We start from the raw sequence: 144179 nt of genomic DNA, 5'->3' as shown, positions 1-144179 counted from the left end.
TACGCGGTCAACTCTCCCGCACCCCGAAGAATCCCTACTTGAACATGGTGCTTTATGCCACATATTCTGATCCAATGATGTGTTGCCATCCTATGATGTTTTGAGTAGATATCCTTTGTCTTTGGGTTGATTGATGATCTAGATTGGTATGAGTTGTATGTTTTTTTTTGGTGCGGTCCTATTGTGCCCTCCGTGTTGCGCAAGCGTGAGGGATTCCCACTGTAGGGTGTTGCAATACGTTCATGATTCGCTTATAGTGGATTGCTTGAGTGACAGAAGCATAAACCTGAGTAAGGGGGTTGTTGCGTATAGGATAAAGGGGACTTGATGCTTTAATGCTATGGTTGGGTTTTAACTTAATGATCTTTAGTAGCTGCGGATGCTTGCTAGTGTTCCAATCATAAGTGCATATGATCCAAGAAGAGAAAGTATGTTAGCTTATGCCTCTCCCTCATATGAAATTGCAATGACGACCATCGGTCTTGTTAACGATTGCCTAGGATAATTCCGCACACCGACCCATCATTATTCCACACTCGCTATTTATAATATTTACTAATATATTCTAACTTTATGATAACATCACGTACTTTTATGTTTTAGCTCTCCGATATCATGCAAAGTTATCCTCTTCATACCCACAACATTTCTAGTTGGAAGCAAACGTTCGGTGTACGTAGAGTCGTATCAGTGGAAGATAGGACTTGAGAGAATATTGATGTTACCTTTATCTCCTTGTGGGTTCGACACTCCATACTTATCACTTCCACCTTTGGGAATTGCTACGATGATCCCCTGCACGTGGGGATTATCAATTGTTACCTTGGTTGCGATTATGATCGCATTTGTTGTTGCATTGAAATGTTTTACATAGTTTCAATGTATGGTTTAATTAGATGCTCTGGAGAGATATATGTTGTTCAATGCGAACTATGTATGTACTTTGGTTTTAATGTGATGATGAACTTCTATTAATTTGGTCACTTATGTATTCATGATGTTCTGTAATGGTTTTTGACACACTTAATTATATATAATGCACACAGATGAACCGGCAATGGATGTACGGTGACAGACACACCTCCGAGTACATTAAGGGCATGCATAATTTTCTTGAAGTGCCTGAGGCAAACAAGCAGAATGGTTTTATGTGTTGTCCATGCCCTATATGTGGGAATACGAAGTCTTACTCTGACGGAAAAATCCTTCACACCCACCTGCTTTATAAGGGTTTCATGCCACACTATAATGTGTGGACCAAGCACGGAGAAATAGGGGTTATGATGGAAGACATCGAAGAAGAAGAGGATGATGACAACTATGTGCCCCCTTAATACAGTGATGCTGCAATGGGGGAAGCTGATGATTTTCGACGGGTCATTGTTGATGCAAAGAGACAGTGCGGAAGTGAAAAGGAGAAGCTAAAGTTCGATCAAATGTTAGAGGATCACAAAAAAGGGCTGTACCCCAATTGCGAAGATGGCAACACAAAGCTCGGTACCGTACTAGAATTGCCGCAGTGGAAGGCAGAGAATGGTGTGCCTGACAAATGATTTGAGAAGCTACTAAAAAAATTGAAGAAGAAGCTTCCAAAGGATAATGAATTGCCTGACAGTACGTATGCAGCAAAGAAGGTCGTATGCCCTCTAGGATTGGAGGTGCAGAAGATACATGCATGCCCTAATGACTGCATCGTCTACCGTGGTGCGTATGAGGATTTGAACACATGCCCGGTATGCGGTGCATTGCGGTATAAGATCAGACGAGATGACCCTGGTGATGTTGACGACGAGCCCCCCAGGAAGAGGGTTCCTGCAAAGGTGATGTGGTATGCTCGTATAATACCACAGTTGAAACATCTGTTTGGAAACAAAGATCATGCCTAGTTGATGTGATGGCACAGAGAGGACCTTAAGAAAGACGGGAAGTTGAGAGCACCCGCTGACGGGTCGCAGTGGAGAAAAATCGAGGGAAAGTACCGGGAGGAGTTTGCAGGTGACGCAAGGAACGTATGGTTTGGTTTAATCGCGGATGGCATTAATCCTTTCGGGGAGCAGAGCAGCAATCATAGCACCTAGCCCGTGACTCGATGTATCTATAACCTGCCTCCTTGGATGTGCATGAAGCAGAAGTTTATTATGATGCCAGTTCTCATCCAAGGCCCTAAGAAACCCGGCAACGACATTGATGTGTACCTAAGGCCATTAGTTGAAGAAATTTTACAGTTGTGGAATGGAAAGGGTGTACGTGTGTGGGATGAGCACAGACAGGAGGAATTTGACCTGCATGCATTGCTGTTTGTAACCGTCAATGATTGGCCTACTCTCAGTAACCTTTCAGCACAGACAAACAAGGGATACCATGCATGCACGCACTGTTTAGCTGACACCGAAAGTATATACCTGCACAAATGTAGGAAGAATGTGTACCTGGGGCATCGTCGATTTCTTCCGACCAACCATCAATGTCGAAAGAAAGGCAAGCATTTCAAAGGCGAGGCAGATCATCGGAAGAAGCCCACCATGTGTACCGGTGATCACGTACGTAATCTTTGGAAAGGGTCCCGGCGGACTATGTATTCCGAATGACACTGAGGGACGCGCACCCATGTGGAAGAAGAAATATATATTTTGGGACCTACACTACTGGAAAGACCTAGAGGTCCGCTCTTCAATCGACGTGATGCACGTGACGAAGAACCTTTGCGTGAACCTGCTAGGCTTCTTGGGCGTGTATGGGAAGACAAAAGATACACCGTATGCACGGGAGGACCTCCAACCTTTGCACGAAAAAGATGCCATGCCCCCAAAGCAGTATGAAGGTCCTGCCAGCTACGCTCTTACCAAACAAGAGAAGGAAATCTTCTTTAAATGCCTGCTCAGTATGAAGGTCCCGTCTGGCTTCTCGTCGAATATAAAGGGAATAATAAATGTGGTGAAGAAAAAGTTCCAGAACCAAGGCTAAGGAGTGATGTGGCAATGTCTTGTTAGTTTCGAGCTGGTGTTCCCACCATCCTTCTTCAATATCATGACGCACGTCCTAGTTCATCTAGTCGACGAGATTGTCATTCTAGGCCCCGTATTTCTACACAATATGTAACCGCGCTAGGCCAGAAGGAAGCATCTCCATGGGCCATCAAACAGACGATGTCATTGGGTTTTGTGTTGACTTCATTCCTGGCCTTAAGAAGATTGGTCTCCCTCAGTCGCGGTATGAGGGGAGACTGGTTGGAAAAGGCAAGCTAGGAGGGGACTCAATAATATGTAGGGGCGAGCATTCTTGGTCTCAAGCACACTACACGGTTCTACAGAACTCTACCTTGGTGACCCCGTATGTCGATGAACACAAGAATACTCTGCGCTGCAAACACCCGGAGGAGTGTGACGACTGGATTACATGTGAACACATCAGGACTTTCGGCAGTTGGATGGAAACAGGTCTCAGAGGTGACAACACTGTTTCTGATGAGCTGTACTCGTTGTCCAGGGGACCATCTTCGACTGTATTGACTTACAAAGGATACGAGATAAATGGGAATACATTTTACACAATCGGCCAAGATCAAAAGAGCACCAACCAAAACAGCGGTGTCCGCTTTGATGCAGCAACCAAGAGGGGAAATGACACATATTATTGTTACATAGTGGACATATGGGAACTTGACTACGGACATGATTTTAAGGTCCCTTTGTTTAAGTGCAAATGGGCCAATCTGTCAGGAGGCGGGGTACAAGAAGACCCATAGTACGGAATGACAACAGTGGATCTGAACAATCTTGGGTAAACAGACAAACCATTCGTCCTAGCCAATGATGTGGCGCAGGTTTTCTATGTGAAGGACATGTCTACCAAACCGAGAAAAAGAAAAGATAAGGAAGCGAATACATCATACGACGAGCCAAAGCGCCACATAGTTCTTTCAGGAAAAAGAGACATCGTGGGATTGGAGGGCAAGACAGACATGTCTGAAGATTATGAGAATTTTCATGAAATTCCTCGCTTCAAAGTCAAGGCTCAATCAAGCACCCTATTAAGCGATGAAGAATATCCATGGTTATAGCACAATAAGCAAAGAACACAAGCGAAGAAAAAGTGAAGACTTTCTCTCCACAACTATTATGTTGATGCCTTTGATCTGGAATATCACTGCAGTTACATGTGAAGAAATGATATGCCTTTTGTAACAGACGAGTTTCCGTATGAAACCCTGATACTTCGAAAGAGATTGTCCGATTTGTACATGAAGTGTATCCAATTTTTGCCTTAACCCTCTCAATTTTTAGCACATGATATGTGGGTTAAATGATGATACCATGCCAATTTTCAACCTCTTCAGAGTTCATTTGAAGTGCTTTTCAATTTTAGGGTCATTTAGCTCAAAAAAATCAGTAAATGCATGAAAAATACCAGTTGAAGTCAGAAAGGGTTGAAAATTGATGATGTGGCTTTGAATGGTTCATTTTGAACACACAAAAAGTCTGGAGTTAAAATAAATTCAAAAAAATGAAATGCCTTTTTTAACAGACGAGTTTCCGTATGAAACACTGTTACTTCGAAAGAGATTGTCTGTTTTGTACACGAAGTGCATCCAGTTTTTGTCGTAACCCTTTCAAATTTTTAGCACAAGCTATGTGGGTGAAATGATGATACCATGCCAATTTTCAACCTCTACAGAGTTCATCTGAAGTGCTTTTCAATTTCAGGGTCATTTAGCTCAAAAAAATCAGTAAATGCATGAAAAATAACAGATGAAGTCAGAAAGGGTTGAAAATTGATGATGTGGCTTTGAATGGTTCATTTTGAACACACAAAAATTCTGGAATTCAAATAAGCTCAAAAAATGAAATGCCTTTTGTAACAGACGAGTTTCCGTATGAAACCCTGATACTTCGAAAGAGATTGTCCGTTTTGTACATGAAGTGCATCCAGTTTTTGCCGTAACCCTCTCAACTTTTTAGCACATGCTACGTGGGTGAAATGATGATATCATGACAATTTTCAACCTCTTCAGAGTTCATCTGAAGTGCTTTTCAATTTCAAGGTCATTTAGCTCAAAGAATGAACATTGGTACACGTCGGTGCTATAGAAAGGCTTTTTAACCCCTTTCCGCGACGGCGTTCGGAACCGTCACCTAGTGAGTGTGGGCGATAGGGGGGTCCTTCCCACACGACCCAGAAACCGTCGGGGATATGCCCTCCTGGCACACACGCTCGACAAAATGCGGTCGTGTGAGACCGGTGAGCACTCAAATACAGAAATACGTACAGTAGTGCTAAAAAAATACAATTATACAGGCGAAATCATTTCCGGTCGTAAGTACATCCCACACAGTCAGTCACCGCTAAACATTTCCGTTCGTATATACATCCCACACAGTCACTCCAAGGAAAACGTTTGCGCAAGGTGGTGTAACGCAAACAGTTTTCAAGAGAATGTCGTGTGTGATTGTTCATTGATCCAACACGGTTTATTCCTAGAAACTGTGTGCGTTGCCTGAGGTCATCGCCCACGGTGTTTTCTCATTAACCGTTGGCAATAGGAAAACCCAATTAGCAAGCTAATTGGCCAATTAGAGGGCTAATTTCCCTATTATTAATTATCCATTTACTAATCTAATTGACATTCATATTAAGCACATAATGTATTCCATTTCCATATTAAGGAAGCAGGATTTCATAATTGAAACACATCGGACTACAACATGATATAGCTTTAGCACTCAGCTACCCCATTACACAACTGCACCAGCAGCAAGTTTCACATGAAACATCTTGAACCTTTCAAAATTAGCATCATAGACGGTACATAGAGAGATGCATCACATCTGAAAACTGCTGAAGCGGAAGGCGAATATTGAGCCTTCATTCATGTTGAAGGTCTTTGCAACTTTAGGCCAGTGCCTGTGGATGATTGACCGTCCATCCTTCGACCTCTTCAGGAACACTTAAATATTGAACCGTGGGTGTTGTATGAAAACTTTCCTCACCTCCTGACCACAGAGGTGGTTTGAGAGGTAATCATCAGTGAACCCTGAAAACAAGGATGTGCATAAATATCTTCTCTATATTGGAAATGGGGCAAAGGAATAAAAAAGGCAAGGTATAATAGTTAGTACCATATTGTAAACCTCAGTGCTCCCATTGTTTCCCTGCAACAAATATAAGGTAGTTAGTGATCAGGTTAAGTAAGGGTTCGCATGCTATCAGTAAAATATGTTGATGAAAAATAAGCACATTGCAGATTCATCAGATTAATTCAAGCCACATGGAAAACCCATTTATCCAAACCAAGCATGATAAAGAACTAGGAAATATAGCACTTGTATATGTTTCTCATGTATTAATTGCAGCCAAATTCGATTTATTCCTCCCATGGTATACAATAAGAGAACGCAGCCACAGCAATTAAACATCGCATTGCAGAATTGAACCAAGCAGTTAACTAAACACCACAACAAATGAACCAAACATTAACTGAGCACCACATTGCACAATATAACATACTCCTAATAGAAGATCAGACAGTTAACCAAACCAAGTATGCTTAACAACTTCGAAATATAGCAATTGTATTTGTTTATCATGTATTTAGTACAACCAATTTGATTTATTTGGTATACAATAACAGAATGTAGCCACAACAATTGAACATCGCATTGCAGAATTGAACCAAGCAGTTAACTAAACACCACAACAAATGAAGCAAACATTAACTAAGCACCACATTGCACAATATAACATACTCGTAATAGAAGATCAGACAATTAACCAAACCAAGCGTGCTTAACAACTTTGAAATATTGCACCCTGAAGAATTGAACATCACATTTGCAGAATTGAACCAAGCAGTTAATTGAGCACCACATTGCACGACATATAGAACATATACACTATAGCAGAAGATTGCATGGTAGAAGTAGATAGCACAATTCACTAGAGTTTGTTAAGGAAAGGCAATAGCTAGCAAACTGAACATGGGTCCTTATAGTGAGCTAATAAGACAAGCTACTCCTCATTGTTGGCGATATCGATGACGATTGGCTCCTTGGACATGTAAGAGGACGAGGCCTCCGCATCATGGGTGCCCTGCTTGTAGTGGTGAGTTGCCTAAGCCGCACAAGGCACCAACATGCTGGCTCTCGAGATGAGGTAAGCACGTGCACGCTGAGAAAACACCTCGTAGTCTTCGTCGAAGGCACCGACGGTGGCCTCGAGAAAACGCCACGAACTGTCGTTTAAAGCAGCCAACCGCGTCGCGGCGTCGGCGCGCGAGGCGTCAATGGTGGCCTCGACGGCGAGGTGCTCCTCCAAGATCTGGGGGTCGGCACGAATGGCAGCCATCGCGACCTCATCCGCACATGCGACCGCGATATGCTTCTCCGCTGCGAAATGCTCCTTGAGATCCTAGCTATACTGCGTGCACCATGGGTTAGGCCGGTGCTTATTTGGTGGAGGGGTCCATGATTTGGGTGGAAGGTGTCGCGCTCGCGCCGGCGGTCGGGGCATGTGGGATGTGGAAGGAGGAGGAGGATGGGGGTCGGGTGTGGATTACCTGCCTGGATAGGCGAGGCCGAGCAGCGTGAAGGAGGCTCGCCAGCGAGGAGTCGGCGCTGCAAGCAAGGAGTGAAGGTTTCAACTTGGAAGGGAAGGCGGAAACAGGGGAAATGTTTCTTTTGGTAAGGGGGAGGGGGCAGGGAGGTAGATATTTCCGCGGAAGCCGAAAATTTGGAATCGCTTCAGCGAAAAAATTGGCGCGCAAAGTGTCATCAGACATGGTCCCTTATTCAGAGCAGGCTATGGACTATAGTCGTCGCACCTTCTCGCGTAACCCGTATGCGTACTATACTCCGACGGTGCTCCAAGATATTTTGTGCTGCATCTCACACGGTTGGTTATAATAAACTCTGTGAGATCTACTTGATTTTTCGTCTTGATTTGAATTACATAATGGGGTCACTGCGGCCATGGACGGGGTTTGAATTGCTAGACCTTTTATCTGCAGTGATCATAAAAGAATTGGAATTATTCAGGGTTCGTTTGGACATTTTTATGCATTAAGCGAGTTTTCAATGCATTTATGTGCATAATTCAAATTTGAACTACATGCACATGCTCCAGTGCATATAAATTGGTTGAAAAATCAAATCTTTGTCCTTGGGTGCATTCTTAGGTCCCATGCAAGAAATGCGAATGAATCTCAAACACCTTGCCACCGTCACTCGGCCGCAAACATTGAGATACCTGGTTTTTAAATTCTAGTAAATCCAAAACTCATCTAAAATTCATGAAACTTGGCATGCTATCATGGAGCAGCATCAACATGTTGTGGTAAATTTTTTGTCCCATTTGCGGCAGGTTTGGGTATATGCTTCTCACAAAAACCAGAGCTTTTCACAACAAGCATGATGGTTTCGGTAGGGAACGCCCCACCTTTGGGGACGAAACAATATTCATTGCCTCTTATTGCTTTCAAAAATTTTCTCGTGTCAACATAGAACAACAGGAGTGTTGTGTTATTTTTTGTGATTTTTCGGGGTTCGTTTGGACATTTTTATGCATTAAGTGAGTTTTCAATGCATTTATGTGCATAATTTAAATTTGAACTACATGCACAAGCTCTATTGCATATAAATTGGTTGAAAAATCAAATCTTTGTCCTTGGGTGCATGCTTAGGTCCCATGCAAGAAATGGGAATGAATGTCAAACACCCTGCCACCGTCACTCGACCGCAAACATTGAGATACCTGGTTTTTAAATTCTACTAAATACAAAACTCGTCTGAAATTCATGAAACTTGGCATTTTATGATGGAGAGGCATCAACATGTCGTGGTAAATTTTTTGTCCCATTTGGGGCAGGTTTGTGTATAAGCTTCTCACAACTAGCATGATGGTTTCGGTAGGGAACGCCCCAACTTTGGGGACAAAACGATATACATTGCCTCTTATTGCTTTCATTTTTTTATCGTGTCAACATAGAACAACAGGAGTGTTGAGTTATTTTTTGTGATTTTTCGGGGTCCGTTTGGACATTTTTATGCATTAAGTAAGTTTTCAATGCATTTATGTGCATAATTCAAATTTGAACTACATGCACATGCTCCAGTCCAGATAAATTGGTTGAAAAATCAAATCTATGTCGTTGGGTGTATGCTTAGGTCCCATGCACGAAATGAGAATGAATGTCAAACACCCTACCACCGTCACTCGACCGCAAACATTGAGATACCTGGTTTTTAAATTCTAGTAAATCTGAAACTTGTCTAAAATTCATGAAACTTGGCATGCTATCATGGAGCGGCACCCGACATGCTACGGTATTTTTTGTGTCCATTTTGAGAGAAGGCGCACTCGAATAACAACCAACAAAGGCATTTTGAAAAAATAGCTGCCACTTTAATATCTCAAACATTTGTATAATTCAAACCGTGTGTGTTCTGTTAACCATTCACGTGACGCCACGTGTCTTGGTTTTAATGGCTCTTGAAAGCAAACGTTTCAGATAGAACACTTGTATGCAAAGTGAGAGCAGGATTTGTGCATCTCTTGAACACAAAAGGTTCTTTTGGATGACCCGTGTAAACCACTTACAAACAATTTGGTGTGATTTGCATCTGTCATATTGGGTATGTTGCCATTTGTCAAACTAGAAAGATTGACATTTCTTGATCTAGTAACATTTCCATTTGCCAACCTTGTAACACTGTGATTTGTCAAAATATGAAGCTAAAAATCACTAGTAGTATCTAATTTTTGCAACTAAAATTTAGTAATTAAGGATAGATGGAGGCGAGGAGGCGTGTTCAGCCAGGCGTGCAGCAGGTGGCGCAGTACTATTTGATTTGACAGCGGGCGGCGCAATTCCCGGTACGGCTTTAATGCAGACAAGGGAGAGGGTAGCGGTTCCCGAAATGTTGAACGGCCAATGATGCATCCTCCAATTAGCATCGTGTGAATGCATCAGGGAAGTAATGGGAGGACCGGGAAAGGAGGCAGCACGATGTGAATGCAATGCAGTTTGCACTCATATAAAGGCGCTCCTCCATTCCAATGCATCTACCACATCGTACGCACCTAAGCATTTGTCTAAGCACCTACACTAATGAGCGCAAAAGTGCTCACTCCAGAACCATGGCGGCGATGCACGCGAGCCGCCAGCGGCTGTGCCAGATGGTCCACGACGCCGGCCTGCAGCATGGCACAGTGGATTGTCTCCATACTGTGTTGGCGATCGGCTAGTGGATGGCCGCCGTCGAAGCCAGCTACGACTCTCAGTTGGACCAGATGATCGTTCGCACCACCAGCAGGTTCACCGTCGCCAAGAAGCTCGCGGACGACATCGTCGTACTCCTCTTGCCCGCGCGCCCGGGCTCCTCATTGCCTGCCACCCTAATCGGCCTGCATGGTCGGAACCTCTTTCAAGCACTAGTGGCCCTGCGACTGTTGGGAATCGTAGCAGAATTTTAAAATTTTCTACGCATCACCAAGATCCATCTATGGAGTATACTAGCAACGAGGGGAAAGGAGTGCATCTACATACCCTTGTAGATCGCGAGCGGAAGCGTTCCAATGAACGTGGTTGATGGAGTCGTACTCGCCGTGATCCAAATCACCGATGACCGAGTGCCGAACGGACGGCACCTCCGCGTTCAACACACGTACGATGCAGAGACGTCTCCTCCTTCTTGATCCAGCAAGGGGGAAGGAGAGGTTGATGGAGATCCAGCAGCACGACGGCGTGGTGGTGGATGTAGCGGGATCTCGGCAGGGCTTCGCCGAGCTTCCGCGAGAGGGAGAGGTGTAGCAGGGGAGGAGGGAGGCGCCCAAGGCTGTAATGTTGCTCCCCTCCCCCCCTTTATATGGGCCCCCTGGGAGGGGGGGCGCCGGCCAAGACCCATCTACATGGGGGGCAGCGGCCAAGGGGAAGAGGGGGGGTGGCTTCCCCCCCAAGTCAAGTGGGGCGCCCCGCACCCTAGGGTTTCCAACCCTAGGCGCAGGGGGAGGCCCATGGGGGGCGCCCCAGCCCACTAAGGGCTGGTTCCCTTCCCACTTCAGCCCATGGGGCCCTCCGGGATAGGTAGCCCCACCCGGTGGACCCCCGGGACCCTTCCGGTGATCCCGGTACAATACCGATAACCCCCGAAACTTTCCCGGTGGACAAAACTGGACTTCCTATATATAATTCTTCACCTCCGGACCATTCCGGAACTCCTCGTGACGTCCGGGACTCCGAACAACTTTCGGGTTTCCGCATACTCATATCTCTACAACCCTAGCGTCACCGAACCTTAAGTGTGTAGACCCTACGGGTTCGGGAGACATGCAGACATGACCGAGACGCCTCTCCGGTCAATAACCAACAGCGGGATCTGGATAACCATGTTGGCTCCCACATGTTCCACGATGATCTCATCGGATGAACCACGATGTCGAGGATTCAATCAATCCCGTATACAATTCCCTTTGTCACTCGGTATGTTACTTGCCCGAGATTCGATCGTCGGTATCCCAATACCTTGTTCAATCTCGTTACCGGCAAGTCTCTTTACTCGTACCGCAATGCATGATCCCGTGACTAACTCCTTAGTCACATTGAGCTCATTATGATGATGCATTACCAAGTGGGCCCAGAGATACCTCTCCGTCATACGGAGTGACAAATCCCAGTCTCGATCCATGCCAAACCAACAGACACTTTCGGAGATACCCGTAGTGTACCTTTATAGTCACCCAGTTACGTTGTGACGTTTGGCACACCCAAAGCACTCCTACGGTATCCGGGAGTTGCACGATCTCATGGTCTAAGGAAAAGATACTTGACATTCGAAAAGCTCTAGCAAACGAACTACACGATCTTTGAGCTATGCTTAGGATTGGGTCTTGTCCATCTCATCATTCTCCTAATGATGTGATCCCGTTATCAATGACATCCAATGTCCATAGTCAGGAAACCATGATTATCTGTTGATCAGCGAGCTAGTCAACTAGAGGCTTACTAGGGACACGTTGTGGTCTATGTATTCACACATGTATTACGATTTCCGGATAACACAATTATAGCATGAACAATAGACAATTATCATGAACAAAGAAATATAATAATAACCATTTATTATTGCCTCTAGGGCATATTTCCAACAGTCTCCCACTTGCACTAGAGTCAATAATCTAGTTACATTGTGATGAATCGATCACCCATAGCGTCCTGGTGTTGATCATGTTTTGCTCTAGGGAGAGGTTTAGTCAACGGATCTGCTACATTCAGGTCCGTATGTACTTTACAAATATCTATGTCTCCATTCTGAACACTTTCACGAATGGAGTTGAAGCGACGCTTGATATGCCTGGTCTTCCTGTGAAATCTGGGCTCCTTCGCAAGGGCAATAGCTCCAGTGTTGTCACAGAAGAGAGTCATCGGGCCCGACGCATTGGGAATCACCCCTAGGTCGGTAATGAACTCCTTTATCCAGACTGCTTCCTGTGCTGCCTCTGAGGCCGCCATGTACTCCGCTTCACATGTAGATCCCGCCACGACGCTTTGCTTGCAACTGCACTAGCTTACTGCTCCTCCATTCAAAATATACACGTATCCGGTTTGTGACTTCGAGTCATCCAGATCTGTGTCGAAGCTAGCGTCGACGTAACCCTTTACGACGAGCTCTTCGTCACCTCCATAAAAGAGAAACATATCCTTAGTCCTCTTCAGGTACTTCAGGATATTCTTGACCGCTGTCCAGTGTTCCATGCCGGGATTACTTTGGTACCTTCCTACCAAACTTACGGCAAGGTTTACATCAGGTCTGGTACACAGCATGGCATACATAATAGACCCTATGGCTGAGGCATAGGGGATGGCACTCATCTTCTCTCTATCTTCTGCCGTGGTCGGGCATTGAGCCGTGCTCAATTGCACACCTTGCAATACAGGAAAGAATCCCTTCTTGGACTGATCCATATTGAACTTCTTCAATATCTTGTCAAGGTATGTACTCTGTGAAAGACCAATGAGGCGTCTTGATCTATCTCTATAGACCTTGATGCCTAATATATAAGCAGCTTCTCCAAGGTCCTTCATTGAAAAACACTTATTCAAATAGGCCTTTATACTTTCCAAGAATTCTATATCATTTCCCATCAATAGTATGTCATCCACATATAATATGAGAAATGCTACAGAGCTCCCACTCACTTTCTTGTAAACACAGGCTTCTCCATAAGTCTGTGTAAACCCAAACGCTTTGATCATCTCATCAAAGCGAATGTTCCAACTCCGAGATGCTTGCACCAGCCCGTAGATTGAGTGCTGGATCTTGCATACTTTGTTAGCATTCTTAGGATCGACAAAACCTTCCGGCTGCATCATATACAATTCTTCCTTAAGGAAGCCGTTAAGGAATGCCGTTTTGACGTCCATCTGCCATATCTCATAATCATAGTATGCGGCAATTGCTAACATGATTCGAACGGACTTCAGCTTTGCTACGGGTGAGAAAGTCTCATCGTAGTCAACCCCTTGAACTTGTCGATAACCCTTAGCGACAAGTCGAGCTTTATAGATGGTCACATTACCATCCGCGTCTGTCTTCTTCTTAAAGATCCATTTATTTTCTATGGCTCGCCGATCATCGGGCAAGTCAGTCATAGTCCATACTTCGTTTTCATACATGGATCCTATCTCGCATTTCATGGCTTCTAGCCATTTGTCGGAATCCGGGCCCGCCATTGCTTCTTCATAGTTCGAAGGTTCACCGTTGTCTAACAACATGATTTCCAGGACAGGGTTGCCGTACCACTCTGGTGCGGAACGTGTCCTTGTGGACCTACGAAGTTCAGCAGTAACTTGATCCGAAGCTTCATGATCACCATCATTAACTTCCTCCCCAGTCGGTGTAGGCACCACAGGAACATCTTCCCGCGCTGCGCTACTTTCCGGTTCGGAAGGGGTGACTATCACCTCATCAAGTTCCACTTTCCTCCCACTCAATTCTTTCGAGAGAAACTCTTTCCCCAGAAAGGATCCGTTCTTGGCAACAAAGATCTTACCTTCGGATCTGAGGTAGAAGGTATACCCAATGGTTTCCTTAGGGTATCCTATGAAGACGCATTTTTCTGACTTGGGTTCGAGCTTTTCAGGTTGAAGTTTCTTGACATAAGCATCGCATCCCCAAACTTTTAGAAACGACAGCTTAGGTTTCTTCCCAAACCATAATTCATACGGTGTCGTCTCAACGGATTTTGACGGAGCCCTATTTAAAGTGAATGCGGCAGGCTCTAAAGCATAGCCCCAAAATGAGAACGTTAAATCGGTAAGAGACATCATAGATCGCACCATATCCAATAGAGTGCGATTACGATGTTCGAACACACCGTTTCGCTGAGGTGTTCCAGGCGGCGTGAGTTGTGAAACGATTCCACATTTCCTTAAGTGTGCACCAAATTCGTGAATTAAATATTCTCCACCACTATCTGATCGTAAGAATTTTATTTTCTTGTCACGTTGATTCTCAACCTCACTCTGAAATTCCTTGAACTTTTCAAAGGTTTCAGACTTGTGTTTCATTAGGTAGACATACCCATATCTACTTAAGTCATCAGTGAGAGTGAGAACATAACGATATCCTCCGCGAGCCTCAATACTCATTGGACCGCACACATCGGTATGTATGATTTCCAATAAGTTGGTTGCTCGCTCCATTGTTTCGGAGAACGGAGTCTTGGTCATCTTACCCATGAGGCATGGTTCGCATGTGTCAAATGATTCGTAATCAAGAGACTCCAAAAGTCCATCTGCATGGAGCTTCTTCATGCACTTGACACCAATGTGACCAAGGCGGCAGTGCCACAAGTATGTGGGACTATCGTTATCAACTTTACATCTTTTGGTATTCACACTATGAATATGTGTAACATCACGTTCGAGATTCATCAAGAATAAACCATTGACCAGCGGGGCATGACCATAAAACATATCTCTCAAATAAATAGAACAACCATTATTCTCGGATTTAAATGAGTAGCCATCTCAAATTAAACGAGATCCAGATACAATGTTCATGCTCAAAGCTGGCACTAAATAACAATTATTGAGGTTTAAAACTAATCCCGTAGGTAGATGCAGAGGTAGCGTGCTGACGGCGCTCACATCGACCATGGAACCATTCCCGACGCGCATCGTCACCTCGTCCTTTGCCAGTCTCCGTTTATTCCGCGGTTCCTGTTTTGAGTTACAAATATGAGCAACCGCACCGGTATCAAATACCCAGGAGCTACTACGAGTACTGGTAAGGTACACATCAATTACATGTATATCACATATACCTTTGGTGTTGCCGGCCTTCTTGTCCGCTAAGTATTTGGGGCAGTTCCGCTTCCAGTGACCACTTCCCTTGCAATAAAAGCACTCGCACTAAGGCTTGGGTCCATTCTTTGACTTCTTCCCGGCAACTGGCTTACCGGGCGTGGCAACTCCCTTGCCGTCCTTCTTGAAGTTCTTCTTACCCTTGCCCTTCTTGAACTTACTGGTTTTATTCACCATCAACACTTGATGTTCTTTTCTGATCTCCACCTCCGCCGATTTCAGCATTGAATATACCTCAGGAATGGTCTTTTCCATCCCTTGCATATTGAAGTTCATCATGAAGCTCTTGTAGCTCTGTGGAAGCGACTGAAGGATTCTGTCAATGACCGCGTCATCCGGGAGATTAACTCCCAGCTGAGACAAGCGGTTGTGTAACCCAGACATTCTGAGTATGTGCTCACTAACAGAACTATTTTCCTCCATTTTACAGCTGAAGAACTTGTCGAAGACTTCATATCTCTCGACCCGGGCATGAGCTTGGAAAACCATTTTCAGCTCTTCGAACATCTCATATGCTCCATGCTTCTCAAAACGCTTTTGGAGCCCCGGTTCTAAGCTGTAAAGCATGCCGCACTGCACGAGGGAGTAATCATCAGCACGTGATTGCCAAGCGTTCATAACGTCTTGGTTCTCTGGGATGGGTGCTTCACCTAGTGGTGCTTCTAGGACATAATCTTTCTTGGCAGCTATGAGGATGATCCTCAGGTTCCGGACCCAGTCCGTATAGTTACTGCCATCATCTTTCAGCTTGGTTTTCTCTAGGAACGCGTTGAAGTTGAGGACAACGTGGGCCATTTGATCTACAAGACATATTGTAAAGATTTTAGACTAAGTTCATGATAATTAAGTTCATCTAATCAAATTACTCAATGAACTCCCACTCAGATAGACATCCCTCTAGTCATCTAAGTGAAACATGATCTGAGTTAACTAGGCCGTGTCCGATCATCACGTGAGACGGACTAGTCAAGATCGGTGAACATCTCCATTTTGATCGTATCTTCTATACGACTCATGCTCGACCTTTCGGTCCTCCGTGTTCCGAGGCCATGTCTGTACATGCTAGGCTCGTCAAGTCAACCTAAGTGTATTGCGTGTGTTCCGAGGCCATGTCTGTACATGCTAGGCTCGTCAACACCCGTTGTATGCAAACGTTAGAATCTATCACACCCGATCATCACGTGGTGCTTCGAAACAACGAACCTTCGCAACGGTGCACAGTTAGGGGGAACACTTTCTTGAAATTATTATAAGGGATCATCTTAGTTACTACCGTCGTTCTAAGCAAATAAGATGCAAAACATGATAAACATCACATGCAATCAAATAGTGACATGATATGGCCATTATCATTTTGCTATTTTGATCTCCATCTTCGGGGCACCATGATCATCTTCGTCACCGGCATGACACCATGATCTCCATCATTGTGTCTTCATGAAGTTGTCACGCCAACAATTACTTCTACTTCTATGGCTAACGCGTTTAGCAATAAAGTAAAGTAATTTACATGGCGTTATTCAATGACACGCAGGTCATACAAAATAATAAAGACAACTCCTATGACTCCTGCCGGTTGTCATACTCATCGACATGCAAGTCGTGATTCCTATTACAAGAATATGATCAATCTCATACATCACATATATCATTCATCACATCTTCTGGCCATATCACATCACATAGCACATGCTGCAAAAACAAGTTAGACGTCCTCTAATTGTTGTTGCAAGTTTTTACATGGCTTGTATAGGTTTCTAGCAAGAACGTTTCTTACCTACGTAAAACCACAACGTGATTTGCCAATTTCTATTTACCCTTCATAAGGACCCTTTTCATCGAATCCGTTCCGACTAAAGTAGGAGAGACAGACACCCGCTAGCCACCTTATGCAACTAGTGCATGTCAGTCGGTGGAACCTGTCTCACGTAAGTGTACGTGTAAGGTTGGTCCGGGCCGCTTCATCCCACAATACCGCCGAAACAAGATAAGACTAGTAGCGGCAAGAAGAATTGGCAACATCTACGCCCACAACTGCTTTGTGTTCTACTCGTGCATAGTAACTACGCATAGGCCTGGCTCATGATGCCACTGTTGGGAATCATAGCAGAATTTTAAAATTTCCTACGCATCACCAAGATCCATCTATGGAGTATACTAGCAACGAGGGGAAAGGAGTGCATCTACATACCCTTGTAGATCGCGAGCGGAAGCGTTCCAATGAACGTGGTTGATGGAGTCGTACTCGCCATGATCCAAATCACCGATGACCGAGTGCCGAACGGACGGCACCTCCGCGTTCAACACACGTACGGTGCAGCGACGTCTCCTCCTTCTTGATCCAGCAAGGGGGAAGGAGAGGTTGATGGAGATCCAGCAGCACGACAGCGTGGTGGTGGATGTAGCGGGATCTCGGCAGGGCTTCGCCGAGCTTCTGCGAGAGGGAGAGGTGTAGCAGGGGAGGAGGGAGGCGCCCAAGGCTGTAATGTTGCTGCCCTCCCTCCCCCCCTTTATATAGGCCCCCTGGGAGGGGGGGTGCCGGCCAAGACCCATCTACATGGGGGGGCGGCGGCTAAGGAGAAGAGGGGTGGCTTCCCCCCAAGTCAAGTGGGGCGCCCCCCCACCCTAGGGTTTCCAACCCTAGGCGCAGGGGGGAGGCCCATGGGGGGTGCCCCAGCCCACTAAGGGCTGGTTCCCTTCCCACTTCAGACCATGGGGCCCTTCGGGATAGGTGGCCCCACCTGGTGGACCCCCGGGACCCTTCCGGTGGTCCCGGTACAATACCGATAACCCCCAAAACTTTCCCGGTGGCCAAAACTGGACTTCCTATATATAATTCTTCACCTCCGGACCATTCCGGAACTCCTCGTAACGTCCGGGATCTCATCCGGGACTCCGAACAACTTTCGGGTTTCCGCATACTCATATCTCTACAACCCTAGCGTCACCGAACCTTAAGTGTGTAGACCCTACGGGTTCAGGAGACATGCAGACATGACCGAGACGCCTCTCCGGTCAATGACCAACAGCGGGATCTGGATACCCATTTTGGCTCCCACATGTTCCACGATGATCTCATCGGATGAACCACGATGTCGAGGATTCAATCAATCCCGTATACAATTCCCTTTGTCAATCGGTATGTTACTTGCCCGAGATTCGATCGTCGGTATCCCAATACCTTGTTCAATCTCGTTACCGGCAAGTCTCTTTACTCGTACCGCAATGCATGATCCCGTGACTAACTCCTTAGTCACATTGAGCTCATTATGATGATGCATTACCGAGTGGGCCCAGAGATACCTCTCCGTCATACGGAGTGACAAATCCCAGTCTCGATCCGTGCCAACCCAACAGACACTTTCGGAGATACCTGTAGTGTACCTTTATAGTCACCCAGTTACGTTGTGACGTTTGGCACACCCAAAGCACTCCTATGGTATCCGGGAGTTGCACGATCTCATGGTCTAAGGAAAAGATACTTGACACTGGAAAAGCTCTAGCAAACGAGCTACACGATCTTTGAGCTATGCTTAGGATTGGGTCTTGTCCATGACATCATTCTCCTAATGATGTGATCCCGTTATCAATGACATCCAATGTCCATAGTCAGGAAACCATGACTATCTGTTGATCAACGAGCTAGTCAACTAGAGGCTTACTAGGGACACGTTGTGGTCTATGTATTCACACATGTATTACGATTTCCGGATAACACAATTATAGCATGAACAATAGACAATTATCATGAACAAAGAAATATAATAATAACCATTTATTATTGCCTCTAGGGCATATTTCCAACAGCGACTGCCCGCCGACGCCACAAAGAATGTCCACCTGGAGGTCGCGCTCGCCGCGAGGTGCCTCACCCTAGAAGAAACCGTCGACCTACACATCCATGTGTACGAGCGAATCATGTACATAGGTATCTACAAGGCCAGTGAGGACGCTACGACATTGGCCTTCTCCAGCCGTCTGGAAGCCTTGGATGCCTTTGCTGAGAGGCACCTTGACCTCGCCACAAAAGCCACCACTCCGTAGCCGCTGGTCGGTGGCCCGGCCGGCGCACTGAGTTGAGGAGAAGGAGGTTGTACGTTGATGGATGCATCTTTCTTCTTGCCTCCTGTAACCACCACTGCAATCGCATCATCGTGGACTTAATTCTTATTTTGTTATTGCATTCTCGTTCCAGACAATACAGACATGTGCGATCCCTTTGCTCAATACAGACATGTCTGTTCCAGTCTTATTTTGATTGGCTTGAATGAAGGTCTACCCCGCCGTTAGGCGCCGCGGCGTGCTCGGCTTGTGGACAACTTTTCCTTGCGCGTTCAACTGATATATATATATATATATACTGCTCGCGTCCCTCCGCGCGCACTCTGCCAACAGTTGGGCGTGCGCACAATCACGTCGGGGGCCCCGTATGCATGCGGTTGCGCCGCGCGCGTTACCATGAGATGCAGTTACGTGCGGCACGATGCAGTTACGCGCTGCAAATTAGAACTGCCATCAGGGCCTGTCGATATTCCTGGCCGTTCGGCTTCCCCTTTAATTACCGCGACCATTATAACCTTAGTCTCTTCAACCTTTTGATCGCACCCCACAACACAAAAAGCACACCCACGACGACACGTAGAGAGGGGATGTCCAGCGGCGCTCCAATGGAGTTCGGCGAGCATAGAGTGGAGACCCACGCGAGGGAGACAGATCTCTCAGTGGTGTACACCATCGACCCGGCCGTGGTGGACGACTACATCAACAACGTTGAGCAGTTCCTTGCTGGAGACAAGTACAAGGTGGTCGGCATCGACCTTGAGTACACCGTCGGTCGTCCTGTCATAGATGAGAAGGTTGCCGTCGCCCAGTTTGTCAACAGCACCGACTACAAGTTCGCCACGGTGGAAGCCACCAACGATGTAAAAGCACTCAGTGTTATGGGCTTGGCCTGCAAGAACCTTGTCGAAATCCGTGACCACTACAAGGTCAGGGGCAGCACGAAGGACTCCCTAGTCGAACTCGCCTCGGCCATCATCGACCCCTACTATGAAAAGATGAAGCAGGATGCCCAGAGAACAAGTCCCGTATCCTGGCACGGGGCCTGGATGCGGCAACTGGATGAACCTCTCCTCAGGTTCGCGGCCAAGAGCGTGTACACATGCTACGATATGCACATGCGGATCGTTGACATGAGGAAGTGCCTCGTTACCCAAATCGACGAGCCCGGATCGAGCCACAAGCAGAGCAAGTGTCACAAGAAGTAGATGATGATCAGATGATCGTTTATGCTAGTTAATCGTGCATGTAATATATAGTTTAATTTATTGGTGTGTGGAAATGTCATGTGTGTAGTAACCACCTATGTAATTATGCATGTAATAGTTTACTTTGGTGTGTGCAAATGCCATGCTTGTAGTAGTCACCTATGTAAGTGGATGTTTAATTTGGTTATGCAAGCATGTACTTATAAGTGTGTGTGTGTCTATATATATATATATATATATAGGTAAAATAACTGGGGCACCTTGGTGCCCTGGCACTAGAGCATTAGCCATTAGATCAACCCATCATCCTATCGAGATATATCAGGTTTACAACTGCCCAACCCACAACCCGTTAAAAACATTAAATATATATATATATATATATATATATATATATATATATATATGTTGTTGTTCGGTATGCAATCCCATCACACAACACACATGTCTTGTTAAGTTGAACCTTTTCTGTTCTCATGTCTCAACGCAAAGAGTTCATCCGAGTGAACCGCATGTCGTATATCACATACACCTTCATCTGGCTGACTGTTTCTTTTGTGTTGCCTAATCACAAACAGTTCATTCGAGTGAACCGTATGCTGTATATCGCACACACCCCCATCTGGCTGCCCGTTTTTTTTGTTCCTCCTCATCGCAAACAGTTAACTGAGCTGAACCGTATGCCCTGCATCGCACGCGAAACTAATATCTGAACCGTGTTTGATGCATCTTCCATCGCAAACGTTTTGCACCTTTCTGACGTTTTTTGCACCACCGTTTGCGATTATGGTATCGCACACAGTTTCGTCGAAAGGTCTCTGATCGTAGTGTCGCGTTAGCAGCATCCTGCAGTAGTGGAACTAATCTAAAAAAGAATGAACTAGAAAACTTTTATGAAACTCTAATAGAAAAAATAATAAACTAAAAGAATGAACTAGAAAACTTTAATGAAACTCTAATAGAAAAACAGAATGAATTAGAAAACTCTAATGAAACTCTAATAGCAAAAGGAATCAACTAAAAAGCTTTTATAAACCTGTAGTATTATTGAAACTAAAATTATATAAAATTGATGCAACTAAAATTATCAAAGTATTGTCTGTTCAAAACATTAAAAGCAAAAGGAATTTTCATAAAGAACTTTTTTTGTTTGAAACTTTAATAGCAAAAAGAATTATCATAAAGAATTTTTTGTTAGAAACTAAAATAACAAAAACTGTTTTTGAATATAATGATAAAACACAGTAATATTAAATAGCAAGAAAAAGAATCACTCCCAAATCTAATGGCACTAACAGAAAGTTTATAATTTTTTAACCTAAAAGCAAAAAGAATTAAAAAACAAAAGAAAATAAATAAAGCAAAAAACAAAACAAAAAAGTGGAAATAAAATAAAATAATGCCACCTACTGGACCACCACGGCCTGAATACGACTAGAAACCCAACTGCTATAAGGGTCGTTTGCTGGGAATTTATGTCCCGAAAATCCGGGCTCTACAGTAATTGTCCTTTGTATTGAGCTGACTGTTGAGTTGTAGTGCATGGGCAAAGCAGGGCATGGACAACAATCGTCCTTGTCTGCCGTTTGCACAATACGGATGTAATCACTTGCATACCATTCACGAGAAACGTCTTTCAAATGGTTCGCCTACTTTTTGTCTGTATTAGTTGCTATACACTTATTGGCTGTAGTTTGTTTTTGCCGGGATGGCTGCAACTGGTCTCCTCAAATACTCCCTTCGTCTTGGTGCACAAGTGTGCGTGTATTTCTAGGTCATCATAGTTATTTTAGCTTATATTTTATGTTTCAAATAGTACACTTCACTTCTGGGCTGCACATAGTCTCTGATGACCAGGGCATGAGCGTGTAGCAGGGATAGTTAGGCTAGTACCCTGACGGACCAGACGGGTGGCTCATCCATAGTTGCTCAAAAGAGCGTGTGCCCGGAGCTTGAAAAGAGCCCAATGCCATGACGTGCGCAATAGTACGGCTCGACTCGGGCAACCGCAAGTCAGAACCCCCAAGTAATAACACAACGAGGCAACCGACCTACAAAGCCACCTCCCAAAGGTTGTTTTTTGGCTTATGTTTTAGTTTCCATTTGTTCATTATTCACATCTGATTTATATTGTGCCCATGTGTATTATTATTCATGCAAATGGCCTTTGGGGATGATTTATAGAACAAACATGTGTTGGACGTGCTGCCCATAGTGTTGCTTAACTTCCTGGCTTTAGTTTCAAATAGTTCGCTTAACATCCGGTCTGCGGTTGGTCTCTGCACCAATTGGCGTAATGGGTCATCTAGTGAAGATAAAATATGGAGCAAATAAAAGTCTTGCACACTTATGCTTCTATTTGGTTCATATGTTGGATTCACGCAACTAAAAGTTACCTAAAAATGTGACGAAACTGAACCATAACTCATCTATGTGATCATTGCAACTAGAATAAACCAAAACGGGAAATTAATTTGTCCAGACCCTATACTATTTCCCTCTTTTACAAAACCGTAAATCCAAAATTTTCAGAATAATAAAACTTTTCATATCAAAAAATTATTCAAGATTATTTTTCACATGCTCAAATATTATAATATACCTTCTCTCACATAAAAATAAATATCTAGAAATTTTCTGAGGAATTGAATTTAAATCTTTTTACAATTCGTAGAAACCATGATAATATTATCACAGCGAATGGGATTGTAGCCTAGTGGTTGCATTGACCTTAGTATAGCACCCCAGGTCCTGGGTTCAACTCCCAGTGGGAGCGGATTAAACAGGCCTAGGCAAAGATTTCTGGAATAAAGACTGTAGGGTTGTTGATCTACACTAAATAGTCAAAAAACTGATAATATTATCTCATGTATATAGTTTATCCCAAAATTCTTCCAAATTTGAGCAAGCTTTATAATGGAATTCAAAACCTTCTTTAGCGAGGATATCACACTACCGCAGGGATGCCTAGCAACGGCGGGCGCAAAAAGGCCAGAAGTGGCTTGCAAGGCTCCCAAGGGTGCCTGCCACTACTATAACCGCTTCAGTAGCGGGCACCCGCCCGCCAATGATCATGTACTAGCTGTCGCGGGTGGCAATGCTCGCCCGCCACTATTATGGTTCTTACCTGTGGTGGTTGTCGAATCGCTCCTGCCACAGTTGGATTTTGCCAGCAAAAAATAAAAAAAAACTGTCGTGGCAGCGTTTTTATGTGACGTTGCAACTTTTTTCGGTTTAGCAATAATATAAGTACCGTAAAGACATAAATATCACATTTCAAATAACCCTAATATTAGTACATACACAATACAATACAATAAGTGCATACAATATATGTATGTTCAATAAAATGCTAACTAGTAACATAAAGCAGTACATATATATGTCCATACATAAATAACCCTAATATTAGTACATACACAATACAATACAATAAGTGCATACAATATATGTATGTTCAATAAAATGCTAACTAATAACATAAAGCAGTACATATATATGTTCAATAAAATGCTAACTAGTAACATAAAACAGTAATATATATATATATATATATATATATATATATAGATTTTGGTGATAGCACATATATTATGGTGATTGCAGGACATCGTACCATAGATAGATTTTTCTCTCGATGTCCGGCTACTGAGGCTCGTCAAGAAATCGTATGAAGGCCTTCCCGGTTTGCATCCCCAACTCCGTGGCAATTATTAGACCCCAATTTGGACCATGGAAATACGTCCCGTCCCCCACCCCACCCCCCCCCCCCCCCCCGTTGGTGATCCTAAGGGTCACGGGTATGCCAATTTTTTAACAGGTTCAAGTCAAGCTGAATGGTGCCGTCCATATCGATGGGCAAGTGGACCACATGCATGAACTCGGCCCTTCCCCAACAAAGGATACGCTGAGCATGATAAGAAGAAAAAAATTAGACAATTGTGGGCGCAACATTACGAAACGACCGCCCGCTTCATAATGTCTTCTTGAAGATCTACACATACTTCTTTGCAAGTGACCTCAACCTTGTAACAAGCACCTAGCCTCGTGTCATCACACCAGAGGCATGCTTTGTTCATTGCCTATTATTTTTATTTAGTATATGTTAAACCACATACTCAATTCCGTATCCTAAATATATGTTACACCACATAATCCATCTTTAGTTAATATATGTTAAACGACAAACATTTTAGCTGCAAACTGTTTCACTATAAATAGAAGTAACTAATAGACGCAAACATTCTCACTATAAATAGCACGTAGCCTACTATCGCCACACCAGGTATATGCATGCTTCATTCATTGCCAACCATTCTGTATGCTAATAAATGATAAGCCACACAACCTATTTTCGTCTGAACCACACTTAATCATATATGCCTAACTATAAATAGAGACAACAACGTTGTGCATAGTGAGAGGTAAGAGAGTGCGGTGTTTCGGTGTCCAGGCTCATTTGCACCCGGTCAGAATAAATGAAAATAAATCCTAGAAAATTTCAAAAAATTCCATTTTTTGTGTGGTAGATAAATTTATGCGTGAGGTCCTCTCCAATTTCAACTCATTTGGACATTTGAGCAGCTCTCAGCAAAAAAGACAAATGAGTTGGAAATTGGAGCGGACCTCACGCATCAATTTATCTACCACCACTAGTAGAAAAAGAGGCTTCCATACGCCCCCATTAGTCCCCAAAATAATCGAACCGCGACAAAAGGGGTCTTTAGTCGCGGTTCGGGAGGAGACCCGCGACCAACTATCTGGGCCCAGCGCGCTCGGTCGACAGCTGGCGGACGGGAGGGGCATTAGTCCCGGTTGGCCTGGCCAACCGGGACTAAAGGTCCCCGAAGGCCTTTAGTCGCGGTTGGCCAGGCCAACCGGGACTAAAGGCCCATCCAGCTGGCGGACGGGAGGGGCTTTAGTCGCGGTTGGCCTGGCCAACCGGGACTAAAGGTCCCCGAAGGCCTTTAGTCGCGGTTGGCCAGGCCAACCGGGACTAAAGGCCCATCCCTATATATAGGACTCAGCTCACTTCACTTCACTCAGCTCACTTCACAATATTCAGAAGGGGGTGGTGGGTTTGCTTTTGGTTCCTCCTATGCACACAAGGTGTTCGATGAAATGCCCGAGAGCCTGAAACAAACATGATATGAAGTGTCCGAGCCACACTTGAGCTTTCTCATTTATTTTTCCTCCGCGATCGCGGTTAGCAACTTGAACCTTTCATGTGTCATTGATAAAATATGCATGTGTGTAGTTCATTGTTTAATTTGTATTATTTCTAGCTAGTTAGTTTAACAAATGCATGATGGTTAATTATATACTTTATATAATAATAATGCAGATGAATCGGCAATGGATGTACGGTCCCCGACTCTCCGGCGAGTTCACTACGGGTTTGAAAGATTTCCTCGTAGTGGCAAATGCGAACAAGCAGCAAGGTTTTATTATCTGTCCATGTGCTGTCTGTAAGAATCAGAAGGGTTACTCCTCCTCAAGAGACGTTCACATGCACCTGCTTCGGCACGGTTTCATGCGAAGCTATAATTGTTGGACCAAGCATGGAGAAAGAGGGGTTAGAATGGAAGAAGATGAAGAAGGGGATGATATCGATGACAACTATCATGATCATTTCGGTGATACTTTCATGGAGGATGATGCTGAAGGTGGGGAAGGGTTAGGTGAAGGTGAAGAAGAGGCACATGATGAGCCCGCTGATGATCTTGGTCGGACCATTGCTGATGCACGGAGACGCTGCGAAACTGACAAGGATAGGGAGAATTTGGATCGCATGTTAGAGGATCACAAAAAGTCGTTGTATCCAGGATGCGATAATAGTCTGAAAAAGCTGGGCTGCACACTGGATTTGCTAAAATGGAAGGCACAGGAAGGTGTAGGTGACTCATCATTTGAAAATTTGCTGAAAATGTTGAAGAATATGTTTCCGAAGAATAACGAGTTGCCCGCCAGTACGTACGAAGCAAAGAAGGTTGTCTGCCCTCTAGGTTTAGAGGTTCTGAAGATACATGCATGGATTAACGACTGCATCCTCTACCGCGGTGAATACGAGAATTTGAATGAATGCCCTGTATTCACTGCATTGCGTTATAAGATCAGAGGCGATGACCCTGGTGACGATGTTGAGGGCGAGAAACCCAGGAAGAGGGTTCTCGCCAAGGTGATGTGGTATGCTCCTATAATACCACGGTTGAAACGTCTGTTCATGAACAAAAAGCATGTTAAGTCGTTGCGATGGCACAAAGAGGACCGTAAGTCCTTGAGACACACCACTGATGGAACGCAATGGAGAAAGATCGACAGAGTGTTCAAAGATTTTGCAGCTGACGCAAGGAACATAAGATTTGGTCTAAATACTGATGGCATGAATCCTTTTGGCGAGCAGAGCTCCAGCCATAGCACCTGGCCCGTGACTCTATGCATCTACAACCTTCCTCCTTGGTTGTGCATGAAGCGGAAGTTCATTATGATGCCAGTGCTCATCCAAGGTCCAAAGCAACCCGGGAACGACATCGATGTGTACCTAAGGCCATTAGTTGATGAACTTTTACAGTTGTGGGCCAGACCTGGTGTACGTGTCTGGGATGAGCACAAAGGAGAGGAATTTGACCTACGAGCGTTGCTTTTTGTAACCATCAACGATTGGCCTGCTCTCAGTAACCTTTCGGGACAGACAAATAAGGGATACAATGCATGCACGCACTGCTTACATGAGACTAAAAGTGTACGTTTGGTTAATTGTAAGAAGAACGTGTACCTGGGTCATCGTCGATTTCTTCCCCGAAATCATAACGTAAGAAAGAAAGGCAAGCATTTCAACAGCAAGGCAGATCACCGGCCGAAGCCTGCGGAATGTACTGGTGCTGAGATATTTGATATGGTCAAGGATTTGAAAGTCATCTTTGGAAAGGGTCCTGGCGGACAATCAGTTCCGCGGGGAGTTGACGGGCACGCACCCATGTGGAAGAAGAAATCTATATTTTGGGAGCTAGAATATTGGAAAGTCCTAGATGTCCGCTCTGCAATCGACGTGATGCATGTTACGAAGAATATTTGCGTGAACCTGCTAAGCTTCTTGGGCGTGTATGGGAAGACAAATGATACAAAGGAAGCACGGCAGGACCAGCAACTTTTGAAAGACCCAGATGACCGGCATCCGGAATGGTTTCAAGGTCGTGCCAGCTACGCTCTTACCAAAGAAGAGAAGGTCATTTTTTTTGAATGCCTAAGCAGTATGAAGGTCCCGTCTGGCTCCTCGTCGAATATAAAGGGAATAATAAACATGGCGGAGAAAAAGTTCCAAAACCTGAAGTCTCACGACTGTCACGTGATTATGACGCAATTGCTTCCGATTGCTTTGAGGGGGCTCCTACCGGAAAATGTTCGAGTAGCCATTGTGAAGCTATGTGCATTCCTCAATGCAATCTCTCAGAAGGTAATCAATCCAGAAGATCTACTACGGTTACAGAACGATGTGGTCCAATGCCTTGTCAGTTTCGAGTTGGTGTTCCCACCATCCTTCTTCGATATTATGACGCACCTCCTGCTCCACCTAGTCGAAGAGATCTCCATTCTCGGTCCTGTATTTCTACACAATATGTTCCCCTTTGAGAGGTTCATGGGAGTATTAAAGAAATATGTTCGTAACCGTGCTAGGCCAGAAGGAAGCATCGTCAAGGGCTATGGAAATGAGGAGGTAATTGAGTTCTGTATTGACTATGTTCCTGACCTTAAGCCGATTGGTATTCCTCAATCGCAGCACGAGGGGAGACTAAGTGGAAAAGGCACGATCGGAAGGAAATCAACGATATGTACGGACGGTCATTCTATGACTGAAGCACACCACACAGTTCTGCAAAATTCCAGCTTGGTGGCTCCATACTTCGAGCAACACAAGAATATTTTACGCTCGGACAACCCGGGGAAGCCTGAATCCTGGATTAGAAAGGCCCACATGGAGACTTTCGGCAGTTGGTTGCGAAAACATTTAATGAATGACAATGATGTTGGAGATCAGCTGTACATGTTGGCCAAGAAACCATCTTCGACTATAACGACTTTCCAAGGGTACGAGATAAATGGGAATACATTTTACACCATCGCCCAAGATAAAAAGAGCACCAACCAAAACAGTGATGTCCGCTTTGATGCAGCAACCGAGAATGGGCAAAAGGTCACATATTATGGTTACATAGAGGAGATATGGGAACTTGACTATGGACCCTCCTTTAAGGTCCCTTTGTTCCGGTGCAAATGGTTCAAGCTAACAGGAGGTGGGGTAAAGGTGGACGAGCAATACGGAATGACAATGGTGGATTTCAACAATCTTGGTTACCTTGACGAACCATTCGTCCTTGCCAAAGATGTCGCTCAGGTTTTTTATTTGAAGGATATGAGTAGCAAACCGAGGAAACGGAAAGATAAGAAAACGATCAGTACATCATGCGATGATCCAAAGCGCCACATTGTTCTTTCAGGGAAAAGAAACATCGTGGGAGTGGAGGACAAGACAGACATGTCAGAAGATTATAATATGTTTGGTGAAATTCCGCCCTTCAAAGTGAACACTGACCCAAGCATTAAGTTAAATGATGAGGATGCTCCATGGATACGGCACAATCGTAAGCAAGCAGGGACACAAGGGAAGAATTGATGTGTAATAATTTATTGTACCAAACTTTGTTGAATGGATCATGTGAATTTTTTGATATATTATTTGTATTTTTAAGATTTTAAAATGAATTAGATTTATTTTTCTGATTTTTTTGATATATAATTGTATTTTTAAGATTTTAAAATGAATTAGTTTTATTTTTCTGATTTTTTGATATATTATTTGTATTTTCAAGATTTTAAAATGAATTAGTTTTATTTTTCTGATTTTTTTGATATATAATTGTATTTTAAGATTTTAAAATGAATTAGTTTTATTTTTCTGATTTTTTTGACATATTATTTGTATTTTCAAGATTTTAAAATGAATTAGTTTTATTTTTCTGATTTTTTTGATATATAATTGTATTTTTAATATTTTAAAATGAATTAGTTTTATTTTTGTAATTTTTTTGATATATAATTGTATTCTTAAGATTTTAAAATGAATTAGTTTTATTTTTCTGATTTTTTTGATATATTATTTGTATTTTCAAGATTTTAAAATGAATTGGTTTTATTTTTCTGATTTTTTTGATATATAATTGTATTTTTAAGATTTTAAAATGAATTAGTTTTATTTTATATGAAAAAGGACCTTTAGTCGCGGTTGGGGAGGCGGACCGCGACTAAAGGTACCCTTTAGTCGCGGTTGGTGTCCCCAACCGCGACTAAAGGCTCTTTCTGCGCGGGAACGAAAGCGGCGCCAAAAACCTTTAGTCCCGGTTGGGGAGGCGGACCGCGACTAAAGGTACCCTTTAGTCGCGGTTGGTGTGGCCAACCGCGACTAAAGGGTACCTTTAGTCGCGGTCCGCCTCCCCAACTGGGACTAAAGGTCTGTCTATATATACGGCACTTAGCAGTTTCCGCCACCTCCCATTCTCCTCTCGACGCCGAAGCCCTGCCCCGACGCCGATCGACGCCGACGCCGACGCCCTGCCCCCAGTGAGCTCCGCCGCCCCCCACTTCCCCTGCCCAGCGCGCCGCCGCCCCCGCCCCCAGTGAGCGCCGCCGCCGCCCCTGCCCTGCCCTGCCCCTGCCCGCCGCCCGCCGCCCGCCGCCCCTGGCCCTGCCCCTGCCCGCCGCCCGCCGCCCCTGGCCCTGCCCCTGCCCGCCGCCCCCCGCCCGCCGCCCCTGCCTGCCGTCCTCCGCCTCCCGCCGCCGGAAAAGGAAGAAGAAGAAAGAAAAAGGAAGAAGAAGAAGAAAGAAAAAGGAAGAAGAAGGAAAATGTTAATGTTAAATGTTAAATGAAGAAAGAAACCAAAAAGAAAAAGGAAGAAGAAAGAAAAAGGAAGAAGAAGAAAGAAAAAGGAAGAAGAAGGAAAATGTTAATGTTAAATGTTAAATGAAGAAAGAAACCAAAAAGAAAAAGGAAGAAGAAGAAAGAAAAAGGAAGAAGAAGAAAGAAAAAGGAAGAAGAAGAAACAAAAAAGGAAGAAGAAAGAAAAAAGGAAGAAAATGTTAAATGTTAAATGAAGAAAAAAAGAAGAAAAAAGGAAGAAGAAAGAAACCAAATGAAAACCAAAAAGAAAAACAAAGAAAACAAAACAAAAGAAACCAATGCAAAAGAAACCAAAACAGAAGAAAAGGAAAAACAAAATAAGAAAATGTTAAATGTTAAATGTTAAATGAAGAAAAAAAGAAGAAAAAAGGAAGAAGAAAGAAACCAAATGAAAACCAAAAAGAAAAACAAAGAAAACAAAACAAAAGAAACCAATGCAAAAGAAACCAAAACAGAAGAAAAGGAAAAACAAAATAAGAAAATGTTAAATGTTAAGTGAAGAAAAAAAGAAGAAAAAAGGAAGAAGAAAGAAACCAAATGAAAACCAAAAAGAAAAACAAAGAAAACAAAACAAAAGAAACCAATGCAAAAGAAACCAAAACAGAAGAAAATGAAAAACAAAATAAGAAAAGGAAGAAGAAAAGGAAGAAGAAAAGGAAAAAGAAAAGGAAGAAGAAAAGGAAAAAACAAAATAAGAAAAGGAAGAATAAAAGGAGTGCTCAATAATCTTATTTTTTAATTCCTCCTCCTCTATGTCCCCTTAATCTTATTTTTTAATTCCTTTATACTTAAAGAATTTTTACTACATGCAGCTGTGACATATGGCGGACGATAGAGCCGAGCCGCTTAGGGATCCGGAGGCTGAACGTTATTTAATGGGCATCATCAACAACGAGATTCCTTATGTGCCGGGCTCAGAATATGAGCAAGAAGAGGATGTAGTCTCTTCTTTTCTGAACCTTGACGGTGGAACAGACATTGTCGATGATCAAGAAGGTGAAGGAACGGACATTGTCGACGGAGGTCAACCGTCAACAAACGACGATCTCGAATTGCAAGTAGCAACCACCTCCGGCGAGGTATATATATACATTGAGCCTCTCGTGATACAAACTTACTGAAATGTGAATACATATGTATTAACGCGCGCGACTCTCTTTCTTTTTTTAGCCCTCGGCCGGATCGAGTACGACAAAGCGTGGCAAATCCAAGGCGATGAAAACAGGAGAAACATATGCCATTGAGTTTGTCAATGAAACCGGCAAGCCCCTACAGCACACCTCAAAGTTTATCAACCAATGCGGAGTCGTTGTTAGAGACAACGTCCCGATCACCGTCCAGGAATGGAAGGAGCCAAAGAAAGCACGTCTTGGTTTCTGTTTTGTCGACAAGAGAACGAAAAAGGATTGCTGGAGAAAGCTTATGGAACATTTCATTCTACCTCCGGAATACAACAAAGTTGATGAATTCGGTAACGAGGTTCCGCGTGGACGTGAGAGGAGGAGGCTAGTTAAAGAGTTCGCTCTTCAGAAGATGGGCGAAGCATTCCGGAACTTCAAGAAAAATTTAACCCGTGACTATGTCAACAAGGGCAAGACTCCGGATTTCAATGGACAACATGAGAAACTGAAAGATGATTGGCCAGAATTTGTGAGGCAAAAGCAATCGGAGCATTTCAAGGAAATATCGGAAAAAAATAAGGATAATGCGAGTAAGAAAAAGTTCCATCATATTATGGGGCCAGGAGGATACCGCCTTTCGGAGCCTAGGTGGCAGAAGATGGAGGAGGACCTGAGGGTGCGAGGAATCCCTCTAGGTACAGAGGGATGGGACCCAAGGGCCAAAAGCTGGTGGTACGGGCATGGGGGATCGCTAGACCCGGAGACAGGGGTGTGTGTTCACCGGCAGAAAAAGTTTGCTCCCACCCAAGCCCTTATTGACGCAATGACCCAAGCTCAAGAGGGCTTGATCAAGTTCAACAGAGAGAAAGACGCACTGACAACAGCCCTCGGGAATGATGAACACGGAGGATGTGTACGAGGCAAAGGCAAAGTTCCGTGGAAAGTAGGGTTTTCCCAGGACAATGACCCGTACTGTTACAGAAGTCGTAAGAGAAAGACGGACCGGGATGCAGATCTTATGGCGAAGTTTGCATCGGAACTCCATGAGTTGAAGCAGACCGTGCATGAACTAGTAAAAGAAAAATCGGCTGCAGGGCCGCATGAAGATCATGAAGCGGATCGCGGAAGCCAGCAGCGGAGAAGCAGCGTGGCTTCCACGGATGCCCCGCCTGGTGCTAGTGCACCGATGATCGAGATTCGTGCACCGGAGCCTCACTACCCCGTGGATGATGTAAAGGAGATGAAAGAATGTGATCTGCATTATCCCGTGGGGAACGTTTCCACGAAGGTAGCTAGCGGCAGTGCTTTACCCTGTACACCTGGAGCACTCCACCACAACAACCCCATTGCATATGGCTATGCTCGTGTCACGGTGGAAGACATAGTCCAAGGGTTTGAGGACCTGGAGATTGACAAAGCTACACCCGAAGGGGAGAGAAGACTTGGAGATGTCAAGCGCCAGATCATTCTATGGAAAAAGAAGTACATAGTGTTTCCAGGTGAGGCGCCAAGGCTAGCAAGTCCACCCCCCTCCGATGGTGGTGGTGGTGGCGGTGGTGGCGGTGGTGGTGGTCGTGGTGGTTCACCTACACCTCCTTCACGCCATTCGACGCCGTCCCCCGATCCACAACCTCCGGCGGGTACGACGCCCCCCAATCCTCCTCCGGCGGGTACGACGCCCCCCAATCCATCTCCGGCGAAGAAGCAGAAGCAGGCGGACAGCAAAGAAACCCGCTCCTGGACTATTAACCCGGACCCTTATGTACCTAAGACCACAAGGGTACCGGAGCCATCACTGAAGCCTCTCCTCCCAAGGCCTTGGGAACTTAGTGAAGCTGAAACCAAATTGGCCGCGTCTGTTGATTATGAGAAATGGAAGGCGGATATGAAGGCGATAAAAGAGCCTGAGCCCAAGCAAGTATTCACTGAGAAGCAAAAGAAGTGGGCTAAGGATTTTTTGACGACACCGTCCCAAGCCGAGCTGAATATGCCTGACGACTATGGACATGAACTTCGTAGGCAAGAAAAAATATTGAAGGAGGAGAAAGAAGAAAGTAAAAAAAGCGGGAAACAAGTTGACCAGCTCGGGATGCAGAAGAAACAATCGATCCCCCCGCTCATAGTGAAAGCCGGTCCGGAAGAGGACCCCGAGATCATAGCAGCTGCGGCAGCACTTGGATTGACTGTAGCGAGTGCCATGAAACAAGCGTCCGAGATGGGTTTGACTCTTCGTGCCTTCTTAGGCCTTGAGGATGCGCCAGTATGTGAGATAGCATTACAATATGTGCGGAATGGGCCTCTCGTTGAGCCTGCGCGGGAAAAGAGTCTACCACCACAAATGCGAAATCTGCTACGTTGGTACAAGCAATTCATAACATGGGCCGACAAATAATATGTTTATGCGGATGTTACAGAGGAGCATCACACCAAACGGTACTCTGTACAAGTTCATATGAGTGAATTGTTCCAGCTGTTCAATCTGCGCGACCTCGACAAATCTATGCTGAGTTGCTACGTTCTGTATGTGATTTATTTCTACCTCATCTCGTTCTTCATTGCCTGCACTATATATATATATATATATAGTCCTAACTATATTGTTGCGTACGCTATTATGCAGATTGAAGATTTGGGAATGCAAAATAAGAAACATCCATGATATTGGGTTCATTGACCCACATATCGTTAATGGACATGTGTTACAACATCACCCCGAAGACGTGGAGAAAGACTTGTACAAGTTTCTTAGAAAGCATCAACTCAAAAGTCATATTCTATTTCCTTACCATTTTGGGTGAGTGTTTCTCTCTTGTGCCCATTCTCTTTTGTTTACTCCATGCATGGTATGTCTAATCGATGAGTTATGCATGACTGTGCATGTAACGTGTCCGCAGGTTCCACTGGATTCTACTAAATATTGAACTTCACACCTCCAGAGTTCTAATCATGGACTCTATGGATTCGGATCCAAAGCGTTGGGCCGACATGAGAAAAATGCTGCAAAAGTAATTATTTTCAATCATTTGAGCTCTATATCGATCGGTCTCTTTCGTTCATTTCCTAATATCAAGTAACTAATAACTCCCTTGTTCATTTAATTTTCTTTGCCCTGTAGGGTTTGGAGACGGTTCTCAGAAGAAATTGTCGGTGAATTCAAACATGAGCTAGATTTTAGAAGGTTAGTTAATGTGGATAAGCAGCCACCGGGGACCAATCTATGTGGATACTATGTTTGTGAGAACATCCGGAGACACACCTCTGAGCGGAAGGCATCGGATAGCGTGCGCAACGCGACGGATAACTTGCGGAGGAGGCTTAGTCCAGAAGCTCGCTTCCGACCAATTCAAGATGAATTAGCAGGATTTTTCATGAGGGAAGTCATCAATCCTAAAGGAGAACACTATACCGAGGACGAAGAAATTTATATGCATACCCGAGATTGAAACTTGTTCGAAGTTGTATATGGTCATCCATCCTAATTGTGTATGGAAACTTGTTCGAAGTTGTATATGGTCACCCGAGATTGAATATATATTATATATTCCTCTTGAATTCTTCTTGTTTGAAATTTCATATGCATGTATATAGTAGCGTACAATATGTGTACTGAAACTTCATCAAAATTAAAATAAAACACAAAATAAAATATAAAAGAAATAAAACACTACAAATTAAAAAGAAACCAGGTTTAGGGGGGCTAAAACCCTAAACCTGCGGAGGAGGCCTTTAGTCCCGGTTAGCCACGAGAACCGGGACTAAAGGTCCTCCGCCCCGATGGACACCTGGTGCCCACGTGGACGGGCCTTTAGTCCCGGTTAGCCACGAGAACCGGGACTAAAGCCTTTAGTCGCGGTTCGTAAGAGGCGCGACTAAGGGGGGGGGGGGGGGGGTCTTTAGTCGCGCATATTTAGTCCCGGTTGCACAGCCGGGACTAAAGGCCTTTGCAAACCGGGACTAAAGGCCTTTTTTCTACCAGTGCACACCAATTTATTGGAATCTATTGAATTTTTCTAGTATTTGTTTTGATTTTTTTCGACAGGGCAGGTGCAGCTGAGCCAAGGCTCAGAAGTGGATTATCAGAGGTAAGAATGTATCACACAAATTGGTTGCTTGCCTTCTATCAAGAAAAATTCACGAATATTCCAAGGTAACATATTTAATTTAATGGCTAATGTCTGCGACATTTGTGGTACTAGTGTAATACCGTGCACCTTAGATCAGGAACAAGTACCACAATTCTGAGTGATGGTTCGACACAGTCATCTTTATGGGATTGTGAGTCAACGTTTTTTCGTTTGTAATGTGATATGTAACTGTATTGTATATCAAATTGAGGGGTAACTTACTACGTACACTAATCATGTATAGAATATACCTTGCCGAGGTGTTAAGCAATTTAGGTACTACATCGAACAACACTATTTCACAGCCGAGACTTCTCACAGATCAAGCTACAGGATGTGTGCGAGAGATAATGGAGATAGAATTCGTATAAGTGGCTTTGGATGAGATTGCTTTTGCTACGACGACGATATAAGAAGAGGAGAAACGATATATTTTTGCTACAACTGTAGAGATTTTGTGATGTATATGTCCCTAATACTTCCAAATGGTGAACCAAAGGATATAATTAGTAAGTACATATTGTTTTATATTAGTTTTTTATTTAGTAATACTTTTATATAAGTAACAATTATTCAATTTTTTAAATTCATAAAGATGACGTATTTGACGAAGGAGAAAGACCTGTTGCATAAAGCACCGAGTTTAATCTAACACAAAGGCAAGTCAACAACATGCACACTCTATTATAGACGAATGAGGACTATCCTACGCAGATCCAATGCTTTACAGCTGCGGACATGTCTGATAATCATTTGGTAAGTAATATACAATATGTAAAATGCAATCTCATCACTTCACATTTTAATAAAATTTATCCTTTTTCAATATTTGGGAGCCTTGCTCTACAACAATATGGTTCAGTTTTACTGTAAATGAGCCGACAACCACAACAATCAATAGAAGTTGATTATCATATTAAAAGCAATGACCGTCTCAAAATTAACGGTCCTGCGTGGAGTAATTTTATAAGTCAACATGAGATAGATCTTGAGGGGTGGGTAGTAATACTTGTTATTCCTGAAAACAATAGGCAAGAAATGAGTTGAGATTCAAATCTATTACGCCAGTTGGAAGCCAAGTATTAAGTTCTGATGAAGATTCCGATTTAGAAGATGAAGACTAGCACCATTGTGTTTTTAGATTTTGTTAGAATAAGTTCTTTTTTTAACTATGTATTACAATAATTTACATAATTTTGTACAAGAAGTTCTTTTTTTACTACATATTACAATTATTTACATAATTTTTTATAATAGGTTCTTTTTTAAAGTAAGTATTACAATGATTTATATAATTTTTTAGAGTGCGTATTACAATGATTTATATATTTTTGAGTATGTGTTCTACATCGACCAATAATATAGAGTATGGATGGACAAAGAATTTGGGCATGACTTCTGCTAAAGAATGAAAACATTGAGTATCAAAAATATTGCCAAACCGAAATTAATGTTTCGTGATATTTTAGACACTCTTGAAGCCCTGTTAATCAATTCATCTACAATCTATATCTTTTTTTGTGAAAAATATTAATTTAATTTCTATCAAGGTGGATTGTAGAATCCTCTTGGCAAAGAGTGCCAATTTCGTCTAGACCATGGCGGACGAGGGCAGCCGTCGCGAGGGGTGCCAATCTACATTATTTTTGCTTCTCCTAACATGTGCTATAGAGTAATCACGTCCAGACTTAAGTAGTTGTTTCCCTTCCTCAATTAAATAGCCACTCGAGATCTATTTGGCGTGTCATCTACAACCTATATTAACGTGCATATAAACACCAACATTAATCTACATTCTAACACGAGTCAAATTTAATTACCTGCACACTGCTGGAGCGCGATGCGGACCACAGATCGGTGGCCTCGATTGAGGAGGCATTGCTTGGCAGCGGCGGTGTTAGCCCCCCGCTGCGGGTGGAGGCCATCGCGTTCGGGGAACACGAAGGAGGGCATCCTCTAGGGACGAAGGCCTCGGTGGACAAGGGAGGCCTCGGCGGACGAAGACGGTCGCGATGGCGGACGGCGTTCACGGTGGACGAAGGCACCGGCGAACGAGAGCGGTCGTGGTGAGGGGGCTGCGAGGGAGGACGGGGGCCGCAACGGAGAAGGCTTGCCGCGGTGGAGGACAGGGGCGGTAGAGGACATCAACGGGGTTGGGTCGGATTCAGAAGAGTGGAGAGAGTTTGAATTTCCAGATGCGATTTTGGGTGGAAATTGAATCGGCGCTGGGGCTGGCAATAACAGTGACATGTATTGGCAAATGCCCGCCACGCCAAATAGCAACGGCTGGCACTCAAAACTTCCTATTACATACAACCTACTTGGCAATTTTTGGGGGTTAAAAGTTCTTGTGGCGGGCAGTACGTACTACCCGCCAGTGCTAACTTATGGATATATAAAATCTAATTCTTTGTGGCGGGCAGTACGTACAGCCCGCCACTGGTAGCTCAAGTTGCAATGGCGGGTGCATGTAGTTGCTGGCCACTACTCACTTTCAGCACGCGGGCACACCTGGGGCAGCATACTTGTTGTGGGTCATATTTACCGCCCGCCACTGCTATTGCATCTCCAGTGGAGAGCGCTGTTTGGTACCCGCCACCGCTAGTTTTTGGAATTAGCTATGGCGGGTGCTACGCGGTGCCCACCACTCATTTGAGTTCACCTATAAGGCTTTTTTCAGTAGTGTCATGTAGTCATGTTTAAAATTTTCAAAGTACAGAGGAAATACACAAGTGGCAAATGAATTAACTTAGACTTTCTTAACATAAGATCTTTCTACAAATCCTAGAAAAAAAGATGTGCACCACATGTCCTCTAGCTCCTAGATGCGAGTCACCCATAGATGCCATTCAAAACAAGTTCATGCTCAAATAGGTTGCACTGATTTGACAAGTAGCAAAGTGGCCCGTCCAATGTGCGGGCTAGTATTTTATAAACTAGTATCACATTCACAAATATGAGCCTTTTTCAAGCATAGTTTTGTCTTGGGTATGTTTGATTCACAAATATGAGCCTTTTGTAATCAATAATTTGTATTTTCACCCGTAAATAATAATAAGTTCTATAGAGGATGCGCGTTGTTATCCATGGAAATACGCGGAGGAAAGGGATGCATTTGTCCTATAGAGGATGGCTGGTCCTTATCAACTCCATGGGTTCTAAGTTCTAACATGGTTTTTTACATGATGTCTTTCTTGTAAGCGCCAAAATAAAGTTGAATGTGCGGGTGCTTATTATTGATGGTTTTAATGCGCATGACACATGCTGAAGCAGAGACAATTCAATATTATTCTTGCCTCCTCTGTAGTTTGTACTACTAATGCTGAAGAGTGACGACACCATTGGGCGCATAGTTTCCATTGGCCCTTTAGCATTCTTGTTGGACACGCCTTCAAATCAAGTGGCCTCCGAATGCCACGCGGATTGCTTAGTTGCCAAGCCAATTAAAGTGGGCGTTTGGTGGTAACATGTTTTCTTTAAATCTTTATTATCATAGCATGGAATTTGAAGGAACGCTATAATTTCAGTCCTGGTCGGTCACTTGTTGCAGCTTGTAGAGTTCATCGCTAACAAAAAGAAGTAGTCAACACAACATGGAAATAGCTCCAAATCTCAAACTTACATGCTGATGGAGGTCCGGTCAGTGGGGTGATGTAGAGCAAGATCGAGGGCATGGGAAGCAGAGGTGTGTAGAGAAACTCCTGTGGGCCAGTCTGAAGAACGGAGAAGGGTCTGAAGAACAGAGAACATGACACAGCTCCAACCAAGCAGAGCACAATGGAGAACTTCCATAGTTCTGACGTTTGCCTGTCGCTATGTAATTAACTCAAAAAGGTAATTAATTCTCAAATCTGTATCCAGGAAAATATTAATCATCCAGCACATTTAGCTGGCTCCAGGAGAAGGAATCTTCAACTCGTTTATACCACAGAAGATGTAAACTTCTAGACACCAAAATAGCATGAAATTAAAGGCCCTGACACAAGCCCCAACAGGCCAACACACGAGACCAAGGTTCTTTGAGGCCCTGACAGCAATCAAGCAGCAACTATATATCAGGCACTTAGCTGTGCAAGTAATGTCAGACAACACACAATTGTGACACAAACAAACAGGTGCAACTTAAGATTTACGACCAATTGCGCAGCAGAGATCAAACAAACAGCCTTTTGGGAAGAGATCAACTGAATAAAAATTCAATAACAATATTACAATAAAAAACGAGAGTTGGCTCAGAGAGCAAGATGAATACAACGACGCACATAGATGAATAATATAACACCTTCAGGAAACTAAATAAATAACGAGAGATCGATCGCACGATAGCTGGCCATGCACAGCGGCTGGGATCCTCATCCCTCCTGGCTTAGATGGGAGGGAAAGGACTCGAACTGAACCCCAGATCGGAGAATGGCGTCTCCATCATCATATCAGCGCCGGAGAAGCCGGCGCCGTCGTGGCTGGCGTTGCCACCGTAGACCAGGGTGCCGACGTCACCACCGGAGCTCACCATGTCAAGCCAGCCTTCCTCCTGCTGCGGTGACGTCAGATACTGCGACGGAGACGCCATGTCGATGCTGTCGGTGCTGACGGATGGAGCTGGCGGCGGCGCCTGGACATGGTTTTTTGCCATGCGTTCGCCGAGGCTCTTGAGTAGCTCGTCCACCTTCCAGCCAACGCGGGCGACGTCCTCGGCGCTGAGATCAACGAGGCCTGGGTGGTTGCCGTGCATGATGTTGTAAAGGAGGTACCTGATCTCGCTGTCCTGGCACTCGCGGCGAGCCTTGTCCACCTGGTCCCGGAGCTTGGCGATGCGCTGGGTGAGGAATGCCTCCTGGTCCATCGTCTTCTTGCAATGGCCCAGCTCCGGCATGCTCTTGAATTCATTCAGGATATCCACCGCCTCGGCGTGGGAAGGGAACACCTGAGGCTCCGCCTCGCCCTCGCCGTACACCACCACGCAGGTCTTGACATCGCACATGGTGGCCAGCTCGGTCGCCTTTTTCATCAGGCTCCTGAGACGCTTCCTGAACCTAGAGCGCCGGGTGGAGTCGTTGGCGATGTACTTGAGGGTCACCTTCTTGCGAGCCATTGCTGGCAAAGGGATCAAACTAGCCAAGGTAAGGAAAGTTGCTGGTTTAGGCAGGGAGGAGGGGTAGATTTATAGTGGAGAGATCGCCAAGGAATTAATTTCATGATATGGCAACAGATTGGGAGAATATTGCATAAGATTTACTGCCTTAATTGTGCCCATATGTAATTTTAGCACCCATTTAAACCGTCCTTTTATAACTTTGTATATTTGGTGTCCATTTAAACCTTTTAAATTTACGTGCGTGTGACCGTTGGCCCCTTGTATCGCGAGAGCGCGGCAAATTGTACGCCCGCAGATGGTTTCCACGCGACGTAACGGTTCGTTTTGCAATGCTTCATATCCGACGGATGTCATCGCACTCAGCGCATCAAGCCGTGCAAATGAATTGAACGAGCACAAGTCTCCGTTGCTCCTATCCAACACGCAAAAGAAAGATATTATTAACCAGCAACCTGGAAAGCCATCGATGATGTTTGTAACACACGCCCCATTACTAAGCGAAAAAAGTAAACATCTAGGGCCGATAAAGGGGTTCATAACCATAAGTAGTTATTTGTTATCGCTAGTGGGTCAACTGCACCAACGGGCCTGTAATTGGTACAATATGCACAACTTGCACGCCAAATTGGTCACTTGCAGTGCTTATTTTCGTCCCACCTAGCTAGTACATGACGGGAGGAACCGACTTGCTCAGAATACCACAACCTTTGAGTTGTTGCAGAACATAAGACCACCTTCCATGCAGTGGTTATTTTCATCCCACCTAGTATATGCCGGGAGGACCTGGCTTTCTCAGAATACCACAACCTTTGAGTTGTAGGAGACCATTTGACCACCTTCCAAACAGGAAACACCGTGTTTCCTTCACCAGGCTGGTGCCTATGCATTGAACATCTACCCTCTAGTGTACCTTTAGGCTGAAGTAGGCCCCGTGCGACTTTTCCCCTACTAACCAATCGACTTTTCCCCTACCTTTAGGCTAAGTTGAACTCGGATAGGCTCGATGGAGAGCATTCAAGGAAGGAGGATATGAACCCAGTACCCATCACATGATAGGAGGTTCACATGTAGAAAAACTAGTGCAATGGCCAACACCTTTTCACTGGTCTCCCTCGCCTCCCAAAATATGTGATCTACTTTTGCTTTTGTAAATTCTCCATGTAGTGAGGTCATTCAGAAGCCCGGGGAAGGGGTGGAAGCGTGACTACCATCATCTTTACTATGGGACTCTAAGAGCGATGGGAGCCTCTTCCCCATTGTGGGTCTGGCCGCCTAGGAGGATGATGACTCAACCCCAATCTCAGTACGAATGAGTTATTTCTCAAATTTTGTTGTTGTTAGCTTGTGAGACAACCTGATCTAGTCCTCCTTTACACCGAGAAAGGGAAACATCCAAGTGTTGGGCTTATACTTGGACGGTACTCAGCTCATCATGATGCTAGTGTTCCCCATCCCTATGCCCATGTCTGCCACCCATCGTTGGTTGAGGTTGGCCGTGACCAAGCACTTCGCAGCCGCGCGCGCGCGGGGGTGGGGTGGGGGGTACGTAGACCGGGGTTCCATGGTGAAGCTCCTCTGACTATTTCGTGTCCTCTAGATTCAGGGCTCCTAGATTTGTGTTCGGCATTGCCATATGTAATTTTGATGTGGCGTCAAATTGAATGAATATTTCATTAGATTTTCTGCCTTAATTGTGCCCATATGTAATTTTGGCGCACATTTAAAACTTCCTTTTATAACTTTGTATATTTGGTGTCCATTTAAATATTTTAAATTTACGTGCGCGGACCGTTGGCCCTTTATATTGTGGGAGTGCAAAAAATCGTATACACGCCAATAGTTTCCACGTGACGTAGCAATTCATGTTGGAACGCTTCTTGTGCGATGCACGTTGTCTCGCTGAGCTCATCAACACTAGTAGAAAAAGGGCGTAATGTTCAGCTCATTAGTCCCGGTTTGTAAATGAACCGGCACTAATGTGACCATTAGTGCCGGTTCCAACGGCTAGGCGGGCGACGCTCATTAGTCCCGGTTCGTGGTGAACCTCTAGTACTGGTTCGTGCCACGAACCGGGACTAAAGAGGCGGTGGCAGGCTGCGGCCCCACCAACACCTTTAGTCCCGTTTCGTGGCACGAACCGGTACTAGAGATGCACCTTTAGTCCCGGTTTGTATAATCAACCGGGACTAAAGATCATCCTATATAAACACTTCGTCGAGCCTGAGCTCTCTGTTCTTCCCCATTCCTCTCCTGTCTATTTTCTTCCTCTCCTCTCGAGCTCATCCTCCATTTTTGCCAAAATTTGTCAAGATTTGAAGGCACCCCATCCATCCAAGTGATCACAAAGTTTAGCAACTTTGTCCTTTGATCTCTCATTGCTAGATTAGCTCTTGCAATGCTCTATAAGTATAGTGATTTGTGGGTTTTAGTTTGGGTGGAATTATATGTGGTAGTTTATTTGATTTATATGCAATTTGAGCTCAAAATAACTCTTAGTTTGGATAAGTAGGTGTGGTTTACTTAGTCCCTTTCCGTCTTCGTCCTAACCACCATTGATCGCCGCACCGTCCCGTCGCCGGCACCACCTTGTGGTGAGCCTCTTGTTCTTATCTTTTTATATAAGAAGAATCATGTTTGTGTGATTTAGATATATAGTTACTTGTATAATTATCTTACCCGTACGTTGTTTGTTATACACAGTGCCATGGTTTTGATATCCGGCCCCGTCGTCCCTCGTCCGGTTTATGATTCAGATGTGGTATATTCTCTTTTATAACTATTTGTTGCATTTCGTGTTTATGACAAATTATGCCCATCAAGTTGACATAGATATTTTTATCTAGGAGGTATGTGAACCGGAAATTCCAACCGACCCTATTGTCAGAGCTTAAAGTTAGTTGAAAACAAATGAGTATTTGAAAGAAAATTGAAAAGAATTGAGGAGGAGAAGATGGAATTGGAGTTGCATTTTGCCGATGTCGTCGATGATCACAAGATCAAGATCGAGAAAATGCGCTTGAAGATTAGAAAGATTAGAAAATATGCCATTGAAAATATGCTGGTGCACCTGTCACGCACACACCCGCACAGTACATTGGGCTCCACGAGGCTCCCCCTCTCAAAAATATCTGCCTGCTTCGAGTGTTTTTCTGTTTCATAACACACGGTTGTTATGTCCGGACCGTGTGCGATGTTTCTTGTTCCCCAATCCCGCCTGCATCGAAAATATCTGCCTGCCTCGAGGGTTTTTCTTTTTCATAACACACGGTTGTTATCTCCGGACCGTGCGCGATGCACTATCATCAAAATTTTCAATAGCCCGGCATTTCACTCCCGCATAGTAAAATTTTCAGTACCCGCGTCATTTCCTCAAACACCCCGTGCCCCCCTCCACACACACACACACACACACACACACACACACACCAAAACCTCCTCGGGTGTGCGCGTGCACACACACACACACCCTCCCTCGCTCAAAACCCTAGCAAAGTCCCCGCCGCTGCTACCGCCACCGCCGCAAGGCCTCCATTGTCAACATCTGCCGGTTTGCCCGTGCAGCTTACCCACCGATCTCCATACCCAGGCCGCCCTGAGTTTCTTAGATGACGCCTGCCAAACGCCCCCTTTCCCACAGATCGCCGTCCCCATCCCCGTCCCCCACTCCAGAGCCTCGCAGCCTAAGCCCGGGTACGCTTCCCGTGGAGCTCGACGAGCGACTGGCCCAAAAGAGGTGTATAGCGGTCTCTTCGCCCGACGTCGCCTAGGAAGCTGACGACCATTACTGGCGGCAGACACTCAAGCAGCGGGCTAGAGTATGCGGGCATGTCCCGTCCGCCGGCTACGACATCAAAGTCATCGACAGCGACGCCCTGAGGCGGGCTGTGTCACAGGTTAAGTGGCCCACCCGCAACCCCTCGGGTTCAACCGCCGTCGATCTCATCCATGGCCCCGCCGCTGATCTCATCTGGCTCGCTGTCAACAATTTGCCATTCTACATCGCCATCAAGCCCCTTTTGTCATTTCTGAAGGACACGTTCTGCGATGCTGGCTTGGGATCTACAGCTTCCAAGTCATACCTCATCGACGGCGACCACGAGGAGGGCACCCTCTCCGGCTCTTCCAAGGGGAAAGCGCCCGTCTACGACATCAGGGAGGGCACCCTACAGTCGTGCTCTTTCAAGGGGAAGGAGCCCATCTGCGACAACATGGAGCGCATCCAGGGTCCGTGCTCTTCGCACAGGAACGAGCCCATCTGTGACAAGTGAGGAAACCCATGATTTGTTTATTTCAGTTGTTCACAATGTGATGCTCTATATGTGCAATTATTTACTGCGCAGTACATTTCATCAATCTAGTTTTAAACATACCGATAGGAATGCATATATTTTCTTGCTGTTAAGCCTGTTATAGCTAGCATATGCCTCTTTTAAAGTGTTTCGATTGTTCGGTTGTTTGTAGTTAGCATATGTTCAGTTTCAAATGCTATCTTTGGTTGTTCGTAGTATGCCTTGTTTATTCTAGTTATTCACAATGTGATGTTCTATATGTGCAAGTATGAACTGTGCAGTTCAATTTCATTAGTACCAGTTTCAACAATACCACTATGAATGACTACATTTGGTTGCTGCATCTTGTAGTTAACATGCCTTTCCATTTTTATTTAACCATAACCAGTGTACTTAGACCTGCACAATACCAGTTTGAATGACCATGTTTGCTTGTTGTTAAATGTTAGGCCTGTTGCAGTTAGCACACCTTTCCACTTGTTTTGCTTTACTAGCTTGCTTAAACCTGCACACTGAAGCTATCTTTTGGAGATTATTTCATCCGCCATGTGTAATTTTGGTTGATATTTAGCCTGTTGTGCTTAACATGCTTCTTGATGTACCTACACAGGACAATTATGGGAACGACTGCTGTTTTCCATCGAGGTTAGTTTCATCCCATGGCTTATATCTACTCACTATTCAGGATATCCGTAGCTGGTACCATATAGGCCGGCGGCTGATAAGGGACTAATCGGTGAATCGGACTTTTAACTGAATATATCTGCAACCCATTTTTCCTTAGGTTAACTAGGGCCATGTGTAATATATCTGAGGCTAGATAGTAACATGCACTGTACTTAATGTATAAATATGCAATCCTAGGCTACATAGCAACAAGGAAGAATGTTACATTAATGTTCTAATGATGTCTAGATATACGTAGAAGCGCAGCAGCAGCAACAGCAACAACACAACCCTGTTTGGATAATCAACTTAGCTATAGGTTAGAGTTAGTTTCTAGCTTATTACTAACCCTGAACTAACTCCATCCACAGAGTTGTTTGGATGGCAGGGTTAGATTGACAATAAATGCACTAGGAGAACTAGCTCCAATTAGCACCTCTTGGGTTGGATACTAGTTTTTTTGGGTGGGTTATAGATGCAACTAGCTCAAACTAGCCCTCATGTTTAGATATACTTTAGGGCTATTTGAGCCCGAACTAGCTCAAACTAACTGTAACCCGTGGATACAACAGGAGATAATTTTCAAGAATGAACTAAACTCCTTCCGACCCATAATATAAGATGTTAATTCATCTAATATGTGAGTATATTGGATGTTATAAGATACTCCCTCCGTTCCTAAATATTTGTCTTTTTAGATATTCCAAATGGACCACCACATACGGATGTATACAGACATATTATCAAAGAGTGTTGTACTACATCATTGTGCAATTGCTGTTTAGCTTCTAATATTAACTTGGTGCTTTTAGGTACATATGTCATTGGTAAAGGTCCGCGTTTCGACCCTTTCTGCGTATGGGGCAATGAGATATCGATGAACCAGCCTCAAGTGAGGAAGCTGATAAAGATTGTTAGTAAAATGGGTCCAAAGATGGCAATTAAACTATTTGTTTACACATTATCCAAGACAACAACAAACTGCAGGATGGTAAGTAAGAACTCTGCAGCCTTCTTTTTACTACACATAATGAGTTGTGTTAGATGACAATGTCTGAAATCTTATTCCTTTGCAGTGGTTGCGAAAGCAGTTTACTCAAGATTGCCTCTCAAACTACATGATTGGTGGGCATGCAAAGGTTAAAGTATTTCTACCGGAACACGATGATTATCTAGATGTTTTCATGAAGACCGTGAAGGATGGGCGGTCGGCCATCACAAGGGGTTCGACTAGAGTCGTGCGTGCCTTGTGCATGGAGGAGGGCACAATATGGGCATTCCGCTTTACCTTGTTCAGCAACCAGAATATATTTCGCCTCTTTCTTTACCGTCTTTAATAGTACAAGTATACAACTATGGTTCATCATTCTTTATTTGGTTCTTATGTAATTTTCTTGAACATATGTACCTATGAATGGAATAATGGATTGGTTGTTTGAACCTGATGGATATGAATAAAGTTGTAGCATACATTCAAATTCAAATCCAAATCCGGTACAATTTGGAAAAGCAGCAATTAAATTATGGTGAAATTATGCTCTCCAGGTTGTTACGGCACACATAGTTGGTAAAACACATACGTTTGCGATATGCACCATAATCTGAGATGGTTCACAGAGAGGAAACGCGTGCAAGCATGCACACAGTTGCCGTTTGCAAAGCGTGTGCGATGTCCGACAATATCACAAACGGTGCGGGCAAACTAAACGTTTGTGTTAGTTGCCTTATCGTACACGATTCGCAACCATTAACTGTTTCTGATGAAGTATGCATCGTAAACGTTGCACCACAGAATAGCGTGTGCAATAGTTGTCGTGTACGACGATGTTACGATGGTCCGACGTTTCGTAATCATGTCCGACACTCGTACGACGATTAGCTAATCTTCTTAACGGTGAACTGATATGTCTCCAACGTATCTATAATTTTTTATTGTTCCATGCTATATTATATTATGTTTTGGATGATTATTGGGTTTTATTATACACTTTTATATTATTTTCGGGACTAACCTAGTAACTGGAGGCCCAGCCCAAATTGTTGTTTTTTTGCCTATTTTAGTGTGTCGAAGGAACAGGATATCAAACGGAGTCCAAACAGAATGAAACCTTCGGGAACATGATTTTCGGAACAAACGTGATCCAGAGGACTTGGAGTCTACGTAAAGCAATCGACGAGGAGAGCACGAGGCAGGGGGCGCGCCTACCCCCTAGGCGCGCCCTCAACCCTCGTGGGGCTCACGTTGCTCCACCGACGTACTTCTTCCTCCTATATATACCTACATACCCCCAAACGATCATATTCGGAGCCAAAACCCTATTTCCACCGCCGCAACCTTCTGTACCCGTGAGATCCCATCTTGGGGCCATTTCTGGCGCTCCGCCGGAGGGGGCATTGATCACGGAGGGCTTCTACATCAACACCATAGCCTCTCCGATGATGTGTGAGTAGTTTACCTCAGACCTTCGGGTCCATAGTTATTAGCTAGATGGCTTCTTCTCTCTCTTTGGATCTCAATACAATGTTCTCCTCGATCTTCTTGGAGATCTATTCGATGTAATCTTCTTTTGCGGTGTGTTTGTCGAGATCCGATGAATTGTGGGTTTATGATCAAGTTTATCTATGAACAATATTTGAATCTCCTCTGAATTATTTTATGTATGATTGGTTATCTTTGCATGTCTCTTCGAATTATCAGTTTGCTTTGGCCTACTAGATTGATCTTTCTTGCAATGGGAGAAGTGCTTAGCTTTGGGTTCAATCTTGCGGTGTCCTTTCCCAGTGACAGCAGAGGCAGCAAGGCACGTATTGTATTGTTGCCATCGAGGATAAAAAGATGGGGTTTATATCATATTGCATCAGTTTATCCCTCTACATCATGTCATCATACTTAAAGCATTACTCTGTTCTTATGAACTTAATACTCTAGATGCATGCTGGATAGCGGTCGATGTGTGGAGTAATAGTAGTAGATGCAGAATCGTTTCGGTCTACTTGCCGCGGACGTGATGCCTATATACATGATCATACCTAGATATTCTCATAACTATGCTCAATTCTATCAATTGCTCGACAGTAATTCGTTTTCCCACCGTAATACTTATGCTCTCGAGAGAAGCCACTAGTGAAACCTATGGCCCCCGGGTCTATTTTCCATCATATTAATCTTCCAACACTTAGTTATTTCTATTGCCATTTATTTTACTTTGCATCTTTGTTATAAAAATACCAAAAATATTACCTTATCATATCTATCGTATCTCACTCTAGTAAGTGACTGTGAAGGGATTGACAACCCCTTTATCGCGTTGGTTGTGAGGTTCTTATTTGTTTGTGTAGGTGCGTGGGACTCGTGCGTGGTCTCCTAATGGATTGATACCTTGGTTCTCAAAAACTGAGGGAAATACTTACGCTACTTTGCTGCATCACCCTTTCCTCTTCAAGGGAAAACCAACGCAGTGCTCAAGAGGTAGCAAGAAGGATTTCTGGCGCCGTTGCCAGGGAGTCTATGCACAAGTCAAGACATACCATGTACCCATCACAAACTCTTATCCCTGGCATTACATTATTTGCCATTTTCCTCTCGTTTTCCTCTCCCCCACTTCACCATTGCCGTTTTATTCGCCCTCTCTTTTCTGTTCGCCTCTTTTTCGCTTGTTTCTTGTTGGCTCGTGTGTTGGATTGCTTGCTTGTCACGATGGCTCAAGATAATACTAAATTGCGTGAATCTACCAATACCAACAACAATGATTTTCTTAGCACTCCGATTGTTCCTCTTACCGATGCTGAATCTTGTGAAATTAATGCTGCTTTGTTGAATCTTGTCATGAAAGATCAATTTGCCGGCCTTCCTAGTGAAGATGCCGCTACCCATCTAAATAGCTTCGTTGATTTGTGTGACATGCAAAAGAAGAAAGATGTGGACAATGATATTGTTAAATTGAAGCTATTTCCTTTTTCGCTTAGAGATCGTGCTAAAGCTTGGTTTTCGTCTTTGCCTAAAAATAGTACTGATTCATGGAATAAGTGCAAAGATGCTTTTATCTCTAAGTATTTTCCTCCCGCTAAAATCATCCCTCTTAGAAACGATATCATGAATTTTAAGCAACTTGATCATGAACATGTTGTACAAGCTTGGGAGAGTATGAAATTAATGATACGTAATTGCCCTACACATGGTTTGAATCTTTGGATGATTATACAAAAATATTATGCCGGATTAAATTTTGCTTCTAGAAATCTTTTAGATTCGGCCGCGGGAGGCTCTTTTATGGAAATCACCTTAGGAGAAGCTACTAAACTCCTAGATAATATTATGGTTAATTATTCTCAATGGCACACTGAAAGATCTACTAATAAAAAAGTGCATGCGATAGAAGAAATTAATGTTTTGAGTGGAAAGATGGATGAACTTATGAAATTATTTGCTACTAAATGTGTTTCTTCTGATCCTAATGATATGCCTTTGTCTACTTTGATTGGGAATAAATAATGAATCTATGGATGTGAATTTTGTTGGTAGGAATAATTTTGGTAACAACGCATATAGAGGAAACTTTAATCCTAGGTCGTTCCCTAGTAATTCCTCTAATAATTATGGTAATTCCTACTACAATTCTTATGGAAATTTTAATAAGATGCCCTCTGAATTTGAGACTAGCGTTAAGGAGTTTATGAATTCGCAAAAGAATTTCAATGCTTAGCTTGAAGAAAAATTGCTTAAGGTTGATGAATTGGCTAGGAACGTTGATAGAATTTCTGTTGATGTTGATTCTTTGAAACATAGATCTATTCCACCTAAACATGATATCAATGAGTCTCTCAAAGCCATGAGAATTTCCATTGATGAGTGCAAAGAAAGAACCGCTAGGATGCGTGCTAAGAAAGATTGCTTTGTGAAAGCATGTTCTTCTAGTTTATATGAAAATAAAGATGAAGATCTAAAAGTTATTGATGTGTCTCCTATTAAATCTTTGTTTTGCAATATGAATCTTGATAATGAGGGGGCTGAAGATGAGCCACCTTTACCTAGAAGGCGTTCCAAAAATTCGGAGTTTTTAGATCTTGATGCAAAATTTGGTAAAAGTGGGATTAAAGAAACCAAAACTTTATATATCAATGAACCAACTATCTTGGATTTCAAGGAATTTAACTATGATAATTGCTCTTTGATAGATTGTATTTCCTTGTTGCAATCCGTGCTAAATTCTCCTCATGCTTATAGTCAAAATAAAGCTTTTACTAAACATATTGTTGATGCTTTAATCCAATCTTATGAAGAAAAACTTGAGTTGGAAGTTTCTATCCCTAGAAAACTTTATAATGAGTGGGAACCTACTATTAAAATTAAAATTAAAGATCATGAATGCTATGCTTTGTGTGATTTGGGTGTTAGTGTTTCCACGATTCCAAAAACTTTGTGTGATTTGCTAGGATTCCGTGAATTTGATGATTGTTCTTTAAACTTGCACCTTGCGGATTCCACTATTAAAAAACCTATGGGAAGAATTAATGATGTTCTTATTGTTGCAAATAGGAATTATGTGCCTGTAGATTTTTTCGTTCTTGATATAGATTGCAATCCTTCATGTCCTATTATTCTTGGTAGACCTTTCCTTAGAACGATTGGTGCAATTATTGATATGAAGGAAGGGAATATTAGATTCCTATTTCCGTTAAGGAAAGGCATGGAACACTTCCCTAGAAATAAAATAAAATTACCATATGAATCTATTATGAGAGCTACTTATGGATTGCCTACCAAAGATGGCTATACCTAGATCTATTCTTGTTTTTATGCCTAGCTAGGGGCGTTAAACGATAGCGTTTGTTGGGAGGCAACCGAATTTTATTTTAGTTTTTTGCTTTTTGCTTCTTTTTAGGAATAAATATTTTATCTAGCCTCTGGTTAGATTTTTTTATGTTTTAATTAGTGTTTGTGCCAAGTTAAACCTATAGGATCTTCTTGGATGATAGTTATTTGATCTTGCTGAAAATTCCAGAAACTTTCTGTTCACGAAAACAACTGTTAAAAATCACCAGAACGTGATAAAATACTGATTCCAATTTCTGCTGAGCAATAAACAAATTGTCCAGATCGTCCTATTTTGGTAGATTTTTTTGAGTTCCAGAAGTTTGCGTTAGTTACAGATTACTACAAACTGTTCTGTTTTTGACAGATTCTGTTTTTCGCGTGTTGTTTGCTTATTTTTATGAATCTATGGCTAGTAAAATAGTTTATAAACCATAGAGAAGTAGTAATACAGTAGGTTTAACACCAATATAAATAAATAATGAGTTCATTACAATACCGTGAAGTGGTGTTTTGTTTTCTTTCGCTAACGGAGCTCATGAGATTTTCTGTTAAGTTTTGTGTTGTCAAGTTTCCAAGTTTTGGGTAAAGATTTGATGGATTATGCAACAAGGAGTGGCAAGAGCCTAAGCTTGGGGATTCCCATGGCACCCCAAGATAATCTAAGGACACCAAAAAGCCAAAGCTTGGGGATGCCCCGGAAGGCATCCCCTCTTTCGTCTTCGTCCATCGATAACTATACTTGGAGCTATATTTTTATTCACCACATGATATGTGTTTTGCTTGGAGCGTCTTGTATGATTTGAGTCTTTGCTTTTTAGTTTACCACAATTATCCTCGCTGAATACACCTTTAGGAGAGACACACATGATTCGGAATTTATTAGAATACTCTTTGTGCTTCACTTATATCTTTTGAGCTATATAGTTTTTGCTCTAGTTCTTCACTTATATCTTTTAGAGCACGGTGGTGGATTTTTTTTAATAGAAATTACTGTTCTCTCATACTTCACTTATATCATTTTGAGAGTCCTACAAAACAGCATGGTAATTTGCTTTAATTGAGAAATTAGTCCTAATATGCTAGGTATTCAAGATTAGTAAAATTTCTTATGAGTGTGTTGAATACTAAGAGAAGTTTGATGCTTGATGATTGTTTTGAGATATGGAGGTAGTGATATTAAAGTTGTGCTAGTTGAGTAGTTGTGAATTTAAGAAATACTTGTGTTGAAGGTTGCAAGTCCCGTAGCATGCACGTATGGTAAACGTTATGTAACAAATTTGAAACATGAGGTGTTCTTTGATTGTCCTCCTTATGAGTGGCGGTCGGGGACGAGCGATGGTCTTTTCCTACCAATCTATCCCCCTAGGAGCATGCGCGTAGTGCTTGGTTTTTGATGACTTGTAGATTTTTGCAATAAGTATGTGAGTTCTTTATGACTAATGTTGAGTCCATGGATTATACGCACTCTTACCTTCCATCATTGCTAGCCTCTTCGGTACCGTGCATTGCCCTTTCTCACCTTGAGAGTTGGTGCAAACTTCGCCGGTGCATCCAAACCCCGTGATACGATACGCTCTATCACACATAAGCCTCCTTATATCTTCCTCAAAACAGCCACCATACCTACCTATTATGGCATTTCCATAGCCATTCCGAGATATATTGCCATGCAACTTTCCACCGTTCCGTTTATCATGACACGCTTCATCATTGTCATATTGCCTTGAATGATCATGTAGTTGACATCGTATTTGTGGCAAAGCCACCATGGATATTATTTCATACATGTCACTCTTGATTTATTGCCCATCCTGGTACACCGCCGGAGGCATTCATATAGAGTCATACTTTGTTCTAGTATCGAGTTGTAATCATTGAGTTGTAAATGAATAGAAGTGTGATGATCATCATTCATAGAGCATTGTCCCAATAAAAAGAGAGAGATAGAAAGGCCAAAAGAAAAAAAGAAAGGCCCAAAAAAATAAAAATAAAATAAAAAGGGGTAATGCTACTATCCTTTTTCCATACTTGTGCTTCAAAGTAGCACCATGATCTTTATGATAGATAGTCTCTTGTATTGTCACTTTCATATACTAGTGGGAATTTTTCGTTATAGAACTTGGCTTGTATATTCCAACAATGGGCTTCCTCAAATGCCCTAGGTCTTCGTGAGGAAGCAAGTTGGATGCACACCCACTTAGTTTCTTTTGTTGAGCTTTCATACATTTATAGCTCTAGTGTATCCGTTGCATGGCAATCCCTACTCCTCACATTAACATCAATTAAGGGGCATCTCCATAGCCGGTTGATTAGCCGCGTTGATGTGAGACTTTCTCCTTTTTTGTCTTCTCCACATAACCCCCATCATTATATTCTATTCCACCCATAGTGCTATATCCATGGCTCACGCTCATATATTGCGTGAAAGTTGAAAAAAGTTTGAGATTACTAAAGTATGAAACAATTGCTTGGCTTGTCATCGGGGTTGTGCATGATGAGAGCATTCTTGTGTGACGAAAATGGAGCATGACCAAACTATATGATTTTGTAGGGATGAACTTTCTTTGGCCATGTTATTTTGAGAAGACATAATTGCTTAGTTAGTATGCTTGAAGTATTATTACTTTTATGTTAATATTAACCTTTTATCTTGAATCTTTCGGATCTGAATATTCATACCACAACTAAGAGAATTACATTGAGAATTATGCTAAGAAGCATTCCACATCAAAAATTCTGTTTTTATCATTTACCTACTCGAGGAAGAGCAGGAATTAAGCTTGGGGATGCTTGATACGTCTCCAACGTATCTATAATTTTTGATTGTTCCATGCTATATTATATTATGTTTAGGATGATTATTGGGCTTTATTATACACTTTTATATTATTTTTGGGACTAACCTATTAACCGCAGGCCCAGCCCAAATTGCTGCTTTTTTGCCTATTTCAGTGTTTCGAAGGAAAAGGATATCAAACGGAGTCCAAACGGAATGAAACCTTCGGGAACGTGATTTTTGGAACAAACGTGATCCAGAGGACTTGGAGTCTATGTAAAGCAATCAACAAGGAGAGCACGAGGCAGGGGGCGCGCCTACCCCCTTGGGCGCGCCCTCCACCCTCATGGGGCCCACGTTGCTCCACCGACGTACTTCTTCCTCCTATACGGAGCAAAAACCCTATTTCCACCGCCGCAACCTTCTGTACCCGTGAGATCCCATCTTGGGACCTTTCCGATGATGTCTGAGTAGTTTACCTCAGACCTTCGGGTCCATAGTTATTAGCTAGATGGCTTCTTCTCTCTCTTTGGATCTCAATACAATTTTCTCCTTGATCTTCTTGGAGATCTATTCGATGTAATCTTATTTTGCGGTGTGTTTGTCGAGATCCGATGAATTGTGGGTTTATGATCAAGTTTATCTATGAACAATATTTGAATCTCCTCTGAAGTCTTTTATGTATGATTGGTTATCTTTGCCAGTCTCTTCGGATTATCAGTTTGGTTTGGCCAACTAGATTGATCTTTCTTGCAATGGGAGAAGTGCTTAGCTTTGGGTTCAATCTTGCGGTGTCCTTTCCCAGTGGCAGCAGGGGCAGCAAGGAACGTATTGTATTGTTGCCATCGAGGATAAAAAGATGGGGTTTATATCATATTGCATGAGTTTATCCCTCTACATCATGTCATCTTACTTAAAGCATTACTCTGTTCTTATGAACTTAATACTCTAGATGCATGCTGGATAGCAGTCGATGTGTGGAGTAATAGTAGTAGATGTAGAATCGTTTCGGTCTACTTGTCGCGGACGTGATGCCTATATACATGATCATACCTAGATGTTCTCATAACTATGCTCAATTCTATCAATTGCTCGACAGTAATTCGTTTACCCACCGTAATACTTATGCTCTCGAGAGAAGCCACTAGTAAAACCTATGTCCCCCGGGTCTATTTTCCATCATATTAATCTTCCAACACCTAGTTATTTCTATTGCCGTTTATTTTACTTTGCTTCTTTATTATAAAAATACCAAAAATATTATCTTATCATATCTATCAGATCTCACTCTTGTAAGTGACCGTGAAGGGATTGACAACCCCTTTATCGCGTTGGTTGCGAGGTTCTTATTTGTTTGTGTAGGTGCGTGGGACTCGCGCGTGGTCTCCTACTGGATTGATACCTTGGTTCTCAAAAACCGAGGGAAATACTTACGCTACTTTGCTGCATCACCGTTTCCTCTTCAAGGGAAAACCAACGCCGTGCTCAAGAGGTAGCATGAACCGTTTGTGATGGGCCGCACATCATACACGTTCTATAATAGTGAACCATCTGTGATGGGCCGCACATCATAAACGTAGCACCACAGAATACCGACTGTGATGGCAATGCGAGCAGAAACGAGTAGGAGTACTGTAGGGGCCCTATTGATACGTCTCCAACGTATCTATAATTTTTGATTGTTCCATGCTATTATATTATCTGTTTTGGATGTTTAATGGGCTTTAATATACCTTTTTATATTATTTTTGGGACTAACCTATTAACCGGAAGCCTAGTGCAAATTGCTATTTTTTTTGCCTATTTCATTGTTTCGCAGAAAAGGAATATCAAACGGAATGAGACCTTCACGAGGATCGGTTCTGGAACAAACACAATCCAGGAGACTTGGAGTGGACGTCAAGGAAGCAACGAGGCGGCTACGAGGTAGGAGGGCGCGCCCAGGGGGGTAGGCGTGCCCCCACCCTCGTGGGCCCCTCATGGCTCCATCGACCTATTCTTTCGCCTATATATACTCATATACCCTGAAAACATCCGAGAGCACCACGAAACCCTATTTCCACCGCCGCAACCTTCTGTACCCGTGAGATCCCATCTTGGGGCCTTTTCCGGCGCTCCGCCGGAGGGGGAATCGATCACGGAGGGCTTCTACATCAACACCATAGCCTCTCCGATGATGCGCGAGTAGTTTACCACAGACCTTCGGGTCCATAGTTATTAGTTAGATGGCTTCTTCTCTCTCTTTGGATCTCAATACAAAGTTCTCCTCGTTCTTCTTGGGGATCTATTCGATGTAATTCCCTTTGCGGTGTGTTTGTCGAGATCCGATGAATTGTGGGTTTATGATCAAGATTATCTATGAACAATATTTGATTATTCTCTGAATTCTTTTATGCATGACTTAAATATCTTTGCATGTCTCTTCGAATTATCGGTTTAGTTTGGCCTACTAGATTGATCTTTCTTGCAATGGGAGAAGAGCTTAGCTTTGGGTTCAATCTTGCGGTGTCCTTTCCCAGTGACAGCAGGGGCAGCAAGGCACGTATTTTATTGATGCCATCGAGGATAAAAAGATGGGGTTTATATCATATTGCTTGAGTTTATCACTCTACATCATGTCATCTTGCCTAATGCGTTACTCTGTTCTTATGAACTTAATACTCTAGATGCATGCTGGATAGCGGTCGATGTGTGGAGTAATAGTAGTAGATGCAGAATCGTTTCGGTCTACTTGTCACGGACGTGATGCCTATGTTCATGATCATGCCTAGATGTTCTCATAACTATGCGCTTTCCTATCAATTGCTCTTGCTCACCCATCGTAATACTTATGCTATCTTGAGAGAAGCCACTAGTGAAACCTATGGCCCCGGGTCTATTTTCCATCATGTTAATCTCCCTTCAACTAGCTATTTCTGTCGCTGTTTATTTTGCAATCTTTACTTTCCAATCTATACAACAAAAATACCAAAAATATTTATCTTATTATCTTTATCAGATCTCACTTCTGCAAGTGGTCGTGAAGGGATTGACAACCCCTTTATCGCGTTGGTTATAAGGTTCTTATTTGTTTGTGCGGGTACGAGGGACTTGCGTGTAGTCTCGTACTGGATTGTACCTTGGTTCTCAAAAACTGAGGGAAATACTTACGCTACTTTGCTGCATCACCCTTTCCTCTTCAAGGGAAAATCGACGCATGCTCAAGAGGTAGCACCTATTCCCGACGGTTTCTGGGTTGTGTGGGAAGGACCCCCCTATTGCCCACACTCACTTGGCGACGGTTCCAAATGCCGTCGCGGAAAGGGGTTTTGAACCGTTTGTTTAGGACCGACGCGCACCGGTGCCTGGCTATTGTCTTGGCCAGATCATGATTCAGAAAGGAGTACTGCGAAGACACCCCACAACCTATGATCCGTAGATAGCACCCATGCGAGATAGGAGTTATCCAGGTTAGCTGTTCCCGTGGGAATGGAGTTCCATCAACGTTGGAGATCCATGAGTTGCTTCCATCATCTGCCACTAGAAATCATTGTTGTACTCAATGGACCTATAACACTAGTAGAAAACAGGGCTTTGGTCCAGGCTTGGCCAGCCTATTAGTCCCGGTTCAGTCTCGAACCGGGACCAATGGGGGCATACGTCCCGGTTCGTGAGCACAGGGGGGCGGCCGGGCCTCGTGGGGCATTGGTCCTGGCGTCTGGACCCTTTGGTCCCGGTTGTAGACACGAACCGGGACCAATGGGCCTTGCTCCTGGCCCACATCCATTGGTCCCGGTTTGTGGCTTGAACTGGGACCAAAGGTGGGCCTTTTTCCAGCCACAAACCGGGACCAATGAAGTGGCTATATATAACCCTCGCCCGCGAGCAGAGCACTCCACTGCTCTGTTTTTCTGGCCAGCGAGGGGAGAGCTTCGTGGAGCTCTAGCTCACCTCCTATGCACATGAGGTGTTCGATGAAATGCCCGAGCCACACTACTTACGCTTTCTCCTCTCGAAGCTCGACCTCCAAGCCCTATTTTCTCCGTCAAGTCCCGTCCCCGTCTTCACCGCCGTCGATCGCCCGCGCCGATCTCGTCGTCGGCACCACCGTGGTGAGCCTCTTGTTATTATCTTCTTTCTAAAAGAAAAAAATTCTTACTTGTATGATAGATAGATACTTGTCTAATTTTCTTACTTTTATTATTGTTTGTTATTATATAGTGTGATGGTTTTGGTATCCGCCCCCGTCAGCCCTCGTGCTGTCTATGATTCGGATGTGGTATATATTATCTTTTATAACAATTTGGTTCATTTATTGTTTATAACAATTATGCCGACCAACGTGACATAGATTTTATTTATATAGGAGTTATGTGAACCGGAAATTCCAACCGACTCTATTGTCGACAGGTTAAATTTAGTTCAAGAAGAAAACAATTACTTGAAGTAAAAAATAAAAAAAATTGAGAGGGAGAAGATGATATTGGAGTTGCATGTTGAGGATGTCGTCGATGATCACAAGATAGAGATGGATGCAATGCGCTTGAAGATTAGAAAGATTAGAAAATATGCCATTTATACCGAGGCTTGGTATCATTATGTCGTTGGATCAAGTGTTGATACGTCTCCAATGTATCTATAATTTATGAAGTATTGATGCTATTATATTATCCATCTTAGATGTTTTATATGCTATTTTATATGATTTTTTGGACTAACCTATTAACCTAGAGCCCAGTGCCGGTTTCTGTTTTTTCCTTTTTTTTGAGTTTCGCAGAAAAGGAATAGCAAACGGAGTCCAATTGACGTGCCAATTTTTGATGTTTTTTATGGACCAAAAGAAGCCCCCAAAGTAAAAGAGTTGGGCCAAAAGAATCCCGGGCTGTCCACGAGGGTGGGGGCGCGCCCACCCCCCCGGGCGTGGGCCCCTATATCGTGGACCACTCGGAGACCCCCCTGATGTGAAACCGACGCCAAAAATTCCTATATATACAGAAACCCCCAGAAAATAACCTAGATCGGAAGTTTCACCGTCGCAAGCCTCTGTAGCCACGAGAAATCAATCTAGGCCCTCTCTGGCACCCTGCCGGAGGGGGCCATCATCACCGGAGCCCATGGAGGAGGATCCCGTACGGGCCATCATTGCCATGAAATCCAAGGACGAGAGGGAGAACCTCTCCCCATCTAGGGGGGAGGCCATGGAGGAGGAAGAACAAGGGGGAGAACCTCTCCTCCTCTCTCTTGGTGGCGCCAGATTGCCATCGGGAGGGGAATCATCGCCGCGTTGATCGTCTTCATCAACATCACCACCATCATCACCATCCTCATCTTTTCACACGGTCCACTCTCCCGCACCCCGCTGTAATCCCTACTTGAACATGGTGCTTTATGCCACATATTATGATCCAATGATGTGTTGCCATCCTATGATGTTTTGAGTAGATATCCTTTGTCTTTGGGTTGATTGATGATCTAGATTGGTATGAGTTGTATGTTTTATTTTGGTGCTGTCCTATTGTGCCCTCCGTGTCGCGCAAGCATGAGTGATTCCCGCTGTAGGGTGTTGCAATACGTTCATGATTCGCTTATAGTGGGTTGCTTGAGTGACAGAAGCATAAACCCGAGTAAGGGGGTTGTTGCGTATGGGATAAAGGGGACTTGATGCTTTAATGCTATGGTTGGGTTTTACCTTAATGATCTTTAGTAGTTGCGGATGCTTGCTAGAGTTCCAAACATAAGTGCATATGATCCAAGAAGATAAAGTATGTTAGCTTATGCCTCTCCCTCATATGAAATTGCAATGACGACCGCCGGTCTTGTTAACGATTACCTAGGATAATTCCGCACACCGACCCATCATTATTCCACACTCGCTATTTGTAATGTTTAGTAATATATTCTAACTTTATGATAACATAACCTACTTTATGTTTTAGCTCTCCGATATCATGCAAAGTTATCCTCTTCATACCCACAACGTAGTTTTATTTCTCGTTTCTAGTTGGAAGCAAACGTTCGGTGTACGTAGAGTTGTATCAGTGGTAGATAGGACTTGAGAGAATATTGATCTTACCTTTAGCTCCTTGTGGGTTCGACACTCCATACTTATCACTTCCACCTTTGGGAATAGCTACGATGATTCCCTGCACTTGGGGATTATCAAGCTCTTTTCTGGCGCCGTTGCCGGGGGAGCAATAGCGTGGGGTTGATATTCTCGTGTGTGCTTGTTTGCTTTCTTCACTAAGTAGATTTTGTATTTCGTTTTTATTTCTATTTAGTTGTGGGTGAAACATACAAAAAAAATTTAAGAATGAAAATACAAAAAAAATTACTTGCCTCTCATGCCTAAAAAGTTTTTCAATAAGAGAAGTCATTGGAAGGTTATGCATTGGAGAAGTGAGGGTCGACCTTGAACACTTGTGTTCATGCTCATGGAAACAATGTAAAAAATTTCATGGAAGCTTCTCTGAAAATAATTATCCCCTTGTATATATATATATTGTAATATAAAAATAATGTGCCAAGCTTTGGCTTTAGGATGATTAGATTGCTTGTTTACTTTGTGCAGTACAAAAACAGAAACTTTGGTTGTAGCACGTGAATTTACGTTTTTTACTGGAAAGTCAAATGGGTCTGAAACGTTTTGCGCATTACTTCTGTACAATTTGTTTAAATTGTAATATTTTTTTTAGAATTGTTGGAGTTACAGAAGTATACTAAACTTCCAGATTACTACAGACTGTCCTGTTTTTGACAGATTCTGTTTTCTATGTGTTGATCGCTTATTTTGATGAATCTATGGGTAGTATCGGGGGGTATGTGCCATGGTGAAGTTGTAATACAGTACATAAAGTGCTAATATGAAATTGGAATGAGTTTGCAACAGTACCTAAAGGTAGTGATTTGCTTTAGTATACTAACGGATCTCACAAAGTTTTTGTTAAGTTTTTGTGGATCAAGTGTTCGAAGAACGAGGATTTAGCGATGTGAGAAGAATAAAGAGAGGCAAGAGTTCAAGCTTGGGGATTCCCAAGACACCCCAAGTAAATATTCCAAGGATACTCAAGCATCTAAGCTTGGGGATGCCCCGGTTGTCATCCCATCTTTCTTCTTCAACAATTATCGGTATACCTCGGTTTTTGTTTTGTTCACATGATTTGTGTCCTTTGTGTTTTTATTTTTATTTAAGAACCATGCTAGTATGAGATGTCCCTTCATCAATTTATAGAATGATTCATGTGCTTGACTTATATCTTTTGAGTATGACCTTATAGAATGCTCTTTGTGCTTCACTTAAATCTTTTGAGTATGGTTTTATAGAATGTTTCATGTGCTTCACTTATATATTTTGAGCTTGGATATTGGTTAGTCTGTATTATTGTAGAATGCTCCATGAACTTCACTTATATCTTTTGGAGTATGAATAATACTACCATCTAAAGCGGGTTTGGAAGAGTGTCAACTTTAGGAATTAGTGATCCCACTATTCCGAATGAGAAGACTTTTGCTTATGTGGAGAGTAGAAAAATTTCTATGCTTGTAGATCATGAAAAGAATACTTTATGTGATGGTTATATTGTTAAATTCATTCATGATGCTACTGAAAGTTATTATGAGGGAGGAATATATGCTGGCAGGAGTTGCAATAATATCAAGTTTCCTCTCTATGTGCTTAAAGTTTTGAAGTTATACTTGTTTTGCCTTCCTATGCCAGTTGATTCTTGTTCCTATAAATTATGTGTTCACAAAATCCCTAGGCATAGTAAGTGGGCTAGATTAAAATGTGCTAGTCATATTCTTCATGATGCTCTCTTTATGTTTCAATTCTATTCTTTTATGTGAGCATCATTGAAATCGTCATGCCTAGCTAAAAGGCATTAAAGAAAAGCGCTTGTTGGGAGACAACCCAATATTTACCCTTACTGTTTTTGTGTGTTTACATGATTAAGCCACTGTAGTAATCATGTTTTATAGTTTTTTGTTTCAATAAAGTGCCAAGTAAGACCTTTGGGAAGACTTGGGTGAGAGTTAATGTGATCTTGCTGTAAAAAAACAGAAACTTTGCCCTCACGGGATTAGCTATCATTTTTTACAGAAGAGTGCTTTTGAGTTGATTATTTTTGCAGAAGATTAATAAACAAATTATTCACGTCCACCAATTTATTTCATAATTTTTGGAGTAGCAGAATTATGCTTGCTGTTCAGATCGCTACATACTGTTCTGTCTGTGACATATTCTGTTTTGCCGAAAAAGGGTTCCCCCCCGCTTTGTATACAAAGCAACCAACCGAACCATACAGAGATAGGTGCCGGGGCAGAAGCAGCGCAGTCACGCCCAAAAGAAACGACAGAGAAAAAGCAAAAGAAACAAATGCCGACAACGGCAGATCAACAAAAACAAACAAGCCTCGCGATCGCTGCGCCCACCGGGATCTTCCACAAGGCTCCAAGACTCCGAAGCACCGGCGAAGACGACGCTGCTGCCAAGGGTTTCCCCCGGTACACGATGAGGCGAGAGGAAGGGTAGCCCCCGACGCCCTCCCGGAAGGTCAGGTGGCACCCACAGGCGCCACCGCGCCGGTGTCGGCCACGCCGACAGGGGTTTCCCCTGATCCCAACCCGCACCTCGGGCGCTCCGGGTCCAGCCACCAAACCAACCACCACCATGCGCCAACGCGGTCATGACGCCCCCACGCCGTCTCACCACAGCACTGCGAAGTGAGGACAGCGCGGCGAAAAATCTGAGCCGGGACTAGGGCATCAGCATCGTCGGCACGCGGCAGGGCCCCACCTCCACCATCAGCGACGGTAGCCGTCCGGACGCAATAGCAGGAGCACACCAGGCCCGTGGGCCCACAGGCCCGGCCGAGCCCTCGTGGGCCGGTAAAGGTCCCGCCTTCGCACTGCTGCCGGCACGCCATCGGCGCCGACGCCCCAAATCCGAGCCGCTCCTCCTCCTCACCGCGCCGCAGACAACGAGGCCACGCCGGGGGCTGGCCCGCTAGGACCCAGATGGGGCCCGCCTGGCCCAGATCTGGGCCGGGGGCGCGACGTCGGCCACCCCGCCGGGTCACCGGACCGCCGCCAAACCGAGCGACACCGCCGCCGCCCCCTGCCCCGGGCCAGGAGGACGCGCGCGCGGGGAGAGGAGATCCTCCCGCCGCCGGCACCGCCCGGGCCGGAGCTGGGGGCGCCTGCCGGCGACGGCAGGGGAGAGGAAGAGGATGCAAAGCCGAGAGGAGAGACGCAGGGGCCGCCCCGGCCGCCTCCCGCGGAGGCGGCGTGATGGCGGAAGGAGGGGCTGGGAAGGAAGGGCGGGGGAGGGGGCGGATTCGGGCCGCGCGCCGGCGAGGGCGGCCGGATCCTGCCGGAGACGGGCAGGGGAGGTGGCGGCGGCGAGGGTTTCAGCGGTGGGAGCGAGTCGCGGGAGCGGGCCTGAGCCCTTCTCTGTATTCCACTCGGCTCCGACAGATTCTGTTTTCATTGCATAGCTTGCTTGTTTTCTAGTTTCTATGGCTTATATTTCTCGATATAAATTGTAGAAATGGTATGGTACAGTAGGCATTGTGTGAGAACAATTATGAACCTTGTCTTTGACAGTACCAAAGTGAATGGTTTACTCTTTATCATACTAACCTATCTCACGAAGTTCCGTTAAGTTTTGTGTGATTGAAGTTTTCAAGCTTTGAGTGAGATATCGATATGAGGAGAATAAGGAGTGGAAAGAACCTAAGCTTGGGGATGCCCAAGGCACCCCCAGGGTAATATTCAAGGAAGACTCAAGCGCCTAAGCTTGGGGATGCCCCGGAAGGTGTCGGGGATATACCCCGCGGTATGACCCGGCCGGAGTTATAACCCGGCTGGGACTTGGTAAACCGGCAGACAGTTAAGACAGATAATTAAACCAGACGGTAAACCGGCAGGTGATAAAGCGGCTGACAGTTAAGCCAGACGGTAAACCGGCAGACAGTTAACCCAGGTGATAAACCGGCTGACAGTTAAGCCAGACGGTAAACCGGCAGATGTTATGTCAGATGATAACCCGGCAGATGATAACCCGACAGATGTTAAGTCAGATCATAACCCGACAGACAGTCATAACCCGGCACACAATCATAACCCGGCAGACAGTCATAACCCGGCAGATAGAGTCGCCTGGGGTTAACAAGCCCGAGACGTTAAGAAGCCCAAGATGTTAAGAAGCCCATGAAGAGAAGTCAAAATAGTTTAAGTCTTAATCCGAGTTGGACTCTACATGTAACCCGCCCCTTCAACTTATATAAGGTTGGGCAGGGCACCCCAGGAAGAGGGAAAATAATCTTAAGGGTTAGACACAACTAGGAGAGCCAGTTTACGGTGACTCCCTTGTGACGATAATGAGACCTATCCTCAAACAGCATGTAGGGTTATTACCGGATGATGTTTCCCGGGGCCCGAAGCTGTCTAAATCCTTGTCTTGTGTGTTGATCCGCCTCGCGTCTCTCGATTCCGACCAACCCCTTCAAGCTACCGCATAGATGCGTTGGCCTCACGACTAAGTCCTCACACTAGGACATCTGCCGTGACAATTCCACGACAGTTGGCGCCCACCGTGGGGCCTGCGCACAGTGGTGTTGATTTCTTGGAGGGATCTTAATTAGGGTTTTGAGAAATTCATAAATTTCTGGATGAAGAAAAGTCTGTTTTGGAAGAAACTTACTGCTTGCCGGGTCAGCATACGGAAGGACTTGCATCAACTCTAATCTCATCGGTTGAGATCAAGGAAATTATGTCGAGTCGCCATGGAGGCAACCCGGGCGTATCTATTTGAACCGATCTGCACCGAAACCGATTTGAAGTATAAGGAACTGAGGGCTTGACCTTGGCTTGGTCATCACGTACTGTTAACAAATGGGGGTCAAAGGAAAAAGAACAGAAGGGCCACAACGCGAAGGGAGACACGGGTGTCGATTGGTAAGAGCAACCACGGCCGCGACCTGGATTCCCCGTCATCGCCTTGACCCGCCGCTCTGATTCGAGTCGCCGTCTCCGAAGTCGCCTCGCTGCTAGGAAAGACATTGAGCCGGCCACGGTTCTGAGCCAACATGACCCGTAAGAGGATACGGCGCCTTGCTGCTGTGACTCACACCGCCTCCGGCTTCCAATCCGTTGGCCGTCTCCGCTCCAGTCCAGCTTACTCCCGGCTGAAAGCCGTCCGCACCTGGACTCCGTCTCGCATCGACCGAGCCCCTCCGCCGTGAAGGCCATGACCCGCCCGTTCCAGTTGCTGCGGGCACCTCCGCTCGCCTCCACCTCCACCGGCCCGAGCTGGATTCCAGTTCCGCTACCGCGCGGGATCGAGTCGCCCCGGCCAGGTGCTGTCTTGGGCCGTCGCGAACGCGTCGAGCTGCCATCGACTTATCTCTGCATCCAAAGTCGCCTCCGTCGATTCAGCTTCGAGGACTCCGCCTCTGAAGTGACGCGCACCGAATCGCCGCCGCCGGAGCTCGCCCATGTGTTGCTAAACCGCCGCCGTGGGTCGCTGCACTTGCAGGCTTGCTAAACCGCCCCGCCGGCTCTATGCCTCTGCCATGGCCTCTCTCCAAACCGCCACCGTGGGTCGCTGCACTTGCAGGCTTGCTAAACCGCCCCGCCAGCTCGATGCCTCTGCCATGTCCTCTCTCCAAACCGCCGCTGTGGGTCGCTGCACTTGCAGGCTTGCTAAACCGCCCCGCCGGCTCGATGCCTCGGCGACAAGCCGCCCCCTCGGTGTTCAAACTGCCATTTTTCATCACCGCAGCCGTGAGCCGGCCACACCTCTACTGCTGTGGTCACGAGCGCGTCCACAATCCACCGTCGCCTCGTCAAACCGGCCATGCCTGAACCGCCACCACCGAGACCTGCTGGAGTCGGCATCGCCGTTTGCCGCACCACGGCCACTTCTCCTCCGCTGCCGTATTGAGCCGCCCCGACGCGAGCGGTGCGGCGCCTCTACCACCGCGGGCTGCCTTCGCCTCGCCTTGTCGCCGCTTTAAACCGCCCGGCCCTCTGCCGTCGCTGCCGCTGACTCGTCGTGGTTCGCCCTTCCACCGCGGACTCGCTGGGCCGCCCCTCGCTCAGCTACACCTGCTGCTGTTCCTCTACACCGTGCCTAGCCGCACGCGCCGCTCCGCTGGTTTCCTTCAATACGGGGAGCAGTTAGGATTTTGTTTGAAGTACGGATTACTTTTCTCCTGAGGTTCTGAAGAGGCGCTATGGAGCAGGAGCTGGCATATTTGAGTGCAAGGATTATTCTGTACATACTTCTATCTGGTGTTCCTGCAGGACCTCAACGAGTGCTTGACTCTTGCAGGAATTTTGATAGATCGCCTGAGGATTATGGAAAATGGAGAGGCTCCAGATAAGCCACTTGATGTCACCATTATCAGTCGAATGAAGCAGCTTTGCAGTAATGAAATTCAGTATAGCAAAGTTTGCAGGATGGTAATTTGGAGAGTCCAAACAGATGAGCCAAGAAACCTGCACTGGAGAAAACAGAGTCCATCATGACATGATAACAGCTGAATGAAGTTTGGTCAGATATCCCGACGGCACCTTTTAAAGCGCACTGCAACTCTTATCTCAACACATCAAGCATTGTTGGCATACATCATACGTCTGATTACAGAAACAACGGCAAGGCGAAACGCTGCATAAGCATCTAGTGGCACAGGCCTAGAGTAACACTAAACGAGCAACTTTAGCATTCTGATTGTTTCCGCGGTGGCTCCTTTGACAGACTCTCAAGGGTAAATGCTCCTAACCCGTATCGCCCAACCATTACGGCGCCAGACAGTGAGACAGAATAAAAAAGAGGAAGGAAAAAGAGGGCAGTGGCCATTGGTTCTGTCAGGTGTGCGCGTGCCTGCTGCCATTATGGCGTTAACTGAGGCAAAACGTCACGTCTCCTAAAGAAAAACATCATAAGATCAAGGCTACTAGCGTGGCACGCTATGTAGTACTACTTTGGATTTGCTAAGAAAAAAAAGTGGGGATTGCATCCCCACGTGGAGACCTCAATCATCCTACGCATTTGAAGACAAGAGGACCAGTATTACTACTCCTCTCAACGGGGCATGATTTTTTTTCAGATCAAATCTTTTGTCAAAAGCCAACGTAGCATTATGCAGTATCCAGCACCAGCATCTGCGTTCATCCGACAAAAACAAAATCAGGTGTTATCCCTCCTATATATTTTATCAGGACATTTTAATTCCTCTGAGCACCATTACACTACCCTATTGGTGTTTTTATATACAGGAAAAATTATTGTTATACTGCGGGTATAAAGCACGCACTGACAACGTTCTACAACGGCGTTTTCCTCCGTGTCACATTACCTGACGAACGGACAGTTGGTTCACGCATCCACACCGGTTTACAACGCGGAGGACAACTTGCCCGTCCGCACCGGCCTATAATATCGCAGCTGACTCTCATCTGTCTGCTCCTACGGCGGACTCACCCATGATTAATTTCTGCTTCACCATGGTGATCATCAACTCCTCGGTGGATAATTTCTGGCCTAATATATTAGGTGAAATCCATCCAGTATATTTTTATATTATATATTGCTTTCTTTAAAAAGAGCAATTACTCCGGCTTGCAAAATTATCTAATGCAGGACCCTAAACCGCCATATTGGTGCAAATTTAAAGGCCGTTAGAAAATTTCCGACTTAAAAAGAAGGATTCCGGTTTAAAATCCGGCTCAAGGGAAAGTTGTCTTCCACAAAGCTTTGAATCTCTCAATATCTGGTTTAAGAATTTCCGGTTCAAAAGAATAATCTCTCGCAAGTTCAAGTTCTCAGGAAAAATTAAAGGGACCAAAGAGAGTTTGTTGCACAACACAACTCAAACATAAGCACCCGGTGAGCACAGCTCAGAAATATATTACTTGGGGGCTTCCGGCTTATTGAGCTAAGCTATGATTACCTTTTGATCCGGCTTATACGCCATGTTTACAAAAACCCTTGGGGGCTTACTACACAGGTTAAAGGGACCAAAGAGAGTCTGTTGCAAAAGCACAACTTAAACATAGGCACCCATTGATCACAGCTCAAAATATTGCCCGGGGGCTCTTTGCTTCTACAAGAACAAAGAGTCTATAACCTTGTAATAGGCTATAAATGCCAGGCTTGGAAGCCAGGTGTATTCACCTAAAACCCCGGGTTATCCTGCCTTTTTAAGTAAGCTACTCCGCCCAGGTAATCCTGGTAAGACCCATCGAACGTTTGACAAGTCAATCTTATAAAGACCCTAAACTTGTCATAGTTAAAATGACGATTGGTTAATGTGAGGTCCATCTTATAAGGCTTTGCAAAATGGTTTAACTCAGTGGCCTGGCAGCCCATGAAAAGCCTCGCCTTTTTGCATGTTTTCTTCTGAAATCTTTCTTTTGGTAGTTTATTTTGATGAGGTTTATGTTCATCCGGTGTTCATTAACCCGGCCTGGCTTTTGACTATAAGTCGCCAGTATGAGATAAGATAATATCCGGTGTTTATAAAACCCGTCCTGGCGTTCGACTATAAGTCGCCTGTATGTATTTGGATTGTGCCATTAGAATTATGCGCTTATAAATCATTGGGTATATTATTCAAATCTTTAATAGCCAACATGGCTGGATTTTTATTATGGTTATCAATAACCAGTATTATGATTGAGGTTTTCAAAGTCGCTTTAGCGCAATGGCTATTATGTCATCAATGGATATGATTTGTTCTACAATGGAAGGAATAGTCCCGAGTCGCTGCAGGCTTACGACCCGGCACTTGGAGGCACTAGTAGAAAAAGGGTCAAATGTCAAGCACATTAGTGCCGGTTTGCTTTTGAGCCGGCACTAATGTGTGCATTAGTGCCGGTTGCAACGGCTAGCCGGCTGCTTTCATTAGTATCGGTTCGTGGCCGACCTTTAGCACCGGTTCGTGCCACGGACCGGTACTAAAGGGAGTGGTGGCAGGATGTTGTCAGTCTGGGGCCCCTCCAGCACCTTTAGTACCGGTTCGTGGCACGAACCGGTGCTAAAGGTCGTCCTACAAAAACCCTTCGTCCACCCGAGCTCGTACTGTTCTTCCCCTTTCCCCTCTCCTCTCTGTTCTTCCCCTCTTCCTCTCGAGCTCATCACACATTTTGCCCAAAATTTGTCAAGATTTGAAGGCCCCTATCCATTCAAATGATCACAAAGGTTAGCAACTTTGTCCTTTCATCTCTCATTGCTAGATTAGCTCTTGCAATGCTTTGTATAGTGATTAATTTATGAGTATAGTAATTTGGGAGGAAATATATGTGCTAGTATTTGATTTATATGCAATTTGAGGTAAAAAATAACACTTAGTTTGCATATGTAGGTGTGGTTTACTTAGTGCCTTCTAAATCTCCGTCGTAACCACAGTCGATCGCCCGCACCGTTCCGTCGCCGGCACCACCTTGTGGTGAGCCTCTTGTTCATGAATGTTTTACATTACCAAATTGATGTTTGTGTGATTTGGATATATAGTTACTCGTATAATTATCTTACTCGTATGTTGTTTGTTATACATAGTGCCATGGTTTTGATATCCGTCCCCGTCGGCCCTCGTCCTTATTATGATTCGGATGTGGTATATTCTCTTTTAAAACTAGTTGTTGCATTTCATGTTTATGACAAATTATGCCCATCAAGTTGACATAGATATTTTTGTCTAGGAGGTTTGTGAACCGGAAATTCCAACCGACCCTATTGTCGAGAGGTTAAATTTAGTTGAAAGAGAAAACGAGTATTTGAAAGAAAAATTGAAAAGAATTGAGGGGGAGAAGATGGAATTGGAGTTGCATGTTTCCGATGTCGTCGATGATCACAAGATCAAGATGGAGAAAATGCGCTTGAAGATTAGAAAGATTAGAAAATATGCCATTGATAGTGAGGCTTGGTATCATTATGCTGTTGGATCAATTGTTACCTTAGTTGCGATCTTGATCGCATTTGTTGTTGCATTTAAATTCTTTAGTTAGAGAGTTATTTGTTTGTTGCATTTAAGTCTTGTATGAACTTTATGTATGAACTTGTATTAATTTGGTCTTTTCGGTGTTGTGTAATGAATATGAGCCGACAATGGATGTACGATGACCGATGCTCTCCAGAGTTCATTAATGGCGTGCAAAATTTTCTGCTTGCGGCTGAGGCAAACAAGCGGGCGGATGGTTTTATGCCTTGTCCATGTTTAGTCTGTAAGAATGATCACAATTACTCTACATCAAGAACCATTCACGGCCACCTGTTTAAGTCCGGTTTCATGCCCCACTATAATGTTTGGACCAAGCACGGAGAAAGAGGGGTTATGATGGAAGACAATGAAGAAGAAGGGGACGACGACAGCTATCCTGGCCATGGGTTCCCTGAATACGATGATACAACAATGGGGGAAGAAGCTGAGCCGGCAATGCGGGAAGAAGCTGAAGAAGAGGCATCAGATGAGCCCGCTGATGATCTAGGTCGGGCCATTGCCGATACAAAGGGAAACTGCGCAAGTGATTTGGAGAAGAAGAAGTTGCAGCGCATGTTAGAGGATCACAAGAAATTGTTGTACCCGAATTGCGAAGCTGACAAGAAAAAGTTGGGCACCACACTGGAATTGCTGCAATGGAAGGCAGAGAATGGTGTATCTGACAAGGCATTTGGAAAGTTGCTGGTAATGATAAAGAATATGCTTCCAAAGGACAACGAATTGCCCGAGAGTACGTACGAAGCAAAGAAGGTTGTCTGCTCTCTAGGGTTAGAGGTGTAGAAGATACATGCATGCCCTAATGACTGCATCCTCTACCGCGGTGAGTACGAGTATTTGAACGCTTGCCCGGTATGCGGTGCATTGCGCTATAAGATCAGGCGCGATGACCCTGGTGATGTCGAGGGCGAGCGCCCCAGGAAGAAGGTTCCTGCCAAGGTGATGTGTTATGCTCCAATAATACCACGGTTGAAACGTTTGTTCCAAAACAAAGAGCATGCCAAGGCGATGCGATGGCACAGAGAAGACCGTAAGGAAGATGGAAAGTTGAGAGTACCTGCTGACTGGTCGCAGTGGAGAAAAATCAAGAGAAAGTATGGGAAGGAGTTTGCAGATGATGCAAGGAACGTATGGTTTGGTCTAAGCGCAGATGGCATTAATCCTTTTGGGGAGCAGAGCAGCAACCATAGCACCTGGCCTGTGACTCTATGTTTGTATAACCTTCCTCCTTGGTTGTGCATGAAGTGGAAGTTCATTATGATGCCAGTGCTCATCCAAGGCCCTAAGCAACCCGGTAACGACATTGATGTGTACCTAAGGCCATTAGTTGAAGAACTCTTACAGCTGTGGAATGGAACAGGAGTACGTGCGTGGGATGAGCGCATGGGGGAAGAATTTGACCTAAAGGCCTTGCTGTTCATGACCATCAATGATTGGCCTGCTCTTAGTAACCTTTCAGGACAGACAAACAAGGGATACCGCGCATGCACGCACTGTTGGGATGATACCGACAGTATATATTTGGACAATTGTAGGAAGAATGTGTACCTGGGACATCGTCGATTTCTTCCCAGCAGGCATCCCGTAAGAAAGAAAGGCAAGCATTTCAAAGGTGAGGCGGATCACCGGACGAAGCCTCGCCACCGTACTGGTGCTGATGTACATGATATGGTCAAGGATTTGAAGGTAGTCTTTGGAAAGGGTCCTGGCGGACAACCTGTTCCGAATGACGTGACGGACGTGCACCCATGTGGAAGAAGAAATCTATATTTTGGGACCTGTCCTATTGGAAAGACCTAGAGGTCCGCTCTGCAATCGACGTGATGCACGTGACGAAGAATCTTTGCGTGACCCTGCTTGGCTTCTTGGGCGTGTATGGGAAGACAAAAGATACACCTGAGGCACGGGAGGACCAGCAACGTATGCATGGAAAAGACGGCATACATCAGGGTCATGCCAGCTACGCTCTTACCAAAGAAGAGAAGGAAATCTTCTTTGAATGCCTGCTCAGTATTAAGGTACCGTCTGGCTTCTCCTCGAATATGAAGGGAATAATAACCATGGTAGAGAAAAAGTTCCAGAACCTAAAGTCTCATGACTGCCACGTGATTACGACGCAACCGCTTCCGGTTGCATTGAGGGGGCTTCTACCGGATAACGTTCGATTAGCCATCGTGAAGCTATGTGCATTCCTCAATGCAGTCTCTCAGAAGGTAATCGATCCAGAAATCATACCAAGGTTAGAGAATGATTTCGTGCAATGTCTTGTCAGTTTCGAGTTGGTGTTCCCACCATCCTTCTTCAACATCATGACGCACGTCCTAGTTCACCTATGTGAAGAGATTAACGTTTTGTGTCCTGTATTGCTACACAATATGTTCCCCTTTGAGAGGTTCATGGGAGTCTTAAAGAAATATGTTCATAACTGTGCTAGGCCAGAAGGAAGCATCTCCAAGGGCCATGAAAATGAGGAGGTCATTGAGTTTTGTATTGAGTTTATTCCCGACCTTAAGCCGATTGGTGTTCCTGAATCGTGGCATAAGGGCAGACTGGATGGAAAAGGCACGCTAGGAGGGAATCCAAAAATATGTATGGACGGACATTCTCTCACTGAAGCACACTACGCAGTTCTACAGAATTCCGCCTTGGTGGCTCCGTATATGGACGAACACAAGAATTTTCTACGCTCCAAACACCCGGAGCGGTCTGATGACTGGATTACACATGAACAAACCAGGAGTTTCGCCGGCTGGTTTTAGACCCAGGAGGGAATCTCTATAATAGTTAGGGGAGTTATGTGTTTTGGCATTTGAAACGCGAAGAAATTTTATGTCCAAACAAATTCTTTCATGCATTTACTGGTTTTTTCAGCTAAATGACCCTGAAATTGAAAAGCATTTCAAATGAACTCAGAAAAGGTTGAAAGCTGGCATGGTATCATAATTTCACCCACATAGCATGTGCAAAAAAGTAGAGAGGGTTACCGCAAAAACTGGATGCACTTCGTGTACAAAATGGACAATCTCTTTCGAAGTATTAGGGTTTCGGACCAAAACTCATCCGTTACAAAGGCATTTCATCTTTTAAATAACCTAAGCATTACCAAATTGAATATAATGATAAAACACACGAATATTAAACATAAGAAAAAAGAATCACTGAAAAATCTATTTTCAAAGTTAAGTTATTCACAAACTAGTGATTCACACAAATTTCTAATAATTCAAAATGTCAACTATTCAAATTTGTAAACTACCGGCACTAATAGAAAGTTTGTAATTTTTTGTACCTAAAGCAAAAATATTCACAAAGAAACTCTAAATACAGCAAAAAACAACTCAAAAATAAATAAAACAAAAATAAATAAAGCAAAAAAATAAGAAAATAAAAAAGCCCGCCTACTGCGCCACAGCGGCCTGCATACGACTAGAAACCCAACCTGTTGTTGGGCCAGCATGCAGGCCCGCAAAGGCCCAGTAGGCCCACGGGGCAGCACAGAACATTTAAGCCCAGTAGGCCTGCTTTGGAGAGGAGCTCGAGAGAGCTACCACTAGGGCTTATAAACCAGTGCGGACGCCCCTCGGCTAGCGAGGTGGGACTAAACATGACGCACCTCACCTGCGCCAGCGCACCACCTTTAGTACCGGGTGGTGGCTCAAACCGGTATTAAAGGGAGGGTCTTTAGTACCGGTTGGAGCCACCACCGGTACTAAAAGGTGGGCGCTTCCCGCCGCTTGGCCTGGCCAAAATTGACCTTTAGTACCGGTTGGTCGCTCCAACCGGTACTAAAGGCCCATCCTATATAAGAAAACACTTAAAAAATTCAGTTTCTCATCTGCTTCTTCTCCTCTGCCCCGTCGCCCGCCGCCGCCACCCCTCGTCGACGCCCCCGTCGCCGCCCCGGCCGTCCCCGTCGCCGCCCCGTCCCCGTCCCCGTCGTCGCCGCGCCCCGCCCCGTCTTCCCGTCGTCCCCGCCCGGCCCGTCCCCGTCCCCGTCGTCACCGCCCCGTCCCCATCCACGTCGTCGCCGCCCGTCGACGTCCCCGTCGCCACCCCCCGTCGCCTCGCCTCGCCGGTGAGCTCCTGCCCCGGCCGCCATGTCCACACACACACATTTTTTTTAGTTTTTTAGTTATAGAAATTTTTCTATTTTTTAGTTATAGAAATGTTAGTTATATAGAAATGTTATAAATTTTTCTATTTTTAAGTTATAGAAATATTTGTAGAGATGTTAGCAATTTTTCTGTTTTTTAGTTATAGAAATATTAGAAATGTTAGTTATATATATAGAAATGTTAGAAATTTTAGAATTAGTTTTAGTTAGATGAATTAGATTAATGTCAAATTGTAAGAATTTGCATATAGAATTTTAGTTATCACAATCCAATCATTTAAAAAATGTTACTTTTTGCGGGTATATAGTATTTGTTCTCGACGATGCCCGGCCCGCATCCTCGCCGTCGACCTGTTCGCGACGACATCCGGCTGACCCATGTCCGGGATTGGGCTCCGCCGGGCTGGCACTGGGAGGTGCTACCTGGAGGGGCGCGCCACTTGGTGAGGAACCCGGCCTCGGGTCCCGTCGTCGACCCTGATCTCCTTTGGTGGCGTTCGCGTGGGCCACATTCGGTGCAGAGGGAGCCGGCCCCTCCGGAGGTGGTGCGTCGTCGTGTCAGGGAGGAGGATGAGCACGTCCATCGCTACATGGCTGCTATGGACGTCAGGTTCTCCAATACCTGGCAGGTTCTTTGGGCAGATGACCGGAGATATGATCCTATGATGGTTCCTTGTCTTTGGGTGTCCACCGCCCGCGTCCCAGGAACCGCGAGTGGCCTAGATTCTTCTATAGTATTCGATCTTTATTAGCTACCTAGCCAGTGATGTATTCGAGATTATATATTATTCGAGACGATGTATTCGAGATTATATATTATTCGAGACGATGCATATTATGTACTATATGATTCAGTTTTTCCTTATTGATTGCATCCATGCATTGCAATTTGAATACTAAATTGTTTTATATTTCTTCTGTATTAGTTAAATAAAAGCTATGGCGGACAATACCGGCAGAGAGGGATAAGAGGCCCTATTCGAGATCATACGCAGCCCTAACAGGCCAGATGATCTGAATGAAGCAAATGACGACTCCCAATATCTGAACAATACCGGGGAGGGTGATGATAAGATATTCGATCTCGACGACCGAGCTGATGAAGCCATGAACTATGATTATGATTATGATGACGCAGACAATGATTATGATGACGAATACAATGTTGATCTTGAAATAACAAAGACTACCGGCGAGGTATATTTATATAAGTAGGCATCTAGTGATCATCACATGTTTTTTTATTTGAAGGTATATTAACGAATCGATCTTTCTTCTTTCAGCCCTCCGGATCGAGCAAATCTGCTTCTACAGACAGCAGGACAAAGCGCGGCCCGGGCAATAAGTTGAAGGAGGGTGTAAAGTACAACATCGATTCCATCAAAGCTAGTGGTGAACCCCTCACGCCTAAGAACATTGCGAACAAGTTCGTTCGTCAGTGAGGAGTTCTTGTGAAGGACCAACTCCCGATCTCCATTCAATAATGGAAAGAGCCAAAAACTAAACGCCCAGATGTTACTTGGGTCGAGGACAGAGCAAAACAAAAGCTTTGGGAATCTGTGATGGAACATTTCACCCTACCAGATTATTTCACTGATGCAGATGTGCAGAAAGTCAAGGACGCTGCTCTTAAGAAGATGGCAATTGCATTCAACACCCACAAGAAAACTGTATGGCCCAACTACCTCGCGGAAGAAAGGAAGACTCCAGAATTCAAGGGAACATTGGAGAAGCAAAGAGAACACTGGCCCGCTTTCGTGAAATTCAAGGAACGGTCGAGAAAAAAACAAGGCCAATGCCGCAAAAAAGACGCAGTTCCATAGGCTGGGTCCATGTGGCTATGCGGTGGCAATGCCTAAGTTGGATAAGTCTGAGCAAGAGATGGAGGATGCAGCGGTCACTCCGGTTACTAGGAACTGCCCCCCAGGTGCATAACTTGGTTCTATGCGCATGGGGGGGCGTTGGACCTGAAGACAGGCCTGGTTTCGAAGAAGGCAAGTCTAAAAGGAGCAGAACAAAAGTTACTTGACGCAATTGAAGATGCTTGAAAGGGGGTGTTCACGCCCAACAGAGAGAACGACGAGCTTACGCGCGCCCTGGGAAATCCTTAACACCCGGGAAGAACACGAGGCAAGGGCGTTATTCCCTGGTATGAGGGCTTTTCGGAATGGAACGATGACTATAGGACCCGTGCAAGAAAGAAGATGGAGGAGGAGAAGAAGAGGAAGCTGGAGGAGGAGCAGAGGAAGCAGGACGCGGAACACCTTCAAGGCCTAGAAACAAGGCACGCGGACTTGGCACTCAAATTCCAGCAGCAGCAGCAGCAGATCGACTCACTTAGCCAGGAAAGGGGGTCTCAGCAGCGGCAGCAGCAAGCGGATGATCATCCAGCATTGGATAGCACCGTCCCATCCATGCCGAGAAGCAGCGTTGGTTCCGCCCGGGCGACGCGCTGCTGGATACATACCCTGTGGATGACATCATAGAGAACACTAACTGTGAGCTACACTTCAAAATGAAGAACATATCCATGAAGGTGGCGGACGCCGTTGCTTTTACAATTACCCCCAAAGCAACCTTCCATTGCGCCCCGATTCCAGCGGGCTATGCTCGTGTCTTGGTTGATGAGGTGGTGGACCCATATTCGGGGCTAGAGCTTGACATTCCTGGAGGTGACGACGAGCACACACTGGGAGAGGCCATACATCGTATCATCCTATGGAGAAAGGATTGCATCATCTTTCGAAGTCCACCGACACCGCGTCTGCCGACTCCTCCTTGAAGTCCGCCACCGTGTCAGCAGACTCCCGCTCCTCCAAGTCCACGAACGCGTGAGCAGACTCCTGTTTCAAGTCCGGCACAGCGTCAGGCCACTCCTCCAGTTTCAAGTCCGACACCGTGTCAGGTCACACCTCCTGCTTCAAGTCCGGCACAGCGTCAGGCCACACCTCCTGCTTCAAGTCCGACACCGTGTCAGGCCACACCTCCTGCTTCAAGTCCAGCACATCGTCAGGCCACTCCTCCTGCTCCAACTAAGCCACGTCAGCCGTCTCCGCCGCCTAAGCAATCGCAGAAGAGACACGCCGCAGCTATGGTGCGTAGCGGTACGAGTCGAGGTAGTACAGGAAGTACAGGCGGAGACAAGCGATATAAATATGGTCCAAGCAGCCTCGCTCCTCTTCCTCAGAGGCCTTACAACATGACCGAGGAGCAAAATGATGCAATAGTGCGGGCCGAAGTGGACGCTCATTTTGGACCGAAACCGGCAACGCCGCCAAGGGAGAAGTGCCTGAGGAAAAGATTGACCACTTCATTCGTATGGCTAGACCACCAGCTCCCAAGCCTGTTGATTCGGACTATGAGCGCCAAATCAGGAAGGCACATCGAGCACGACTATAGAAAGAAGCGAGCTCGAGCTCGAGCCAACAAGCAGCTGTCAAAAAATGCGGGAATACCGTTCCCCAGCTGGGAGAACAGGCGGCGCAATCGACCCCCTCCCCCCCGCTTGTTGTGCCAACAACACATGAGAGTACACGCGCCCAATATTATTGTGGGCAAACCGTTTACGTTCCCGAGCAGGGCGATGTGGTAATAACCGAGGAGCATATAATGCAGGCTGAAATGCTCAAGATCACTGTTGGACAACTCCTCGATATTGAGCCCATGTCTCCGCTTAGAGAGGATGAAATAAAACGGAAATATGTCCGGGGCCAACCTTTGGTCGAGCCCGAGGAGGTCAAGAACCTCCCAACGAGAATGTATGAATTGCATGATTGGTACATGAAAATTACCAAGATTTCCAATCAAGAGTCCCTCATGGTGAAAGTCGAGGAAGATCATTACTTCAATAAGAAAGCTCTGTCCGTTGAGTATTCAGAACTATTTCAGTTATTCAATCAAGATGCACTCGACAAATCTATCGTCAGTTGCTATTGTCTGTAAGTGATTTCTTTCTGTAATTTAAGTCTCAAGCTAGCTCTAGTGCTCATTGATTGATCATTAATTACCTGTAATTATATATCCTCACTATATATTCTTTTCTGTGGTATTATGCAGGATGAAGATGTACGAAATGAAAAATGCTGGACGCTATGGCATTGGGTTCATTGACCCAAATACCGTTAATGAATACACATGGAAATTGGAATGGTGTAGACAAGATGTAGGGAAAAACATGGTAGAGTTCTTGAAGCGCCTCAATAGCAATGAAGATATACTACTTCCTTACAACTTCGAGTGAGTCACACTGTCTTGTACTAGAAATTCTGTTTTTGCTTACTAGCTAGATGTTAATACGTGTATAGGGTTTAGGGTTATAGTTGATTAGTGTTATCACATGCCCGCTTAATTTATACATGCAAACGTATGCGCATGCAGCTTCCACTGGATCTTGTTAGACATTAAAGTTGACGAAGGAAAAGTTGAAGTACTGGACTCACTACTTAAAAAAGATAGTGACTATAGCATCGTGAAGGGGATAGTCGACAGGTTATTTCAATCATTATTAACTATATCTCGGCCTATTTAGTTCGTCATTTCCTGATATGAACTATTTTTAATAACCCCTTTATTAATTTTCTTTGCCGACAGGCAGAGCTTGGGCAATGTACATCAAGGTGACTCCAGGAAAATGGCGACAAAAGCTATGTTGGTATCGACCCAAGGTAAGTAATTAAGTAGTACTAGCTAGCTAGCTACCATCTCTTTAATTCTTGTTTCAATACCATTAATTAATTAACATGCTTGACTAATTATTATCTGATTAAATTCTATTCTCGTAAAGGCCCTGAAGTAGGCGCCGGGGACTGAAGTGTGTGCATACTACGTTTGCGAGAACATTCGCATGATGGCGTCCGAAAGGAGCAGATCTGATAGACAGGACTGGGTACGTTTGCCAGAACACTATTCACAAATCTTACATGATTGTCGATATCTAGTCACACAACTAATACACATGCATATTGATCTCCTTCTTAACAGTTCAAAGAGGTGCGGGACCAGCTCCTACCAGAGGAGCGCATACGAGCACTTCAAGAGGAAATAGCGGGATTTTTGCTCGACCAGGTCATAGATCCCAAAGGAGAATACTATTACCCGCTACCGCCCCCATGAACCACTTGTCATCGTGCTCCAAAGGCACCAAGGCAACATGTAGGAGAAATTGTATATATATACATGTGTATGTGTGAATAATTAATGGTGGTTGTGAGACATTCGATTATATATATATATATATATGATCGGTTCTACGAGAAAATCTATTTATATATATGCATAACGTGTACAATATGTAGTATCGTAAAATACCAGCAAACAAAAAAGAATTAAATGGAAAACACAAAATTAATAGAAAAATAAAATTAAAACCAAACCCCCCAAACATTTAGTACCGGTTGGTGCTACCAACCGGTACTAATGGTCTACCAGCACCCGGGCCTGGCTAGTGCCACGTGGTGGCACTTTAGCGCCGGTTCGTGCCGAACCGGTATTAAAGGGGGGGCTTTAGTCTCCACTCTTTAGTGCCGGTGGCCCTTACGAACCGGTGCTAAAGCCCGGTTCTGCACTAGTGGGGCTACATTATTCGAGTTGAGATTACATCAAGTATGCAAGTCCCATGTCACTGCCAGCATGCACCGTGGCACTTGGGGGCTAATGCAAAGTCATTTTAATAGCCTTATTGAAGACCCGACTCATCACATCATAATGAGCCAGCCCTTGGGGGCTACCAATTGCTCCTGTCAACAATTCAAGGTACACAAGTTTTCATCCATTATATTGAAGGATCCACTGCTCAGTTGGTCAAGCACAAAGCTCTCAACTTTGTGGACGTGGGTTCAAGCCCCATGATGGGGGTTACATCATATAATGTTATTCTCAATGGAGTATATATAAAGTCCCAGCTCAATATTATCTTACTGAGCCGGCCCTTGGGGGCTACACGTTGCTGTTCAAAGTTTACATGATTATATTTACAAAGTCCCTGCTCATTATTGCATAATGACACGGCCCTTGGGGGCTACATTGGTTGAAGTTTTTATGAGCATAAGGCAATTTCAAATCCTAGGTTGCTGCAAGCATGACAACCCGGCACTTGGGGGCTACATATGTGGAATTTTCAGTTTGACTAGTGACTGAGATGAACAAATCAGATGTTTTCAAGGTTGTGACATTTATATTGAAGCAAGTCTTAAGTTGTTGCTACGCTACCTTCTTAAGACTTGGGGCCTACAAGTGATAGGCATATAAGAGGTATATTTTCAAAGCTGATGTTAACAAACAGTTATGACCCGGTGCCATCAATATTTATAAACCGGCAAGTTCTACGTCCTTAAACCGGCTGAAGATCAGATGAGGATTTCAAGGACCAATATTTCCGTTAAGCATTGGGAGCTGAGTCAAATGAATCATTCTTCATAATATTTTTCTGTGACAAACCAATGTCAGCAAATTGATTATGAAGCTGGCCTATTGACCCGGATTTTCTAGAAGAAGGAAATGACAAGGACTTAAGGATGATCAGGATCAGTTTAACATGGATAAATCCAAATTAAACTGGGGGCTAATGTCGGGGATATACCCCACGGTATGACCCGGCCGGAGTTATAACCCGGCTGGGACTTGGTAAACCGGCAGACAGTTAAGACAGATGGTTAAGACAGACAATTAAACCAGACGGTAAACCGGCAGGTGATAAACCGGCTGACAGTTAAGCCAAACGGTAAACCGGCAGGTGGTAAAGCGGCAGACCGTTAACCCAGGTGATAAACCAGCTGACAGTTAAGCCAGACGGTAAACCGGCAGATGTTAAGTCAGATGATAACCCGGCAGATGATAACCCGACAGATGTTAAGTCAGATCATAACCCGACAGACAGTCATAACCCGGCACACAATCATAACCCGGCAGACAGTCATAACCCGGCAGACAGTTATAACCCAGCAGATAGAGTCGCCTGGGGTTAACAAGCCCGAGACGTTAAGAAGCCCAAGATGTTAAGAAGCCCATGAAGAGAAGTCAAAATAGTTTAAGTCTTAATCCGAGTTGGACTCTACATGTAACCCGCCCCTTCAACTTATATAAGGTTGGGCAGGGCACCCCAGGAAGAGGGAAAATAATCTTAAGGGTTAGACACAACTAGGAGAGCCGGTTTACAGTGACTCCCTCGTGATGATAATGAGACCTAGCCTCAAACAGCATGTAGGGTTATTACCGGATGATGTTTCCCGGGGCCCGAAGCTGTCTAAATCCTTGTCTTGTGTGTTGATCTGCCTCGCGTCTCTGGATTCCCACCAACCCCTTCAAGCTACCGCATAGATGCGTTGGCCTCACGACTAAGTCCTCACACTAGGTCATCTGCCGTGACAATTCCACGACAGAAGGCATCCCCTCTTTCGTCTTCAAAACTATCGGTATGCCTTACTCTGAGCTATATTTTTATTCATCACATGATATGTGTTTTGCTTGGAGCGTATTTTCAATTTTACTTGCTGTTTGAATAAAATCATTCGATCTGAAATCTTGAATGAAAAAGAATCCTCCCATGGCAAGTTAATTATTTGACTACTCAGTGTTCTTCACTTATATATTTTTGGAGTAGTTTGTCATTTACTCACGTGCTTCACATATATCCTATGAGTAAATGGTTGAATGAATTGAATATCGTAAATCTGAATTTATATATGTTTCATATGCTTATACCATGAGGAGTAATGACTTCACACAGAATAAATATAGGTAGTAAACTTACTGAAAGTTAGCAAACACAGAATTGGTCACTTGAACAATTCATGAAAGAATATTGAAGGAAGAGAGATTTCACATATAAATATACTATCTTGGACATGTTATGTAATTGTGAGGACTCATTAAAATATGACATGCTAAAAGGTTGATGTTGGGCAAGGAAGACAACTTAATGGGTAATGTTTTCCTATATCTGAAACGTCATATTGTCTTGGATCATCCAACATGTTGATCTTGCCTTTCCCTCTCATGCTAGCCAAATTCTTTGCACCAAGTAGAAATACTACTTGTGCTTCCAAACATCCCTTAAACCAGTTTTGCCATGAGAGTCAACCATACCTACCTAAGGATTGAGTAAGATCCTTCAAATAAGTTGTCATCGGTGCATGCAATAAAAATTTCTCTCTAAATATGTATGATCTATTAGTGCGAAGAAAATAAGCTTGATACGAACTTGTGATAGGGAAGAAATAAAAGCGACGGACTACATAATAAAGGTCTTTATCACAAGCAGCAATCTAAAGTGACGTTCTTTTGAATTAAGATTTTGTACATCCAACCATAAAAGTGCATGACAACATCTGCTTCCCTCTGCGAAGGGCCTATCTTTTACTTTTCTCTTCTACCCTTATACAAGAGTCATGGTGATCATCACCTTTCCTTTTTACACTTTTTCCTTTGGCAAGCACTTTGTGTTGGAGCGATCCGGATATATATATATCCACTTGGATGTAGGTTTTCATAACTTATTATTGTTGACATTATCCTTGAGGTAAAAGGTTGGGAGGCAAAACTATAAGCCCGTATCTTTCTCTGTGTCCGATTAAAACTTTGAACCCATAAATATCACATGCGTGTTAGCAATTGTGAAAGATTAAATGATAGTTGAGTATGTGGAGTTTGCTGAATCAAAGCTCTTACATAGACCCATCCAAAAAAAAGATGAATTTTAATTGTTTGATGACTAAGAGCACTGTTTGTTAGTTTTCAAGAAATTTTATGATCTATACTTTAACATGTGAATAGCTTGTTACTTGATCATGAAAAGTTTTATGAGATGAGCTACTCTTATGACATATAATGATGCTAGAAAAGGTGATTGAAATTATCATTGATCAAACTTGTGCACCTGCTAGCATTCACACTTCATAAATTATTTCTTTTATCATTTACCTGCTCGAGGACGAGCAGGAATTAAGCTTGGGGATGCTGATACGTCTCCAATGTATCTATAATTTATGAAGTATTCATGCTATTATATTATCCATCTTAGATGTTTAATATGCATTTATATGCTATTTTATATGTTTTTTGGGACTAACCTATTAACCTAGAGCCCAGTGCCAATTTCTGTTTTTTTTCCTTTTTTTGAGTTTCACAGAAAAGGAATACCAAACAAAGTCCAATTGACGTGCCAATTTTTGATGATTTTTATGGACCAAAAGAAGCCCCCGGATTAAAAGAGTTGGGCCAGAAGAGTCCCGGGCTGTCCACGAGGGTGGAGGCGCGCCCACCCCCCCGGGCGTGGGCCCCTATCTCGTGGACGACTCGGAGACCCCCCTGACGTGAAACCTGTCGTGGTTCTAAGTCTGATAGTAGAATGGTGGGTAGGGATGTAAAGGCAAGGTCCTAGCTATGGAGAAGCTGTACGCATGAGTTTTACGAGTTCAGGCCCTTCTCGGAGGAAGTAACAGCCCTATGTCTCGGAGCCCGGAGGCGGTCGACTGGATTATATGCGTGTGTGTTACAGGGGTGCGAACCCTTGTGCAAGTGAAGGGGGTGGCTTATATAGAGTGCGCCAGGACCCCGGCCAGCCCAATGTTACAAGGAGTTCAATGTTCATAAAGCAGGAACGTTACAGGTAACGTCTGTAGTAAAGTAATATAAATGACTATTAAGTCTAAGAGTAAATGCCCGACCGTTGCTGCGCGGAGTGGCTTTAGGTCTTCTGCACGTCGAGTGGTTTAGTGGTCGAGTGACAGAAACAAATGGGGGGTCTCCGAGTGAATGGTAGGTCGAGTAGATTACACTCGATACCTTTGTTGGGTCCCCTCTATTTACTCTTGAACCTATTTGCTTCTAGGACAAGGACCTTAGGTAGGAGGTATAGGTCAGGCCTATTGCCCTACCCCAGGTCTATGTCCTCATCATTAGCCCCAGAATGGATTGAGGTCCGAGTGAAAAGAAGGTTGAAGTTGACTTTGCTCTCGCTCTTGCTTTCACCTCCAAATGGATGCCAGTTGTTGGATCTTCGGCTTCGTTTCAGTCGCCTTGATCGATTCAGAAATGACCGACTGGTTTTATAACATCATCCGTCGAGTGTTATCTTTGACATGGAATCTTTGGCGTGATCGATTGTAGAGGATCCAGGATTTTGCGGGATTCGAAATTTTGGTGGAAGCGCGCCAGGCGGAGCGCGCCGTGGTAAGCAGAGTGGATAAGCAGGGCGTTTCGATTTTCGTGCCACCTTTTTCGCCATGTATCCCGTGTGCGACTGTTAAGGGATTTGACAGGATCGCCCAGACCCATGCATCAGCCACTCGGAAGTAGGCCCTTAAAAGCTGCGAGGCCGAGGCGTCCACACTATGTGTGCCCATTCTCCCTCTTCTTCCTCTTGCTCCTTTACCTCGTTCGGCTTCTCCACCCTCAACGCCGCCACTCCGCCGCCATGGGAAAGGAGAGAACGGCGGCGCTGGAACGCGCGAAGAAGGCGACGGGGGCGGCGAAAAGCAAGAAGACAAATCAGGGATCTTCATCGCGCTCGGGGCTGCCGTCGGGTTGGATCCAGGGAGATTGGATCCGATCCTCACTTCAGCAGGAAGACCTGGACGATATGGCCGAGCTATGGCTGATCATCCACGAGTCTGCGCGGCTGCCGGAGGGGGAAACGGAGCCACAGCCGCGACCGGGTGAGTGTGTTCTGCTCGCCACCCATGTCGACCGCGGCTTCTCGCTTCCTCCACGCCCCTTATTTCGAGGTTTCTTGAATTTCTTCGGGGCTCAACTCCATCATTTTACTCCCAACACCATCACATATCTTGCCGCATTCATGTCCATGTGCGAGAATTTCCTGGGGTGTCGACCACACTAGGGTCTTTTCAAGCACATTTTCACTATCCGCTCCCAATCAGTGAAGAAAGCGAACTCGAATGACGCGAAAACCCATGTTATCCGAATGTGTGGGGGTCTGGGTATTCAGAAGAGGAAGAGGAGTTCCTTCCCTCCGATGACTCTCCCTGAGTCGGTCAGGGGCTGGCAGTCGACCTGGTTCTATTGCCAGGATATTGTGACCCCAGGCCACTCGACTGGACTTCCCCCTTTCTCTTTTGATCGTGTTCAGACTCCATCTTCGTTGAAAGTGACCGCCGCGGAGAAGGCGGAGACGTGCATGTTGGTCGAGAGGGTAGTTCGACTGATCAACCAAGGTGTCACCGGCATGGATCTGCTGGAGGTGTTTCTCAGTCGGCGCATTCAACCACTCCAAGCTCGTGACCACTCCATGTGGATGTACTCCGGGGCTGGTGATACCGCCCGGGTTCATCCGGAGGTGGTGACAGCCAAAATGGTGGCCGAGTGGCTAAGCAGCATCATAGGGAACAAGGACAACCCCAGGGGCGCCAGGAGAGTCAAACCTTTCAGCGACATCAACCAGCCAGACAAGGTTTGGCCATTACAACTGATTGAATTTGGATGTGTTTTCTGACTGTTTGTTGATCCCACTGATTTCCACTCGGCTACTTGTTTTGTAGATTTATACAGAGATGTACTCAATGCCCAATGGCGAACAAGCTCTGGAGCAGTACCATGAAGGCGAGGACAGCGCAGAGGAGAGCGGCGAGTGGGAGTCACCAGCCGACGATGATGAAGATGAGAGCGATGAGTCGGACGACGAGGTGGTAGCCGACTCAACACCTCGTTCTGAACGTCGATCCAAGCAGCGCCATGATCCCGCGTGCAAGCGCGGCAAGCTGTGGCCTCGAGCGCTCCATCTCAAAAGCGCGCTCGGTCTTCGACTCCAGAATTGGCTGAGAAGGTCACCAAGCAGCCCAAGATCAATCCTTCGAAGGCTCGGAAGACCTTGCCTAGGATCAAGATGGACGTTCCTGTTGCTTCTGGGTAAATGTTCTCTCCGTATTTTCCTGTTCTGACCGATTCTCTTGTACTGACCGAGTGGATGATGAACCTTTGCAGCCCAGCCTCGGCTTCGACTGATATGGATATCGACAAGACCCCAGACAACGAGGAAATCGACGATGCAGCTACCTCCAAAGCCAGTAAGTTTTCCCGACTCGAGTTTATTTGGACGACTGGATTGTTTGTCAGCTATCTCCTAGACTTTCTCTGTTTGTTGCAGCGCCACGGGACGTTGTTGTGCTCCCGGACGATGAAGAAGAAGTGCCGCTGAGGGGAAGGAGGAGGAGGGACAAGGAACTGAGCGGGAAAGCGCCTGAGGCCCAGGTTCCTCAGTCGACTGATATGCCTGGGGCGGCCGTCGAGCGCTCGTCAGATCCGGCACGTACCAACGTCACTTCCGCTATCCCGCGAGTGATTGCCCATCAGGATCAGCTGCTCAGACTGCGCCACTAGCACCACGCCATTAGAATGCGCCATTAGTATAGCCCACGGTGCGCCATTACTATGTGACTTAGTAATGGCGCACCACATAGAAGTGCGCCATTAGTAACAATTTTTTTTCAAAAAAAATTTCAGAAATTTTTTTTTCAAAATTTTTCTTAATCTCGGGTCAATATGCTTAATCTCAAGTCAAATCGCACTAAGTGGTCAAACTTCCCAGAAGGTCACCCATCCTCACACTACTCCAGCCCGAGCATGCTTAACTTCACAGTTCTATCCAACCCCAGTACCACCTCACTTAACAGGCATGTGTTGATATATCTACCATATCAATCCTATTAAACCTTGTTGATGTCTAGGACTTTGTTCATGTTCATGAGTATGATGAAATTTTGAAAAATATTTCAAACTTCCCGGTCATATTACGTATCATTTTTTGAAAAAAAAATCCAAAAAAAAATTCAACACCAATTTTTTTTCTGTTACTAGTGGCGCACCAAGAAAACTGTGCGCCACTAGTAAGTTTGAATTTTTTTGAATTTTTTTGCCTCTAGTTCTTGAAAGCCCTGTAACTTTTTTCTGTTTGGTTTTTGAGGATTTTGAAAATGTTTAACGGGGTTTCCCCGGTTAAATTCGGATGTAACTTTTCGAGTAGATGATTTTTCATATAAAAAACTTTTTAATCCGAGTTCGTATGCAAAAGTTATGCCCATTTTACAAATTCCAGAGAGATTTTGCAAATAAAGTCGAAATTCATATTTGTAAATTTTCCCAACAACTAGACCACATATCACATGGGAAACTTATTTTCTTTTATTTTTTTGACATTTCCATCATTTTCTTTTATTTTTTTTAAACTGAAAAGGCGGTCCACGGGGCGGGGGGGGGGGGGGTGCATTCGGTGGAATTTTTGGGTCAAGTTAGTAATGGCGCACCGTGGGAGTGGAGCGCCATTACTAGTTCAACTAGTAATGGCGCACCACTCCCACGGTGCGCCATTACTAGTTTTGAAAAAAAAATTGAAAAAAAATTGAAAAAAATTACTAGTGGCGCACCGTGGATGTGGTGCGCCATTACTAGTTTAACTAGTAATGGCGCACTATCCCCTGGTGCGCCATTACCAGTTTTGAAAAAAAAATAAAAAAAATTTGTTACTAGTGGCGCACCGTGGATGTGGTGCGCCATTAGTATTTGGACACTAATGGCGCACCAACACATGGTGCGCCATTAGTATATAGTAGTGGCGCACCACATGTCTTGTGCGCCATTAGTGTCCATATCATCTATAGCCCTTTTCCTAGTAGTGTTACTGCGTATCAAACCTCGGACGACCAACCGTCTGCCGCCAAGGAAGCTCTTCTTCAGTTGAACCTTGTGATGGGGCAGATGAAAGTGGTGCATGAGGCCAGTCAGGTGGCCTTCAACGCCGGAGCTGCTCTGCAGAGCAATGTCCAGGTTAGTTGGTTTCCGATTGATCATATTTCTCATCCGATAACCCACTGGGGTGTGACTGTTTTGAAGTTGCACGAGTCAATTTGAGTCATCTTGGATTGAATTTTTGAACTAGTGGGGGCACTCTTAGTGCACCCACTGGGTGTAGTCCCTGAGACCATAGTTGACTGCGGGCAGTCGATCGTGGTCTGAGAATCGGAATTTTGTCACTCGGTCTGGACTGGCCAAGTCGAATGACACCAGAACTAGTGGGGGCACGAGAAGTGCACCCACTGGGTGTAGTCCCCGAGACCGTGGTTGACTGCGGATAGTCGACTATTGTCTGAGAACTGTTTTTTTACTCTCGCACTGGGCAGACCATGTCGGGTGTTTATTCAAACCAGTGGGGGCACGCGAAGTGCACCCACTGGGTGTAGTCCCCGAGACTGCCGTTGAATGTTTGATTCGGCGGTAGTCTTAGAGTAGCTATCACTGTGATGTCTATTTATCCTGGTCAATTGATATGGCCTAAACTGCAGAAATCTTGTTATCTTGGGGCTCAGCTTTCCACAATGAACAAGCAGCAAATCAGCCTCAACCTTGATCTAGAATTGGCCCAGAAGAATCTCAAGACTGCTCGTGATGAAGTAGCTGCCATGGGAGGTAAACAATCGACAACTGTCTTTCTCACTGCCGGCCCTTCTCCTTTCCATTTTTTGAACCGAGTGACTCCACTCGAGCAGATGTATGTAGTGAAAACCGTCAACTCCAAGCCCGTCTGAAGAATATCATTTCTTTAGAGAAAATGAAGCAGGCTTTGGAGAAGAAGGATCTGGATCTTGCTGCTGCACAGAAGGAAGCGCGAGAGAAAACGGCGCTTGCTGACAAGAAGCTTGCTTCAGTCGGTAAGTTAGAAGAGGAGAACTCCAAACTGAAGGCTGCTGTCTCTGACGCCAATTGGGAGGTCGAGCGACTGAAGAAAGACAAGGACAAGCTGACTGACGAGCTTGGGAGTCTCAAGGCCAAGAAGGGCGAGTTGTAGTCTTATCTGGGCCAGCTTGCTGCAAAGCTGGTCCTAAAACTTGAAGGTACTGATGGTTGACTGACTTATTATAGTCGACTGTCCAGCTTGATTATATCGTCGACTCATCGTTTACTCGACTGTGCAGAGCTTTGCCAAGACTTTGAAGCGGAAACTGGGCGGGTCGAGACGGGTCTCGATCCAATAAATTGTCCAGTCAAGGATGATGTTGTGATGAATGTGCTGCGGTTGGAATCTCGCATGGATAGTGCAGTTGCTTATCTTGCTCGCCTGAAGGCAGCGATGACTCGGGTTGATGCTGAACTCTGGCCTCAGGCGGAACTGTCTCAAGATATCGAGTCTCTGATGGCTCGACTGAATCAAATACCTGACCGAGTGCAAGAGTGAAAGAAGTCATCTGCTCGCTGTGGCGCTGATGTCGCGTTGTCCTTGGTCCGAGTGCACTGCAAAGACGTCAAAGAAGACAAGCTGGCGGAGCTCAAGGTTGCTAACACAAAGAGGCACACCTTCCAATCCTTCATGGACACTTTTCTTGACGCTGCCACTCGCATTGTAGACAGCATAGACCTTGACAGTTTCTGCGACCCAGCCAGTCCTTGTCCTGACGCGTGACCGAAAAACATTATGCTCCACATTTATTTGCCTCGGAATGCCGAGTGATTGTGTAATCGTTAAACTTCTTCGGGCTTGGTGCTCGAATACTTTTGATTCGTCGTCCGGAACTTTAGGATTTATCTGAACTTGGTTTATCTCTGAATATTCTTGTGTTTGCCTTCGAGTGGATTTGGCTCTTCACTCGGAATAATCTTTGTACTTGAGATGTAGCTCTGAGGAGGAGATCCCAGTTGACCTGTACCTCGTCGTCCTTGCGGACGAGGATGGAGCGTACGTTGTATTTGTGGCGCAGCTCCGAAGGAGAAGGTTACAGTCGACCTGTACCTCGTCGTCCTTGCGGATAGGGCAGGAGCACATGTTGTACTTGTGGCGCAGCTCCGAAGGAGAAGGTTGCAGTCGACCTGCACCTCGTCGTCCTTGCGGATAGGGATAGAGCGCACATTGTACTTGTGGCGCAGCTCCGAAGGAGAAGGTTGCAGTCGACCTGCACCTCGTCGTCCTTGCGGATAGGGCAGGAGCACACGTTGTACTTGTGCCGCCGCTCCGAAGGAGAAGGTTGCAGTCGACCTGCACCTCGTCGTCCTTGCGGATAGGGATGGACTTTGAACTTAGGCAAGTACTAGACTGCAGCTAAGCCCCCGAGTGGGAGGGTTGCTCACCACTCGGTGGGGTTTTACAAACTTAGGCGAGTACTGGACTGCAGCTAAGCCCCCGAGTGGGAGGATTGCTCACTACTCGGTAGGATTTTTCAAACTTAGGCGAGTACTGGACTGCAGCTAAGCCCCCGAGTGGGAGGGTTGCTCACCACTCGGTAGGATTTTTCAAACTTAGGCGAGTTCTGGACTGCAGCTAAGCCCCCGAGTGAGAGGCTTGCTCATCACTTGGTGGAATTTTTCAAACTTAGGCGAGTACTGGACTGCAGCTAAGCCCCTGAGTGAGAGGCTTGCTCATGACTCGGTGGGATTTTTCAAACTTAGGCGAGTACTAGACTGGAGCTAAGCCCCCGAGTAAGAGGCTTGCTCGTCACTCGGTGGGATTTTTCAAACTTAGGCGAGTACTGGACTGCAGCTAAGCCCCCGAGTGAGAGGCTTGCTCCTCACTCGTGGGATTTTTCAAACTTAGGCGAGTACTGGACTGCAGCTAAGCCCCCGAGTGAGAGGCTTGCCCATCACTCGGTCGGATTTTTTAAACTTAGGCAAGTACTGGACTGCAGCTAAGCCCCCGAGTGAGAGGCTTGCTCCTCACTCGCTGGGATTTTTCAAACTTAGGCGAGTACTGGACTGCAGCTAAGCCCCCGAGTAAGAGGCTTGCTCATCACTCGATGGGATTTTTCAAACTTAGGCGAGTACTGGACTGCAGCTAAGCCCCCGAGTGGGAGGGTTGCTCAACACTCGGTGGGATTTTTCAAACTTAGGCGAGTACTGGACTGCAGCTAAGCCCCCGAGTGGGAGGGTTGCTCTCCACTCGGTAGGAGTTTACAAAGTTAGGCGAAACGGATTAGCGGCTAAGTCCCCGAGTGAGAGGCTTGCTCACCACTCGGTAGGATTTTTCAAACTTAGGCGAAACGAATTCGCGGCAAAGTCACCCACTGGGGGATTTCAGACGTAAACAAAAGTAACAACAACCATTTAGGAAGACTGTAAAGCTCTTGTCTTTGATAAACAAACTACAAAGGTACTTCTTATTACATCTCATCCGAATGAGTACTTAAGTATAAAAGGGGCGGAGCAGCTCCGCGTTCCAAGCCCGTGGCTCGTCTTTCTGATGCTCGACATTGTAAAGATGGTATGCTCCATTGTGGAGAACTCTGGTGACAATGAAGGGACCTTCCCAAGCAGGAGCGAGCTTGTGTGGTTTCTGCTGATCCACTCGAAGAACCAAGTCTCCCTCTTGAAAGGCTCGGCCCCTCACGTTTCTGGCGTGGAATCGACGCAAGTCTTGCTGATAAATGGTCGACCGGATTAAGGCCATCTCTCTTTCCTCCTCTAGGAGATCGAGTGCGTCCTGCCGGGCCTGTTCAGCTTCATCTTCAGAGAAGAGCTCGACTCGGGGTGCATTGTGAAGCAAGTCACTCGGTAGAACAGCTTCAGCTCCATAAACCAAGAAGAATGGAGGTCGACCAGTCGACCGATTGGGAGTTGTCCTTAATCCCCAAAGAACTGATGGAAGTTCATTGACCCAGGCACCTGCTGCGTGTTTGAGATCACGCATCAGTCGGGGTTTCAGTCCTTTGAGAATCAAGCCATTCGCTCTTTCTGCTTGTCCATTCTACTAGGGGTGGGCGACTGAAGCATAGTCGACTCGCATGCCTTGGGAAGCACAGAAGGCTCTGAACTAATCAGAATCGAAGTTCGACCCGTTGTCAGTGATGATGCGGTGCGGAACTCCATATCTGAATGTCAATTCTCTGATGTAGCTGACGGCAGTACTGGCTTCAAGATTCTTGATAGGCTTGGCTTCAATCCACTTGGTAAACTTGTCGACTGGTACAAGCACATGAGTGAAGCCGCTCCTACCAGTCCTCAGGGGTCCAACCATATCCAACCCCCAAACTGCAAAGGGCCAGACGAGTGGAATAGTCTTCAGGGCTGACGCAGGCTTGTGGGACATATTGGAGTAAAACTGGCAGCCTTCACATTTGTCGACTATATCTTTCGCCATTTCATTTGCTCGTGGCCAATAAAATCCGGCTCGGTATGCTTTGGCCACAATGGTCCGAGAGGACGCATGATGACCACAGGTCCCCGAGTGGATGTCGTTGATGATCACTCGACCTTCTTCTGGTGTGATGCATTTCTGGCTGACTCCGGTTAAACTTTCCCTAAACTGTTGTCCTTTTATCATAGTAAAGGCTTTGGATCGACGGACGATCTGTCGAGCCTCTTCTTCATCCTCTGGGAGTTCTTTCCTAAGGATATACGCAATGTATGTCACTGTCCAGTCGGGAGTGATGACCAAACCTCCATGATCAGGTCGACCACGGCTGGGACTTCGACTTCAGTCGGATCTGTGGCGCTCTTAGGCTGCGGGGGCTCTTCAGTGAAAGGATCTTGTTGAACTGAAGATGTATGAATGTGTTCCAAAAACACGTTGCTGGGAATGGCTTCCCTCTCGGAACCTATCTTTGCCAAATCATCGGCTGCTTGATTTTTCAGTCGGGGTATATGATGGAGCTCTAACCCCTCAAACTTCTTTTCCAACTTCCTCACCGCATTGCAGTAACCAGTCATAGCTGGGCTTCTGACGTCCCACTCCTTCATCACTTGATTGACTACCAAATCTGAGTCACCGTAGACCATGAGGCGATGGACGCCGAGTGAGATGGCCATACGTAACCCATATAAGACTGCTTCATATTCCGCTTCGTTATTGGAGGATTCAAAATGAATCTGGAGAACATATCTGAGCTTGTCTCCTCGAGGGGATACCAGTACCACCCTAGCACCGGAACCATTCAGCATCTTGGAACCATCAAAGAACATGGTCCAGTGCTCTGAGTGGACTTGAGTCGGCAGTTGCTGTTCGATCCACTCGGCGAGGAAATCTGCTATTGCTTGGGACTTGATAGCTTTCTTTGCCTCGAACTTGATATCCAAGGGAAGAAGTTCAATCGCCCACTTTGCCACTCGACCAGTTGCATCTATGTTGTTCAGAATCTCTGATAATTAATGGAGCATCGCTGACGACTGTAATGGAGTGGTCAGAGAAATAATGTGCAACCTTCTTCGTGGTCATATAAATCCCATAAACAAGCTTCTGATAATGTGGATATCTTTGCTTTGATGGAGTCAAAACTTCAGAAACATAATATACTAGGCGCTGAACTTTATAGGCTTTTCCTTCTGCTTCCAGCTCGACCGTAAGTACTGTACTGACGACTTGTCCAGTGGCTGCAATGTAAAGCAGTAAAGGCTCTTTGCTGATTGGGGCAGCAAGCACCGGCTGGGTGGAAAGCACAGTGCTTTGAGCTCTGCAAATGCTGCATCAGCTTCAGGAGTCCACTCGAACTTATCAGACTTATTCATCAGTCGGTAAAGAGGCAATGCCTTTTCACCGAGGCGAGAAATGAATCGACTTAAGGCGGCCAAACAACCTGTAAGCTTTTGAACATCGTGCACACACACAGGGTGTTTCATTCGGAGAATGGCACCAACTTTCTCTGGGTTAGCGTCGATCCCTCATTCGGAAACGAGAAAATCGAGTAATTTTCTGCCCGGAACTCCGAATGTGCACTTTGATGGATTAAGCTTGATATCATACCTTCTGAGGTTGGCAAAAGTTTCAGCAAGGTTAGCCAGCAGGTCGGAACCTTTACGTGACTTGACCACAATGTCATCCATGTATGCTAACACATTCCGACTGATTTGAGTGAGTAAACACTTCTGAATCATCCTCATGAATGTAGCTCCAGCATTCTTCAGGCCGAATGGCATGGTGACATAACAGAAGCACCCAAATGGAGTGATGAAAGCTGTTTTTATCTCATCGGGTCCATACAGTCGGATCTGATGATACCCGGAATAAGCGTCCAAAAAGGACAAGCGCTCACACACTGCAGTCAAGTCGACTATTTGATCGATGCGGGGTAGAGGAAAGTGATCTTTCGGGCAGGCCCGATTGATATGCTTGAAGTCAATGCACATGCGAAGTGAGTCGTCCTTCTTGGGGACCATGACAACATTGGCTAGCCACTCAGAGTGGTAAATCTCTCGGATAAACTCAGCTGCTAGGAGCCGAGCTACTTCTTCACCGATCGCTTTTCTCTTCTGTACGGCGGACCGTCGAAGATGTTCTTTGACTGGTTTCACTTTTGGGTCGACTCGCAAACGGTGCTCAGCCAGCCCCCTGGCAACACCCGGCATGTCAGAAGGTTTCCATGCAAAGATGTCCCAATTCTCGCGGAGGAACTGGATGAGCGCTTCTTCCTATTTGGAGTCGAGCGTTGTCGAAATGTGAGTCGGAGCAGCATTGGCATCGGTCGGGTGAATATGAATCGGCTTCGTTTCACCAGACGACTGAAATGTTGAATCCGTGGCAGGCTTCTTTGCTCACAACAAATCACTCGGATCTGCGTTCTTTTGATACTCTTGCAATTCCACTACTGCCATTTGTGCATCGGCGATCTTTGAGCCCTTCTGGAAGCACTCTTCCGCCTTCTTCCGATTGCCAGTGATAGTGATCACTCCTTTGGGACCAGGCATCTTCAATTTGAGGTACACATAGCATGGTCGAGCCATAAAACGTGCATAAGCCGGCCAGCCCAGGATAGCATGATAAGCACTCTGGAAATCGACGACTTCAAACGTCAACTTTTCTTTGCGGTAATTCTTGGAATCACCGAAAACCACATCAAGGGCGATCTGGCCGAGTGATTCAGCCTTCTTGCCAGGAATAACTCCATGGAAACTCATATGGCTTTCACTGAGTCTGGACATCGGAATGCCCATTTCTTTCAAGGTCTCTGCATACAGTATATTCAGGCCGCTGCCACCATCCATCAGAACCTTAGTCAACCAAGTGCCTTCGACGACTGGGTCGACCACCAATGCTTGCCTCCCAGGGGTGGCTATGTGTGTTGGGTGATCAGACTGGTCGAATGTAATGGCAGTCTGAGACCACTTCAAATAACTGGGCATCGCTGGGGCGACCATGTTCACTTCTCTGTTGATGACTTTCAGTCAACAACAGCAAAAATCATCAGAGTTGAATTGACGTGGGGGTAACCATCATCGTTCTCTTCCTTATTCTCAACCTTGTCTGATTCTTTCTCCTTCTCTTTGGGCTGTTTCTCTCGGAATTGCTGGATTAGGAGACGACATTGTCGAGTGGTATGCTTCGGGTAAATGAGATTACCCTCCTCATCTTTTTTGATGTGAATGTGGCACGGTAAATCCAACACATCATTTCCATCTTGATCTTTTACTTTCTTGGGGTTCCATGGCCCTTTGGGCTTCCCCTTGAACTTTCCTTGAGTCACGACTAAGGCTTCTCCGGGAGCAGCTGGCTCGGCTTTGCGCTTCTGCTTCCGACTGGAGTTCCCTCCCCCGACTTCGTGGGCGACTGTTTTGTGCTTGCCACTCAGGAGCCGATCCTCCTCTTCACCATTAGCATACTTGGTGGCAATTTCCATCATTCGACTCAGAGACATATCTCCGGTCCGACCGAACTTCAGATTCAATTCCCAATACTTGACGCCTTCCTTGAAGGCACAAACTGCTTGGTGATCAGACACATTCTCCACCGTGTGGTGCAACGTGATCCATCTCTGGATATAATCTATCAAAGTTTCATTCGACTTCTGCACACAAGACTGTAGCTCTGTCAGCCCTGCTGGCTGTTTGCATGTACCTTCAAATGTTCTGACAAATACTCGGGCAAGCTCTTCGTAGCTATAAATACTACCAGGTGCTAGCTGATTCAACCACGCTCTGGCCGAGCCCTCTACCATCAGAGGAAGGTGCTTCATGGCCACTTCGTCATTTACCACCACCAATCTGCACAGCCACTCGGTAGTCTTCAAGCCAACTGTCAGGCTTGGATTCACCAGTGAACTTGCTGACTCCAGTCGCCAACCTGAAGTTGGGAGGAATGCTCTGATGGCTCTGCTGAAACACTCGGGACCTGAAACATGCACCCTCCTGCCGGTCGAGTAATCTCTATCGTGGCCATCTCTGTGTGCTCTATTCCTATCAACCAGACCTTGAATGAGAATGGATCTCGCGTCAAAGCTCGGCTCCCGGGGGTCGACTGGAATCCTTCGCCCACCACTGTGAGGGTGTCTGTCATCGTGTTACCGAGGCGCGTATGACCCACTCCTTGGGGGAGGCGTGGTTACTCGACGACGATCGTACTGCTCACGGTTCCTGTACTGATCCTGTCGATCTCCACATCCCTCACGCCTTGGAGGCGATCTCGGGCTGTGAGTTGACTGAACTGTATCTGCCATCATAGACCTACTATGAATCCTATTCCGAGACTGTGACACAGCTGTGTTCTGCTCCCCCGCCGCCCGGAGCAAAGCCCGGATCTGCATCAAACCCCTACCAGCCTCCGACTAGGAAGGCTGAATCAACTCTTCTATTCGGGCAGCAGCTGTGAGATTCTGGATCGGAGTTCGATATAGCTGGGTTGGAGGCGGAAAGAGTTGATGTCGATTGGATTCAGGAACTCGCTGCCGAGCACGCTCGTCGAGTGCGTGCTGGAGATTCTCCAGTCGAGTGCGCTCAACCAAGTTGGCCAGGCGCACCTCCTCTTAGCACCGGGCCTCGGGGGTTTCTCCAACCATAGGAGTGTGAAGTGCATCCATGTTACGGCGGCGAAGCTCTTCCCTCTGCTGCGAAGAAAGGGGCTCGGAGCGGTACTCCTCATGGGCATGCGACGGATCGCCTCCGCCATCACCATCGTCGACGCGGGGAAGCCAGGAGGACAGCGTGGTCCGTTGACCATCAGGACTTCCGCCGCAGGGTCACTGCTGTCGCACTCGGATGCGGTCTCAACGGAGCCAGTCGAACAGGCCGTAGAGAGTTTCGTCGGCCTCGATTGTCGCGACTTGAGGGGTGGCCGACTGGCGAGCCACCGCGTGCCTCACCCACCGCTGGAGCCTCGACCGACCGGAACGCTTGTGCCGGCGGGCTGCAGGGAGTGAAGACGCCACAGGAGCCGACCGATACTGGGTCGACGGTTGCCGCAGGAGGACGCCGCGGATGCACGCACGAAAGTGCGTTGCCCCGCGGACGGGGAGCGCCTCGACGTCGAGTGGAGCCTCTTGGAGCCAAGCGGAGTCGTCTGCGACGAACACGAGCGCACCGAGACGGATCTCGCGGCCCTCGGTCAATCCTCCACCTGAAACCATGCTGATGGGGATCGTAAAAATTGTCGTGGTTCTAAGTCTGACAGTAGAATGGGGGGTAGGGATGTAAAGGCAAGGTCCTAGCTATGGAGAAGCTGTACGCACGAGTTTTACGAGTTCAGGCCCTTCTCGGAGGAAGTAACAGCCCTATGTCTCGGAGCCCGGAGGCGGTCGACTGGATTATATGCGTGTGTGTTACAGGGGTGTGAACCCTTGTGCCAGTGGAGGGGGGTGGCTTATATAGAGTGCGCCAGGACCCCGGCCAGCACACGTTACAAGGAGTTCAATGTTCATAAAGCAGGAGCGTTACAGGTAACGTCTGTAGTAAAGTAATATAAATGACTATTAAGTCTAAGAGTAAATGCCCGACCGTTGCTGCGCGGAGTGGCTTTAGGTCTTCTGCACGTCGAGTGGTTCGAGTGACAGAAACAAAAGGGGGGGGTCTCCGAGTGAATGGTAGGTCGAGTGGATTACACTCGACACCTTTGTTGGGTCCCCTCTATTTACTCTTCAACCTCTTTGCTTCTAGGACAAGGACCTTAGGTAGGAGGTATAGGTCAGGTCTATTGCCCTACCCCAGGTCTATGTCCTCATCAAAACCGATGCCAAAATTTCCTATAAATACAGAAACCCCCAGAAAATAACCTAGATCGGAAGTTCCGCCGCCGCAAGCCTCTGTAGCCACGAGCAATCAATCTAGGCCCTCTCTGGCACCCTACCGGAGGGGGCATTCATCACCGGAGGCCATGGAGGAGGATCCGGAGGAGCCATCATCGCCATGAAGGCCAAGGACCAGAGGGAGAACCTCTCCCCATCTAGGGGGGAGGCCATGGAGGAGGAAGCACAAGGGGGAGAACCTCTCCTCCTCTCTCTTGGTGGCGCCGGAGTGCCATCGGGAGGGGAATCATTGCCGCGGTGATCATCTTCATCAACATCACCACCATCATCACCATCCTCATCTTTTTACGCGGTCAACTCTCCCGCACCCCTAAGAATCCCTACTTGAACATGGTGCTTTATGCCACATATTCTGATCCAATGATGTGTTGCCATCCTATGATGTTTTGAGTAGATATCCTTTGTCTTTGGGTTGATTGATGATCTAGATTGGTATGAGTTGTATGTTTTTTTTGGTGCGGTCCTATTGTGCCCTCCGTGTTGCGCAAGCGTGAGGGATTCCCACTGTAGGGTGTTGCAATACGTTCATGATTCGCTTATAGTGGATTGCTTGAGTGACAGAAGCATAAACCTGAGTAAGGGGGTTGTTGCGTATAGGATAAAGGGGACTTGATGCTTTAATGCTATGGTTGGGTTTTAACTTAATGATCTTTAGTAGCTGCGGATGCTTGCTAGTGTTCCAATCATAAGTGCATATGATCCAAGAAGAGAAAGTATGTTAGCTTATGCCTCTCCCTCATATGAAATTGCAATGACGACCATCGGTCTTGTTAACGATTGCCTAGGATAATTCCGCACACCGACCCATCATTATTCCACACTCGCTATTTATAATATTTACTAATATATTCTAACTTTATGATAACATCACGTACTTTTATGTTTTAGCTCTCCGATATCATGCAAAGTTATCCTCTTCATACCCACAACATTTCTAGTTGGAAGCAAACGTTCGGTGTACGTAGAGTCGTATCAGTGGAAGATAGGACTTGAGAGAATATTGATGTTACCTTTATCTCCTTGTGGGTTCGACACTCCATACTTATCACTTCCACCTTTGGGAATTGCTACGATGATCCCCTGCACGTGGGGATTATCAATTGTTACCTTGGTTGCGATTATGATCGCATTTGTTGTTGCATTGAAATGTTTTACATAGTTTCAATGTATGGTTTAATTAGATGCTCTGGAGAGATATATGTTGTTCAATGCGAACTATGTATGTACTTTGGTTTTAATGTGATGATGAACTTCTATTAATTTGGTCACTTATGTATTCATGATGTTCTGTAATGGTTTTTGACACACTTAATTATATATAATGCACACAGATGAACCGGCAATGGATGTACGGTGACAGACACACCTCCGAGTACATTAAGGGCATGCATAATTTTCTTGAAGTGCCTGAGGCAAACAAGCAGAATGGTTTTATGTGTTGTCCATGCCCTATATGTGGGAATACGAAGTCTTACTCTGACGGAAAAATCCTTCACACCCACCTGCTTTATAAGGGTTTCATGCCACACTATAATGTGTGGACCAAGCACGGAGAAATAGGGGTTATGATGGAAGACATCGAAGAAGAAGAGGATGATGACAACTATGTGCCCCCTTAATACAGTGATGTTGCAATGGGGGAAGCTGATGATTTTCGACGGGTCATTGTTGATGCAAAGAGACAGTGCGGAAGTGAAAAGGAGAAGCTAAAGTTCGATCAAATGTTAGAGGATCACAAAAAAGGGCTGTACCCCAATTGCGAAGATGGCAACACAAAGCTCGGTACCGTACTAGAATTGCCGCAGTGGAAGGCAGAGAATGGTGTGCCTGACAAATGATTTGAGAAGCTACTAAAAAAATTGAAGAAGAAGCTTCCAAAGGATAATGAATTGCCTGACAGTACGTATGCAGCAAAGAAGGTCGTATGCCCTCTAGGATTGGAGGTGCAGAAGATACATGCATGCCCTAATGACTGCATCGTCTACCGTGGTGCGTATGAGGATTTGAACACATGCCCGGTATGCGGTGCATTGCGGTATAAGATCAGACGAGATGACCCTGGTGATGTTGACGACGAGCCCCCCAGGAAGAGGGTTCCTGCAAAGGTGATGTGGTATGCTCGTATAATACCACAGTTGAAACATCTGTTTGGAAACAAAGATCATGCCTAGTTGATGTGATGGCACAGAGAGGACCTTAAGAAAGACGGGAAGTTGAGAGCACCCGCTGACGGGTCGCAGTGGAGAAAAATCGAGGGAAAGTACCGGGAGGAGTTTGCAGGTGACGCAAGGAACGTATGGTTTGGTTTAATCGCGGATGGCATTAATCCTTTCGGGGAGCAGAGCAGCAATCATAGCACCTAGCCCGTGACTCGATGTATCTATAACCTGCCTCCTTGGATGTGCATGAAGCAGAAGTTTATTATGATGCCAGTTCTCATCCAAGGCCCTAAGAAACCCGGCAACGACATTGATGTGTACCTAAGGCCATTAGTTGAAGAAATTTTACAGTTGTGGAATGGAAAGGGTGTACGTGTGTGGGATGAGCACAGACAGGAGGAATTTGACCTGCATGCATTGCTGTTTGTAACCGTCAATGATTGGCCTACTCTCAGTAACCTTTCAGCACAGACAAACAAGGGATACCATGCATGCACGCACTGTTTAGCTGACACCGAAAGTATATACCTGCACAAATGTAGGAAGAATGTGTACCTGGGGCATCGTCGATTTCTTCCGACCAACCATCAATGTCGAAAGAAAGGCAAGCATTTCAAAGGCGAGGCAGATCATCGGAAGAAGCCCACCATGTGTACCGGTGATCACGTACGTAATCTTTGGAAAGGGTCCCGGCGGACTATGTATTCCGAATGACACTGAGGGACGCGCACCCATGTGGAAGAAGAAATATATATTTTGGGACCTACACTACTGGAAAGACCTAGAGGTCCGCTCTTCAATCGACGTGATGCACGTGACGAAGAACCTTTGCGTGAACCTGCTAGGCTTCTTGGGCGTGTATGGGAAGACAAAAGATACACCGTATGCACGGGAGGACCTCCAACCTTTGCACGAAAAAGATGCCATGCCCCCAAAGCAGTATGAAGGTCCTGCCAGCTACGCTCTTACCAAACAAGAGAAGGAAATCTTCTTTAAATGCCTGCTCAGTATGAAGGTCCCGTCTGGCTTCTCGTCGAATATAAAGGGAATAATAAATGTGGTGAAGAAAAAGTTCCAGAACCAAGGCTAAGGAGTGATGTGGCAATGTCTTGTTAGTTTCGAGCTGGTGTTCCCACCATCCTTCTTCAATATCATGACGCACGTCCTAGTTCATCTAGTCGACGAGATTGTCATTCTAGGCCCCGTATTTCTACACAATATGTAACCGCGCTAGGCCAGAAGGAAGCATCTCCATGGGCCATCAAACAGACGATGTCATTGGGTTTTGTGTTGACTTCATTCCTGGCCTTAAGAAGATTGGTCTCCCTCAGTCGCGGTATGAGGGGAGACTGATTGGAAAAGGCAAGCTAGGAGGGGACTCAATAATATGTAGGGGCGAGCATTCTTGGTCTCAAGCACACTACACGGTTCTACAGAACTCTACCTTGGTGACCCCGTATGTCGATGAACACAAGAATACTCTGCGCTGCAAACACCCGGAGGAGTGTGACGACTGGATTACATGTGAACACATCAGGACTTTCGGCAGTTGGATGGAAACAGGTCTCAGAGGTGACAACACTGTTTCTGATGAGCTGTACTCGTTGTCCAGGGGACCATCTTCGACTGTATTGACTTACAAAGGATACGAGATAAATGGGAATACATTTTACACAACCGGCCAAGATCAAAAGAGCACCAACCAAAACAGCGGTGTCCGCTTTGATGCAGCAACCAAGAGGGGAAATGACACATATTATTGTTACATAGTGGACATATGGGAACTTGACTACGGACATGATTTTAAGGTCCCTTTGTTTAAGTGCAAATGGGCCAATCTGTCAGGAGGCGGGGTACAAGAAGACCCATAGTACGGAATGACAACAGTGGATCTGAACAATCTTGGGTACACAGACAAACCATTCGTCCTAGCCAATGATGTGGCGCAGGTTTTCTATGTGAAGGACATGTCTACCAAACCGAGAAAAAGAAAAGATAAGGAAGCGAATACATCATACGACGAGCCAAAGCGCCACATAGTTCTTTCAGGAAAAAGAGACATCGTGGGATTGGAGGGCAAGACAGACATGTCTGAAGATTATGAGAATTTTCATGAAATTCCTCGCTTCAAAGTCAAGGCTCAATCAAGCACCCTATTAAGCGATGAAGAATATCCATGGTTATAGCACAATAAGCAAAGAACACAAGCGAAGAAAAAGTGAAGACTTTCTCTCCACAACTATTATGTTGATGCCTTTGATCTGGAATATCACTGCAGTTACATGTGAAGAAATGATATGCCTTTTGTAACAGACGAGTTTCCGTATGAAACCCTGATACTTCGAAAGAGATTGTCCGATTTGTACATGAAGTGTATCCAATTTTTGCCTTAACCCTCTCAATTTTTAGCACATGATATGTGGGTTAAATGATGATACCATGCCAATTTTCAACCTCTTCAGAGTTCATTTGAAGTGCTTTTCAATTTTAGGGTCATTTAGCTCAAAAAAATCAGTAAATGCATGAAAAATACCAGTTGAAGTCAGAAAGGGTTGAAAATTGATGATGTGGCTTTGAATGGTTCATTTTGAACACACAAAAAGTCTGGAGTTAAAATAAATTCAAAAAAATGAAATGCCTTTTTTAACAGACGAGTTTCCGTATGAAACACTGTTACTTCGAAAGAGATTGTCTGTTTTGTACACGAAGTGCATCCAGTTTTTGTCGTAACCCTTTCAAATTTTTAGCACAAGCTATGTGGGTGAAATGATGATACCATGCCAATTTTCAACCTCTACAGAGTTCATCTGAAGTGCTTTTCAATTTCAGGGTCATTTAGCTCAAAAAAATCAGTAAATGCATGAAAAATAACAGATGAAGTCAGAAAGGGTTGAAAATTGATGATGTGGCTTTGAATGGTTCATTTTGAACACACAAAAATTCTGGAATTCAAATAAGCTCAAAAAATGAAATGCCTTTTGTAACAGACGAGTTTCCGTATGAAACCCTGATACTTCGAAAGAGATTGTCCGTTTTGTACATGAAGTGCATCCAGTTTTTGCCGTAACCCTCTCAACTTTTTAGCACATGCTACGTGGGTGAAATGATGATATCATGACAATTTTCAACCTCTTCAGAGTTCATCTGAAGTGCTTTTCAATTTCAAGGTCATTTAGCTCAAAGAATGAACATTGGTACACGTCGGTGCTATAGAAAGGCTTTTTAACCCCTTTCCGCGACGGCGTTCGGAACCGTCACCTAGTGAGTGTGGGCGATAGGGGGGTCCTTCCCACACGACCCAGAAACCGTCGGGGATATGCCCTCCTGGCACACACGCTCGACAAAATGCGGTCGTGTGAGACCGGTGAGCACTCAAATACAGAAATACGTACAGTAGTGCTAAAAAAATACAATTATACAGGCGAAATCATTTCCGGTCGTAAGTACATCCCACACAGTCAGTCACCGCTAAACATTTCCGTTCGTATATACATCCCACACAGTCACTCCAAGGAAAACGTTTGCGCAAGGTGGTGTAACGCAAACAGTTTTCAAGAGAATGTCGTGTGTGATTGTTCATTGATCCAACACGGTTTATTCCTAGAAACTGTGTGCGTTGCCTGAGGTCATCGCCCACGGTGTTTTCTCATTAACCGTTGGCAATAGGAAAACCCAATTAGCAAGCTAATTGGCCAATTAGAGGGCTAATTTCCCTATTATTAATTATCCATTTACTAATCTAATTGACATTCATATTAAGCACATAATGTATTCCATTTCCATATTAAGGAAGCAGGATTTCATAATTGAAACACATCGGACTACAACATGATATAGCTTTAGCACTCAGCTACCCCATTACACAACTGCACCAGCAGCAAGTTTCACATGAAACATCTTGAACCTTTCAAAATTAGCATCATAGACGGTACATAGAGAGATGCATCACATCTGAAAACTGCTGAAGCGGAAGGCGAATATTGAGCCTTCATTCATGTTGAAGGTCTTTGCAACTTTAGGCCAGTGCCTGTGGATGATTGACCGTCCATCCTTCGACCTCTTCAGGAACACTTAAATATTGAACCGTGGGTGTTGTATGAAAACTTTCCTCACCTCCTGACCACAGAGGTGGTTTGAGAGGTAATCATCAGTGAACCCTGAAAACAAGGATGTGCATAAATATCTTCTCTATATTGGAAATGGGGCAAAGGAATAAAAAAGGCAAGGTATAATAGTTAGTACCATATTGTAAACCTCAGTGCTCCCATTGTTTCCCTGCAACAAATATAAGGTAGTTAGTGATCAGGTTAAGTAAGGGTTCGCATGCTATCAGTAAAATATGTTGATGAAAAATAAGCACATTGCAGATTCATCAGATTAATTCAAGCCACATGGAAAACCCATTTATCCAAACCAAGCATGATAAAGAACTAGGAAATATAGCACTTGTATATGTTTCTCATGTATTAATTGCAGCCAAATTCGATTTATTCCTCCCATGGTATACAATAAGAGAACGCAGCCACAGCAATTAAACATCGCATTGCAGAATTGAACCAAGCAGTTAACTAAACACCACAACAAATGAACCAAACATTAACTGAGCACCACATTGCACAATATAACATACTCCTAATAGAAGATCAGACAGTTAACCAAACCAAGTATGCTTAACAACTTCGAAATATAGCAATTGTATTTGTTTATCATGTATTTAGTACAACCAATTCGATTTATTTGGTATACAATAACAGAATGTAGCCACAACAATTGAACATCGCATTGCAGAATTGAACCAAGCAGTTAACTAAACACCACAACAAATGAAGCAAACATTAACTAAGCACCACATTGCACAATATAACATACTCGTAATAGAAGATCAGACAATTAACCAAACCAAGCGTGCTTAACAACTTTGAAATATTGCACCCTGAAGAATTGAACATCACATTTGCAGAATTGAACCAAGCAGTTAATTGAGCACCACATTGCACGACATATAGAACATATACACTATAGCAGAAGATTGCATGGTAGAAGTAGATAGCACAATTCACTAGAGTTTGTTAAGGAAAGGCAATAGCTAGCAAACTGAACATGGGTCCTTATAGTGAGCTAATAAGACAAGCTACTCCTCATTGTTGGCGATATCGATGACGATTGGCTCCTTGGACATGTAAGAGGACGAGGCCTCCGCATCATGGGTGCCCTGCTTGTAGTGGTGAGTTGCCTAAGCCGCACAAGGCACCAACATGCTGGCTCTCGAGATGAGGTAAGCACGTGCACGCTGAGAAAACACCTCGTAGTCTTCGTCGAAGGCACCGACGGTGGCCTCGAGAAAACGCCACGAACTGTCGTTTAAAGCAGCCAACCGCGTCGCGGCGTCGGCGCGCGAGGCGTCAATGGTGGCCTCGACGGCGAGGTGCTCCTCCAAGATCTGGGGGTCGGCACGAATGGCAGCCATCGCGACCTCATCCGCACATGCGACCGCGATATGCTTCTCCGCTGCGAAATGCTCCTTGAGATCCTAGCTATACTGCGTGCACCATGGGTTAGGCCGGTGCTTATTTGGTGGAGGGGTCCATGATTTGGGTGGAAGGTGTCGCGCTCGCGCCGGCGGTCGGGGCATGTGGGATGTGGAAGGAGGAGGAGGATGGGGGTCGGGTGTGGATTACCTGCCTGGATAGGCGAGGCCGAGCAGCGTGAAGGAGGCTCGCCAGCGAGGAGTCGGCGCTGCAAGCAAGGAGTGAAGGTTTCAACTTGGAAGGGAAGGCGGAAACAGGGGAAATGTTTCTTTTGGTAAGGGGGAGGGGGCAGGGAGGTAGATATTTCCGCGGAAGCCGAAAATTTGGAATCGCTTCAGCGAAAAAATTGGCGCGCAAAGTGTCATTAGACATGGTCCCTTATTCAGAGCAGGCTATGGACTATAGTCGTCGCACCTTCTCGCGTAACCCGTATGCGTACTATACTCCGACGGTGCTCCAAGATATTTTGTGCTGCATCTCACACGGTTGGTTATAATAAACTCTGTGAGATCTACTTGATTTTTCGTCTTGATTTGAATTACATAATGGGGTCACTGCGGCCATGGACGGGGTTTGAATTGCTAGACCTTTTATCTGCAGTGATCATAAAAGAATTGGAATTATTCAGGGTTCGTTTGGACATTTTTATGCATTAAGCGAGTTTTCAATGCATTTATGTGCATAATTCAAATTTGAACTACATGCACATGCTCCAGTGCATATAAATTGGTTGAAAAATCAAATCTTTGTCCTTGGGTGCATTCTTAGGTCCCATGCAAGAAATGCGAATGAATCTCAAACACCTTGCCACCGTCACTCGGCCGCAAACATTGAGATACCTGGTTTTTAAATTCTAGTAAATCCAAAACTCATCTAAAATTCATGAAACTTGGCATGCTATCATGGAGCAGCATCAACATGTTGTGGTAAATTTTTTGTCCCATTTGCGGCAGGTTTGGGTATATGCTTCTCACAAAAACCAGAGCTTTTCACAACAAGCATGATGGTTTCGGTAGGGAACGCCCCACCTTTGGGGACGAAACAATATCCATTGCCTCTTATTGCTTTCAAAAATTTTCTCGTGTCAACATAGAACAACAGGAGTGTTGTGTTATTTTTTGTGATTTTTCGGGGTTCGTTTGGACATTTTTATGCATTAAGTGAGTTTTCAATGCATTTATGTGCATAATTTAAATTTGAACTACATGCACAAGCTCTATTGCATATAAATTGGTTGAAAAATCAAATCTTTGTCCTTGGGTGCATGCTTAGGTCCCATGCAAGAAATGGGAATGAATGTCAAACACCCTGCCACCGTCACTCGACCGCAAACATTGAGATACCTGGTTTTTAAATTCTACTAAATACAAAACTCGTCTGAAATTCATGAAACTTGGCATTTTATGATGGAGAGGCATCAACATGTCGTGGTAAATTTTTTGTCCCATTTGGGGCAGGTTTGTGTATAAGCTTCTCACAACTAGCATGATGGTTTCGGTAGGGAACGCCCCAACTTTGGGGACAAAACGATATACATTGCCTCTTATTGCTTTCATTTTTTTATCGTGTCAACATAGAACAACAGGAGTGTTGAGTTATTTTTTGTGATTTTTCGGGGTCCGTTTGGACATTTTTATGCATTAAGTAAGTTTTCAATGCATTTATGTGCATAATTCAAATTTGAACTACATGCACATGCTCCAGTCCAGATAAATTGGTTGAAAAATCAAATCTATGTCGTTGGGTGTATGCTTAGGTCCCATGCACGAAATGAGAATGAATGTCAAACACCCTACCACCGTCACTCGACCGCAAACATTGAGATACCTGGTTTTTAAATTCTAGTAAATCTGAAACTTGTCTAAAATTCATGAAACTTGGCATGCTATCATGGAGCGGCACCCGACATGCTACGGTATTTTTTGTGTCCATTTTGAGAGAAGGCGCACTCGAATAACAACCAACAAAGGCATTTTGAAAAAATAGCTGCCACTTTAATATCTCAAACATTTGTATAATTCAAACCGTGTGTGTTCTGTTAACCATTCACGTGACGCCACGTGTCTTGGTTTTAATGGCTCTTGAAAGCAAACGTTTCAGATAGAACACTTGTATGCAAAGTGAGAGCAGGATTTGTGCATCTCTTGAACACAAAAGGTTCTTTTGGATGACCCGTGTAAACCACTTACAAACAATTTGGTGTGATTTGCATCTGTCATATTGGGTATGTTGCCATTTGTCAAACTAGAAAGATTGACATTTCTTGATCTAGTAACATTTCCATTTGCCAACCTTGTAACACTGTGATTTGTCAAAATATGAAGCTAAAAATCACTAGTAGTATCTAATTTTTGCAACTAAAATTTAGTAATTAAGGATAGATGGAGGCGAGGAGGCGTGTTCAGCCAGGCGTGCAGCAGGTGGCGCAGTACTATTTGATTTGACAGCGGGCGGCGCAATTCCCGGTACGGCTTTAATGCAGACAAGGGAGAGGGTAGCGGTTCCCGAAATGTTGAACGGCCAATGATGCATCCTCCAATTAGCATCGTGTGAATGCATCAGGGAAGTAATGGGAGGACCGGGAAAGGAGGCAGCACGATGTGAATGCAATGCAGTTTGCACTCATATAAAGGCGCTCCTCCATTCCAATGCATCTACCACATCGTACGCACCTAAGCATTTGTCTAAGCACCTACACTAATGAGCGCAAAAGTGCTCACTCCAGAACCATGGCGGCGATGCACGCGAGCCGCCAGCGGCTGTGCCAGATGGTCCACGACGCCGGCCTGCAGCATGGCACAGTGGATTGTCTCCATACTGTGTTGGCGATCGGCTAGTGGATGGCCGCCGTCGAAGCTAGCTACGACTCTCAGTTGGACCAGATGATCGTTCGCACCACCAGCAGGTTCACCGTCGCCAAGAAGCTCGCGGACGACATCGTCGTACTCCTCTTGCCCGCGCGCCCGGGCTCCTCATTGCCTGCCACCCTAATCGGCCTGCATGGTCGGAACCTCTTTCAAGCACTAGTGGCCCTGCGACTGTTGGGAATCGTAGCAGAATTTTAAAATTTTCTACGCATCACCAAGATCCATCTATGGAGTATACTAGCAACGAGGGGAAAGGAGTGCATCTACATACCCTTGTAGATCGCGAGCGGAAGCGTTCCAATGAACGTGGTTGATGGAGTCGTACTCGCCGTGATCCAAATCACCGATGACCGAGTGCCGAACGGACGGCACCTCCGCGTTCAACACACGTACGATGCAGAGACGTCTCCTCCTTCTTGATCCAGCAAGGGGGAAGGAGAGGTTGATGGAGATCCAGCAGCACGACGGCGTGGTGGTGGATGTAGCGGGATCTCGGCAGGGCTTCGCCGAGCTTCTGCGAGAGGGAGAGGTGTAGCAGGGGAGGAGGGAGGCGCCCAAGGCTGTAATGTTGCTCCCCTCCCCCCCTTTATATGGGCCCCCTGGGAGGGGGGGCGCCGGCCAAGACCCATCTACATGGGGGGCAGCGGCCAAGGGGAAGAGGGGGGGTGGCTTCCCCCCCAAGTCAAGTGGGGCGCCCCGCACCCTAGGGTTTCCAACCCTAGGCGCAGGGGGAGGCCCATGGGGGGTGCCCCAGCCCACTAAGGGCTGGTTCCCTTCCCACTTCAGCCCATGGGGCCCTCCGGGATAGGTAGCCCCACCCGGTGGACCCCCGGGACCCTTCCGGTGGTCCCGGTACAATACCGATAACCCCCGAAACTTTCCCGGTGGACAAAACTGGACTTCCTATATATAATTCTTCACCTCCGGACCATTCCGGAACTCCTCGTGACGTCCGGGACTCCGAACAACTTTCGGGTTTCCGCATACTCATATCTCTACAACCCTAGCGTCACCGAACCTTAAGTGTGTAGACCCTACGGGTTCGGGAGACATGCAGACATGACCGAGACGCCTCTCCGGTCAATAACCAACAGCGGGATCTGGATAACCATGTTGGCTCCCACATGTTCCACGATGATCTCATCGGATGAACCACGATGTCGAGGATTCAATCAATCCCGTATACAATTCCCTTTGTCACTCGGTATGTTACTTGCCCGAGATTCGATCGTCGGTATCCCAATACCTTGTTCAATCTCGTTACCGGCAAGTCTCTTTACTCGTACCGCAATGCATGATCCCGTGACTAACTCCTTAGTCACATTGAGCTCATTATGATGATGCATTACCAAGTGGGCCCAGAGATACCTCTCCGTCATACGGAGTGACAAATCCCAGTCTCGATCCATGCCAAACCAACAGACACTTTCGGAGATACCCGTAGTGTACCTTTATAGTCACCCAGTTACGTTGTGACGTTTGGCACACCCAAAGCACTCCTACGGTATCCGGGAGTTGCACGATCTCATGGTCTAAGGAAAAGATACTTGACATTCGAAAAGCTCTAGCAAACGAACTACACGATCTTTGAGCTATGCTTAGGATTGGGTCTTGTCCATCTCATCATTCTCCTAATGATGTGATCCCGTTATCAATGACATCCAATGTCCATAGTCAGGAAACCATGATTATCTGTTGATCAGCGAGCTAGTCAACTAGAGGCTTACTAGGGACACGTTGTGGTCTATGTATTCACACATGTATTACGATTTCCGGATAACACAATTATAGCATGAACAATAGACAATTATCATGAACAAAGAAATATAATAATAACCATTTATTATTGCCTCTAGGGCATATTTCCAACAGTCTCCCACTTGCACTAGAGTCAATAATCTAGTTACATTGTGATGAATCGATCACCCATAGCGTCCTGGTGTTGATCATGTTTTGCTCTAGGGAGAGGTTTAGTCAACGGATCTGCTACATTCAGGTCCGTATGTACTTTACAAATATCTATGTCTCCATTCTGAACACTTTCACGAATGGAGTTGAAGCGACGCTTGATATGCCTGGTCTTCCTGTGAAATCTGGGCTCCTTCGCAAGGGCAATAGCTCCAGTGTTGTCACAGAAGAGAGTCATCGGGCCCGACGCATTGGGAATCACCCCTAGGTCGGTAATGAACTCCTTTATCCAGACTGCTTCCTGTGCTGCCTCTGAGGCCGCCATGTACTCCGCTTCACATGTAGATCCCGCCACGACGCTTTGCTTGCAACTGCACTAGCTTACTGCTCCTCCATTCAAAATATACACGTATCCGGTTTGTGACTTCGAGTCATCCAGATCTGTGTCGAAGCTAGCGTCGACGTAACCCTTTACGACGAGCTCTTCGTCACCTCCATAAAAGAGAAACATATCCTTAGTCCTCTTCAGGTACTTCAGGATATTCTTGACCGCTGTCCAGTGTTCCATGCCGGGATTACTTTGGTACCTTCCTACCAAACTTACGGCAAGGTTTACATCAGGTCTGGTACACAGCATGGCATACATAATAGACCCTATGGCTGAGGCATAGGGGATGACACTCATCTTCTCTCTATCTTCTGCCGTGGTCGGGCATTGAGCCGTGCTCAATTGCACACCTTGCAATACAGGAAAGAATCCCTTCTTGGACTGATCCATATTGAACTTCTTCAATATCTTGTCAAGGTATGTACTCTGTGAAAGACCAATGAGGCGTCTTGATCTATCTCTATAGACCTTGATGCCTAATATATAAGCAGCTTCTCCAAGGTCCTTCATTGAAAAACACTTATTCAAATAGGCCTTTATACTTTCCAAGAATTCTATATCATTTCCCATCAATAGTATGTCATCCACATATAATATGAGAAATGCTACAGAGCTCCCACTCACTTTCTTGTAAACACAGGCTTCTCCATAAGTCTGTGTAAACCCAAACGCTTTGATCATCTCATCAAAGCGAATGTTCCAACTCCGAGATGCTTGCACCAGCCCGTAGATTGAGTGCTGGATCTTGCATACTTTGTTAGCATTCTTAGGATCGACAAAACCTTCCGGCTGCATCATATACAATTCTTCCTTAAGGAAGCCGTTAAGGAATGCCGTTTTGACGTCCATCTGCCATATCTCATAATCATAGTATGCGGCAATTGCTAACATGATTCGAACGGACTTCAGCTTTGCTACGGGTGAGAAAGTCTCATCGTAGTCAACCCCTTGAACTTGTCGATAACCCTTAGCGACAAGTCGAGCTTTATAGATGGTCACATTACCATCCGCGTCTGTCTTCTTCTTAAAGATCCATTTATTTTCTATGGCTCGCCGATCATCGGGCAAGTCAGTCATAGTCCATACTTCGTTTTCATACATGGATCCTATCTCGCATTTCATGGCTTCTAGCCATTTGTCGGAATCCGGGCCCGCCATTGCTTCTTCATAGTTCGAAGGTTCACCGTTGTCTAACAACATGATTTCCAGGACAGGGTTGCCGTACCACTCTGGTGCGGAACGTGTCCTTGTAGACCTACGAAGTTCAGCAGTAACTTGATCCGAAGCTTCATGATCACCATCATTAACTTCCTCCCCAGTCGGTGTAGGCACCACAGGAACATCTTCCCGCGCTGCGCTACTTTCCGGTTCGGAAGGGGTGACTATCACCTCATCAAGTTCCACTTTCCTCCCACTCAATTCTTTCGAGAGAAACTCTTTCCCCAGAAAGGATCCGTTCTTGGCAACAAAGATCTTACCTTCGGATCTGAGGTAGAAGGTATACCCAATGGTTTCCTTAGGGTATCCTATGAAGACGCATTTTTCTGACTTGGGTTCGAGCTTTTCAGGTTGAAGTTTCTTGACATAAGCATCGCATCCCCAAACTTTTAGAAACGACAGCTTAGGTTTCTTCCCAAACCATAATTCATACGGTGTCGTCTCAACGGATTTTGACGGAGCCCTATTTAAAGTGAATGCGGCAGGCTCTAAAGCATAGCCCCAAAATGAGAGCGTTAAATCGGTAAGAGACATCATAGATCGCACCATATCCAATAGAGTGCGATTACGATGTTCGAACACACCGTTTCGCTGAGGTGTTCCAGGCGGCGTGAGTTGTGAAATGATTCCACATTTCCTTAAGTGTGCACCAAATTCGTGAATTAAATATTCTCCACCACTATCTGATCGTAAGAATTTTATTTTCTTGTCACGTTGATTCTCAACCTCACTCTGAAATTCCTTGAACTTTTCAAAGGTTTCAGACTTGTGTTTCATTAGGTAGACATACCCATATCTACTTAAGTCATCAGTGAGAGTGAGAACATAACGATATCCTCCGCGAGCCTCAATACTCATTGGACCGCACACATCGGTATGTATGATTTCCAATAAGTTGGTTGCTCGCTCCATTGTTTCGGAGAACGGAGTCTTGGTCATCTTACCCATGAGGCATGGTTCGCATGTGTCAAATGATTCGTAATCAAGAGACTCCAAAAGTCCATCTGCATGGAGCTTCTTCATGCGCTTGACACCAATGTGACCAAGGCGGCAGTGCCACAAGTATGTGGGACTATCGTTATCAACTTTACATCTTTTGGTATTCACACTATGAATATGTGTAACATCACGTTCGAGATTCATCAAGAATAAACCATTGACCAGCGGGGCATGACCATAAAACATATCTCTCAAATAAATAGAACAACCATTATTCTCGGATTTAAATGAGTAGCCATCTCAAATTAAACGAGATCCAGATACAATGTTCATGCTCAAAGCTGGCACTAAATAACAATTATTGAGGTTTAAAACTAATCCCGTAGGTAGATGCAGAGGTAGCGTGCTGACGGCGCTCACATCGACCATGGAACCATTCCCGACGCGCATCGTCACCTCGTCCTTTGCCAGTCTCCGTTTATTCCGCGGTTCCTGTTTTGAGTTACAAATATGAGCAACCGCACCGGTATCAAATACCCAGGAGCTACTACGAGTACTGGTAAGGTACACATCAATTACATGTATATCACATATACCTTTGGTGTTGCCGGCCTTCTTGTCCGCTAAGTATTTGGGGCAGTTCCGCTTCCAGTGACCACTTCCCTTGCAATAAAAGCACTCGCACTCAGGCTTGGGTCCATTCTTTGACTTCTTCCCGGCAACTGGCTTACCGGGCGTGGCAACTCCCTTGCCGTCCTTCTTGAAGTTCTTCTTACCCTTGCCCTTCTTGAACTTACTGGTTTTATTCACCATCAACACTTGATGTTCTTTTCTGATCTCCACCTCCGCCGATTTCAGCATTGAATATACCTCAGGAATGGTCTTTTCCATCCCTTGCATATTGAAGTTCATCATGAAGCTCTTGTAGCTCTGTGGAAGCGACTGAAGGATTCTGTCAATGACCGCGTCATCCGGGAGATTAACTCCCAGCTGAGACAAGCGGTTGTGTAACCCAGACATTCTGAGTATGTGCTCACTAACAGAACTATTTTCCTCCATTTTACAGCTGAAGAACTTGTCGAAGACTTCATATCTCTCGACCCGGGCATGAGCTTGGAAAACCATTTTCAGCTCTTCGAACATCTCATATGCTCCATGCTTCTCAAAACGCTTTTGGAGCCCCGGTTCTAAGCTGTAAAGCATGCCGCACTGCACGAGGGAGTAATCATCAGCACGTGATTGCCAAGCGTTCATAACGTCTTGGTTCTCTGGGATGGGTGCTTCACCTAGTGGTGCTTCTAGGACATAATCTTTCTTGGCAGCTATGAGGATGATCCTCAGGTTCCGGACCCAGTCCGTATAGTTACTGCCATCATCTTTCAGCTTGGTTTTCTCTAGGAACGCGTTGAAGTTGAGGACAACGTGGGCCATTTGATCTACAAGACATATTGTAAAGATTTTAGACTAAGTTCATGATAATTAAGTTCATCTAATCAAATTACTCAATGAACTCCCACTCAGATAGACATCCCTCTAGTCATCTAAGTGAAACATGATCTGAGTTAACTAGGCCGTGTCCGATCATCACGTGAGACGGACTAGTCAAGATCGGTGAACATCTCCATTTTGATCGTATCTTCTATACGACTCATGCTCGACCTTTCGGTCCTCCGTGTTCCGAGGCCATGTCTGTACATGCTAGGCTCGTCAAGTCAACCTAAGTGTATTGCGTGTGTTCCGAGGCCATGTCTGTACATGCTAGGCTCGTCAACACCCGTTGTATGCGAACGTTAGAATCTATCACACCCGATCATCACGTGGTGCTTCGAAACAACGAACCTTCGCAACGGTGCACAGTTAGGGGGAACACTTTCTTGAAATTATTATAAGGGATCATCTTACTTACTACCGTCGTTCTAAGCAAATAAGATGCAAAACATGATAAACATCACATGCAATCAAATAGTGACATGATATGGCCATTATCATTTTGCTATTTTGATCTCCATCTTCGGGGCACCATGATCATCTTCGTCACCGGCATGACACCATGATCTCCATCATTGTGTCTTCATGAAGTTGTCACGCCAACAATTACTTCTACTTCTATGGCTAACGCGTTTAGCAATAAAGTAAAGTAATTTACATGGCGTTATTCAATGACACGCAGGTCATACAAAATAATAAAGACAACTCCTATGACTCCTGCCGGTTGTCATACTCATCGACATGCAAGTCGTGATTCCTATTACAAGAATATGATCAATCTCATACATCACATATATCATTCATCACATCTTCTGGCCATATCACATCACATAGCACATGCTGCAAAAACAAGTTAGACGTCCTCTAATTGTTGTTGCAAGTTTTTACATGGCTTGTATAGGTTTCTAGCAAGAACGTTTCTTACCTACGTAAAACCACAACGTGATTTGCCAATTTCTATTTACCCTTCATAAGGACCCTTTTCATCGAATCCGTTCCGACTAAAGTAGGAGAGACAGACACCCGCTAGCCACCTTATGCAACTAGTGCATGTCAGTCGGTGGAACCTGTCTCACGTAAGTGTACGTGTAAGGTTGGTCCGGGCCGCTTCATCCCACAATACCGCCGAAACAAGATAAGACTAGTAGCGGCAAGAAGAATTGGCAACATCTACGCCCACAACTGCTTTGTGTTCTACTCGTGCATAGTAACTACGCATAGGCCTGGCTCATGATGCCACTGTTGGGAATCATAGCAGAATTTTAAAATTTCCTACGCATCACCAAGATCCATCTATGGAGTATACTAGCAACGAGGGGAAAGGAGTGCATCTACATACCCTTGTAGATCGCGAGCGGAAGCGTTCCAATGAACGTGGTTGATGGAGTCGTACTCGCCATGATCCAAATCACCGATGACCGAGTGCCGAACGGACGGCACCTCCGCGTTCAACACACGTACGGTGCAGCGACGTCTCCTCCTTCTTGATCCAGCAAGGGGGAAGGAGAGGTTGATGGAGATCCAGCAGCACGACAGCGTGGTGGTGGATGTAGCGGGATCTCGGCAGGGCTTCGCCGAGCTTCTGCGAGAGGGAGAGGTGTAGCAGGGGAGGAGGGAGGCGCCCAAGGCTGTAATGTTGCTGCCCTCCCTCCCCCCCCTTTATATAGGCCCCCTGGGAGGGGGGGTGCCGGCCAAGACCCATCTACATGGGGGGGCGGCGGCTAAGGAGAAGAGGGGTGGCTTCCCCCCAAGTCAAGTGGGGCGCCCCCCCACCCTAGGGTTTCCAACCCTAGGCGCAGGGGGGAGGCCCATGGGGGGTGCCCCAACCCACTAAGGGCTGGTTCCCTTCCCACTTCAGACCATGGGGCCCTTCGGGATAGGTGGCCCCACCTGGTGGACCCCCGGGACCCTTCCGGTGGTCCCGGTACAATACCGATAACCCCCAAAACTTTCCCGGTGGCCAAAACTGGACTTCCTATATATAATTCTTCACCTCCGGACCATTCCGGAACTCCTCGTAACGTCCGGGATCTCATCCGGGACTCCGAACAACTTTCGGGTTTCCGCATACTCATATCTCTACAACCCTAGCGTCACCGAACCTTAAGTGTGTAGACCCTACGGGTTCAGGAGACATGCAGACATGACCGAGACGCCTCTCCGGTCAATGACCAACAGCGGGATCTGGATACCCATTTTGGCTCCCACATGTTCCACGATGATCTCATCGGATGAACCACGATGTCGAGGATTCAATCAATCCCGTATACAATTCCCTTTGTCAATCGGTATGTTACTTGCCCGAGATTCGATCGTCGGTATCCCAATACCTTGTTCAATCTCGTTACCGGCAAGTCTCTTTACTCGTACCGCAATGCATGATCCCGTGACTAACTCCTTAGTCACATTGAGCTCATTATGATGATGCATTACCGAGTGGGCCCAGAGATACCTCTCCGTCATACGGAGTGACAAATCCCAGTCTCGATCCGTGCCAACCCAACAGACACTTTCGGAGATACCTGTAGTGTACCTTTATAGTCACCCAGTTACGTTGTGACGTTTGGCACACCCAAAGCACTCCTATGGTATCCGGGAGTTGCACGATCTCATGGTCTAAGGAAAAGATACTTGACACTGGAAAAGCTCTAGCAAACGAGCTACACGATCTTTGAGCTATGCTTAGGATTGGGTCTTGTCCATGACATCATTCTCCTAATGATGTGATCCCGTTATCAATGACATCCAATGTCCATAGTCAGGAAACCATGACTATCTGTTGATCAACGAGCTAGTCAACTAGAGGCTTACTAGGGACACGTTGTGGTCTATGTATTCACACATGTATTACGATTTCCGGATAAGACAATTATAGCATGAACAATAGACAATTATCATGAACAAAGAAATATAATAATAACCATTTATTATTGCCTCTAGGGCATATTTCCAACAGCGACTGCCCGCCGACGCCACAAAGAATGTCCACCTGGAGGTCGCGCTCGCCGCGAGGTGCCTCACCCTAGAAGAAACCGTCGACCTACACATCCATGTGTACGAGCGAATCATGTACATAGGTATCTACAAGGCCAGTGAGGACGCTACGACATTGGCCTTCTCCAGCCGTCTGGAAGCCTTGGATGCCTTTGCTGAGAGGCACCTTGACCTCTCCACAAAAGCCACCACTCCGTAGCCGCTGGTCGGTGGCCCGGCCGGCGCACTGAGTTGAGGAGAAGGAGGTTGTACGTTGATGGATGCATCTTTCTTCTTGCCTCCTGTAACCACCACTGCGATCGCATCATCGTGGACTTAATTCTTATTTTGTTATTGCATTCTCGTTCCAGACAATACAGACATGTGCGATCCCTTTGCTCAATACAGACATGTCTGTTCCAGTCTTATTTTGATTGGCTTGAATGAAGGTCTACCCCGCCGTTAGGCGCCGCGGCGTGCTCGGCTTGTGGACAACTTTTCCTTGCGCGTTCAACTGATATATATATATATATATATATATATATATATATATATATATATATATATATATATACTGCTCGCGTCCCTCGGCGCGCACTCTGCCAACAGTTGGGCGTGCGCACAATCACGTCGGGGGCCCCGTATGCATGCGGTTGCGCCGCGCGCGTTACCATGAGATGCAGTTACGTGCGGCACGATGCAGTTACGCGCTGCAAATTAGAACTGCCATCAGGGCCTGTCGATATTCCTGGCCGTTCGGCTTCCCCTTTAATTACCGCGACCATTATAACCTTAGTCTCTTCAACCTTTTGATCACACCCCACAACACAAAAAGCACACCCACGACGACACGTAGAGAGGGGATGTCCAGCGGCGCTCCAATGGAGTTCGGCGAGCATAGAGTGGAGACCCACGCGAGGGAGACAGATCTCTCAGTGGTGTACACCATCGACCCGGCCGTGGTGGACGACTACATCAACAACGTTGAGCAGTTCCTTGCTGGAGACAAGTACAAGGTGGTCGGCATCGACCTTGAGTACACCGTCGGTCGTCCTGTCATAGATGAGAAGGTTGCCGTCGCCCAGTTTGTCAACAGCACCGACTACAAGTTCGCCACGGTGGAAGCCACCAACGATGTAAAAGCACTCAGTGTTATGGGCTTGGCCTGCAAGAACCTTGTCGAAATCCGTGACCACTACAAGGTCAGGGGCAGCACGAAGGACTCCCTAGTCGAACTCGCCTCGGCCATCATCGACCCCTACTATGAAAAGATGAAGCAGGATGCCCAGAGAACAAGTCCCGTATCCTGGCACGGGGCCTGGATGCGGCAACTGGATGAACCTCTCCTCAGGTTCGCGGCCAAGAGCGTGTACACATGCTACGATATGCACATGCGGATCGTTGACATGAGGAAGTGCCTCGTTACCCAAATCGACGAGCCCGGATCGAGCCACAAGCAGAGCAAGTGTCACAAGAAGTAGATGATGATCAGATGATCGTTTATGCTAGTTAATCGTGCATGTAATATATAGTTTAATTTATTGGTGTGTGGAAATGTCATGTGTGTAGTAACCACCTATGTAATTATGCATGTAATAGTTTACTTTGGTGTGTGCAAATGCCATGCTTGTAGTAGTCACCTATGTAAGTGGATGTTTAATTTGGTTATGCAAGCATGTACTTATAAGTGTGTGTGTGTCTATATATATATATATATATAGGTAAAATAACTGGGGCACCTTGGTGCCCTGGCACCTAGAGCATTAGCCATTAGATCAACCCATCATCCTATCGAGATATATCAGGTTTACAACTGCCCAACCCACAACCCGTTAAAAACATTAAATAAATATATATATATGTTGTTGTTCGGTATGCAATCCCATCACACAACACACATGTCTTGTTAAGTTGAACCTTTTCTGTTCTCATGTCTCAACGCAAAGAGTTCATCCGAGTGAACCGCATGTCGTATATCACATACACCTTCATCTGGCTGACTGTTTCTTTTGTGTTGCCTAATCACAAACAGTTCATTCGAGTGAACCGTATGCTGTATATCGCACACACCCCCATCTGGCTGCCCGTTTTTTTTGTTCCTCCTCATCGCAAACAGTTAACTGAGCTGAACCGTATGCCCTGCATCGCACGCGAAACTAATATCTGAACCGTGTTTGATGCATCTTCCATCGCAAACGTTTTGCACCTTTCTGACGTTTTTTGCACCACCGTTTGCGATTATGGTATCGCACACAGTTTCGTCGAAAGGTCTCTGATCGTAGTGTCGCGTTAGCAGCATCCTGCAGTAGTGGAACTAATCTAAAAAAGAATGAACTAGAAAACTTTTATGAAACTCTAATAGAAAAAATAATAAACTAAAAGAATGAACTAGAAAACTTTAATGAAACTCTAATAGAAAAACAGAATGAATTAGAAAACTCTAATGAAACTCTAATAGCAAAAGGAATCAACTAAAAAGCTTTTATAAACCTGTAGTATTATTGAAACTAAAATTATATAAAATTGATGCAACTAAAATTATCAAAGTATTGTCTGTTCAAAACATTAAAAGCAAAAGGAATTTTCATAAAGAACTTTTTTTGTTTGAAACTTTAATAGCAAAAAGAATTATCATAAAGAATTTTTTGTTAGAAACTAAAATAACAAAAACTGTTTTTGAATATAATGATAAAACACAGTAATATTAAATAGCAAGAAAAAGAATCACTCCCAAATCTAATGGCACTAACAGAAAGTTTATAATTTTTTAACCTAAAAGCAAAAAGAATTAAAAAACAAAAGAAAATAAATAAAGCAAAAAACAAAACAAAAAAGTGGAAATAAAATAAAATTATGCCACCTACTGGACCACCACGGCCTGAATACGACTAGAAACCCAACTGCTATAAGGGTCGTTTGCTGGGAATTTATGTCCCGAAAATCCGGGCTCTACAGTAATTGTCCTTTGTATTGAGCTGACTGTTGAGTTGTAGTGCATGGGCAAAGCAGGGCATGGACAACAATCGTCCTTGTCTGCCGTTTGCAAAATACGGATGTAATCACTTGCATACCATTCACGAGAAACGTCTTTCAAATGGTTCGCCTACTTTTTGTCTGTATTAGTTGCTATACACTTATTGGCTGTAGTTTGTTTTTGCCGGGATGGCTGCAACTGGTCTCCTCAAATACTCCCTTCGTCTTGGTGCACAAGTGTGCGTGTATTTCTAGGTCATCATAGTTATTTTAGCTTATATTTTATGTTTCAAATAGTACACTTCACTTCTGGGCTACACATAGTCTCTGATGACCAGGGCATGAGCGTGTAGCAGGGATAGTTAGGCTAGTACCCTGACGGACCAGACGGGTGGCTCATCCATAGTTGCTCAAAAGAGCGTGTGCCCGGAGCTTGAAAAGAGCCCAATGCCATGACGTGCGCAATAGTACGGCTCGACTCGGGCAACCGCAAGTCAGAACCCCCAAGTAATAACACAACGAGGCAACCGACCTACAAAGCCACCTCCCAAAGGTTGTTTTTTGGCTTATGTTTTAGTTTCCATTTGTTCATTATTCACATCTGATTTATATTGTGCCCATGTGTATTATTATTCATGCAAATGGCCTTTGGGGATGATTTATAGAACAAACATGTGTTGGACGTGCTGCCCATAGTGTTGCTTAACTTCCTGGCTTTAGTTTCAAATAGTTCGCTTAACATCCGGTCTGCGGTTGGTCTCTGCACCAATTGGCGTAATGGGTCATCTAGTGAAGATAAAATATGGAGCAAATAAAAGTCTTGCACACTTATGCTTCTATTTGGTTCATATGTTGGATTCACGCAACTAAAAGTTACCTAAAAATGTGACGAAACTGAACCATAACTCATCTATGTGATCATTGCAACTAGAATAAACCAAAACGGGAAATTAATTTGTCCAGACCCTATACTATTTCCCTCTTTTACAAAACCGTAAATCCAAAATTTTCAGAATAATAAAACTTTTCATATCAAAAAATTATTCAAGATTATTTTTCACATGCTCAAATATTATAATATACCTTCTCTCACATAAAAATAAATATCTAGAAATTTTCTGAGGAATTGAATTTAAATCTTTTTACAATTCGTAGAAACCATGATAATATTATCACAGCGAATGGGATTGTAGCCTAGTGGTTGCATTGACCTTAGTATAGCACCCCAGGTCCTGGGTTCAACTCCCAGTGGGAGCGGATTAAACAGGCCTAGGCAAAGATTTCTGGAATAAAGACTGTAGGGTTGTTGATCTACACTAAATAGTCAAAAAACTGATAATATTATCTCATGTATATAGTTTATCCCAAAATTCTTCCAAATTTGAGCAAGCTTTATAATGGAATTCAAAACCTTCTTTAGCGAGGATATCACACTACCGCAGGGATGCCTAGCAACGGCGGGCGCAAAAAGGCCAGAAGTGGCTTGCAAGGCTCCCAAGGGTGCCTGCCACTACTATAACCGCTTCAGTAGCGGGCACCCGCCCGCCAATGATCATGTACTAGCTGTCGCGGGTGGCAATGCTCGCCCGCCACTATTATGGTTCTTACCTGTGGTGGTTGTCGAATCGCTCCTGCCACAGTTGGATTTTGCCAGCAAAAAATAAAAAAAAACTGTCGTGGCAGCGTTTTTATGTGACGTTGCAACTTTTTTCGGTTTAGCAATAATATAAGTACCGTAAAGACATAAATATCACATTTCAAATAACCCTAATATTAGTACATACACAATACAATACAATAAGTGCATACAATATATGTATGTTCAATAAAATGCTAACTAGTAACATAAAGCAGTACATATATATGTCCATACATAAATAACCCTAATATTAGTACATACACAATACAATACAATAAGTGCATACAATATATGTATGTTCAATAAAATGCTAACTAATAACATAAAGCAGTACATATATATGTTCAATAAAATGCTAACTAGTAACATAAAACAGTAATATATATATATATATATATATATATATATATATATATAGATTTTGGTGATAGCACATATATTATGGTGATTGCAGGACATCGTACCATAGATAGATTTTTCTCTCGATGTCCGGCTACTGAGGCTCGTCAAGAAATCGTATGAAGGCCTTCCCGGTTTGCATCCCCAACTCCGTGGCAATTATTAGACCCCAATTTGGACCATGGAAATACGTCCCGTCCCCCACCCCACCCCCCCCCCCCCCCCCGTTGGTGATCCTAAGGGTCACGGGTATGCCAATTTTTTAACAGGTTCATGTCAAGCTGAATGGTGCCGTCCATATCGATGGGCAAGTGGACCACATGCATGAACTCGGCCCTTCCCCAACAAAGGATACGCTGAGCATGATAAGAAGAAAAAAATTAGACAATTGTGGGCGCAACATTACGAAACGACCGCCCGCTTCATAATGTCTTCTTGAAGATCTACACATACTTCTTTGCAAGTGACCTCAACCTTGTAACAAGCACCTAGCCTCGTGTCATCACACCAGAGGCATGCTTTGTTCATTGCCTATTATTTTTATTTAGTATATGTTAAACCACATACTCAATTCCGTATCCTAAATATATGTTACACCACATAATCCATCTTTAGTTAATATATGTTAAACGACAAACATTTTAGCTGCAAACTGTTTCACTATAAATAGAAGTAACTAATAGACGCAAACATTCTCACTATAAATAGCACGTAGCCTACTATCGCCACACCAGGTATATGCATGCTTCATTCATTGCCAACCATTCTGTATGCTAATAAATGATAAGCCACACAACCTATTTTCGTCTGAACCACACTTAATCATATATGCCTAACTATAAATAGAGACAACAACGTTGTGCATAGTGAGAGGTAAGAGAGTGCGGTGTTTCGGTGTCCAGGCTCATTTGCACCCGGTCAGAATAAATGAAAATAAATCCTAGAAAATTTCAAAAAATTCCATTTTTTGTGTGGTAGATAAATTTATGCGTGAGGTCCTCTCCAATTTCAACTCATTTGGACATTTGAGCAGCTCTCAGCAAAAAAGACAAATGAGTTGGAAATTGGAGCGGACCTCACGCATCAATTTATCTACCACCACTAGTAGAAAAAGAGGCTTCCATACGCCCCCATTAGTCCCCAAAATAATCGAACCGCGACAAAAGGGGTCTTTAGTCGCGGTTCGGGAGGAGACCCGCGACCAACTATCTGGGCCCAGCGCGCTCGGTCGACAGCTGGCGGACGGGAGGGGCGTTAGTCCCGGTTGGCCTGGCCAACCGGGACTAAAGGTCCCCGAAGGCCTTTAGTCGCGGTTGGCCAGGCCAACCGGGACTAAAGGCCCATCCAGCTGGCGGACGGGAGGGGCTTTAGTCGCGGTTGGCCTGGCCAACCGGGACTAAAGGTCCCCGAAGGCCTTTAGTCGCGGTTGGCCAGGCCAACCGGGACTAAAGGCCCATCCCTATATATAGGACTCAGCTCACTTCACTTCACTCAGCTCACTTCACAATATTCAGAAGGGGGTGGTGGGTTTGCTTTTGGTTCCTCCTATGCACACAAGGTGTTCGATGAAATGCCCGAGAGCCTGAAACAAACATGATATGAAGTGTCCGAGCCACACTTGAGCTTTCTCATTTATTTTTCCTCCGCGATCGCGGTTAGCAACTTGAACCTTTCATGTGTCATTGATAAAATATGCATGTGTGTAGTTCATTGTTTAATTTGTATTATTTCTAGCTAGTTAGTTTAACAAATGCATGATGGTTAATTATATACTTTATATAATAATAATGCAGATGAATCGGCAATGGATGTACGGTCCCCGACTCTCCGGCGAGTTCACTACGGGTTTGAAAGATTTCCTCGTAGTGGCAAATGCGAACAAGCAGCAAGGTTTTATTATCTGTCCATGTGCTGTCTGTAAGAATCAGAAGGGTTACTCCTCCTCAAGAGACGTTCACATGCACCTGCTTCGGCACGGTTTCATGCGAAGCTATAATTGTTGGACCAAGCATGGAGAAAGAGGGGTTAGAATGGAAGAAGATGAAGAAGGGGATGATATCGATGACAACTATCATGATCATTTCGGTGATACTTTCATGGAGGATGATGCTGAAGGTGGGGAAGGGTTAGGTGAAGGTGAAGAAGAGGCACATGATGAGCCCGCTGATGATCTTGGTCGGACCATTGCTGATGCACGGAGACGCTGCGAAACTGACAAGGATAGGGAGAATTTGGATCGCATGTTAGAGGATCACAAAAAGTCGTTGTATCCAGGATGCGATAATAGTCTGAAAAAGCTGGGCTGCACACTGGATTTGCTAAAATGGAAGGCACAGGAAGGTGTAGGTGACTCATCATTTGAAAATTTGCTGAAAATGTTGAAGAATATGTTTCCGAAGAATAACGAGTTGCCCGCCAGTACGTACGAAGCAAAGAAGGTTGTCTGCCCTCTAGGTTTAGAGGTTCTGAAGATACATGCATGGATTAACGACTGCATCCTCTACCGCGGTGAATACGAGAATTTGAATGAATGCCCTGTATTCACTGCATTGCGTTATAAGATCAGAGGCGATGACCCTGGTGACGATGTTGAGGGCGAGAAACCCAGGAAGAGGGTTCTCGCCAAGGTGATGTGGTATGCTCCTATAATACCACGGTTGAAACGTCTGTTCATGAACAAAAAGCATGTTAAGTCATTGCGATGGCACAAAGAGGACCGTAAGTCCTTGAGACACACCACTGATGGAACGCAATGGAGAAAGATCGACAGAGTGTTCAAAGATTTTGCAGCTGACGCAAGGAACATAAGATTTGGTCTAAATACTGATGGCATGAATCCTTTTGGCGAGCAGAGCTCCAGCCATAGCACCTGGCCCGTGACTCTATGCATCTACAACCTTCCTCCTTGGTTGTGCATGAAGCGGAAGTTCATTATGATGCCAGTGCTCATCCAAGGTCCAAAGCAACCCGGGAACGACATCGATGTGTACCTAAGGCCATTAGTTGATGAACTTTTACAGTTGTGGGCCAGACCTGGTGTACGTGTCTGGGATGAGCACAAAGGAGAGGAATTTGACCTACGAGCGTTGCTTTTTGTAACCATCAACGATTGGCCTGCTCTCAGTAACCTTTCGGGACAGACAAATAAGGGATACAATGCATGCACGCACTGCTTACATGAGACTGAAAGTGTACGTTTGGTTAATTGTAAGAAGAACGTGTACCTGGGTCATCGTCGATTTCTTCCCCGAAATCATAACGTAAGAAAGAAAGGCAAGCATTTCAACAGCAAGGCAGATCACCGGCCGAAGCCTGCGGAATGTACTGGTGCTGAGATATTTGATATGGTCAAGGATTTGAAAGTCATCTTTGGAAAGGGTCCTGGCGGACAATCAGTTCCGCGGGGAGTTGACGGGCACGCACCCATGTGGAAGAAGAAATCTATATTTTGGGAGCTAGAATATTGGAAAGTCCTAGATGTCCGCTCTGCAATCGACGTGATGCATGTTACGAAGAATATTTGCGTGAACCTGCTAAGCTTCTTGGGCGTGTATGGGAAGACAAATGATACAAAGGAAGCACGGCAGGACCAGCAACTTTTGAAAGACCCAGATGACCGGCATCCGGAATGGTTTCAAGGTCGTGCCAGCTACGCTCTTACCAAAGAAGAGAAGGTCATTTTTTTTGAATGCCTAAGCAGTATGAAGGTCCCGTCTGGCTCCTCGTCGAATATAAAGGGAATAATAAACATGGCGGAGAAAAAGTTCCAAAACCTGAAGTCTCACGACTGTCACGTGATTATGACGCAATTGCTTCCGATTGCTTTGAGGGGGCTCCTACCGGAAAATGTTCGAGTAGCCATTGTGAAGCTATGTGCATTCCTCAATGCAATCTCTCAGAAGGTAATCAATCCAGAAGATCTACTACGGTTACAGAACGATGTGGTCCAATGCCTTGTCAGTTTCGAGTTGGTGTTCCCACCATCCTTCTTCGATATTATGACGCACCTCCTGCTCCACCTAGTCGAAGAGATCTCCATTCTCGGTCCTGTATTTCTACACAATATGTTCCCCTTTGAGAGGTTCACGGGAGTATTAAAGAAATATGTTCGTAACCGTGCTAGGCCAGAAGGAAGCATCGTCAAGGGCTATGGAAATGAGGAGGTAATTGAGTTCTGTATTGACTATGTTCCTGACCTTAAGCCGATTGGTATTCCTCAATCGCAGCACGAGGGGAGACTAAGTGGAAAAGGCACGATCGGAAGGAAATCAACGATATGTACGGACGGTCATTCTATGACTGAAGCACACCACACAGTTCTGCAAAATTCCAGCTTGGTGGCTCCATACTTCGAGCAACACAAGAATATTTTACGCTCGGACAACCCGGGGAAGCCTGAATCCTGGATTAGAAAGGCCCACATGGAGACTTTCGGCAGTTGGTTGCGAAAACATTTAATGAATGACAATGATGTTGGAGATCAGCTGTACATGTTGGCCAAGAAACCATCTTCGACTATAACGACTTTCCAAGGGTACGAGATAAATGGGAATACATTTTACACCATCGCCCAAGATAAAAAGAGCACCAACCAAAACAGTGATGTCCGCTTTGATGCAGCAACCGAGAATGGGCAAAAGGTCACATATTATGGTTACATAGAGGAGATATGGGAACTTGACTATGGACCCTCCTTTAAGGTCCCTTTGTTCCGGTGCAAATGGTTCAAGCTAACAGGAGGTGGGGTAAAGGTGGACGAGCAATACGGAATGACAATGGTGGATTTCAACAATCTTGGTTACCTTGACGAACCATTCGTCCTTGCCAAAGATGTCGCTCAGGTTTTTTATTTGAAGGATATGAGTAGCAAACCGAGGAAACGGAAAGATAAGAAAACGATCAGTACATCATGCGATGATCCAAAGCGCCACATTGTTCTTTCAGGGAAAAGAAACATCGTGGGAGTGGAGGACAAGACAGACATGTCAGAAGATTATAATATGTTTGGTGAAATTCCGCCCTTCAAAGTGAACACTGACCCAAGCATTAAGTTAAATGATGAGGATGCTCCATGGATACGGCACAATCGTAAGCAAGCAGGGACACAAGGGAAGAATTGATGTGTAATAATTTATTGTACCAAACTTTGTTGAATGGATCATGTGAATTTTTTGATATATTATTTGTATTTTTAAGATTTTAAAATGAATTAGATTTATTTTTCTGATTTTTTTGATATATAATTGTATTTTTAAGATTTTAAAATGAATTAGTTTTATTTTTCTGATTTTTTGATATATTATTTGTATTTTCAAGATTTTAAAATGAATTAGTTTTATTTTTCTGATTTTTTTGATATATAATTGTATTTTAAGATTTTAAAATGAATTAGTTTTATTTTTCTGATTTTTTTGACATATTATTTGTATTTTCAAGATTTTAAAATGAATTAGTTTTATTTTTTTGATTTTTTTGATATATAATTGTATTTTTAATATTTTAAAATGAATTAGTTTTATTTTTGTGATTTTTTTGATATATAATTGTATTCTTAAGATTTTAAAATGAATTAGTTTTATTTTTCTGATTTTTTTGATATATTATTTGTATTTTCAAGATTTTAAAATGAATTGGTTTTATTTTTCTGATTTTTTTGATATATAATTGTATTTTTAAGATTTTAAAATGAATTAGTTTTATTTTATATGAAAAAGGACCTTTAGTCGCGGTTGGGGAGGCGGACCGCGACTAAAGGTACCCTTTAGTCGCGGTTGGTGTCCCCAACCGCGACTAAAGGCTCTTTCTGCGCGGGAACGAAAGCGGCGCCAAAAACCTTTAGTCCCGGTTGGGGAGGCGGACCGCGACTAAAGGTACCCTTTAGTCGCGGTTGGTGTGGCCAACCGCGACTAAAGGGTACCTTTAGTCGCGGTCCGCCTCCCCAACTGGGACTAAAGGTCTGTCTATATATACGGCACTTAGCAGTTTCCGCCACCTCCCATTCTCCTCTCGACGCCGAAGCCCTGCCCCGACGCCGATCGACGCCGACGCCGACGCCCTGCCCCCAGTGAGCTCCGCCGCCCCCACTTCCCCTGCCCAGCGCGCCGCCGCCCCCGCCCCCAGTGAGCGCCGCCGCCGCCCCTGCCCTGCCCTGCCCCTGCCCGCCGCCCGCCGCCCCTGGCCCTGCCCCTGCCCGCCGCCCGCCGCCCCTGGCCCTGCCCCTGCCCGCCGCCCCCCGCCCGCCGCCCCTGCCTGCCGTCCTCCGCCTCCCGCCGCCGGAAAAGGAAGAAGAAGAAAGAAAAAGGAAGAAGAAGAAGAAAGAAAAAGGAAGAAGAAGGAAAATGTTAATGTTAAATGTTAAATGAAGAAAGAAACCAAAAAGAAAAAGGAAGAAGAAAGAAAAAGGAAGAAGAAGAAAGAAAAAGGAAGAAGAAGGAAAATGTTAATGTTAAATGTTAAATGAAGAAAGAAACCAAAAAGAAAAAGGAAGAAGAAGAAAGAAAAAGGAAGAAGAAGAAAGAAAAAGGAAGAAGAAGAAACAAAAAAGGAAGAAGAAAGAAAAAAGGAAGAAAATGTTAAATGTTAAATGAAGAAAAAAAGAAGAAAAAAGGAAGAAGAAAGAAACCAAATGAAAACCAAAAAGAAAAACAAAGAAAACAAAACAAAAGAAACCAATGCAAAAGAAACCAAAACAGAAGAAAAGGAAAAACAAAATAAGAAAATGTTAAATGTTAAATGTTAAATGAAGAAAAAAAGAAGAAAAAAGGAAGAAGAAAGAAACCAAATGAAAACCAAAAAGAAAAACAAAGAAAACAAAACAAAAGAAACCAATGCAAAAGAAACCAAAACAGAAGAAAAGGAAAAACAAAATAAGAAAATGTTAAATGTTAAGTGAAGAAAAAAAGAAGAAAAAAGGAAGAAGAAAGAAACCAAATGAAAACCAAAAAGAAAAACAAAGAAAACAAAACAAAAGAAACCAATGCAAAAGAAACCAAAACAGAAGAAAATGAAAAACAAAATAAGAAAAGGAAGAAGAAAAGGAAGAAGAAAAGGAAAAAGAAAAGGAAGAAGAAAAGGAAAAAACAAAATAAGAAAAGGAAGAATAAAAGGAGTGCTCAATAATCTTATTTTTTAATTCCTCCTCCTCTATGTCCCCTTAATCTTATTTTTTAATTCCTTTATACTTAAAGAATTTTTACTACATGCAGGTGTGACATATGGCGGACGATAGAGCCGAGCCGCTTAGGGATCCGGAGGCTGAACGTTATTTAATGGGCATCATCAACAACGAGATTCCTTATGTGCCGGGCTCAGAATATGAGCAAGAAGAGGATGTAGTCTCTTCTTTTCTGAACCTTGACGGTGGAACAGACATTGTCGATGATCAAGAAGGTGAAGGAACGGACATTGTCGACGGAGGTCAACCGTCAACAAACGACGATCTCGAATTGCAAGTAGCAACCACCTCCGGCGAGGTATATATATACATTGAGCCTCTCGTGATACAAACTTACTGAAATGTGAATACATATGTATTAACGCGCGCGACTCTCTTTCTTTTTTTAGCCCTCGGCCGGATCGAGTACGACAAAGCGTGGCAAATCCAAGGCGATGAAAACAGGAGAAACATATGCCATTGAGTTTGTCAATGAAACCGGCAAGCCCCTACAGCACACCTCAAAGTTTATCAACCAATGCGGAGTCGTTGTTAGAGACAACGTCCCGATCACCGTCCAGGAATGGAAGGAGCCAAAGAAAGCACGTCTTGGTTTCAGTTTTGTCGACAAGAGAACGAAAAAGGATTGCTGGAGAAAGCTTATGGAACATTTCATTCTACCTCCGGAATACAACAAAGTTGATGAATTCGGTAACGAGGTTCCGCGTGGACGTGAGAGGAGGAGGCTAGTTAAAGAGTTCGCTCTTCAGAAGATGGGCGAAGCATTCCGGAACTTCAAGAAAAATTTAACCCGTGACTATGTCAACAAGGGCAAGACTCCGGATTTCAATGGACAACATGAGAAACTGAAAGATGATTGGCCAGAATTTGTGAGGCAAAAGCAATCGGAGCATTTCAAGGAAATATCGGAAAAAAATAAGGATAATGCGAGTAAGAAAAAGTTCCATCATATTATGGGGCCAGGAGGATACCGCCTTTCGGAGCCTAGGTGGCAGAAGATGGAGGAGGACCTGAGGGTGCGAGGAATCCCTCTAGGTACAGAGGGATGGGACCCAAGGGCCAAAAGCTGGTGGTACGGGCATGGGGGATCGCTAGACCCGGAGACAGGGGTGTGTGTTCACCGGCAGAAAAAGTTTGCTCCCACCCAAGCCCTTATTGACGCAATGACCCAAGCTCAAGAGGGCTTGATCAAGTTCAACAGAGAGAAAGACGCACTGACAACAGCCCTCGGGAATGATGAACACGGAGGATGTGTACGAGGCAAAGGCAAAGTTCCGTGGAAAGTAGGGTTTTCCCAGGACAATGACCCGTACTGTTACAGAAGCCGTAAGAGAAAGACGGACCGGGATGCAGATCTTATGGCGAAGTTTGCATCGGAACTCCATGAGTTGAAGCAGACCGTGCATGAACTAGTAAAAGAAAAATCGGCTGCAGGGCCGCATGAAGATCATGAAGCGGATCGCGAAAGCCAGCAGCGGAGAAGCAGCGTGGCTTCCACGGATGCCCCGCCTGGTGCTAGTGCACCGATGATCGAGATTCGTGCACCGGAGCCTCACTACCCCGTGGATGATGTAAAGGAGATGAAAGAATGTGATCTGCATTATCCCGTGGGGAACGTTTCCACGAAGGTAGCTAGCGGCAGTGCTTTACCCTGTACACCTGGAGCACTCCACCACAACAACCCCATTGCATATGGCTATGCTCGTGTCACGGTGGAAGACATAGTCCAAGGGTTTGAGGACCTGGAGATTGACAAAGCTACACCCGAAGGGGAGAGAAGACTTGGAGATGTCAAGCGCCAGATCATTCTATGGAAAAAGAAGTACATAGTGTTTCCAGGTGAGGCGCCAAGGCTAGCAAGTCCACCCCCCTCCGATGGTGGTGGTGGTGGCGGTGGTGGCGGTGGTGGTGGTCGTGGTGGTTCACCTACACCTCCTTCACGCCATTCGACGCCGTCCCCCGATCCACAACCTCCGGCGGGTACGACGCCCCCCAATCCTCCTCCGGCGGGTACGACGCCCCCCAATCCATCTCCGGCGAAGAAGCAGAAGCAGGCGGACAGCAAAGAAACCCGCTCCTGGACTATTAACCCGGACCCTTATGTACCTAAGACCACAAGGGTACCGGAGCCATCACTGAAGCCTCTCCTCCCAAGGCCTTGGGAACTTAGTGAAGCTGAAACCAAATTGGCCGCGTCTGTTGATTATGAGAAATGGAAGGCGGATATGAAGGCGATAAAAGAGCCTGAGCCCAAGCAAGTATTCACTGAGAAGCAAAAGAAGTGGGCTAAGGATTTTTTGACGACACCGTCCCAAGCCGAGCTGAATATGCCTGACGACTATGGACATGAACTTCGTAGGCAAGAAAAAATATTGAAGGAGGAGAAAGAAGAAAGTAAAAAAAGCGGGAAACAAGTTGACCAGCTCGGGATGCAGAAGAAACAATCGATCCCCCCGCTCATAGTGAAAGCCGGTCCGGAAGAGGACCCCGAGATCATAGCAGCTGCGGCAGCACTTGGATTGACTGTAGCGAGTGCCATGAAACAAGCGTCCGAGATGGGTTTGACTCTTCGTGCCTTCTTAGGCCTTGAGGATGCGCCAGTATGCGAGATAGCATTACAATATGTGCGGAATGGGCCTCTCGTTGAGCCTGCGCGGGAAAAGAGTCTACCACCACAAATGCGAAATCTGCTACGTTGGTACAAGCAATTCATAACATGGGCCGACAAAGAATATGTTTATGCGGATGTTACAGAGGAGCATCACACCAAACGGTACTCTGTACAAGTTCATATGAGTGAATTGTTCCAGCTGTTCAATCTGCGCGACCTCGACAAATCTATGCTGAGTTGCTACGTTCTGTATGTGATTTATTTCTACCTCATCTCGTTCTTCATTGCCTGCACTATATATATATATATATATATAGTCCTAACTATATTGTTGCGTACGCTATTATGCAGATTGAAGATTTGGGAATGCAAAATAAGAAACATCCATGATATTGGGTTCATTGACCCACATATCGTTAATGGACATGTGTTACAACATCACCCCGAAGACGTGGAGAAAGACTTGTACAAGTTTCTTAGAAAGCATCAACTCAAAAGTCATATTCTATTTCCTTACCATTTTGGGTGAGTGTTTCTCTCTTGTGCCCATTCTCTTTTGTTTACTCCATGCATGGTATGTCTAATCGATGAGTTATGCATGACTGTGCATGTAACGTGTCCGCAGGTTCCACTGGATTCTACTAAATATTGAACTTCACACCTCCAGAGTTCTAATCATGGACTCTATGGATTCGGATCCAAAGCGTTGGGCCGACATGAGAAAAATGCTGCAAAAGTAATTATTTTCAATCATTTGAGCTCTATATCGATCGGTCTCTTTCGTTCATTTCCTAATATCAAGTAACTAATAACTCCCTTGTTCATTTAATTTTCTTTGCCCTGTAGGGTTTGGAGATGGTTCTCAGAAGAAATTGTCGGTGAATTCAAACATGAGCTAGATTTTAGAAGGTTAGTTAATGTGGATAAGCAGCCACCGGGGACCAATCTATGTGGATACTATGTTTGTGAGAACATCCGGAGACACACCTCTGAGCGGAAGGCATCGGATAGCGTGCGCAACGCGACGGATAACTTGCGGAGGAGGCTTAGTCCAGAAGCTCGCTTCCGACCAATTCAAGATGAATTAGCAGGATTTTTCATGAGGGAAGTCATCAATCCTAAAGGAGAACACTATACCGAGGACGAAGAAATTTATATGCATACCCGAGATTGAAACTTGTTCGAAGTTGTATATGGTCATCCATCCTAATTGTGTATGGAAACTTGTTCGAAGTTGTATATGGTCACCCGAGATTGAATATATATTATATATTCCTCTTGAATTCTTCTTGTTTGAAATTTCATATGCATGTATATAGTAGCGTACAATATGTGTACTGAAACTTCATCAAAATTAAAATAAAACACAAAATAAAATATAAAAGAAATAAAACACTACAAATTAAAAAGAAACCAGGTTTAGGGGGGCTAAAACCCTAAACCTGCGGAGGAGGCCTTTAGTCCCGGTTAGCCACGAGAACCGGGACTAAAGGTCCTCCGCCCCGATGGACACCTGGTGCCCACGTGGACGGGCCTTTAGTCCCGGTTAGCCACGAGAACCGGGACTAAAGCCTTTAGTCGCGGTTCGTAAGAGGCGCGACTAAGGGGGGGGGGTCTTTAGTCGCGCATATTTAGTCCCGGTTGCACAGCCGGGACTAAAGGCCTTTGCAAACCGGGACTAAAGGCCTTTTTTCTACCAGTGCACACCAATTTATTGGAATCTATTGAATTTTTCTAGTATTTGTTTTGATTTTTTTCGACAGGGCAGGTGCAGCTGAGCCAAGGCTCAGAAGTGGATTATCAGAGGTAAGAATGTATCACACAAATTGGTTGCTTGCCTTCTATCAAGAAAAATTCACGAATATTCCAAGGTAACATATTTAATTTAATGGCTAATGTCTGCGACATTTGTGGTACTAGTGTAATACCGTGCACCTTAGATCAGGAACAAGTACCACAATTCTGAGTGATGGTTCGACACAGTCATCTTTATGGGATTGTGAGTCAACGTTTTTTCGTTTGTAATGTGATATGTAACTGTATTGTATATCAAATTGAGGGGTAACTTACTACGTACACTAATCATGTATAGAATATACCTTGCCGAGGTGTTAAGCAATTTAGGTACTACATCGAACAACACTATTTCACAGCCGAGACTTCTCACAGATCAAGCTACAGGATGTGTGCGAGAGATAATGGAGATAGAATTCGTATAAGTGGCTTTGGATGAGATTGGTTTTGCTACGACGACGATATAAGAAGAGGAGAAACGATATATTTTTGCTACAACTGTAGAGACTTTGTGATGTATATGTCCCTAATACTTCCAAATGGTGAACCAAAGGATATAATTAGTAAGTACATATTGTTTTATATTAGTTTTTTATTTAGTAATACTTTTATATAAGTAACAATTATTCAATTTTTTAAATTCATAAAGATGACGTATTTGACGAAGGAGAAAGACCTGTTGCATAAAGCACCGAGTTTAATCTAACACAAAGGCAAGTCAACAACATGCACACTCTATTATAGACGAATGAGGACTATCCTACGCAGATCCAATGCTTTACAGCTGCGGACATGTCTGATAATCATTTGGTAAGTAATATACAATATGTAAAATGCAATCTCATCACTTCACATTTTAATAAAATTTATCCTTTTTCAATATTTGGGAGCCTTGCTCTACAACAATATGGTTCAGTTTTACTGTAAATGAGCCGACAACCACAACAATCAATAGAAGTTGATTATCATATTAAAAGCAATGACCGTCTCAAAATTAACGGTCCTGCGTGGAGTAATTTTATAAGTCAACATGAGATAGATCTTGAGGGGTGGGTAGTAATACTTGTTATTCCTGAAAACAATAGGCAAGAAATGAGTTGAGATTCAAATCTATTACGCCAGTTGGAAGCCAAGTATTAAGTTCTGATGAAGATTCCGATTTAGAAGATGAAGACTAGCACCATTGTGTTTTTAGATTTTGTTAGAATAAGTTCTTTTTTTAACTATGTATTACAATAATTTACATAATTTTGTACAAGAAGTTCTTTTTTTACTACATATTACAATTATTTACATAATTTTTTATAATAGGTTCTTTTTTAAAGTAAGTATTACAATGATTTATATAATTTTTTAGAGTGCGTATTACAATGATTTATATATTTTTGAGTATGTGTTCTACATCGACCAATAATATAGAGTATGGATGGACAAAGAATTTGGGCATGACTTCTGCTAAAGAATGAAAACATTGAGTATCAAAAATATTGCCAAACCGAAATTAATGTTTCGTGATATTTTAGACACTCTTGAAGCCCTGTTAATCAATTCATCTACAATCTATATCTTTTTTTGTGAAAAATATTAATTTAATTTCTATCAAGGTGGATTGTAGAATCCTCTTGGCAAAGAGTGCCAATTTCGTCTAGACCATGGCGGACGAGGGCAGCCGTCGCGAGGGGTGCCAATCTACATTATTTTTGCTTCTCCTAACATGTGCTATAGAGTAATCACGTCCAGACTTAAGTAGTTGTTTCCCTTCCTCAATTAAATAGCCACTCGAGATCTATTTGGCGTGTCATCTACAACCTATATTAACGTGCATATAAACACCAACATTAATCTACATTCTAACACGAGTCAAATTTAATTACCTGCACACTGCTGGAGCGCGATGCGGACCACAGATCGGTGGCCTCGATTGAGGAGGCATTGCTTGGCAGCGGCGGTGTTAGCCCCCCGCTGCGGGTGGAGGCCATCGCGTTCGGGGAACACGAAGGAGGGCATCCTCTAGGGACGAAGGCCTCGGTGGACAAGGGAGGCCTCGGCGGACGAAGACGGTCGCGATGGCGGACGGCGTTCACGGTGGACGAAGGCACCGGCGAACGAGAGCGGTCGTGGTGAGGGGGCTGCGAGGGAGGACGGGGGCCGCAACGGAGAAGGCTTGCCGCGGTGGAGGACAGGGGCGGTAGAGGACATCAACGGGGTTGGGTCGGATTCAGAAGAGTGGAGAGAGTTTGAATTTCCAGATGCGATTTTGGGTGGAAATTGAATCGGCGCTGGGGCTGGCAATAACAGTGACATGTATTGGCAAATGCCCGCCACGCCAAATAGCAACGGCTGGCACTCAAAACTTCCTATTACATACAACCTACTTGGCAATTTTTGGGGGTTAAAAGTTCTTGTGGCGGGCAGTACGTACTACCCGCCAGTGCTAACTTATGGATATATAAAATCTAATTCTTTGTGGCGGGCAGTACGTACAGCCCGCCACTGGTAGCTCAAGTTGCAATGGCGGGTGCATGTAGTTGCTGGCCACTACTCACTTTCAGCACGCGGGCACACCTGGGGCAGCATACTTGTTGTGGGTCATATTTACCGCCCGCCACTGCTATTGCATCTCCAGTGGAGAGCGCTGTTTGGTACCCGCCACCGCTAGTTTTTGGAATTAGCTATGGCGGGTGCTACGCGGTGCCCACCACTCATTTGAGTTCACCTATAAGGCTTTTTTCAGTAGTGTCATGTAGTCATGTTTAAAATTTTCAAAGTACAGAGGAAATACACAAGTGGCAAATGAATTAACTTAGACTTTCTTAACATAAGATCTTTCTACAAATCCTAGAAAAAAAGATGTGCACCACATGTCCTCTAGCTCCTAGATGCGAGTCACCCATAGATGCCATTCAAAACAAGTTCATGCTCAAATAGGTTGCACTGATTTGACAAGTAGCAAAGTGGCCCGTCCAATGTGCGGGCTAGTATTTTATAAACTAGTATCACATTCACAAATATGAGCCTTTTTCAAGCATAGTTTTGTCTTGGGTATGTTTGATTCACAAATATGAGCCTTTTGTAATCAATAATTTGTATTTTCACCCGTAAATAATAATAAGTTCTATAGAGGATGCGCGTTGTTATCCATGGAAATACGCGGAGGAAAGGGATGCATTTGTCCTATAGAGGATGGCTGGTCCTTATCAACTCCATGGGTTCTAAGTTCTAACATGGTTCTTTACATGATGTCTTTCTTGTAAGCGCCAAAATAAAGTTGAATGTGCGGGTGCTTATTATTGATGGTTTTAATGCGCATGACACATGCTGAAGCAGAGACAATTCAATATTATTCTTGCCTCCTCTGTAGTTTGTACTACTAATGCTGAAGAGTGACGACACCATTGGGCGCATAGTTTCCATTGGCCCTTTAGCATTCTTGTTGGACACGCCTTCAAATCAAGTGGCCTCCGAATGCCACGCGGATTGCTTAGTTGCCAAGCCAATTAAAGTGGGCGTTTGGTGGTAACATGTTTTCTTTAAATCTTTATTATCATAGCATGGAATTTGAAGGAACGCTATAATTTCAGTCCTGGTCGGTCACTTGTTGCAGCTTGTAGAGTTCATCGCTAACAAAAAGAAGTAGTCAACACAACATGGAAATAGCTCCAAATCTCAAACTTACATGCTGATGGAGGTCCGGTCAGTGGGGTGATGTAGAGCAAGATCGAGGGCATGGGAAGCAGAGGTGTGTAGAGAAACTCCTGTGGGCCAGTCTGAAGAACGGAGAAGGGTCTGAAGAACAGAGAACATGACACAGCTCCAACCAAGCAGAGCACAATGGAGAACTTCCATAGTTCTGACGTTTGCCTGTCGCTATGTAATTAACTCAAAAAGGTAATTAATTCTCAAATCTGTATCCAGGAAAATATTAATCATCCAGCACATTTAGCTGGCTCCAGGAGAAGGAATCTTCAACTCGTTTATACCACAGAAGATGTAAACTTCTAGACACCAAAATAGCATGAAATTAAAGGCCCTGACACAAGCCCCAACAGGCCAACACACGAGACCAAGGTTCTTTGAGGCCCTGACAGCAATCAAGCAGCAACTATATATCAGGCACTTAGCTGTGCAAGTAATGTCAGACAACACACAATTGTGACACAAACAAACAGGTGCAACTTAAGATTTACGACCAATTGCGCAGCAGAGATCAAACAAACAGCCTTTTGGGAAGAGATCAACTGAATAAAAATTCAATAACAATATTACAATAAAAAACGAGAGTTGGCTCAGAGAGCAAGATGAATACAACGACGCACATAGATGAATAATATAACACCTTCAGGAAACTAAATAAATAACGAGAGATCGATCGCACGATAGCTGGCCATGCACAGCGGCTGGGATCCTCATCCCTCCTGGCTTAGATGGGAGGGAAAGGACTCGAACTGAACCCCAGATCGGAGAATGGCGTCTCCATCATCATATCAGCGCCGGAGAAGCCGGCGCCGTCGTGGCTGGCGTTGCCACCGTAGACCAGGGTGCCGACGTCACCACCGGAGCTCACCATGTCAAGCCAGCCTTCCTCCTGCTGCGGTGACGTCAGATACTGCGACGGAGACGCCATGTCGATGCTGTCGGTGCTGACGGATGGAGCTGGCGGCGGCGCCTGGACATGGTTTTTTGCCATGCGTTCGCCGAGGCTCTTGAGTAGCTCGTCCACCTTCCAGCCAACGCGGGCGACGTCCTCGGCGCTGAGATCAACGAGGCCTGGGTGGTTGCCGTGCATGATGTTGTAAAGGAGGTACCTGATCTCGCTGTCCTGGCACTCGCGGCGAGCCTTGTCCACCTGGTCCCGGAGCTTGGCGATGCGCTGGGTGAGGAATGCCTCCTGGTCCATCGTCTTCTTGCAATGGCCCAGCTCCGGCATGCTCTTGAATTCATTCAGGATATCCACCGCCTCGGCGTGGGAAGGGAACACCTGAGGCTCCGCCTCGCCCTCGCCGTACACCACCACGCAGGTCTTGACATCGCACATGGTGGCCAGCTCGGTCGCCTTTTTCATCAGGCTCCTGAGACGCTTCCTGAACCTAGAGCGCCGGGTGGAGTCGTTGGCGATGTACTTGAGGGTCACCTTCTTGCGAGCCATTGCTGGCAAAGGGATCAAACTAGCCAAGGTAAGGAAAGTTGCTGGTTTAGGCAGGGAGGAGGGGTAGATTTATAGTGGAGAGATCGCCAAGGAATTAATTTCATGATATGGCAACAGATTGGGAGAATATTGCATAAGATTTACTGCCTTAATTGTGCCCATATGTAATTTTAGCACCCATTTAAACCGTCCTTTTATAACTTTGTATATTTGGTGTCCATTTAAACCTTTTAAATTTACGTGCGTGTGACCGTTGGCCCCTTGTATCGCGAGAGCGCGGCAAATTGTACGCCCGCAGATGGTTTCCACGCGACGTAACGGTTCGTTTTGCAATGCTTCATATCCGACGGATGTCATCGCACTCAGCGCATCAAGCCGTGCAAATGAATTGAACGAGCACAAGTCTCCGTTGCTCCTATCCAACACGCAAAAGAAAGATATTATTAACCAGCAACCTGGAAAGCCATCGATGATGTTTGTAACACACGCCCCATTACTAAGCGAAAAAAGTAAACATCTAGGGCCGATAAAGGGGTTCATAACCATAAGTAGTTATTTGTTATCGCTAGTGGGTCAACTGCACCAACGGGCCTGTAATTGGTACAATATGCACAACTTGCACGCCAAATTGGTCACTTGCAGTGCTTATTTTCGTCCCACCTAGCTAGTACATGACGGGAGGAACCGACTTGCTCAGAATACCACAACCTTTGAGTTGTTGCAGAACATAAGACCACCTTCCATGCAGTGGTTATTTTCATCCCACCTAGTATATGCCGGGAGGACCTGGCTTTCTCAGAATACCACAACCTTTGAGTTGTAGGAGACCATTTGACCACCTTCCAAACAGGAAACACCGTGTTTCCTTCACCAGGCTGGTGCCTATGCATTGAACATCTACCCTCTAGTGTACCTTTAGGCTGAAGTAGGCCCCGTGCGACTTTTCCCCTACTAACCAATCGACTTTTCCCCTACCTTTAGGCTAAGTTGAACTCGGATAGGCTCGATGGAGAGCATTCAAGGAAGGAGGATATGAACCCAGTACCCATCACATGATAGGAGGTTCACATGTAGAAAAACTAGTGCAATGGCCAACACCTTTTCACTGGTCTCCCTCGCCTCCCAAAATATGTGATCTACTTTTGCTTTTGTAAATTCTCCATGTAGTGAGGTCATTCAGAAGCCCGGGGAAGGGGTGGAAGCGTGACTACCATCATCTTTACTATGGGACTCTAAGAGCGATGGGAGCCTCTTCCCCATTGTGGGTCTGGCCGCCTAGGAGGATGATGACTCAACCCCAATCTCAGTACGAATGAGTTATTTCTCAAATTTTGTTGTTGTTAGCTTGTGAGACAACCTGATCTAGTCCTCCTTTACACCGAGAAAGGGAAACATCCAAGTGTTGGGCTTATACTTGGACGGTACTCAGCTCATCATGATGCTAGTGTTCCCCATCCCTATGCCCATGTCTGCCACCCATCGTTGGTTGAGGTTGGCCGTGACCAAGCACTTCGCAGCCGCGCGCGCGCGGGGGTGGGGTGGGGGGTACGTAGACCGGGGTTCCATGGTGAAGCTCCTCTGACTATTTCGTGTCCTCTAGATTCAGGGCTCCTAGATTTGTGTTCGGCATTGCCATATGTAATTTTGATGTGGCGTCAAATTGAATGAATATTTCATTAGATTTTCTGCCTTAATTGTGCCCATATGTAATTTTGGCGCACATTTAAAACTTCCTTTTATAACTTTGTATATTTGGTGTCCATTTAAATATTTTAAATTTACGTGCGCGGACCGTTGGCCCTTTATATTGTGGGAGTGCAAAAAATCGTATACACGCCAATAGTTTCCACGTGACGTAGCAATTCATGTTGGAACGCTTCTTGTGCGATGCACGTTGTCTCGCTGAGCTCATCAACACTAGTAGAAAAAGGGCGTAATGTTCAGCTCATTAGTCCCGGTTTGTAAATGAACCGGCACTAATGTGACCATTAGTGCCGGTTCCAACGGCTAGGCGGGCGACGCTCATTAGTCCCGGTTCGTGGTGAACCTCTAGTACTGGTTCGTGCCACGAACCGGGACTAAAGAGGCGGTGGCAGGCTGCGGCCCCACCAACACCTTTAGTCCCGTTTCGTGGCACGAACCGGTACTAGAGATGCACCTTTAGTCCCGGTTTGTATAATCAACCGGGACTAAAGATCATCCTATATAAACACTTCGTCGAGCCTGAGCTCTCTGTTCTTCCCCATTCCTCTCCTGTCTGTTTTCTTCCTCTCCTCTCGAGCTCATCCTCCATTTTTGCCAAAATTTGTCAAGATTTGAAGGCACCCCATCCATCCAAGTGATCACAAAGTTTAGCAACTTTGTCCTTTGATCTCTCATTGCTAGATTAGCTCTTGCAATGCTCTATAAGTATAGTGATTTGTGGGTTTTAGTTTGGGTGGAATTATATGTGGTAGTTTATTTGATTTATATGCAATTTGAGCTCAAAATAACTCTTAGTTTGGATAAGTAGGTGTGGTTTACTTAGTCCCTTTCCGTCTTCGTCCTAACCACCATTGATCGCCGCACCGTCCCGTCGCCGGCACCACCTTGTGGTGAGCCTCTTGTTCTTATCTTTTTATATAAGAAGAATCATGTTTGTGTGATTTAGATATATAGTTACTTGTATAATTATCTTACCCGTACGTTGTTTGTTATACACAGTGCCATGGTTTTGATATCCGGCCCCGTCGTCCCTCGTCCGGTTTATGATTCAGATGTGGTATATTCTCTTTTATAACTATTTGTTGCATTTCGTGTTTATGACAAATTATGCCCATCAAGTTGACATAGATATTTTTATCTAGGAGGTATGTGAACCGGAAATTCCAACCGACCCTATTGTCAGAGCTTAAAGTTAGTTGAAAACAAATGAGTATTTGAAAGAAAATTGAAAAGAATTGAGGAGGAGAAGATGGAATTGGAGTTGCATTTTGCCGATGTCGTCGATGATCACAAGATCAAGATCGAGAAAATGCGCTTGAAGATTAGAAAGATTAGAAAATATGCCATTGAAAATATGCTGGTGCACCTGTCACGCACACACCCGCACAGTACATTGGGCTCCACGAGGCTTCCCCTCTCAAAAATATCTGCCTGCTTCGAGTGTTTTTCTGTTTCATAACACACGGTTGTTATGTCCGGACCGTGTGCGATGTTTCTTGTTCCCCAATCCCGCCTGCATCGAAAATATCTGCCTGCCTCGAGGGTTTTTCTTTTTCATAACACACGGTTGTTATCTCCGGACCGTGCGCGATGCACTATCATCAAAATTTTCAATAGCCCGGCATTTCACTCCCGCATAGTAAAATTTTCAGTACCCGCGTCATTTCCTCAAACACCCCGTGCCCCCCTCCACACACACACACACACACACACACACACACACCAAAACCTCCTCGGGTGTGCGCGTGCACACACACACACACCCTCCCTCGCTCAAAACCCTAGCAAAGTCCCCGCCGCTGCTACCGCCACCGCCGCAAGGCCTCCATTGTCAACATCTGCCGGTTTGCCCGTGCAGCTTACCCACCGATCTCCATACCCAGGCCGCCCTGAGTTTCTTAGATGACGCCTGCCAAACGCCCCCTTTCCCACAGATCGCCGTCCCCATCCCCGTCCCCCACTCCAGAGCCTCGCAGCCTAAGCCCGGGTACGCTTCCCGTGGAGCTCGACGAGCGACTGGCCCAAAAGAGGTGTATAGCGGTCTCTTCGCCCGACGTCGCCTAGGAAGCTGACGACCATTACTGGCGGCAGACACTCAAGCAGCGGGCTAGAGTATGCGGGCATGTCCCGTCCGCCGGCTACGACATCAAAGTCATCGACAGCGACGCCCTGAGGCGGGCTGTGTCACAGGTTAAGTGGCCCACCCGCAACCCCTCGGGTTCAACCGCCGTCGATCTCATCCATGGCCCCGCCGCTGATCTCATCTGGCTCGCTGTCAACAATTTGCCATTCTACATCGCCATCAAGCCCCTTTTGTCATTTCTGAAGGACACGTTCTGCGATGCTGGCTTGGGATCTACAGCTTCCAAGTCATACCTCATCGACGGCGACCACGAGGAGGGCACCCTCTCCGGCTCTTCCAAGGGGAAAGCGCCCGTCTACGACATCAGGGAGGGCACCCTACAGTCGTGCTCTTTCAAGGGGAAGGAGCCCATCTGCGACAACATGGAGCGCATCCAGGGTCCGTGCTCTTCGCACAGGAACGAGCCCATCTGTGACAAGTGAGGAAACCCATGATTTGTTTATTTCAGTTGTTCACAATGTGATGCTCTATATGTGCAATTATTTACTGCGCAGTACATTTCATCAATCTAGTTTTAAACATACCGATAGGAATGCATATATTTTCTTGCTGTTAAGCCTGTTATAGCTAGCATATGCCTCTTTTAAAGTGTTTCGATTGTTCGGTTGTTTGTAGTTAGCATATGTTCAGTTTCAAATGCT

General features: G+C 45.0%; 3 protein-coding genes and 1 pseudogene across 3 annotated transcripts; 3 read left to right on the top strand and 1 right to left on the bottom strand.

Moving 5' to 3' along the window:
- The first annotated feature begins 31397 nt into the window (after window positions 1–31397).
- Window positions 31398–37892, top strand: LOC141026198 (uncharacterized). Its single transcript, XM_073502189.1, has 3 exons — window positions 31398–31656; window positions 31748–32758; window positions 37629–37892. The coding sequence occupies exons 1-3, from the start codon at window positions 31399–31401 to the stop codon at window positions 37890–37892; spliced, it is 1533 nt and encodes a 510-aa protein (XP_073358290.1). The 5' UTR covers window position 31398.
- Window positions 37893–39296: 1404 nt separating this feature from the next.
- Window positions 39297–139691, bottom strand: LOC141026298 (uncharacterized). Its single transcript, XM_073502507.1, has 2 exons — window positions 138967–139691; window positions 39297–40438 (listed from the first exon to the last, which is right to left on the bottom strand). Exons 1-2 carry the CDS (start codon window positions 139689–139691, stop codon window positions 40189–40191), a joined length of 975 nt encoding a protein of 324 aa, XP_073358608.1. The 3' UTR covers window positions 39297–40188.
- Window positions 40441–41730, top strand: LOC109755659 (uncharacterized; annotated as a pseudogene).
- Window positions 129215–131670, top strand: LOC141025387 (uncharacterized). Its single transcript, XM_073500669.1, has 3 exons — window positions 129215–130438; window positions 130530–131607; window positions 131660–131670. The coding sequence occupies exons 1-3, from the start codon at window positions 130181–130183 to the stop codon at window positions 131668–131670; spliced, it is 1347 nt and encodes a 448-aa protein (XP_073356770.1). The 5' UTR covers window positions 129215–130180.
- Window positions 139692–144179: the final 4488 nt, after the last annotated feature.

Source organism: Aegilops tauschii, chromosome 6, assembly GCF_002575655.3.
Source record: "Aegilops tauschii subsp. strangulata cultivar AL8/78 chromosome 6, Aet v6.0, whole genome shotgun sequence".
NCBI lineage: Eukaryota > Viridiplantae > Streptophyta > Magnoliopsida > Poales > Poaceae > Aegilops > Aegilops tauschii.
This window is presented reverse-complemented; position numbering and strand designations above follow the sequence as displayed.

What these genes read in the sequence shown, in the direction of transcription:
- LOC141026298 (XM_073502507.1), bottom strand. Translation starts at nt 139,691, where the DNA reads ATGGCTCGCAAGAAGGTGACCCTCAAGTACATCGCCAACGACTCCACC. An exon ending in AGTCCTTTCCCTCCCATCTA is followed by an intron (nt 40,439 to 138,966) that starts AGCCAGGAGGGA and finishes AAAAAACCATGT; the next exon opens with CCAGGCGCCGCCGCCAGCTC.
- LOC141026198 (XM_073502189.1), top strand. Translation starts at nt 31,399, where the DNA reads ATGGCGGACGATAGAGCCGAGCCGCTTAGGGATCCGGAGGCTGAACGT. An exon ending in TAGCAACCACCTCCGGCGAG is followed by an intron (nt 31,657 to 31,747) that starts GTATATATATAC and finishes TTCTTTTTTTAG; the next exon opens with CCCTCGGCCGGATCGAGTAC. An exon ending in TCCATGAGTTGAAGCAGACC is followed by an intron (nt 32,759 to 37,628) that starts GTGCATGAACTA and finishes TTCTAACACGAG; the next exon opens with TCAAATTTAATTACCTGCAC.
- LOC141025387 (XM_073500669.1), top strand. Translation starts at nt 130,181, where the DNA reads ATGGCGGACGATAGAGCCGAGCCGCTTAGGGATCCGGAGGCTGAACGT. An exon ending in TAGCAACCACCTCCGGCGAG is followed by an intron (nt 130,439 to 130,529) that starts GTATATATATAC and finishes TTCTTTTTTTAG; the next exon opens with CCCTCGGCCGGATCGAGTAC.